The sequence below is a fragment of the Mytilus californianus genome, unplaced genomic scaffold (assembly GCF_021869535.1).
Source record: "Mytilus californianus isolate M0D057914Y unplaced genomic scaffold, xbMytCali1.0.p SCAF_8, whole genome shotgun sequence".
In the NCBI taxonomy this organism is placed as follows: domain Eukaryota; kingdom Metazoa; phylum Mollusca; class Bivalvia; order Mytilida; family Mytilidae; genus Mytilus; species Mytilus californianus.
The window spans coordinates 6,615,881-6,753,190 of NW_026262734.1; the positions used below are offsets into that span (position 1 = coordinate 6,615,881).

At 32.6% G+C, this 137,310-nt stretch overlaps 3 protein-coding genes across 7 annotated transcripts; 2 read left to right on the top strand and 1 right to left on the bottom strand.

Moving 5' to 3' along the window:
* The first annotated feature begins 33,473 nt into the window (after positions 1–33,473).
* Positions 33,474–41,422, top strand: LOC127712697 (uncharacterized). Its single transcript, XM_052219299.1, has 2 exons — positions 33,474–33,666; positions 39,910–41,422. The coding sequence occupies exon 2, from the start codon at positions 39,988–39,990 to the stop codon at positions 40,972–40,974; it is 987 nt and encodes a 328-aa protein (XP_052075259.1). The 5' UTR covers positions 33,474–33,666; positions 39,910–39,987; the 3' UTR covers positions 40,975–41,422.
* Positions 41,423–47,234: 5,812 nt separating this feature from the next.
* LOC127712696 (uncharacterized) lies at positions 47,235–83,318 on the bottom strand. Of its 5 annotated transcripts, none has more exons than XM_052219294.1 (10): positions 83,177–83,317; positions 79,333–79,490; positions 74,693–74,911; positions 69,418–69,711; positions 65,789–65,929; positions 57,429–57,506; positions 53,594–53,749; positions 52,007–52,138; positions 49,526–49,558; positions 47,235–47,753 (listed from the first exon to the last, which is right to left on the bottom strand). In XM_052219294.1, the coding sequence occupies exons 2-10, from the start codon at positions 79,469–79,471 to the stop codon at positions 47,713–47,715; spliced, it is 1,233 nt and encodes a 410-aa protein (XP_052075254.1). In that variant the 5' UTR covers positions 79,472–79,490; positions 83,177–83,317; the 3' UTR covers positions 47,235–47,712. The 5 variants fall into 5 exon arrangements, with proteins under 5 accessions (XP_052075254.1, XP_052075255.1, XP_052075253.1 ...); XM_052219295.1 differs by having other exon boundaries at positions 53,594–53,728; positions 57,429–57,509; XM_052219293.1 differs by having other exon boundaries at positions 57,429–57,509; positions 83,177–83,316.
* Positions 83,319–99,835: 16,517 nt separating this feature from the next.
* LOC127711298 (uncharacterized) lies at positions 99,836–103,629 on the top strand. The gene is made up of 3 exons (XM_052217289.1): positions 99,836–99,979; positions 100,744–101,259; positions 103,149–103,629. Exons 1-3 carry the CDS (start codon positions 99,836–99,838, stop codon positions 103,317–103,319), a joined length of 831 nt encoding a protein of 276 aa, XP_052073249.1. The 3' UTR covers positions 103,320–103,629.
* The last annotated feature ends 33,681 nt before the right edge of the window (positions 103,630–137,310 follow it).

Here is a 137,310-nt window from a genome sequence, read left to right on the forward strand (position 1 = left end):
AATGTTCATACAAGTAGCTTTTCATGAGTTCATTTTATAACCATCAAAAGTTTCAAGTAATCATTTCAAAGCATACTTGTTAATTTCTGTGACATTTGGTCTCTTGTCATGCTTTTGGAGAGTTGTCTCATTGGCAATCATACCACATCTTCTTATTTGTATTGGTGATGTTAAACATGTAATGAACTGAAAATATTCTTGATAGGATTTAAAAAAAGGAAAATATCCTTATGGTGTGGTTGAAAACTGTTTTAGGTAAATGTTGAGTTAACGTACAATGTTCTGACAAAACACACAAATGTGAGGACTGTCAACTGAACACCAGGTATGTCTAGTCTTAGAGGGTTGAAAAAAATTGGCTAAACTTCTTACTCTGATAGTGGTGTTGGAGAGACTATTAAGACAGGTCTCATTCCTGAAGAAGTTGGTCTTCAAATTTGCTACAAAAACATAAGATCTCACTGTCAATGGCAATTGTGTAAGGTTCCTTCAAAGAGTTATTTTCCCTTCCACACTTTGTTCTTTAATCCAGATGTTACGAACAGGAACCTGTTCCCCTGACTGTAGGTTTCTTTGTTGCACATCATCAATCTATAAAGTAAGGTAAATGATCAAAATTTATGAACATACCAATAAACTGATCATGCAATATTGATTGATTGCTGATAGCTTTACCTTCGATCAGCACAATATACGAGATTGCAGCAAGTCCAGATATATAGATCTATTTGTTAATGATTGTGAATAAAGCTTTTATCCAATTGTCTTTCTCATAGTGTGGTCATATTTTCAAATTGTGCAAAATAGATAAATGATGTGGTTTTAGTAGTTATGAACACAAATTTATAGACTTCTCATCTGTGATTCTCCCCAACAAAACTATCAATAAATAATGTTGTATTAGAAATCACCTTATTTTTGTTTGTCTTCTGCTTTCTGTTAGAATTATAAAATTGTATTTCGTTAGTTATGGTTTATATTTGTTTTTATCTAATACTATGATTAACAATATGAACAGTTCATTAACTGAAACTGAAAAAGCATATCAGATATTTTATTTAATGTCTTGTATAATAAACAAGGACCATAACTCTGCACAAAATTATTAGACCGAAACAAACATTTGAACTTGATCTGTAACTTGTCATGATAAAACTATATACCAATTATAAATCAATATCTTATAAGCAAGATGGAAAAAAAACATTAGATATGATTAATAGTTCTCTAAAATTAGATATGATGTAATACAGTGTATATCTTTTTTCAAATTATTATCAAATGTAATAAATAGTTCCAAATATTTTTTCTTTCATTTGTCACAAACTAATATAGATTTGTAACTTATCTAGAAAATGTCAACAACTTTTATCTACACAATGTAATGTATTGAAATATATACGTTAATACAAATAGATTATTATCCAATCAAAGGATTTCTCTTCATAATTTTTTTATATAAAATAGCATTCAGGAAATTAGTTTATACTAAACATGCTAAATAACAAACAAACCTGCCAAAAAATTCTTCAAATAATTTACCAAAGAATGTCTTTTAAAAAATGAGTTATCTCCCTTTGTACAGAAATATGGTTTAACATAGTACTCTAACATTAGATGTGGTACAGATTTATGGTCCATAACTCTAGACTAAATCATCAGACCGGAACAAAATTCGAACTTGATCTATAACTTGTCATGATAAAAATATATACCAAATATCAAATCAATATCTTCAAGAACGAAGAAAAAAAGTGTGGAAAGCTGATTTGCCGGATTGACGGATAGACAGACGGACAGACGGACAGACGGACGGAGTGCAAACCTAAAGTCCCTTTGAATTCGTTGGTAGGGGACTAATAAAATTATAAATCAACGGCCATGTCATTTTGTCTGGCAGAATGTCTATTAGCTATTAAACTGCTATGTCATTAATTTGGTCTCTGGTGGAAAGTTGTCTTATTAGGAATCTTACTATGTACAAAATATTACCTTTGTTATTTTTCCTTTAATTGTCACAAATGAAGCCACTAGGAGAACCTTGGCCTCAGCTAAAGGTTTACACGGCGCTGAGACCTCTTCTGGTATTACTCTTATTGCGTCTTCTTTTATGTGTTCTGGAATTTTAACAATGCCTCCTGTCAGTGACATTTTTGTTGCACTTGTAATGATTATAGTGTCATCTCTGTATATATAGTTACGTAACATGACAGAATTCCCCGTCTTCATAGAATTTAGTTTCTCTTCGTCATAAACGATTGCCTTGACTGCTGACGAAACGTCAGCAAGCCCCATGATTGTCCAGGATTTATCTTTTCCCTCCTTCTTGTACTTTTTGGTTGGCGACACTGTCATAACTTTGACTTTCAGAGGGGTGGTATAAGGCACATTTCCTTTATTGGACTTTATCTTTAACAAATTTTTCATGGAAAATAAATAAATAAAAATAGACATATTGATTAAAAATATATATATATGTGATAAGGCATTGTTAGCATACTAATTCAAAATTTATCAATTTATTATAGCTTAATTATTAAATGTCCATTTTGTTAAGAAAAGTTATATTAATTTACTTGAATATTGTTTTTTCCTTGTAGAAGTTTTTTTTCTTTTAATTTTGACATCTTAATATTTTGGCAAATGTCAAAAAATTGAATTGCACATGTAATTTAGACAACACCCCAACTGAACAAAATGTTAGAGGGACAGGAGGATGTATATTTGAATATCTAAGTCTGGTAAGATCTGAAAAATAAATAACCAGACCTAAGTTAGAATGAAAATGAATGTTTGCAACACAGAATGAAAAATCTGTCGTTTACCAAGCGGAAAATAAAATAAGAGGAATGATAATGGGAGGGTTTAGGGCTGACAAAACATGATAAACCCTGCAAATTTTTTATGTGCCTAAAGAGTAAATAAATTATAACCTACCTTTTGTTTTTTTTTTTAGAAAATGGCACCTAAAATGGTGTCAAGTATAGTTGAATTTTTAATAAAAGTTCTTGCTTATACTTTTTTTTTTATCTCACTCCAAGACCAATAAATACTACAATGTATGAAGATGACATCGAATGACAATGATAAATTGGTTTATACACTCAATAAATGTCCTATCATTTCAACTTAAAGTGACAATTTTCAAAAACATAACTTTATAAACAATCTTTATAAAATACATACAATTAGATGTAGAAATGTCTTAAGTTTTACTTTTATTTGGTCATAATTTTCGTGAAAGTTGTGTTCATTTTTATGATCGGATACTAATGTTACTGGTAAACACAAATGCAAATTTTTTAAATTTCCATTTGGTTTGAATACATAGCAAACATTTCTAGAAATGTTTGTATTTGCATTCACCTTGTCAATTAGTTGAAATGATAGGACATGTTTTTAGTGAGAACTTGTATATCTAATGATATATATATAATGTTAAAATATACTTTTTCACTTTTTTGGTCTTTTGAAAAATGTTGTTTGTGCTGTATTTAGACCCTTCTAACAAGAAATTGCGGTTTTTATCCAACGCAATCATAGGTTTGAACGTTTTCAATTAAGACTTGTTTATATAATATAAGGATATATATAAGAAAAACTGTTTCAAATTGTTGTTTATGCAGGCTTCTACACTACAAAGGAAGAGATATGCTAATAAAAATAGGTTTGTGATAAAAAAAAAAGACTCCAACACTCCAACTGTAACATTATTAGTACAAGTAAAGTTTGTAAAAATAGGATCTAGGGATGATTTGTAATCTGTTGTATTTTCTTTCAAAATCTGTGAGAAACCATAATTGGAGAAAAACCTTTCCAAGGAGTTACTCTGAACATCAAAATTGAAATCCCCCATTAATATTGAATGTGATTTGATTGAAGTGGATAACTTTTCCATCATCACTGTGAAATTAGTTAGAGAAGCTATTTTTGGCGAACAGTACACATATATAATGTTCACATTAATGCCATTTTTATCTATCTCCTGGTAATTTCAATGCCCAGAATATTCAACTTTAATTTGTCAAGTATTGACACAGAACATCTTGTGAAAACTACAGTTCGATAATAAGGTCTATTCAAACTGTAGCATGCAGCATCATTTCTGAAAGCATTAAAACCGTCGATGGAAAAAAGAGCTTCATTGTCTGATGGCAGCAACCTTGATTCAGCAATTCCAACCACATCGGCAGAAGACAAATAATTTTCCTTTTGCAAATCTTGCATATGCAAATGTAAAGAACGAGCATTATGGAAAACAATGTTAATGCTCTTATCTATATTAGCAAGTTCAGGAACACAACTTAACAGATAGGCAGATGAAGGCAGTCTATCCATTTTAAGAGCTACATCAAAGCTAACTGCTATTTTGACCTCACATAGCTTTAATATACATGTACAACCCATTAAGACCACGTACTCTACTTAGTCCAACATAATGCATATGGCTATTTTTTCTTTTACCAAAATGCACTACAACATTATCAAGTGTTGAACCTTGTGACTTATGTATTGTCTTTGCAGCAGATAGACGAAGTGGGAATTGACGTCTTACAATCTAAAAGGACTGATTGTTGTTCAGTGTAAATTTTCTGCTTACTTCAAATATTGGGGTCCAGGTCAAGTGTACATTTTCTTTAAACAAATGCTTAAACAGGCTTCTTTGTTCTTGTCCAATAATTTTATCATCGAACTTGATCCAAACTATGCTACATCTTTAAGAATTTTCAACTCTGTAATCTAAATGCATTACCTGTCCAGATGCTCTATTTGTAAGACCATCATCAATATTAACATTCAAGGTAACATCTATATGCAGTCCTTCGGCTATTTTTAAATGCTTATACAAACCCATGGTCTTAAATAGATCATCTGGTATTTTACTTAATACGTTTGCATGTAAATTTCCCTCTAAGTCACCACAGACAGAATCAATTGATTCAATAACATCACTCTTTGTTGATGTCTGTGAAAAAACATGTTCATTGAACTCATCTACCTCAGCACATTTTGTAAACAAATGAGTGAATGCACACAAGTGATTACTGTGCGAGTCAACTACCTTTGTTTTCAATATTTCAACATCTGAACTTGTTTGGCAACCTTCTCGTAACCTGTTGAGCAATGATGCAAATTCTTCATCCTCCTTTTGGCGCATTATTAATTTTAGCTCATACAATTTAAAGTTGTCATTCCACAAATTAGCTGCAAGAACTCCATATTCTGTTGCTGTGTCACAAAAAATCCAACTATCCATAACAGGTTTCATCTAATAAATGTCCCCAACAGCTATAACACTAATTCCACCAAATGGCTGGTTCCTGCCCAATATTTCCTGTAGCCGACAATTAATGAAGTTGAACATTTTGCAACCAATCATAGATATTTCATCTATTATAATTACTTTCAAGCATTTATATTTCAATCTGTAAATGTTCAATTGCTCTACTGCCAAAGGTTTATAGTTGAAACCTTTATTGACAGGAATACAGAAAGTTGAGTGTATTGTGGTACCATTTATATTGTGAGCAGCTTTTCCAGTAGGTGCACAAAGCAATACCTTCATATCATCAGGGTTACATCCTTGTTCAGAATTTAGGCAACGGATTAAAGCCTGATACATTGCTTTTACCAAAACAGATTTCCCAACACCTGCACCACCAGATAAGAAATTGTAAAGAGGTTCATGTGTGGTCTTAAACCAATGTAAAATATGATAGAAAAATTGTTTTTGCTCAATATTTAAAGATCTTACTAAACTCCAATATACAGGTTCAGGCATCTTAAGAAGACAATCATTATCAACTATTTGCTTACGAGTAATACCAGCATTAAGGCCAACTCCATAATTTTCTGGTTTTCCTGGATCAAAGCACCCATACTTTCTACAAGTGTTGGCCCCTTTGCTCTATCTCTCTCCTCAGAATGGAGATTTGATTTTCTGGCCTAAAACCTGTATTCATGCTTTCATCAAAAGCATCAATTGTCTCACCGTTCAAATTCTCTACTGCCTCTACTAATTTTCTGTTTGCTTCATACAATTTGTGCTTTTGTTCAATTTGAATTTGAAACTGATCATACAACTGCTTCAATAATTGGAAACAAGAAGGAATATCCTTTGTTTCATTACGCCATGGGTGACACAGCATAATCAATTCTCTATAATAGTTTTCGGCATCAAAGTCTTCATTAAAACGCACATAACGCAATATTTTCTGCTTTAAACGCTTCTTTAAAACGCCTCCATCACCCATTACTATGTTGTCATCATATCCTGCATACAAGGTATCAATTGCTTCATCATTGGATATTGTATTATCCTTTGGATCATCATCATTAAGACAATCACTATCTTCTGTTTCAGGAAGATCATTTTGAGACAATTTTTCATCAGACTAAGAAATCTTATGTTTTGTTGGATAATGAACTTCGTACCATGAAGCAAAATCAGCTAAACATAATGTCTTCAATATCATAGGTCTGCGAGAGTACCTTTTAATAGCATTGTCTGCTTCTACATTAGTTGATTTGGTTGGCATTTCTTCAAGTACTGCATTGGATTTCAGCAAAGATAAACGCTCTGTTGGAGGATTAGTATTCAAAAACAAGAAACCACGAGATGACCTACGCAATGGCAATTGGAGTACAAAGTAAACAGCCTCTTGGGCACTGACCTCAACATGTGTTAAGAACTGGTTTCCAAAATGTCTCATTTGTTGTTTTAAACTTAACTTGTCTCTTTAGATTCTTGAGTTGCTCTTTGCATTAGATTTGACATGCCTCTTTGACCTTTGCTAATATAAGATACAATGTAAGATGCACAAGAGTAAGCATCTAAAACAAAGTGTAAATCAATATTAGCTTGCCAACAGTTTAACATGATAGAATTGTATGTGTTTATCCTGATTTCAGATGGATTGCGTTTTAAGAACACCTTATCTCACTGTAGAGAAGATCTTATGGCATTTATATAATCTTTCTCGGTCAAGTTTAAATCAACCAAAAGCTCAATAAATGTTTGATCAGATCCATACTTTAAATCATCTAGTTTTTGTGCTATTTTATCAAAATATTTCTTGCAATCTGCAAGGCAAATCTGATCACTAGTACTATCAATGGGATGCAAGATAACAGTCTTTGACATTGGTGGAATAGGGTAAATAAACCGACATATGGCTTTTCCTTTTTTTCTACACGTTCGTGCATGTTTATGGGTTTTATAGTTAATTAGCTCAGTAATTGTATCGTCTCTCTTGCAGGTTACATGTTTATCTATAAAGGCAGTAATTTCTTCTTCTGATGTCATTGAAATGTTTGGACCATTTTCTACCCAAACTATCATATGTATATGTGGTGCCCTCTCTGTTGAAATTCAACCCTGTAGAAGAAATCTTTAATTTTCCCTAATGGATGTAAAAGAACTCATCAGAATATCATTCAAAAACTTTTGAATTCTGTAATCAATATATCTTGTATACGTAACTGGATCAGAACTTATCAAGCGGCATTTGTCTTGCAGGACATTTTGTCAATTTCTAGATAAGTGAAGTGTATGATCAACCAACTTGCCAAGGGTTTGTAATAGATTTTTCCACTTTGTTTCTGCAGCAGATAATGAAACAAACCAATGTGGAATAATTAATTGTCTTATCATTCCAAACAAATCTTTTTTTGCTCCCTCCCAATAAGCAGGTGACCCACGAATTTTTCTCAAATTTTGAAAGCCTTCATTGTGTTTTACAAAATTATCAACTGCGCCAGGGGCAAGAACATCCTCTACTGTTATTTTTTCCCCTTGTAATTTACATTTTCTTACAGCCAACTGCAATTTATCTTGAATGTATTTTATCTTTAATTTTTTTCATTTTGAAAAATATATTTGGAATGCACATAGCCACTCTTATGTCAATATTTCGCAACTCCCATTTACATATTGTGCTGTAATGCAAGGGAATACACCTTAAATTGTTTGGTGTTCTAGTTTGACCACAATAAATGGCAGGAAACGCTAAAAATTCACTGTTTATATCTTGAAAAACACCAAGGGAAGAATTACCCTCACCAGGTGCAATATTTATAACCGGTTTGTACTCTCTAAATCCTATAGGATTAAGCATTGTATCTAAATTACCACTTGGTTCATTCTCATGATTTGCAGCTTCATCCCAACTATTTGATGATTTTTCGTCAGCTTCAATGTCACTCGATTGACTTTTATCACTGCAAGTATCGGACACATTTTCAACTGATCAATGTGGATCAATACATATACCTTCCGATTTGAAAAGATTGCTCTTTGTTAATAACTTAACAGCATCTTTAACATGATTTGGTCTGTGTGCCACACAGTGCTTGTATGATAGTTTGCGTTTTAATTTAACAAACACAGTTTCGTTATCATTTAGCCTGCGAGGCAACACTCGAACTGTCTTATTTACATCTGCAGGAATATTTACAACATTCCCTTTCATACAAAGCTGACCACCTCTTGGTTGTTGTCTGATAGACATAAAAGGTATACGTGGAGAGACTAATCTTTGTTTTAACTGGGACAGACCAATCAACTCATTTGGAATTTTCCCAGAAATAAGGTGTTTCTTACAGATAAGACACAGCCATTCAACATTCTGAACAGACTTAATACCCTGGATACATGTTTCCTTTAATCTTATACTCATTTGGACACTGTTTATACGTACAACTCCTTCCGTAAATCAAGTTTGACTACATGATGTGCATATGTACAATGGTCCATCATGAACTGCAATGTTAAACCTATTAATTACATTTGAAATCTGCAAATCCTGATTTAGATTTTTCTTACAAAGTACATCACAAGTTACCTCAATCCCTTTTCTTTTCTGGGGACAGTTACTGGTAGTTGTTGCTTTAGGTGTTGGTATACTGCTACTATTTCTTTTTGAACACATTTCTACTGATTCAAAATTTTTCACATTTATAACACAATTATTTGTTTTAGTTTTGACAATTGAAACCTCAAAACCATGAACATTGAACTGAATTTCATCCAATATATTTTCAAAAGAGATACTGCTAAATCAAGGAGAAAACTGCACAAGTCAACTAACTTATTGAACTTTGAAGCATGACATGCCCCTTCAGAAGAAAGGAGGCCGTCTCTACACCTGCTATGAGGATCTAATACATAAAATTCATTCTGCATTCTTATTATTGACAAGGCAGAGTCACAAAATATGAGAATAGCACCAAATTTTGATTGGCCAGAATAAAAAAATAAGTTGAAGGCAAATTCAAGGGACATTGAAAAACCATTGACATAATATATTTTCTTTGTTAATGTTCCACTTAAACTCTTTTCATTTTTAATTGAAACGTTTTTCCCCCAAAAAAGTAAAGTGCTTGGGAAGATCTTCAAAAAACAAGTAATCACTCGAGACAAGACATTCTTTACGAATGTATGTATACAAAACATCACCAGAATGCAATATGACTTTTAATGTATCTGAAGACCATGTAGCTATGGGCCTTATTTGAGACAGTGCAGAACATATTATGCTATTTGGCATGCATTGTCTTCCTCATGAAAAGTATGAGACCCTTGGTGGTAATCCCTATATAGGAACAACATTTTCTTTTTTTTTTTCTTGTAATTATTATCTTAATTTGTTTGAAAATATTTCTCGTGAAAACTGGTTAGTTGTACACTAACAATTAATATTTAAGCTTGATCATTAACTTAATATAAAAATAAATAAGACTGCAAAAGAAACAACTTCACAAATTTGTCACACAATTATCCCATACAATCGGTCAATGGACAGTCAAAACCCAATTATATCTATTTATGTCACCTAATCTTTCTCTGGTTTAAAAGTTCAGAAATTTTTTTTCTCGTGTAAAAGTTCAGAAAACGGATTTCAATCAATTAAAGCATTTATACATGTTAGTATGGCAGAAATAATTAAACTTATTTCATTAAGACATCTTTATCTTTAGAATAAAAAACAAATTTTGAATTCTCAGGAAAAGCTGTTTCAGAGTTCTCTGTTTTAAGTATTCTATTCTCAGAGTCTTTTGTTCTAAGTATTCTATTCTCAGAGTCTTTTGTTCTAAGTGTTTTATTCTCAGAGTCTTTTGTTCTAAGTATTCAATTCTTTAAGTTCTATGTTCTAAGTATTCTCAAGCTCAAACACACATTATGTTAACATCTTTGATTCAAGATCAAATTCTGAGATTCAAAAGTTCTAAGTACACGTATGTTAGCAAATCACATTTTTAGTCATCGCAATTATCAGGAAAAGAATTAAAAGTTTTTAATTCTTTAGGAGATATAATCAATAGCCCAGTGATTTCATGTATGATGCATATTTAATTATTTTATAAACATGAGGTGAAACAGAACAATAATTCACAAGAAAATAATGAATTTATTATTATAAATCGCTACAACATGGCAGTGAACGTAAACAAACAAAATGGCTAAAAAGTTCAAACATTGACCCCCATAGGGACTAATGTGCGGTTTGTTGGAAAGAGAGGCAAAAGCTACAAAGAAACGTTAACATATATATGACTATATATATACCCAATGTCTTAACACCAATTAATTGGCATTGTTTTCACGTACTTACTTTCAAAGAATCGGTTATAAGTCGAATTCATCTAGTCGGAACACATGAAAGTTTTGTCTTGTGCATGTCTGACCATGGGGTTTACATAGGGAAGAGCACGGAGTTCAGATCTTAATGAAAATATGTATGTAAAGTGAACTATAAATTGCAAAGGTCGACTTTAAAATGAAGAAGTTTGAGTTATGTCAAATTGATAAATATATCATCAAAAAATTAAATTACTTAATTTGCTATTCGTACATCTAGACTATTAACAAGGCCATCTTTGTAAACAAAGTAAACAAACAAACATGGCTGTGGGTTCAAAATTTGCATAATTGATAAAATCAATATTAAACATGAAATAACATCTATACGTGCAATAAGATTATAGATGAACACCGCTAAATACCTTTTACTTCAAAATATGTTGAATTATTTATCAACACTTACCTTTAAAGAATGATTATCACGCACAACTTATCTTACAGACTTTTATTATGTAACGCACTTAATGGAGTGTCTAAGTTATCATTGCGCATGTCAGGGGAGGGGACAAAGTTTTGTCTTGCGTATGTCTGACCATGGGGTTTACATGGGGAAGAACACGGAGTTCAGATCTTTAATAAAATATATATGTAAAGATAACTATAAATTGCAAAGGTCGACTTTGAAATGAAGAAGTTTGAGTTATGGCAAATTGATAAATATATCATCAAAACAATAAATTACTTAATTTGCTATTCGTACATCTATTAACAAGGCCAATCTTTGTAATTAACAAACAAACATGACTGTGGGTTCAAAATTTGCATAATTGATAAATGTCAATATTAATCTTGAAATAACATCTTAGAATACTCGAAGTTGAGGAAACAACAAATTAAACTACTATTTAAATGCTTACCTTCAAATGACTGTCAGGCCTTCTCAATTTACTTCGGGTACAACTTGCTATCAAAACGCAACCTCGTGTTGATATGTTATGATATATCATTCCGCTCACAGGAAGTCCAGTCCGCGAATTAATTTATTCATAGTATTTAATGGTTTGTTTGCGATATTAACTTATTTGTATTGACTCCAACATTTATTTTTTTTCTCTTTTTTTTGGGTGGGGGGGGGGGGGGGGGGTTTAATGGACACATATCTGAAATATTTTTCATGTTGTCATTTGAAAAATGTTAATTTGGCAAAATCTGTTGAAAAAAATCTTGAATTTGCATCTCTCAAAGTTATCTCAAGTACAATATGTAGAGAATATGTCAATATGTAACACCTCCATCAACAGCATACATAAAAATAAAGCCCCTAAATACATTTACCTTACTTAACAAACCATAGCCTTCGTTCTTTTGCATCACAGCTGAAGACACTCTAGCTTTTAATAATTTAGTTCCTCCATAAAACCTGAAAATCCCATAAATAAATGTTCAACATACAAACAAAATGGTTGATGCTCCACAAAATTAAAACACAGAAATATGTCTCCTCTGTTGCAGCTTGCCCTGGAAAATGACAGTCAGTAACTGTGGGGCATATGCATAAAATGGTAAAGGAACTAAGGTGAGCGTGAATTCAGAGCTCTGTCACGGTCTTCAACACCAAGGACATTGACATCATTTCACAAAATTTTTATTTATTTGTTTTCCATTTTTAATCACAAAATTAGACATTAAACATCACGGATTTCATTGAAATCACAATAACCACACATTATTTGAATACCAGAGGGTGTGACTGACAATTTTTATATGTCCTACAAAAATATCTGTTTAAAAAACTTGAATTGTTTTACTTTGAATGTTTAAAATTACAACATTGAAGCACACAGACATCTTTTTTACTTTTCTTACAGTGGCCGAGATTTTGACTGTAACCAAAAAAAATCCTAAAGTAATGTAATGCATACCTGTTTCTTGGGGCAAAACTAGCAACACTGTTGTTGAAACTTTCATTCGACTGTGTTGACCCTAGGTTTAACAGCCTATCTGCTCTTTCAATATAACTTTTAGCCAACTTGTTCAGCTCTTCCCTCAGCTTGTCTCTAGAAAGGGCTTTCCAATTGGGTAAATGTTTGAATCTGTAATATAAACAAATAGAAAATGAGATTGCACTGGTTTTTTTTTTCTACACTTATAGCAAAATTCTGAAAATGTCATTCAGTCTAGTGATCTTCTTTGTTCTGAACACATCTAACTGCAGTAAATATTAATATGACGTGTGATCAAATGTGAAAAATTAAATTCTTAACATTAAAGTTTATTTGCAATCCACACAGTGCGTTTAGAAGAAAACAAGTTTTGGAAGTTAACAGATGCGCCAAGACGAAGATGGATAGATGATTAATACATAATGATGAAAATAGTTCGCATGGCCCTAAAATTGTGTTGATTATGTATATACTTTACTTTACTCTAGGAAATTAGAACTTGTAAAAAAAATATTGTTTTTATGCAGCATTAAAACATCAAATGATCACTTCATCAGGGATAAAAGTCATGGTATAATTTACCTAAATTTAGATGGATCTTTAATATATGTACACCAAGATGGACTGCACTGTTCATGGTGTCCAAAAATGTGTGGCACTATAGTGGCGAGTTCTGCCTTTATTGAATGTTTACAATTTTGGTGTCTTGAAATAGCATACATAAAACACCTCACTATGTAGGGGATGACTATTGCTGACTTAAACTGTTTGTGGTTTTTTGAAAGACCATAGAGACGTTTGGAGAGATTTTTCTTCACATGTGTTTTATCATCTTTTTTTAGTATTGAACGAGGTAGTCTTGACTGAGTAGTAGCATCATTATCGGCATGTAAAGTTCCAACCGTATATCCATCCTCAGCAAGCCTTTGAATCATTGAACATGCCATGTCTGGTTCCATACCTTTGCTTGATCCTGCAATACAAAATAAAAATAAAGTTATTGTTTCCAATAATTTGTAATACTGTGAACGACTGTTGACAAATTAGAGGTACATTATACACATGATATAATTATTGACTTTTCTTGAGGTGTACTCAAGGATGGACTATACAGACCTAGCCACTGGTTTATTGAGGCCAAAGGCTGAAATGAACCAATGTCTTGTCAGGTAAATATAGTCCTAAGTATACCTCCGAATGAGTCAATTACAGATTTATTAAATGATAAGGATTTTTTTTACTTAATTGTGTTTACTGTTATTATTTCATTTAAAAAAAACTGTTTTCGGAAGTGCTTCCTACTTTTTCCAAGGTCAAGCAAACAAAAAGGTTATAATTACATTGTGCTGGAACATTTATTATTGTATTACGAGTCTCCTCATGGGGTTTTTGATTATGTGATTATAATTACTTGGTCGTTTTTATAGTGATAATTTTATCATTTGATAATCTAGGACTATATTTTTGATTATTTGATTATCTTGTTTAAAAATATGATGAATGATTATGTGATTATAAAGACCAAAATGATATTGTACAGCTGGATATTACACTAGATCATCAAATATGTGCTAAAACTATAGATACACAGGGTGTAACAGTAGGCAATAAAATTGATTGTAGTTCAACGCAACATACAGAAAAGAATGAAGAACATTTAACAACAAATAATACTCTCTCAAATATCAACAGTTCCACTGAGCAAGATAAAAGTGAAAATAGTATAAATTCCGTATTTCAGAAAATCAAAATGACAGAACTTCGACAACTAGAACAGAGACTGCGAAAAAAAGATGAACAGTTGAAGCTGAAGGAAACTGCTATTAATGAAAGCTTGTCAGAAAAATCTAAAGTGCTGGATAGACTGTTTAAAGCTGAAGCAAGAAACCTAGAGTTGGAGCAGACTGTAAAAAATCTATTCACGAGAACTGAGACACTAGAGGCCTATAAAACTACACAGGGAGACGGTGGAACTTTCCACAGTATCCCTAACACAGAAAACAAATTTAGTCCTGATTGTGACTCAAGTGATAAACTCAGTGGGAATTAGAGATAAAGTTACCAACTATGTACTTGGTAAAGTAGATGAAGAATTCAACAAACTACTCAACAACAGCTGTGATAGATCCTCTAATCCTGAACAGTATAATCAAAGTCAAGAATCCCTTTATCAGCAAAAATCTTATGTGCAGACAAGTCACCAATACCAAATCAGCAATCAAATAAACAATACTTTACAAATCAGCAACCAATTTACCAATATTCTCCTTACGGGCAACCTGTTTTTCACAAAACATCTTAGGAGCAACCAAGTCATCAATACTCAAATGTTTTCTACCAATATTATCACATACAAAACAGTAAACAAAAAATAGAAACCAATCATTCTGTTAGCTTCCACTTAGACATCAACGATGATAGAAATATATATCCAGAAAACTTAATTGAAATACTTCCAACTGAACAAAAGAAAGTGTAACAAGACTGACCATTCACATTCAAACGGAACAACATATAGAAATGATAAAGAAGTTGTTAACAATCAACAGAGTATCGGAAAAAGTTACCCCAACTGGTTCCACATTTTCCTTGAAGGTGAACCTATAAGCTATGAAGTAAACAATAGTGACATGCATTTTTTATACCAAAACAGCCTCAACCGTCCAAAAAAATGACAGTAAAACCTAGACCTATAGAAAAAAAGACAAAAAACTGTAAATATGTATTAAAGATTTTAGATTTTAATTGCAAGAACATTTTAACCTGTGGTCCACTATTTACTGAATTAAAAAACTCTGTTGACAGTTACCTATTTCAAGAACATCGGCTCTTCCACTGTCAGTTAAAGTTGTTGAATGACATACTACATAATTATAATGGTATTGGTAAAGCAAAAGACTCCAACGATCCAATTACTCCATGGAGAATGCCAAGAGACTATGGCGGGACTGCTATACTATGGAAGAAAGATCTTGATTCCATAGTCACTCCATTGACAATAGGGAATAATCGAATACAATGCATTGAGATCAATGGTGACACAAATTAATTGTCATATCAGTATATTTACCTTGTAAAATTAAAGTTCACCAAATAGTCAAACAGAATTTCAAGAATCAATAGATCTTTTGAATGAAATAATGACAACCTATGAACAAACACACCAAATATTCATCGGTGGTGACTTTAATGAGGAAATCTTTGGCTCTAATAGCTCTATGAGACAGAAATATATAGTGACATTTATGGACGAACACCGTCTGTGTACAAAAGATGTTGGAAAAGCCTTCATTAGCGCTAATGGGAGTGATTGTACTGCAATTGACTATATACTTTTTCAAGAAACATTTCAAGAATCCATCATTAATATTTGTAAATGTTAATTTACTGGGAATGTATCTGACAACTATCCTTTATTATTGTCTCTGGATTTCGAAATAACTAAGAGTTCAAATAAGAAAACAGAATTTAAGCCTAAAGTGAAAGTTAAATGGGATAAAGCAGACTTGTCCAAGTACACTGACATAATTAATGAAGGACTTCTCACATCTCTACAAGATATGAAAACAAAAGATGATATCGAAAACGGTTTTTATGATGTAACTGCTGTAATAACTAAAGCCACCAATGTGATCGCACAAAAACCAAAATAAAAGCAAAAACTCGAAAAAAAAAAGCCAAAATTACAAGTAATGTCTGATGAAATATTGAAAGCTATTAGGAATACGAAAACAGCCTTTTACTATTTGAAAGTAAATGGACGTCCAACTGACTGTTTAGATCCTTTTCTATTTTATTTCACAGGAATTGAGAAAGCAGCTATGTAGATTAGAAGCTGCACAAAAACGTATACAGGACAGAAATGAAATTATTGTAGCAAGATCATCAAACAAAACTCTCTTTTATAAACTTATTAAACAGCAACGTGGAAAACTATCGAGACGAATTGATGAGCTAAATGTAGGTGACAACCTTTATAACACTCCGGATCAAATAATGGAAGGATGGAAGAAACAGTTTGGTCAATTAGCAGAAAACACCCTTAATGAAAATGTTGATACCAACTATCTAAAGATTACAGAAAATGAATATAAAAACATCATTGAACTCTGCAGTGAGCAATTTATACATGTTGATGTAACACAGGAAGAAATATTAAAAGCTATAAACAGTTTGAACCGCAAATAAGCAGCAGATTTCTATGGCATTACAGCGGAAAATATTATCTATGGTGGTGACAATCTAATAACATATTTACAAGCCTTAATCAACAAATCTTTTCAAAAGCATGTTATTCCTGACTAACTCAAAATTGGAACCCTCTTTCCGGTATTTAAAGATAAAGGTGACTGTAAAATGCAAAACACTACAGAGGAATTACTGTGACACCAACTTTTTCAAAAGTAATTGAGAAGATACTAAAAATGAGAGAGAACTGTAAAATAATTTTATGTCAAAATCCATTACAAAGAGGTTTCACAGAAAATTCATCACCATTACGTTGTGAACTTATAGTAGAAGAATTTGAAAGAGAGAATAAAGATCTTAAACGTCCCACATATATAGGACTTTTAGATGCAAAATCTGCTTTTGATGTAGTGGTTCGCGCAAACTTGATTAAAAGACTTCATCAATATGGCTTTTCAAATCAATCAATATTAATGATAGGCAATCTTTATCAAAATGCAGTTACACATGTCAAATGGGACAAAAGCTATTCTGAAGATTACTTTAAAATAGAACAAGGTGTTCGGCAAGGTGGCGCTCTCAGTGCCGACTAATATAAATTATATATAAACCCTCTTTTGAATTTTCTATGTGACTCAGGGCTTGGTGGAAAAATTGGAAACATTAATTTTTGTGCCCCAACCTGTGCAGACGATGTTGCATTACTTGCTTGTAACCCTTTAGATATACAAACAATGGTAGATATTGCCGTAGATTTCAGTAAGCGTGTAGGATGCCATCTACAACCTTCAAAAAGCGTCATTTTACTTGTAAAAAGAAAGGCTAAAACTTTAGACACTACTTTAGGATTTTGGAAATTGAACGATACTGTAGTGCCAGTAGTAGACAAAGCTACGCATATTGGAGTAACAAGATCTCAAAACAATTCTGCACAATCAACTGTTGAAGAAAATTTGAAAAAAAACAGAAGAGCTATCTACAGCCCAATGGGAACTGGTCTGCATGGGGAGAATTGACTTGATCCAGAAACTTCAATTGCACTGTTAAGAACTTATATTCTACCAATACTAACCTACGGGCTTGAAATTGTGTTACAAAAAGGCAAATTTCTTGACAATACAAAAAGTTACTTAAACAAATTCTTTCGTTAAATATTAATGTTGCTGATCCTGCTGTGTATTTAATATCTGGTTTATTACCCATTGAAGCAGAAATACATCTCAAAATCTTAACAATGTTTGAAAATATTACAAGAGCAAAAAAAACTCATCTGAGTGGAGACTGGCAGAGAGACAACTACAGATTAAGAGCATTGATAGTAACAGCTGGTTTATAGATATGAAAAAGATCTGTATCAAATATGATTTAGAAAACCCATTATCACTACTTTATAATGAACTGTCAAAAGGAAAATGAAAGAAAATGACTATAATAGCAGTACATAAATATTGGACAACAAGAATTAACGAAGAAATAATGTACTACTCCAGTATGAAATACATTCCGAAATATTCATTTAAAGTTGGGAAAATTCATCCTTTGGCTTTATCGAATAGTGCTAATCAAAGAGACATTAACAGAATTCCAATTAAAATAAAAATTGCAACTGGAACCTATAGTCTTCAGACAAATAGAGCAGTTTACAATCAAAACAACGTAGATCCAACATGTAAATTATCTGACCAGGCTGGAGAAACTATCACACTTTTTGCTGTGCTGTAAAGCCCTAGACCAAATTCGAACACCAGTACTGAAAAACATTATATGTAAATGTAGTGAGTTTCCTGCTTTGCAATATACTTATATACAGCTTCACATTTTGCAACTAATTATCAACCCATTCCACTATGCTTGCAGTGATGAGTCTGAAATTGATATAAGCTGTAAAAAAAGAACCTCTGTGTAGACAATTAATACATAACTTACACAATAAGAGATATGAAATGCTTGCAAAAATGGACTTGATAGGCAGTAGGGGGAAAATGAACTTTAAAGTCAATTAGACAGGTCGCATAGAGTGTTTGCAGATCGCCTAGGCTAAGTCTTATAAAATAGAATTTTTAAATTCCTATTTTAATAATATACAGACAATTTTTTTATCTTTTACATAAACAAGGATAAACTAGTATCGTAATTGAAACTGTGAACTGTGTACATAATGCTTAAAGTGTAAATATATTGGTGGAATAATATTCATATCCTATTGCGGTGGTGGAACTATTTTATTGATTTACTCCATATACGGAGGTGTGCCTATATTGGCAGAATTTCATTGGATACAGGATACAGGCTATGACAACGGTTGTGTTTGGATATACGCCTAAGGCAGCCTATGGTTACCCATAGGTATCTTTGGGTACCCATGGTTTGATATTTTGATATATAGAATATCAAACCAATATGGTGCAAAGTAACCATAGGCCACCTCTGGCGTATATCCAAACACAGCCATTCTGTTCTTTCAGAAGGTGTCAACTCGTCCCTTTACATACTTCATCCCACAAGTTACATTTCTCTATAAAAAATATGACAGATGACCTTTTCAGTGTGTTTAACCATGTGTGTTTACATTTCAGAAATACCAAACTATGACCGACATCTTGTCTTTGATTACAACAGTGTAAAATTTCCTTACTGTACGTTAAATTCTTTCTGAGTTTTAGCATTGTCAAACAATTATATGGCATGTTAAAAAAATCTGAAAAGGAATATTTCAGATAAAGCACAATATCCATTTATTTTTGAAAAAAAAAGATAATCTGAAGTAAGAAAATAAAGAAATGTGAGCAAAACACATGAAAACAAGAATATGTCCATAGTTTACGGATGCCCCACATGCACTATCATTATCTATGTTCAGTGGATCGTGAAATTGGGGTCAAAAATATAATTTGGCATTAAAATTAGAAATATCATATCACAGGGAACATGTGTACTAAGTTTCAAGTTAATTGGACTTCAACTTCTTAAAAAATTACCTTGACCAAAAACTTTAACCTGAAACCGAACAGATGATTATGGACGAATGAACAGACAGACCGTAAAACATAATGCCCCTTAGTGGAGCATAAAAAATTAGGACAAGAAAAAATAACAAAGGCCCCATTGAAGTTAAACGGTCCGCCCCTTAATATCTATGAATTAATTATTATTCTTTACCTGACCAGTTTCCATTACACTCATGTGGTGTTTTTGGTTCATTCTTTCCAACGTGATATTGGCAAATACTACAATTTCTGGTTCTGACGTCAAATTATACAACTTTCCCAGTATTGACTCCAATTAGACTTGCATGACCTGAAATTATATGTAGAAAATGGAGACTCAATATCATTTCATATTTTGCTAACATATTCCGGAAAAAGAAGATATCAAATTGAAAATCCTTAGTGATTTAATAATAAACATCTGCGCCATGAGCGCATGATACGCCTGTCGCTTTTTCAAAGAATAAAATTCAATAACTTCTCAATGGCATATCAGAAATTCATGAACACCTATAGGGAGGTTATCTTAATAGATAAAAACAGTCACCAAAGTTTCATGATAAATGCTCAAAACAGGAAAATCCCCCTTTTTTAAAACTTAAAATCTATTAAATTTATAAAAAAATGAAATGGAGCTCACGTCAATAGATATAAACAATTCACCAAATTTTCATGCGATTTGGTTCAAGCGTTTTTGAGTTATTGTCCGACATGTTGACGATGAATGCACAGACGGACAGACAGACAACGGTATAAGCGGGCATATAAAAAGAAACAAAACAATGAATATTATTCATTATAATCTTAAAGTATTATCCAGGTTCACAAAAATCCTGTACCCAGAGGTGGTTTTGAGCAGGCCCCGATCGGCCGAAACCCTATTGTATACTAGATCAAGAAAATGGAAGCCACTCTACACTCCATATCACAATAATATAATTTACCTGTGTGACTATTGTAAGACCAACCAAAACCTCTCTTCTGCCATCCAGCATCAAAGCTTCCCTCTAATTCACTGGACTCTGAACATTCCAGCTCCTCTCTCTGTGCTTCTTTACATGATGCTTCTGCTGCTTCAATAATAACAGGGGCTAGTTCCTTCTGTTTTTTTTACGTAATGTAGAGGCATATACTGGAAGAATGTCGCATCCTGTCAGGAAGTTGTTCACGTGGCTGGGTCCCATACCTGCATTAATCATGGCTGAAAAATGAAAGATTTAAATATTATTTAGTTTCCAAAAAAAAACCATTTACAATATATGGCTATGTTCACTTTTTAAATTGTTATTTTTTACCCTTCCTTAATTTAAGGACAATAAAAAATATTGATTTAGGAACCCCCCCCCCCACCCCCCCCCCCCATCCAACCCCCCCCCCCCCCCACCCCCTCTTCCCACCTTGAAGTTAGGTGGTTAGATGTAGGGGACACACCATTAGAATTTATTGGCATAATCTCCGTCATTAGTTTACATGTGTATATATAAAATATATATGTACATCGTCGGAAAATGTAAAATTTATCTGTACGAGCTTTAGACAATGTAAGAAACAGGTCCTATTTCGCAGCGAGTACATTTTATATTTCTGACAATGTACATGTATTGTTTTTATCCTGCAATTTACACATGGTATTTGAGTTGAGCATTAGTTGTTTAAATCCAAATCATTGCCTCTGATTTTTTTTAAAGAAATCGACATAATTGAAAAGCTGACTACGGAAGGGACAACAAAATGAACTGTTACCGAGAAAGAAATATCCATATTACCGATTGCTAAAGATGGAAGCGGGTAACAGGATACTTTATTTGTACATGTACAAATAAAACAAAAATTTAGTTGTGTCCCTGTTATTTGTACAATAACTAGCTGATTGCAGGATAAATAAAACTTCTTGCATTAATGGTGTTAATAATTTTATTTATTTATTTATTTTTCCTAAAAAATAAGATTGAAATATATACAAATGCACGTATACAGTTTCAGTTTGGTCTCAATATTAGTCCTGGAAAACCTTAATGATATGTTGTTACATTTTAAACTACAATTTTTTCCTGCTAATTTGAGCACTATTTGCTGATATGCACAGTTAACAAACATTCAATTTCGTACTTAATTTGGCCATTTAAATATTTTGATTCGATCGTCATTGAGATGTCTTTTGTAGACGAAACGCGTGTCTAGCGTACAAAATTATAATCCTTGTATTTATTATGAGTTTATTGACACAAAATTTTCCGAATCAGAACATATACTGTAAAATTAGGAGGTTAAAGTTTCATCTATAGCAGCTTATGCTTAAGGATTTAAGAAAACTTTATTATTTAATGGAAAACCTTAATGATATTTTGTTACATTTTAAACTACAATTTATTCCTGCTAATTTGAGCACTATTTGCTGATATGCACAGTTAACAAACATTCAATTTCGTACTTAATTTGGCCATTTAAATATTTTGATTCGATCGTCATTGAGATGTCTTTTGTAGACGAAACGCGTGTCTAGCGTACAAAATTATAATCCTTGTATTTATTATGAGTTTATTGACACAAAATTTTCCGAATCAGAACATATACTGTTAAATTAGGAGGTTAAAGTTTCATCTATAGCAGCTTATGCTTAAGGATTTAAGAAAACTTTATTATTTAATGGAAAACCTAAATGATATTTTGTTACATTTTAAACTACGATTTATTCCTGCTAATTTGAGCACTATTTGCTGATATGCACAGTTAACAAACATTCAATTTCGTACTTAATTTGGCCATTTAAATATTTTGATTCGATCGTCATTGAGATGTCTTTTGTAGACGAAACGCGTGTCTAGCGTACAAAATTATAATCCTTGTATTTATTATGAGTTTATTGACACAAAATTTTCCGAATCAGAACATATACTGTTAAATTAGGAGGTTAAAGTTTCATCTATAGCAGCTTATGCTTAAGGATTTAAGAAAACTTTATTATTTAATGGAAAACCTTAATGATATTTTGTTACATTTTAAACTACAATTTATGCCTGCTAATTTGAGCACTATTTGCTGATATGCACAGTTAACAAACATTCAATTTCGTACTTAATTTGGCCATTTAAATATTTTGATTCGATCGTCATTGAGATGTCTTTTGTAGACGAAACGCGTGTCTAGCGTACAAAATTATAATCCTTGTATTTATTATGAGTTTATTGACACAAAATTTTCCGAATCAGAACATATACTGTTAAATTAGGAGGTTAAAGTTTCATCTATAGCAGCTTATGCTTAAGGATTTAAGAAAACTTTATTATTTAATGGAAAACCTTAATGATATTTTGTTACATTTTAAACTACAATTTATTCCTGCTAATTTGAGCACTATTTGCTGATATGCACAGTTAACAAACATTCAATTTAGTACTTAATTTGGCCATTTAAATATTTTGATTCGATCGTCATTGAGATGTCTTTTGTAGACGAAACGCGTGTCTAGCGTACAAAATTATAATCCTTGTATTTATTATGAGTTTATTGACACAAAATTTTCCGAATCAGAACATATACTGTTAAATTAGGAGGTTAAAGTTTCATCTATAGCAGCTTATGCTTAAGGATTTAAGAAAACTTTATTATTTAATGGAAAACCTTAATGATATTTTGTTACATTTTAAACTACAATTTATTCCTGCTAATTTGAGCACTATTTGCTGATATGCACAGTTAACAAACATTCAATTTCGTACTTAGTTTGGCCATTTAAATATTTTGATTCGATCGTCATTGAGATGTCTTTTGTAGACGAAACGCGTGTCTAGCGTACAAAATTATAATCCTTGTATTTATTATGAGTTTATTGACACAAAATTTTCCGAATCAGAACATATACTGTTAAATTAGGAGGTTAAAGTTTCATCTATAGCAGCTTATGCTTAAGGATTTAAGAAAACTTTATTATTTAATGGAAAACCTTAATGATATTTTGTTACATTTTAAACTACAATTTATTCCTGCTAATTTGAGCACTATTTGCTGATATGCACAGTTAACAAACATTCAATTTCGTACTTAATTTGGCCATTTAAATATTTTGATTCGATCGTCATTGAGATGTCTTTTGTAGACGAAACGCGTGTCTAGCGTACAAAATTATAATCCTTGTATTTATTATGAGTTTATTGACACAAAATTTTCCGAATCAGAACATATACTGTTAAATTAGGAGGTTAAAGTTTCATCTATAGCAGCTTATGCTTAAGGATTTAAGAAAACTTTATTATTTAATGGAAAACCTTAATGATATTTTGTTACATTTTAAACTACAATTTATTCCTGCTAATTTGAGCACTATTTGCTGATATGCACAGTTAACAAACATTCAATTTCGTACTTAATTTGGCCATTTAAATATTTTGATTCGATCGTCATTGAGATGTCTTTTGTAGACGAAACGCGTGTCTAGCGTACAAAATTATAATCCTTGTATTTATTATGAGTTTATTGACACAAAATTTTCCGAATCAGAACATATACTGTTAAATTAGGAGGTTAAAGTTTCATCTATAGCAGCTTATGCTTAAGGATTTAAGAAAACTTTATTATTTAATGGAAAACCTTAATGATATTTTGTTACATTTTAAACTACAATTTATTCCTGCTAATTTGAGCACTATTTGCTGATATGCACAGTTAACAAACATTCAATTTCGTACTTAGTTTGGCCATTTAAATATTTTGATTCGATCGTCATTGAGATGTCTTTTGTAGACGAAACGCGTGTCTAGCGTACAAAATTATAATCCTTGTATTTATTATGAGTTTATTGACACAAAATTTTCCGAATCAGAACATATACTGTTAAATTAGGAGGTTAAAGTTTCATCTATAGCAGCTTATGCTTAAGGATTTAAGAAAACTTTATTATTTAATGGAAAACCTTAATGATATTTTGTTACATTTTAAACTACAATTTATTCCTGCTAATTTGAGCACTATTTGCTGATATGCACAGTTAACAAACATTCAATTTCGTACTTAATTTGGCCATTTAAATATTTTGATTCGATCGTCATTGAGATGTCTTTTGTAGACGAAACGCGTGTCTAGCGTACAAAATTATAATCCTTGTATTTATTATGAGTTTATTGACACAAAATTTTCCGAATCAGAACATATACTGTTAAATTAGGAGGTTAAAGTTTCATCTATAGCAGCTTATGCTTAAGGATTTAAGAAAACTTTATTATTTAATGGAAAACCTAAATGATATTTTGTTACATTTTAAACTACGATTTATTCCTGCTAATTTGAGCACTATTTGCTGATATGCACAGTTAACAAACATTCAATTTCGTACTTAATTTGGCCATTTAAATATTTTGATTCGATCGTCATTGAGATGTCTTTTGTAGACGAAACGCGTGTCTAGCGTACAAAATTATAATCCTTGTATTTATTATGAGTTTATTGACACAAAATTTTCCGAATCAGAACATATACTGTTAAATTAGGAGGTTAAAGTTTCATCTATAGCAGCTTATGCTTAAGGATTTAAGAAAACTTTATTATTTAATGGAAAACCTTAATGATATTTTGTTACATTTTAAACTACAATTTATTCCTGCTAATTTGAGCACTATTTGCTGATATGCACAGTTAACAAACATTCAATTTCGTACTTAATTTGGCCATTTAAATATTTTGATTCGATCGTCATTGAGATGTCTTTTGTAGACGAAACGCGTGTCTAGCGTACAAAATTATAATCCTTGTATTTATTATGAGTTTATTGACACAAAATTTTCCGAATCAGAACATATACTGTTAAATTAGGAGGTTAAAGTTTCATCTATAGCAGCTTATGCTTAAGGATTTAAGAAAACTTTATTATTTAATGGAAAACCTTAATGATATTTTGTTACATTTTAAACTACAATTTATTCCTGCTAATTTGAGCACTATTTGCTGATATGCACAGTTAACAAACATTCAATTTCGTACTTAGTTTGGCCATTTAAATATTTTGATTCGATCGTCATTGAGATGTCTTTTGTAGACGAAACGCGTGTCTAGCGTACAAAATTATAATCCTTGTATTTATTATGAGTTTATTGACACAAAATTTTCCGAATCAGAACATATACTGTTAAATTAGGAGGTTAAAGTTTCATCTATAGCAGCTTATGCTTAAGGATTTAAGAAAACTTTATTATTTAATGGAAAACCTTAATGATATTTTGTTACATTTTAAACTACAATTTATTCCTGCTAATTTGAGCACTATTTGCTGATATGCACAGTTAACAAACATTCAATTTCGTACTTAATTTGGCCATTTAAATATTTTGATTCGATCGTCATTGAGATGTCTTTTGTAGACGAAACGCGTGTCTAGCGTACAAAATTATAATCCTTGTATTTATTATGAGTTTATTGACACAAAATTTTCCGAATCAGAACATATACTGTTAAATTAGGAGGTTAAAGTTTCATCTATAGCAGCTTATGCTTAAGGATTTAAGAAAACTTTATTATTTAATGGAAAACCTTAATGATATTTTGTTACATTTTAAACTACAATTTATTCCTGCTAATTTGAGCACTATTTGCTGATATGCACAGTTAACAAACATTCAATTTCGTACTTAGTTTGGCCATTTAAATATTTTGATTCGATCGTCATTGAGATGTCTTTTGTAGACGAAACGCGTGTCTAGCGTACAAAATTATAATCCTTGTATTTATTATGAGTTTATTGACACAAAATTTTCCGAATCAGAACATATACTGTTAAATTAGGAGGTTAAAGTTTCATCTATAGCAGCTTATGCTTAAGGATTTAAGAAAACTTTATTATTTAATGGAAAACCTTAATGATATTTTGTTACATTTTAAACTACAATTTATTCCTGCTAATTTGAGCACTATTTGCTGATATGCACAGTTAACAAACATTCAATTTCGTACTTAATTTGGCCATTTAAATATTTTGATTCGATCGTCATTGAGATGTCTTTTGTAGACGAAACGCGTGTCTAGCGTACAAAATTATAATCCTTGTATTTATTATGAGTTTATTGACACAAAATTTTCCGAATCAGAACATATACTGTTAAATTAGGAGGTTAAAGTTTCATCTATAGCAGCTTATGCTTAAGGATTTAAGAAAACTTTATTATTTAATGGAAAACCTTAATGATATTTTGTTACATTTTAAACTACAATTTATTCCTGCTAATTTGAGCACTATTTGCTGATATGCACAGTTAACAAACATTCAATTTCGTACTTAATTTGGCCATTTAAATATTTTGATTCGATCGTCATTGAGATGTCTTTTGTAGACGAAACGCGTGTCTAGCGTACAAAATTATACTCCTTGTATTTATTATGAGTTTATTGACACAAAATTTTCCGAATCAGAACATATACTGTTAAATTAGGAGGTTAAAGTTTCATCTATAGCAGCTTATGCTTAAGGATTTAAGAAAACTTTATTATTTAATGGAAAACCTTAATGATATTTTGTTACATTTTAAACTACAATTTATTCCTGCTAATTTGAGCACTATTTGCTGATATGCACAGTTAACAAACATTCAATTTCGTACTTAATTTGGCCATTTAAATATTTTGATTCGATCGTCATTGAGATGTCTTTTGTAGACGAAACGCGTGTCTAGCGTACAAAATTATAATCCTTGTATTTATTATGAGTTTATTGACACAAAATTTTCCGAATCAGAACATATACTGTTAAATTAGGAGGTTAAAGTTTCATCTATAGCAGCTTATGCTTAAGGATTTAAGAAAACTTTATTATTTAATGGAAAACCTTAATGATATTTTGTTACATTTTAAACTACAATTTATTCCTGCTAATTTGAGCACTATTTGCTGATATGCACAGTTAACAAACATTCAATTTCGTACTTAATTTGGCCATTTAAATATTTTGATTCGATCGTCATTGAGATGTCTTTTGTAGACGAAACGCGTGTCTAGCGTACAAAATTATAATCCTTGTATTTATTATGAGTTTATTGACACAAAATTTTCCGAATCAGAACATATACTGTTAAATTAGGAGGTTAAAGTTTCATCTATAGCAGCTTATGCTTAAGGATTTAAGAAAACTTTATTATTTAATGGAAAACCTTAATGATATTTTGTTACATTTTAAACTACAATTTATTCCTGCTAATTTGAGCACTATTTGCTGATATGCACAGTTAACAAACATTCAATTTCGTACTTAATTTGGCCATTTAAATATTTTGATTCGATCGTCATTGAGATGTCTTTTGTAGACGAAACGCGTGTCTAGCGTACAAAATTATAATCCTTGTATTTATTATGAGTTTATTGACACAAAATTTTCCGAATCAGAACATATACTGTTAAATTAGGAGGTTAAAGTTTCATCTATAGCAGCTTATGCTTAAGGATTTAAGAAAACTTTATTATTTAATGGAAAACCTTAATGATATTTTGTTACATTTTAAACTACAATTTATTCCTGCTAATTTGAGCACTATTTGCTGATATGCACAGTTTCTTAGCCAATCTCTAAATGTCAAAAATTATGTTTGCCTTTTTCTTCTTATGTCTGGAAATTTAATTGAGTACCTGATTTTATTCATTTATTGGACAATGCCTGCACCAAGTCAGGAATATAACAGTTTTTTTTTCTATTCGGTTGATTTGTTTTAGCTTTTGATTTTGTCATTTGAAAAAGGACTTTCCATTTTGAATTTTCCTTGGAATTCGGTATTTTTGTTATTTTTCTTTTTGATAAGAGAAAAAAGTTACCCAGAGGTAAAGACAGTCTTCTTAGAAAATTACATTTCTATTGTAAGGCCTTTATCTTAATGAGATTGGACAGTATCAACTTCGTAAATGTTTTTAGCATTCAATCAATCAGATGTTAATATAATTTGTTATGTGTTATTATTTCTGTCAATTATATTAGAAGTCTGTATTGGTATGACCGACATTTAAGGGCATACGATACAGTTTCGATCCAACGGTAAATATTTTACGAAAATTTGCATACAAGCTGTTTTTCACCTTGTCATTTCAAATATATAATAAAAAATATACCTTCATGTGCTAAATTTAGAGATAAATGGGGTCGAAATTTCAGACATTTACTTAAAATTTCAGTTTCTTGAACATTTCTATCCGTTAGACAGACACACTTAACTTTTTTGTTTCGAGAGATAAACACATACGGATTTTTGTAAAATGATTTGGAATATCTTCTTTACAAAATTATGCTCTTTATTTGTGTAACAATTCTTTGGAAATAATTCATTTTTATCAAATTTTCATTATTTTAGAAAAAAAACGGCTTTTTTTGCTGTTTATTTATCTAATTTAAAAAAAACTTCATCGGTGCTTTCTTCATAAAAATTGGAACAAATAATCTTCAGTATCAAGTCGAATGTCATTTTAAAAAAGAGGAGTTCATGTACTTGTTTTCAAGCTAATGATTAAAATCACTCGAAAAATGCATCTTTTCCCGTTATGTCGCAGTTTGACGTCGCTAAAATAACATTTTTACGTTAGCAATGTCATTACCTCCCCTGTAACTGTATCGTATGCCCATAAGGAAGAGATCAACCTATTTATATTATGTAATTCGCCAGATGTTGATTTTTGTAGTTTTGTCTTACATGTATGTATGTAAATTTGTTTATGTAAACTATTTACTAGTTATTTTTCACAACCAGCTTTTTATGGAAATATAACATAAAGCTTACCCTTCTCGTGTTCTTAAATTTCCTTTGGCCCTTATAAACCTATGGTTGAAAATTGTAACCATACTGTTGAGTCCTCATTGCACATAGTTTGTTTAAAATGGACATCTTTTTTCTAATATTTTCATCCACTTCAATGTCTGACGTTGCAGTCTGAAATATTCTACGAAGTACTGCCCCCGATATTAATATAGGTTATCAACGTTCATATCCGTAGATATGGGTATTTTAACACCCTGAAGTATCCCAGTACATCCTGAGGCGAAGCCGAAGATTATACAGTGTACAGGGTGCGATATTTAGAGAAATTCGGACAAATGTATATTGTTAAAGCAACGCGTTTTTAACAATAAAAAAATGTTTTATTGAAATTAGGAAATTTGACATATTTTTTACGGAGTGTACCACCTATGGTAGAACCCTACAGGTAGTTGAATATATGACGTTTTTAATCCAGAGACAGAAAAACTAGAATAAATCAAATTTGGCGCTCATAGTCGTGAGTGTTACGTTATAGATAGTGTGACGTCAACGTGGGTCATTTTCAAATCTAGGCCAGTAGTCATGTTCATTGATGACGTGGTAGCCAAGTGATGCATTTACAAAAAAAAATGCCAATGATCGTCAATATAGGATAAAACCGTTACTGAATTACATATTTAATTACAGACATCATTGATTATCTACAGATTTAAATTTTTCACTGTGAACAACCATGATACTACAAAAAACGTGCGTGAAGTTCCCCGGGGTAATGGGTAGCAACAACCGGGTACATGGTTTTTTTTAACGACGTGCGTTAGCCAAACAAAATCCGAGAAATTTTCTAAGCCGGGGATAAAAGAGTTTTCAGTAAGTCAAGCGCGATATTAGAGTGTTGGACAGCTGTTTTTTTCCGTAAGTCAAAGGAATTAATCTTTATATATATACTATTTAACACAACACAATATGATATGCTTAGAAATAAGAAGATGTGGTATGAGTGCCAATGAGAAAACTCTCCATCCAAGTCACAATGTGCAAAAAGTAAACAATTATAGGTCAAAGTACGACCTTCAACACGGTGCCTTGGCTCACACCGAACAGCATGCTATAAAGGACCCCAAAATGACTAGTGTGAAACCATTCAAACAGGAAAACCAATGGTCTAATCTATAAAAAAAAAAAACGAAAAACACTTAAGAAACACATCAACAAACGACAACCACTAAACAACAGGTTCCTGACTTAAGACAGGTGCAAACAAATGCAGCGGGTTGAAACGTTTTAACAGGCACCAACCATCACCCTAACCTGAAATTAATTTCCTAGTATAGATATTTAATTTCACAAGGGAAACTCTATACTAAATTTACGACAAAAGTGACGAATTTTTACCTTATAAATTAGGATGCGATATCCCACTTATTAAACAGGTAGTATGGCTCAGATTTGGTTATGAGGTTTTGCTGTACGGTACAGTCAAAAGTCCAAACCAAATCTTTGTATCTATGATAGAATTAAGTAAAAGTTTTAATCAATTTGTGGCATCGATACCCTGACTTGATAATTTACCAGTTACACATAGATTACGTTCATTGAAATCTAAGACCTCATTACAGGCACAGGCATAGGAATCAAGTTATGAAATATAAATACCGCAAGAAGGGACCAAAGGAAAATTACCGTCCAAAAAAAGGAAATCGATTTCCAACAGTCTTAAAAACTGACTAACTGCATCGCTGAACTTACACCCCAGTTCTATTGTTATACTTCATAGTTTCTATTTCTGAAACAAGTGTAAATTGAATAGATCTGTTGTTGCGAATAACAATGGATTTTGACCACAGGGTGTGACGAGCGGGGTTTCTGGAAACCCCTGCTTCTACATCCCGCAAACAAAGTCCATTGTTATTCGTAACAATAGAAATTGATTATTTTTTAAATAGAATGAACATAAGAAATTACTAATAGTGTTCACTACAAATTGTTTCATGATATTAAAATAACAGATTTTAGGAAATTCCAATAAGCATCTATTTTGAATACAAAAATAATCCTTTAAATACTCCTTTGCTTGAAGGTAATTTTTTTTTATCCCAGTCATATGTCTCTTTTCTACGCCCCCCCCCCCCCCCCCCCCCCCCCCCCGCCCCCGGTTACCCAGTGGCCGATCCGGGGTTGGGGTTTGGGTTCCGCGGGTTGGACCCGACTTTTATTTAAAAGATCAATGCACTTGAATGGTTGGACCCCCCCCCCCCCTCCTTTTTTCTCTTGAGTTGGGAACCCTCGGCTGGATCAGCCCCTGATTGCCCCCAAAAAGGGAGTTCCTCTATATTAAATATTGTATGTTGAGCGTGTCTGGTAGTCGGGTTTCTAATGCAGACACACCTATTCCTTAGTATGTTCAAATATGAATGTCTGTTTATTCTCGGGAAGAGGGGGGGGGGGGCTTTCGTTTTTGATAAAATCGTACGATATAAAATATAAAATACAGTTATGATTACCTTTATTAAACTGATACAGGTAAGTACTTTGGATTATAATATTGCCTTTATCTTTAGTCTCTTCTACCAAATCCAACGCTTGACTCAAATTGTCGTCTGTTTTTTACCCGTCCATATTGACAACTGCATACAAGGAGCATGATGTATTTTTTTTTTTTAAATAAAATACGAAACGGTCAACCTTGACCTGCTGATCTATATTAACACATGGATTTAACGGGAATATGCAAAACAGCATTTTTGACATTTGTAAAATCTACTCACTTGTCAAAGTTTGAACGAAGATAGCCAAAGTAAGGTTACTAGTGGGGTTTCATGTAAAAAAAAAAAATCTTATAAATCATGGTTTGATATTGTCAATATATATGCTATCCGTTCTTTTTCATTTAATAATCAATGTTAACAAATATAGGGTTTAGTATCGGGTGTAAGTTAGTTATACACCTCGGGATACGGCGTGTCTGGATAAGAAACCCCTCCGGCCTCCGGCCGTCGGGGTTTCTTATCCAGACACACCTATCCCTCGGTGTATAACTATTACGGAATATGCAAAACAACTTGACATTTGTAAAATATACTCACTTGTCAAAGTTTGAACGAAGATAACTAATGAAAGGTTACTAGTGGGGTTTCTTGTAATAAAAAGATATTCTTATAAATCATGGTTTGATTTTGTCAATAAATATGCTATCGTTTTTTTTTTTTTTTTTTTTTTTTTTTAATTTTATAATCAATGTTAACAAATATAGGGTTTAGAATGGGGTGTAAGTTAGTTATACACCTCAGGATACGGCGTGTCTGGAAAAGAAACCCCTCCGGCCTCCGGCCGACGGGGTTTCTTATCCAGACACACCTATCCCTCGGTGTATAACTATTACAGAAGTCACATGTAAGTATAAATGCAGTTCTAGAATAATACACACACTGCTATATTGCAGTTTTTTTTTTTATTGTATGAATTCACCTGACATAGGCTTTAAATAGATATGATTGATTAATTTGAGCACTGTCTTAAATTTGTGTCTTTTAATTCACACGTAGTAAACATGGTAAATGTTTTCTGAAAAATAATTAACCTATTTGGCTAAATTTTTCAAAATTCATTCAAACCATACATTCATGCGTACTTGTTTTAATAACATAAGGGAGCTACCATTTGATTTTTATGGGGGCTAGGATGAAAAATTGTGTCCTGCATTTTTTTTTAGTTGTAATCTCTGTCCTGCATTTTTAATTTTCACTCTATCCCCCCCCCCAAAAAATCAAATGGTAGCTCCCTAAGAAAGTTATAATAATAAAGTCCCTATCAACGACATACCTCCTGTACTTTCACTTTCATATCCCCTTAATTGACATTCATACAATTTGTATTCACATCTTTTGATATACGTAAAAGTACCAATTATCACCTAGATATAAATAGCTCAAAAACCAAAGCATCTAAATAGCATAGCAATTACATGATCCAATTAAAAATGCACATACTTAATATGTCGTAAAATTCATTCACAAAGTAGTATACATTACGTCATGTGATCTTGTTTTAATATCGATCGGCAATGAGAAGTGTAAAGGTAGCTTCTACGGCTATAAATAATTCGACTTTCTGGAAATGCATTTCCTTCCTTATTACATATGTTACACTAAATAACAAGTTGTCAGCAAACAATTATGTTTGTTATGTCTGACAATAAATAGTTCGTGTACTTGCTGGTTTTACGCAAGAGAAAACAGAAGATAAACTGAGTAAGTATACTAGTATCACTGTTGAACAGCTACATCAGACATTGGGTATATATAAGAGCAGTAATGGGGTACCCCACATGACGAATGACGGTAAAATACTTGTTGAAATAACGTTAACGATACACCTTTTACTCCATTTGGCGCTAACGTTAGCTATACAAAATGAGATTTGACGATTTACGATAACAAAAGAGAAAATCGGACGTTTCACGCTTGGCGATAAAGGGCATTCCTACCCTCGTAATAATGGGTCTTTTTTCAAAAAATGTCGAATTTTCAGTACACCTTTGCTATATCTTTATTCTTAAAGGAAAATGCAGTTGTAAGTGTTTAAATGAAAGTTTGTATGATTTATGAGTCAGAACATCAATAATTAACACGATTTATATCTATTTTGATAAGATTAAAAATATATTAATTCCGATTTTTGGGTAGTTTATGTGCGTACAGTGTCAGGGTACACATTTCAAATGATTGTTTTTCTTATTTTCTTATTACCTTGATATATGCAAAAGAGCTTTTTTTATGTTAATGATAACTATAACGAAAAATAGCAGCTTCTTCATTATTCTATGTGACATTTTTTCTACAAACTAAATTCAATCGGCGTACATGAAATGCATGTTTATCCTGTTACCGCTACTTGAATCAACCGTTAAATTGTTCTCCCTATGTCTATTGAACTATTCAGTGATGATTTCAAAAGCGCAAAGCAAACTGAAAATTTAACACAGCACGTTTCTTGCATAAAAGTGTAGAGAAAAGAAAATGCAAGACATTTAGTGATAAAAAAAAATAGTGAGTACACTTTTTTCATGTCTATACTGATGGTGTTACCTATGGCAACCATTAATGGTGTAACCTACGATAGTCATTGATGGTGTTACCTATGGTAACCATTGATGGTGTAACCTGTGGTAGTCATTGATGGTGTTACCTATGGCAACCATTGATGGTGTAACCGATGATAGTCATTAATGGTGTTACCTATGGCAACCATTGATGGTGTAACCGATGATAGTCATTGATGGTGTTACCTATGGTAGCCATTGAAGGTGTTACCTATGGTAGTCAATGAAGATAATAACTAAGGTAGTCAATGAAGATGTTAACTATGGTATTCATTGGAGGTGTTAATCATGGTAGTCTGTTGTAACGGTATCATTAGTAGTCTTGAGTGATGTTTTACAAGGTTGTCAGTTGTAGTATTACCACAGTTGTCATAGTTAATGATCTCAACGGTAGTCAGTGATGGTTTAAACGAAGGTATTCGTTGAAAGCGTTTCATTAGGTAGTCAGTGGTGATGTCACTTAAGTAAGTCTATGATGATGTTACCAAAGTGACGATGTTACAATCACGGACAGACAAAAAAGTTATTATCATGGTATTACATAAATGTGACGATTTAACATTATTATCTCAGCATTTATTTTTATGGTTGTGAAATAAAAACAGTACTTAATCATTCTCTGAAGACACTGCCTTGGAACAAAGCTCTTGGCGGATTCTGGTAACTTCACCTTCCTCCAGTTTCAAAGCATGCTACAGTGTAAACCTGATATCAATCCGACTCTTACCTTAATGTTCTTTTCTACATAATTTGCAAATGTACAAATATTACCTATCCTGTAAATACAAAGTTGAAATATCTTTATTAAAATAAAATATCTTCTCAGTACTACCTGTCCCGTTGAATACATATCCCCCAAACACAGACACACAAACAAAAAGTAAGCGCTAATCAATAAACGTAGCATTGTGTATTGACTTTAAACAAGATAAATGAAAATTGTGTATCCTTTGTTTTTCTATTAATGTGAAAATGATGTAAAATTTAGAATATGGAAAGAATTTAAGAAAAATAGATATATTCTTATCATTTTACGAATGAAAGTTACGATGATGTGTGTAAAATGTATTGGATACTGTATGATTATCCGAAGAAAACTTTGTCCTTTTAATTTTACTTTTACTTTCACTTTCATAAATGATTTGTGTTTGTTTAGAAATGTAAATAAAAGATTTGGGTTAACATAGATTAGCATGTCTAAGTTCAAGTATTTGATTATATCCTACACTTATTAAATGGGTCAAAAATCTTTTAACATTTTACAACTGAACCTATTGTGTAGTTTTTTTTTTACACACGTCTGTACATGTAGATACTACAACCGAAACACGTGAAACATTTCGTGAATATTATTTTTATTTCATAAATAGAAAAATAAATAGGCTGAACATAATAACGACATAGTATAGGGAAGGGCGAAAATGTGAGGTTCTACCAATTTATTTAATATGTTTATTTTTTTTGTACTAAAATTTAGTATATATCGTTGCCCGACTCATGGAGATGGACCCCTTTTTCTTGACTGTTTCTCTCAGTGTTAAAGATTGTTAGTAAATTATCATTAATATTTCAACGTATTTCCCCTTAATTAATTTGCACTAATGAATCTCTTATCTACACGGCTTCACAATATCAGTAGCTTAATTTGGGCTACCTAACAATTAAAACTCATAAAGTGTCGTAAGGTGTGTAAATTATTCGGATGAATTTTTCAAAATGCAAAATACATATTTTACAAGGTAAAATGAAACGGTCAATTGCATCCTCGAATTTTTAAAGGTAAGTTTTAAACTTTAAATGCCCGTTCTTTTGATTTGGTTATCTGCCACATGAAATTTGCGACTCGCTAAAAGTGCATATGACATGAACTTTTTCGACGCGAAATATTGCTAACGTTTTTCGGGAGAATTTTGTGGTCAACTCAGCTGTTACACTTTTGCGCATACAAGGACCAAGTGTGAAGATTTAATTCATCACAACTTTAAAATCCTGCCGATGCCAATGTTGGGCCCTGCTATTGGAAATATCGTCATCGGCCGTCTCCAGGCCGGAGTGTCCCAAAGTGAAGTAGCAAGAACTGAAAATGTAAATTCTCTATAGCATCTATGGGACCAACTGGATAAACGTTGTGCGCCAGCGTCAACCCCCGCCTCAGACCCTTGATCAGCTCCGCCAAATGTTGCAACAGGAATGGCGAGCAATTCCAAGCAACAGTATAAGAACATTGATAGCATCCATGCAGAGGAGATGCGTAGCAGTCTTAGCAGCGAGAGGTGGTCATACACGGTACTAGCTTTAATGACACCGGTAGCAACTCTAATTGTGATAAATTGACTTTTATTCATCAATCTCGAAGGAATTGACTATCTTCTCCTCAGTCAAATACGTTTTGAGTGAATACCTTTATTAGTAATTGTAAAATTTCCATTCAAAATACATGTATTAAAATTCTTAAAAATCCATTATGCGTTTCTTTTTTTGCAGTATAGTTCTATAGAACTCAGATTATGACTATTCAAACATAATATGGATGAGAACTAATTGTATTTCTTTACGATAAAAAAAACTCGAAATGTTTTGCGCCGTTTGTTAGCTTTGATGAATATCCAATGCTAAAATATTGTTAACGAATCATAACACAACCTTGCAGTATATTGTGTTTAAAAATGTTAACCATATTATAATAGAATTGTTAAAGATGTCATTGATGACATTCACTTTTGTTATCTGAGGTGATATCACTGAGTTCTTTATTAAGATATTAATAATTGTATTCCCTGACGGTGTCAGTGGCGAAACCTGTTTTTATATATTTTTATCGGTGCTGCCGGTAGGCATTGGTTATGGTACTAATGGTAGTTATATGCAGTGAAACAATAAGTTATCAATTAGATGTTACCACGGTATTCCTTGGTGGTTGTACCCACGGTATTCCTTGGTGGATGTTCCCACGGTATTACTTGGTGGATGTTCCCACGGTATTACTTGGTAGTTGTACCCACGGTATTCCTTGGTAGTTGTACCCGCGGTATTCCTTGGTAGTTATACACAACACACGATATTCCTTCGTGGTTGTATCACGGTATTCCTTTGCGGTTGTACATAAGGTATCCTTGGTGGTTGTAACCGCAGCATTCCTTGGTGGTTTAACCCACGGTATTCCTTGGTGGTTGTACTAAACCTACGGTATTCCTTCGTGGTTGTACTCACGGCATTCTTTTGTGTACCCACGTAATTCCTTGGTGGTTGTACGAAACCCACGGTATTCCTTCTTGGTTGTACCCACGGTATTCCTTCTTGGTTGTACTCACGGCATTCTTTGGTGGTTGTACCCACGTAATTCCTTGGTGGTTGTACCAAACCTACGGTATTCCTTCCTGGTTGTACTCACGGTATTCCTTTGTGGTTGTAACCAAGGTATTCCTTGGTAGTTGTACAAACGGTATTTCTTGGTAATTGTACCCACAGTATTCCTCTGAAGTTGTACCCAAGTTATTCCTTAGTAGTTGTACCCACAGTATTCCTTGGTAGTTGTTCCCACGGTATTCCTTCGTGGTTGTACCCACGATATTTATTCGTGGTTGTACCCAGGGCATTCTTTGGTGGTTATATCCATGGTATCTCTTAGTAGTTGTACCCACGGTATTCCTTGGTGGTTGCACCTTGGTTTTTCTTGGTGGTTGTACCCAACCCACGGTATTCCTTCGAAGTTGTACCAATGGTATTCCTTGGTGGTTATACCAACGACATTCCTTCGAGATTGTACCAACTTATCCTTGGAAGTTATACCAACGGCATACCTTGGTAGTTATACCCAAGGTATTGCTTGGTAGTTTTACCCACGGTATTCCTTGGTGGTTGTACTCACGACATTCTTTGTTGGTTGAACCCAGGGAACTCCTTGGTGGTTGTACCATATTCGCGGTATTTCTTCGTGGTTGTACCAACGGTATTCCTTCGTGGTTGTACTATGGTTTTCCTTTGTGGTTGTACATACGGTATCATTGGTGGTTGTAACCATGGCATTCCTTGGTTGTTTATCCCATGGTATTCCTTGGTGGTTGTACCCACGGTATTCCTTGGTAGTTGTACTAAACCTACGGTATTCCTTCGTGGTTGTACTCACGGCATTCTTTTGTGGTTGTCCCCACGTAATTCCTTGGTGGTTGTCTCAAACCCATGGTATTCCATATTGGTTGTACTCACGGTATTCTTTTGTGGTTGTACTCACGGTATTCCTTGGTAGTTGTACCAACGGTATTTCTTGGTGGTTGTACCCACGGTTTTTCTGGTTGGGTGTATCCAACCCACGGTATTCCTTCGTGGTTAAATCCACGTTATTCCTTCTGGTTGTACCCTAGGTATTCCTTGGTAGTTGTACCCACGGCATTCGTTGGTGGTTGTACCAACGGCATTCGTTTGTGGTTGTACCCACGGTATCCTTGGTAGTTGTACCCTCGGTATTCCTTAGCTGTTGTACCTATGGTATTCCTTCGTTGTTGTACCTACGGTATTTCTGACTGGTTGTACCCACGGTATTCCTTGGTTATTGTACCCCCATGGTATTCCTTAGTATTTGTACCCTTGGTTTTCTTTGGTGGTTGTACCTACGACATTCCTTGGTAGTTGTACCCATGGCATTCCTTGGTAGTTATACCCACAGTTTTCCTTAGTAGTTGTAACCATGGTATTCCATGGTGGTTGTACCCACGGCATTCCTTGGTTGTTGTACCAAAGGCATTCCTTGGTGGTTTTGCCTTGGTGGTTGTACCCACGATATCTCTGGGTGGTTTTACCCACGGTATTCCTTGGTAGTTATACCCACGGTATTTCTTGGTAGTGGTGCCCACGGAATCATGAATTTTCAAAAATTATGCAAAACTCATGTTTAAACGAAATTCACCTATACTACATTTACTATGTCACAAACACATCATTAATTAACCAATTGGTGGACATCTTCTTTAGCTTAAATAATTGGACAATTTTACATTAACTTTTTTGAAATTTCCACTACAATATCACAATTATAATTTTTCAGATTTTTAGGGCCAATATTATTAATAGTTTTGTTTGTTTGTTTTACCCACAGAAGAATAATCGAAAAGTTTTTGAAATCTGGTGGCGCTCTTATTGCAAGCAATTTTGTTTTTTCATATTTCAATATATTCAAGATGTTTTTCGGCACTTCAAATTCCTGTTGAAAGAATAATTCATTTTCATATGTTTTTATGAAATATTGCATCGGAGGACATTTTAAAAAAAATTGAAATAATTTATTTTCTGAAAAAACTAAAGATAACTTTTCTTCAAACAAATCTAATATTATTACTTTTCAACTGCAAACACTGGATTCATGATCACCTTTAAAATATCCAATTTTCTTTTACAGAATCTTTGAAAATACAACTTGTTGAATAGATCTAAAAAGTACAGTCTGAGTTGAAATACTGTAGATTAAAATCACAATATGGAGCTGAGACCATCAGAAATATTTTACTCGCAAGATTCCATTATGAACAGATTTGGTGGTTATACAAACCATGGACATTTATATATAGGTGAAACATTAGACCAATTATTACAAGGCTATTGCAATGTGAGAAGCATACCTACTATTTCTGTGGTGAATAAGTACGGGAAATGGTATACATCAGACAATCGACGACTGTGGGTGTTCCGAAAGGCTCAGGAGATTGGCTTCCTAGAAACTATTAATGTGAATCAATCGTACTACTTAAACGAAGATAAATTTACAACGGAAAACGGTGGAACGTCTATTCGTGTCCGTGGTGGAACACCTGGCGGCAGTTTATGGAGATCGTGGAGACCAAAAAGACCAAATTCAAGCGTTCAACGATCGACTCCAACAAGCTATAATTTGAATACAAGTAACGTCTTGTCTTCCCAAAAAAATACAAGTCCGTCTTATCCTGTCAGTAATCAAACTACGAAACTTTACCATGAAAACACGTCTTTTAGTAACAGATCTAGCATGTCAAGTGTCAACTCAAACCGAAGTGAACAAAGAAAAACAAATCCGATAACAAGTTCTACTATTGCCCAGGGTTATATGGGTCAATTTCAGTCAGGTTATGGTCGCACCACTACATATCAGCCACCGAGTCTACCCATAGTCCCAAATCCTACTCACATTAAAACAAATAGGATATCGAGTCCAACAATTCAAAATCGGAGCAACTATTCCGGTAGCTATAGAGATGACTCGTCGAATGTCGACAACATACATAATTACACCAATTCCACCAATACACGGACGACGGAAACCAATAGCCCGTATCCGTCATATGGACGTAGGTTAAATTATGAAGATAGGTCGACGGATCGTGTTCCTTCAAGGTCGTCTAGTAGACACGAACCTCGACATAATTTAAATAACGAACAATCTTTCAAAGCTGAACGTGACATAGATAGAGGTTGTTGTACAATTTTATAACAATTTCTAACTTTCGTTTACTTCAGTACAGACTAGAGATTTGAACTGGCATGATTTAATAGTGGAATGATACTTGAGAAAATTTCAATGAACTTAAAAATGTAAAATTTTCATAATTCCTGTGTGTTTTCGGTTGTGTTGTTTTTTATATAATTTTAAGTTTTTTTCCTTTCGTTTTTTGTTACTTCTAGACTTTTTATATTTGATATCTTTAGGCTAGCAAAACTCAAAATGCGTAGATGGTGTAAATTATATTCAACATTTTGAAATTCTGCATCAGCATTGAACCATCAATTTTGTGATAGCATAGATTTATCAAAATACACTTTATATTGTCTGTTCATAAAAATCAAATTTATTTAGAAATACATATCAAAATATACATTCAAAATATTAATAAATGTTTTTTATATAATTTTAAGTTTATATAAAACTTATTGACAAAATATGTTATATTTTTGTTGTTTCATTTCTTATATGTATAAGTTTTTCGTAACTCATGAGAACATATGATTTACATTAGCATACTATAAAAACATCTTGTTTTTATTGCTGAATATACGTAGTTGCTTTTACATGATGCTGCATAAAACATGCATTCATTGAAATAACAGGGAATTATTTAGTTTTAATTCATAGATATCAATTAAAAAGGGGCCTTTTATAGCCGACTATATGGTATGAATTTTTTATTGTTGCAGGCCATACGGTAATGCCTATAATTGCTTACATCCACTTCATTTGAACTCTGTTGGGTAGTTGTCTCATGTGAATTCATTGATATCTATTGAAAAGATAATAGTAAGTTAGCACGCGGTAATGAAAGATGGTTGGTTGTTGAAAAAGGCTAAGACGTCATACTTTTTTCTCTTAATTTTGATTTTAGAACCAGTATACAACATATTTTCATAATCCAAGCAACTATCGTTGGTGTTTATGAAAAACAATTGACAATGATTGATAAATTATACCATGGAGATATTCCATGCATTTAAGTTATGGGGTATACGTTAATAAGATAGCAACCCAACTATACAAAAACTTTTTTTTTGTAACCTATTTCTTTGAATTTTTTTTGTAACATAGCCATATAACATGTAGTGTGTTTGTATTACCTGTGCTTATAGTCTCTTTTTCAAATAAAACATTTGAAGACGTAATAATTGTGACAGATTTTTCTATCCAAATAAAGGAGTGAAATTGTCACTTTAGAATTTGATTCAAAATATCACTTAGCTTCAGTTTGTCTCGTTGGCTTCAAGACAAGTATTATTATGGTATTATTACGTGAGTATTTCTGTATTGGCCTTGTTATTGGTCCGAGGCTTGCTGTATTGGCCTGAGGCGAAGCCGAAGGCCAATACAGCTGGCCAAGGACCAATAACAAGGCCAATACAGAAATACACGTAATGATACCTTTATTAATTAACTACAGTGTTAACATTGTTTTATATACCACAAGAGATAAACATTTTTTACCTTGAAGTGGAACTATCCAAATCTGAGTTCCCATTTATCATGTTTATAAGCTGCAATATCAAATGATCTGGTGCTGTTTCCAGGCGTCTTCCACATTTTGTCATCTGATGAATTTTTCTACCCTTACCAGTCACTATAAAGTGTTACAGTCATATTTAGACGCAACACATAAATAGTAATTGGAAAGGTGCTGCCATTGCATGTGTAATGCAGAAAAAAATTATTTAAAAAAAAATGTAGGAGTTGAATACCGGTATGATTGAAAATGATACAACTTTCCATAAGGCAACTGACCCAAGATTTGTCACCCTTCCACAATGCATATGCCTGGTTCGGGTTGAAAAATAAATGACAGTTTACAAAACATGAGAAGCGAAAGTAAACAGTAAAATTATAGGTTGTACCTGAGGTCGACAAGAAATGAAATTTGTGATAAACTACTCGTTGCCCAAACCTGAAATAATTCAATTGTCTGCTTACAATATGCTTTCTAAATGAATGTGACCGTCTTCAGCCTGAAATAGATGCCACACTGAACCTTTCGGCATGTTTATGGTGAGTAAATGCAAATTGTGTCTTCCTAACGACTGTTTACTTTAAGTTTGTGTTTATCATGACTTTCGATTTAAAAACTAGAGACGTTCCGAAATCCTGTATTGGCCGGATCAGAACTCGGCCAATACAAAAAAAAAAAACAATATTGGCCGAGTTATTCTGTATTGGCCGAGTTGACACTTTTATATTGCATAGGCAGTTTTCATCATATCAAGTCCAATAACAGAGTAGTTAATTAATAAATGTTATTCAATACTTCATGCGTGAATCTGATGTGATTTATATTATCTTACGAATTAATTAATTTCTTATTTTTTTCCGTTAAAGATTATAAATCTGACATCTAAATCTTTTTATATACACCGCTGAAGTATATTTTTTATGTTAAAATTGTATATATAAAAAAAATATGAAGATGTCACAACAGTGAGACAACTTTCCATCAGTGACCACAGGACGAGATGTAAACTATTGGGCACTGCACGGCCTTCAACAATGAGCAAAACCAATCTCGTGTAGTAAGATAAAAAAAGGTTCCAGCATAACAAAATTTGGAGCACTTCATAAGTGAAAAATGATGTCTTGATTTATCTTCGTTGTTTTTGTTTTTTTTTGTTTTTTTTTTTGTGGTCAACACGGCTTCAATACTGAAAAATACATATGTTGCGCATATGTTTTGACATGAAAAGTTTATACAAACAAGAATTTGATAACAATTGAAGTGTTTGTATATACAGATTGTTATTAGAATCAACTTTTATGTAAATGTTTTGGTTTGAGTGTGTTTATTTGAACTGGCGAGGGCAACTGTAGTTAACTGATCTCTGAAGCTTTCAACAGAAGTGGTTTCAAAGATGGTCTGAGGGAGCAAGTTCCACTGTGATTGTTTGGGAGGGAACTCAGATTATTTGAATTTGTCCTTGGAAGTTTGGATATGATGTCTGTAAGTCTGTGGATATTTTGTCTTGTTCTATTGTAGGTTTGCTCTACAACATGCGTTGGAATGGCTTCAATGGTATGTTTGTAAAACTTCTCGTGTAATCTTAGTCGTTGTTCGCGTAGCAGATCGATCATCACTTGATATTGGATTGTAGGGTGATATTTTGCAGATGCTACTGATTCGAGAATGAGGTTGTGAATGGTGTAATTATGCTTGTTATTTGTTTTGTATATATTCATGATTGGTACTTATATCGGGGTGAGATGTCTTGAACCAATCTGACTCCCATCGTGCCGCTGAGTCTTAATTAAGTTGCAATTTATAGCAATCATCTTGTGTTTTATTTTCTCTTTAAATTATGCTATCATCCGCAAAGAGTCTTAGCCAAGAGTTACGAGTACTAAGATTGAAGAATCGCAATTCACGGCGACAAAAATCAAGTATAGCAGACAACAACCAAAGACAAAGATTGAATTACTGGCTCTTAAATAGGGACGACAAATGCGGCGGAGCTTCCTATAATTGTGAGCGCTCAAAATTCCCTTACGTGGAACAGGTGTGTCAAAACCCACTATAAAAAAAAACTATAAAAATAAGTTTAAAAGTTAGAACTATATTAATCCGTTAATGACTTCCCAAATATTCTACTTTTGGGAGAATTGGGTAATCTAAGCGTTGTTTTTTTTAGATATTTCATGCCTGTAAGAGAAAAAATAAAACACATGCGAGAACTAACTGTACATTCTAAACTTAGGTCTCTTCCAATTTGAGTTACCATATTCCTTAAAAGTCGGTAAATTCGTTCTTTTAGTACAAAAGGTATCAAGAGAACAAATAATGTGATAACTCGATGGTATGAAATAAAATATTTGATTATGCGTATTTTGTTATATTGGTTAGACATATATCATTCATACAAAATGTGAAAAGTAAACTTTCCATAAATAAACAAATAATAAGATAATAAGAACAATATGCACTATAAGGCCAAACATAACACCCATTGTCACTTTAGTATAAAGCTCAAACAAAACGATGTGTAGTAATAACTTGCCTACATAGAGCTATCTTGTTTTATTACTTTCATTTCAATTTAGAACGTGTCAGTATTTTAATGTTATTTTTTCACATTCCAGCATTAACGACATTTGTTTTTCATATTGCTAATATGATGTCCACTTTTTACCTTGCATCTTATCGTAAGGTTGTCGAACGGGTTGATGAACAGGGAACAACTGTTCTCAAAATCTAATTATTCGTTGTCAGGTGATATCATAATGACTAAATGTGTGTTGGTACTTGTACTTATCAGTAGTTCTGTCTTCAGTGTAGTTGTCTTATGTATCAATTGATTAATTTGTACTAGGTCTTTCCATATTTAAGTTTTAAAAAACTTGTTGATTTCGTTCTGATGATTACTATTGTTATTTTGTTTTCTTCCGCAACTTTTTTTTTCTCTCGCGCATGTGGTGTTATGTTATTTCGCAACAAGTCAATGATACATTTTATATATAATAAATTCGACAGTGAATTTTCATGGATGGAACCCGAGTGTGTTAACATCAATGTATGAGCAGACAGAATCTAGATCAAAACAGTTTGCAAGATGGAAAAGGAGATTACTGAAGAGTCTTTGATAAGAACAGACAAGTCACGGCAAATGTAATAGGTCGTTTTAAGCCATTCGGAGCTCATTTGATTATAACGCAAGAAGAGAGGTTGATAAATCGAAGGCAAACTGACAACGACATGGCAACAAACAGTAGAAAATACGAAAATTTAATAACAATCAAAATACAACATATAAATACCAAAGACTGATCGACACGAATTCCACCAAAAACTAGTGGCGATCTCGTGTGCTCTTAAAGGTTGAGCTGGTCCTGCTCCTCTTGTTTCACCCGTCGTGATGCTAATGTAAAAACAAATCCGGTGATGAGTGTCAATCATTGATGTCACATTCGAGGAAATGAGGACGTATTTTGGTAACAACAATTGGAACATACCCATTGAAGACAGTAGTTTCGGTATTTGAAAATTAAACAGTCTTATTAGGTCTTACCCCAGTCTTTGGAAAGACATTTTGATCTTGTTATGATTATTATTTTTTTTTATTCTTCCGCTAAACCCTTTTTCTTGCGGTATAAAGTTGTTTCGCAAAATGTCGCTTAGATGTTTTGGATGTTATATCGAACAGTCATTTCGCTTTTGAAACTCACCTTTTTTAGCCGAAGACTTTTTATTGTAGGAGTTATCTCCCAAAACACTGTTTTTCTTGTTAGCGTAAATCATCCGTAACCAAAAAATGATAACGACAATTTTTTATTCTTAATTGTTCTCTACCTTTTTTCTGGCTGATTTGGATCGAACAGATACCATGAAATCTTACAGGAGTTATCTACCTTTACCAAATAAATTTGTCGTTATATTTTTGTAACTCATAAACCGTAAGCGTATAAACCTAGAGTCTTTTTATTTTAGGTCCTTGGGTCCTTCAAAGTCAAAGGTCAAGGTTATGTTCTCAAATTTGACTTTTGCTTGTTTTTGCATTTTCTCTGACACTGTTGAAGATATATATAAAAGAACTAGTTTGCTTTATTGTGATGAAGGTGAAGATATGATACATTTGGTCTGAAACAATCTAACGACATGTTATAGGGGTTATTGACCCTGAAATGTTTTGATTTAAGGTTAATTGATTATTACTTTAATTTGGTTCATTAAAAACATATATGGTCTTTTGCAAAATGTTAGGTGATATATGACCCTTGAAATGTCAACCGGAAGTGACCTTAAGTAAACAAGAAGTAGTAATGTTTGCACTTTTTTCATGGAAAAGTACCTAGAAACCACATATTTTTTAAATAGGATTATATAAACCTATCATTTGAGACCGGATGTGAGATTCAATAAGCCGGAAGTAGCTTATTATCTCCCTTTTTATAGGCAAACGTTTATAGAATCCATATGTTTTTAGAATCGGTGTATATAAAGCTATCATATGAGATCGGAAGTGACATTTTCTAAGCCGAAAGTTGCAAGTATCTCCCTATTTCAGGCAAAAGTATATAAAAACCATATATTTTTTAAAATCTAAGTGAATAAAGCTATCATATAAGACCGGAGGTGATATTTTCTAAACCGGAAGAAGCAAATTCTCTTCCTTATTTCAGACAAAAGTATACAGAAACCATATATTTTTTTAATCAGTATGCAGAAACCTATCATTGGATGCCAATAGTAACTTTCACTAAACAAGTAGCTTCGTAATTAATTACTTAGAAAATTGATGTAAAACGACCTTCAATTGTTCTCTGAACAATTGGTTTTTTAATTTTACATGTTATTTATACAGATTAATGACATCAAATTGCAAATATTTTAGATTGTTTTTTTTTTTTGTGACGTGAGAATAAACAAATTGTAAGCTATCACTTGCTGTCCATGTCACCGACAAGCCAATTCAAATAATCGCATGTCCTTGTAAATTACGTTTCTAGTTAAACTACTGCTGAATTTAACATGAAAACACAAATAAGAAGATGTGGTATGATTGCCAATGAGACAACTCTCCATCAGATGAATGGTTGAAAAACAATTAATTTCATAATGACTGGTTGTATCCATAATGGACCTTAATAATGTCCTGTTGGCTGTAGTTGACACGATTTCGATTGTTGTTAAGACTAGTCATTTGAGCAATAATTTACTTAATTGGTTAATATTGATTTGAATTATAATCTGTTGATATTTTCGAAAAATTATCAGATCTCTTTTGATTCATCTTCATCAAGATCTTGAAATCCTGCAAATAGAAAGGGTAATCAATAGATATTAAAATAACTCGAGTCGTAATCTTAAAGCTAATAGTGTTATTTGATTTTTTTTTTCTTCACCCGATTTGTGTCATATTAACTCCAATTTGTCATTCTTCACTCGACAAATGGATTAATCTCTGTAACTAAATAACTGTGTCTTCTAATTTACATCTGAAAATCGAAACAATATTTTTATGTCTATTTTTGCGTTTGATTTCAAATTTAAACTCTTGAAGATCAGGATTAAGTAATATTTGCGACAACAGGGTTGCTTCTCTTACAAAGTTTACATCATCAACCAAGCTAATCAAAATAGATCAATATACACGTACCCTCTTTTTTGTCGATAATATTTTACTATGGTATAAATCACTTATCAAAGGTACCAGGCTTATAATTTCGTTTGCAAGACACGCGTCTACATAAGACTCATTAGTGGTTTTAATGACTTAAGGTGGCTTTAGTGGCTTAAGTGGCTTTAGTGGCTTAAGTGGCTTTAGTGGCCTTCGAATCCAAACATTTGAAGGCAAAATCAAATGTAAATCAAGGCAGGGATCATAGAAGATTTCAAATAGTAAAATGCTTATCAATTATTGCTTATCATCAACATGCTTATCATTTTTGTAAGTAAGACAAAGTCTAGATAAAGAAAAACAAAGAGTGTTTAAAATACTGGTAATTTTATGAAAGTATTTTTTTTTAAATCCAAACTAATTAGTTAAGCAGGTTTATGAAAACATATTACGTATAACATAGAACAGTCGATCGGACGAATAGTGTGCACTCCCGGTTCATTTAGCAGGCGAATACGATGTTGGAAGTTAACTACATAGAACGGCAGCAAGTTCATCATGCAGGTTTTTCAGAGAATACATGAACTGTTGATTACTACAAATGTTACAATTCTAGGATGATACAACCTCGTAGCCTCTTTCTTTGTCTTCAAATGAATGGCAAAAATAATCGTGATTTACAGAAACAAAGTGTTTTGTTCGACTGACCTATGACCCATTATTGAAAAAAAAACATTTTGATGCTGAATTTATTTATTTCAATTTACGCTCTTCTTGGTGTACAACAGTTAAAGTACTTTGGTTTTATATAAGCAGTCAGCAATATTAGTTTTGACAAACCATTCTGGTGTTTATCGTGTATCAATAGTGGCACAAACATTGAAAACGTTACTTGTTTTCATACAATGCGAAAATTTCGTGACATATGTTTTAGACAGCATAATGTTTCGGTTTCCTAAGTCAAAGTTAACCTTAGTGTTTTGTTTACATGTACATGCAGGCCATTTTTTGTCATGCTATCAAACGTTAAATATATCCCCTTTCCCAAATCTGTATGTACTTAATGAAGGCTATATATTCGATACATTCAAGATTTTGCGAACAGAAATCATGTCTCATGTCTTTTATATAAAATATAAACTACTTCTATATATTTTATTTGTAGGTAGCCAGGAATATACTGCTGACATCGATGTCAGTTACACATGTTACAAAGAAGAAGTAATAGACAATAACATATTTACGTCTTGGTGTATTATTTCCGTAAGTTCTGATTTCAAATAATTTGAAAATGAACACTAATATCGCTTTGAAACAGAGGCCTCTCTTTAAAATGGTTAAAATCATTGATTTCATAAACATCCAGTTCGTTCAGGTGCGAAGATATGACAGTCGGTGACACTCCAATATTTCATTATTTGTTTTTATTAAAAGCAGAAGCATAATAATATGTTGCTTTACCATACCTGAATCTGCCCGTCGTGGACTTGTTGAATATCCTGCAAAGGCAAAACATACATAATGTACATCTTATTTTCAGTGTAAAAGAGCAAAATTCATTATATTTATAATGTTTATAGATAGTCTAAGAATCTAAGAATTGCAATCGAATTATTATCAATTATGTTGGAAAATGTTAAGTAATCTGTAATTAACCTATATGTGTGGATTCATTTGTTACAAGGCAAGCAATAACGATCGATTATTATTTTTAATTAAATTTCGGATATATCTGTTCAAATGAAAATAACCATAAGGAGTTCTGCAAACAAAGCCGTTTAAGAATGAAGTTCATTTTCAAAACAATTACTGCAATGATGCTTGTAAATAAAATGCGACGTACGGTATATCTCAATGAGACAGCAACTTGTGAAAAATAACTAAAAGACATATAGAGTGATTCAAACAGACTTCAAAATAATTATGGAACTTTTTATCAAACGTTTTGCTCACTTGCCAGACGTGACGTACAGGGAACAGCAATCAAGCAATCAAACATTTTGACATAGCTAATGTTAATACGGGTATTGGAGTGTAAATATTTTTTGACGTCTTAAACAAGCTACGTCTTAGGGCCAGGTTTTGATCGCAATGAAGCACGTCTATTATTCATTTTTAAAGTTCAATAATGAATAATGAAATAGTTTATATTCAGTATTCAATGTGAAAAGTGAATGAAGAACTAGATCATTTATTATTCGACTATTTTACACCATCCCGTAATCCGAATTTGCAATTTTTTATGTATATTTACATATTTTGATATTTATTTATAAAAATATTTTCAAACACTCTCTTATATTTTTCTTATCTTTATTTATCTATTCGGAGGATAAACTATTGGTTTTCCTTAACTACTATTAATGGAATTTTCGTTTTTTATCTTTTTCTTATTTTATGGAGGACCTGATAATTAAAACAATCCGCTGATTACAGAGATATTTTTGAAGCCATTCGAATGCTTATTGATAGAGAAACAAAAAGCATATAGTGAATATGTGCCACAATGCAGTTACGGAGGACCTAAATGCCAAAATATGCGTGAAAATTAAGAAACAGCCTATATTAAATAATGAAATGGACTGCTGCGACCATTTAATAACAGTGATATATTTTTACGCCATTCAAAAGTGTATAAATTAACAAAAAAACATATATAGTCAATATATGCCACAATACCGATATGACATGTACAGTTAAGGAGGACCTAAATGCCAAAATATACGTAAAAATTAAGAAATAGCCTATTTAATTTTGAATACGGCAATGTACTGCTGCCACCCTTCATTCACTAATAACAGAGATACCTTGTACACTATTCAAAAGCTTATTAATAAAGGAACAAAATATGTGCCACAATGCAGTTACGGAGGACCTAAATACCAACATATGCGTGAAAATTAAGTAACAGCCTATATTAAATAATGAAATGGACTGCTGCGACCATTTAATAACAGTGATGTATTTTACGCCATTCAAAAGTGTATAAATTAAGAAATAAAATATATATAGTCAATATGTGCCACAATACCGATATGACAGTTAAGGAGGGCCTAAATGCCAAAATATGCGTAAAAATTAAGAAATAGCCTATTTAATTTTGAATACGGCAATGTACTGCTGCCACCCTTCATTCACTAATAACAGAGATACCTTGTACACTATTCAAAATGTTATTGATAAAGGAACAAAATATGTGCCACAATGCAGTTACGGAGGACCTAAATGACAAAATATGCGTGAAAATTAAGAAACAGCCTATATTAAATAATGAAATGTACTGCTGCGACCATTTAATAACAGAGATATAGTTTACGTCATTCAAAAGTGTATAAATTAAGACATTAAATATATATAGTCAATATGTGCAACAATACCGATATCACAGTTAAGGAGGACCCTAGATTCCCTAATACCGTATAATGGCTAACCTGCATTTTGACCCAACGAAACACAACTTGACATATATCTATATTCAAAGTTGCGGATACATGTATTAAGACCACATGTTATCTCTAATTTAGTTTTTTGTTGTTCTGAGATGTCAAAACAATTGATCTGGCTGAACTTACTCTAAGTAAATTCAAAGTTAAAAGTGATCGTTGTCCCTTTTAAGACCGTGATATCTTTTTGTGATGGTAATTTCATACTAGGGTTTTTAAAAAACAGAACGAATACAAAGATAAGGAGATGTGTTGTGGCGTTTACATTTCTCAGATCGTTCTATATGTACATGTGTGCACAGTAATGGTAGAATATAGTAAAAAAATGATAACAATTTATGTTTTATGTATCAATGCGGAAAAATGGTACTGTGATATTTTCTTATAATATTCAAATAGAAATTTTCTCAGTTCTCCGTTAAAAAGTTAATAAACATATTCTTATATATCAGCATTGTCAAATATTATTTGAGATATAGTAATAAGTTCACATTTTTAACTTACCAGGTGAATAATTAACTCCTTCTCTTTTAGCTTTCTTTTTACTGTTCATATCAGTCCTGTTGTTGATATCATTTTTATTATCTTTATCTTCAATAGGCGCTATCGCAAAATAGCTCTCTGTTCCAGTTTGCACTGTAGGAAATATTGGCATTTTGTAACCATAAAAATAGTATTATACATAATGAAAGAAATAATCTATATACATGCCCTTTTATCAAGTACCGATATAGAGAACATTGTGCGTTCAAAACGATAAAAAGGGGAGATCATTCCAAGAGGATAATACAAAATATCACAAAACAGACAAACATAACCATGGCAGAAGAAAATAAAAAAACTACAAACAATCAAAACAGAAGAGACAAACAACAGTCCATCACAATCTATACACATGAAACTGCATATTGAGCAACATAAACCTCACTATAAAACTGGGAATGATCTTAAGTGCTCTGGAAAGATTAGCAATTTCTGCAATAACGCACTGCAGATCGGAAGTAAAAGAAACGTAAAAACTCTTATCTAGCTAATAAATATTGTGCATTAAAAACTGTATAGACAAATACTTTTTGTTGAATACGTATGATTGAACTCTAAATATTTATGTTTTTTTTTTTTTTGTGTCTTTTCGGTATCCGTCTAATTGATATATATCCCAATTCATTGTAGGTGTAATATCACCAAATCATACTGCGTCACATCCGGTTTCATACAAAAAAGGGTCGAACAAAATATTCACAAACTTGACAGTTGTAGGAAGTGAACCCTGCATTTCATTGCAGAACAAAAATTATGATTCCTAAACATATAATTTGAGTGCTTCAAAGTACCACTCTTTTTTTTTATTTGGTGTTTCTATAAAACATTTTCGAAACTTGAGGTAACATGGTTACTAAAGCTTGTACACAGGAAAAAAAGAGGTGACAATTTGATTGGTTAACTTCCAGTGATGGTTGTTATCTTATACGCAATAAAATGCTATGTGAAATTTTGTCTGGAGTACTGGACAGGATAAAACTTGACTCATGCCAAGTATTTCTTTATTATAAACAAAGATAAATTCTGAACAATTTGTTGAAACGTGCCAATTTAACAAAGACTAATAGGGGAAAATCAATGGTGGTAATACTCCTGTATTCATATACTTCATGACCTGTGTACTTTTTTTCCCTTTTAAAGAATAGTTCAAGTTAAATGCAAGTTAAATGGTGTATTTTTTATCGGGACCTAGCTCTGTATATTTTTCATGTATTCATACCGAGTGTTATATTTACTTAACTAAAAAAAAAGACATTTAAACCATTTTACAAATGCTGATATATTGTAAATTGTATATTATTGCCACACGGGAGTTTATGTTCAATAAGTTAAGAAATAAGGTCTCAGAAATTTAATTAGAACTAAATTTTATGCTGTGTAAAAAAATCAAAGATACCAGGCTTATGTTCTGTACGCCAGACGCGTGTTTCGTCTACAAAAGACTCATCAGTGACTCTAGAATCAACTGTTAAAATGCCAAATAAAGTACAGTAAATATAAAACATAAAATAATAGTTATCTAGGTATTTTCTGGTTTCCAATATTCACCTGAGCGTTGTACTTCTAATGCTTCATGCATGCTGTTCTGTACAGATGTTTTTGATTCACTAGTTGTCACACTTGTGTCCAGGCTAGCTTTTCGGCCACGGAAAGTTTGGTTCCGTTGTTCAAACTTCAGCTTATCTGTTGTAGCCATGAGATGAACTAATTACAATGTAAGAAAGGTATGAGAACATACATTACAAACCAGGTAGTCTGAACAAGGCACTTTTTGTACTTTACTGTTCTGATTTTTACTTGACCATTCTTAATTGGTCTGAATTTTACTAAATATTTCTCGACTGTAGTCTGAACAATAGGAAACAGTCCGAACTTGTACTCAACCAAAGACCTTTAAGAATTAAATCATACTCGACCATAGTCCGAATCATACTCGATGGAGGTCTGAACCATTCTCTACCACAGTCTGAACCAAACTGACTTGACCAATTACCCTCTACTTTCTCAAACTCAAATGTATTACTATAATATTTACAACATTAAATCTCTTATTTTTACATTGATTTTTCTTATCTGACAAATCACTTTATATAGTACCTCATGGTCATATTTCTAGCCAAAGGAAACACATCTTGTTAGAAACAGACTCAATTAAAGACAAAAAAGAGGAATATTTAGACCTGATCGATAAATAAATAAAGGCAACAGTAGTATACCGCTGTTCGAAACTCATAAATCGATAGAGATAAAAAAAAAAAATCCGGGTTACAAACTAAACCTGAGGGAAACGCATCAAATATAAGAGGATAACAACGACACAACAAAAACACAACATTAAAATGTAACACACACAGAAACGAACTGTAATATAACAATGGCCATTTTCCTGACTTGGTACAGGACATTTTAAGACAAAATTGTGGGTTGAACCTGGTTTTGTGGCATGCCAAACCTCCCGCTTTTATGGCAACGTCAAACACAACACCAAAACGACAACATCACATGACAGGACCACAATACAAATAAATGGGAGAACATATAGGACAAAGAAACACACGAATAATAGCTTACAAAAGGTACTAGGCTTAAAATTCAATACGCCAGACGTGCGTCTCGTCCACACAAGACCAACCAGTGACGCTCAGAGGAAAAAAGTTTGAAAGCCAAAACAAGTACAAAGCTGAAGAGCACCGAGGACCAAAACTTCCAAAAAGTTGCGCCTAACACGGCCAGGGTTTTCTGCCTGGGACAAGAACATCCTTATTATTTAGAATAATTTATAATTTTGCAAACAGTAAATTTTATAAAATGACAATATAATAGATATACATGATAAAACCGAAGTGGGGACTAACTACAGAATAAAAACGGATGCATTACATAAAACAACTTAATCCAACACATAAAAATACACAGCCGAGTCAGCCAAAGCCTCAAGGCACAAAGTGACGTCACATTTGAAATTCTAAAAAAACACACAAAGTGACGTCACATTTGAATTTGTAAAAATATTTCCAAAAAATAAGATAGGATTAGGATTGATTCAAGATTAGATTTGTAATACTGACATTACATTTATTAATAACAATGATAATTACAATACTTATTATCAATCAAATTGTGGTAGTAATTAGATAATTAATTGTATCATCTAGCTATGTCGGTGTTTCTTCTAAATCAAACTGTAAACCAAATATATCGTATAAATTTCGTTGAACCAAACTAAAATCTAATAAATGAAGGGGGTGATTAATTATCTTTACCATAACACACGAATATAACAGAAAAGACGTTAAGACATTTGACAAAATCCGACGAGAATAACAAATTTAACATCAAAATTAAATACATGAATTTGGGATCGAAAAGTACCGTGACACGTCTTATAGCAATGCGGTTTCACACTCAGCAAAACAGTCACAATCGGGAATAAGTCACGTTCGGTAATTAAAAGATCAGACGACGTAATGACAAACCACAAACTAACACGTCGTAAAAATGTCCTTAGTTAGTTTGGACAAAGACACATCGTATGGATCAACCAATTCGTGATGGTGTCCGTAAAATTTACGGAGTGTCATTTTTAATCTGTCCTCCTTATAACTTTGTTGGAGCAGTTTCTGCTTAAGGAGCACACTCCTGTATATGAAGTCCGTATAGTGTGAACAAGCACGAGAATAACGTATCAATTGAGATATGTAAACACCATACGAAGGGGCAGAGGTAATGTTACTGCTGAGAAATGGGAAATTGATAATTGGGAAGTTGAAATCGTCCCGTTTATCATAGATTTTCGTGTGAAGTCGTCCATCTGTGTCAATATTGAGGAAAATATCAAGGTATGAAGCAGTCCTTCTAGTATCAGTAGTATCCTTAATTTCAAGTTCACTGGGATATATGAGATGTAAGTATTGGCTGAAATACGGGTTATTCAATGATTGAACATCATCAATATATCGGAAAGTAAAATTAAAGAATTTCGCAAGGTGCTTTTTCTTTTTGTCTTTTAGAAGGTTCTGAATGAATTCTGCTTCATACGAGTACAAAAACAAATCGGCCAGAAGGGGTGCACAATTAGTTCCCATTGGAATACCGACTGTCTGTTAAAATATATATCCTCCAAACTCAACACATATATTGTCGATCAAAAAGTCCAGCATTTTGATAATATCATCTTCAGTATATTTTCTGGTAGATTCAGTGTTGTTTTACAAAAAATATGAATTATTGTAACCCAAAACAAGAAACTTGTATCTACGATTCCCATTTTTATAGAAAATGCTCTGTTTAATGAGATGGTGAAGTCGATCTTTCAACTGAGCATGGGGAATAGTAGTGTAAAGCGTAGAAAAATCAAAAGTCTTTATGTTGCTGCAAAATTGCAAAGATTGTGATCGAAGATTAAGCAGTAGATCTTTCGAATTTTTGAGAATCCACATCTGGTTAAGACCACTGGTAGAATATATCTCATCACAATATTTTTGAAGCCCATCTTTAACTGTAGAAAGAATAGTAGTCAATACTTTAGAAAGATGTTTAGTCGAACATTTTGATGACCCAGCTATGTATCGTTCTTTATATGGAGTTTTGTGTAGTTTTGGTATCCAGTATAATGATGGTAAATTTTCTTCGTTTTCTTTGATATTGATACCAAAAGAAAGAAGGACAGATTTGTGATTTTGTAAAATTTCGTCCTTGGTAAATGATGTTAAAGAATATGTTGTGTTACCAGTAGTTCTATTTATTCCAAGCTCTGTTGTGAGACATTGCAAATAATGGTTTTTACATATGAAGACAATATTATTGGAGGCTTTATCTGCTGGAACAACATCCTGATTTTGAAAGGGTTAGTAACTCTTGTGCTCATATTGCATCGTAGTTTTTGAATGCCCTTCTGAATGCATGATCGAATAGCTTTGATCCATTCAGACAAAGTGTCCAGTTCTGGTTCGACCTGATCGAGTGTGGTTTAGACTTGGTCTAGTATTGTTCAGAATTGGTCGAGAATGGTTCAAACTTTGGTCGAGTCTGAGTCAGACTCTTTAAAAACTGTTCAAGTACAGGTCAAGTGCAAGTTAAGACTATTTAGTTTGGTTCAGATTTGAGTTGAGTAATATCGAGTAAGTTCACACCAATTTAAGATGGTCTAGTAAAAAATCAGTACAGTCGAAAAACATTGACGTTAATTATGTGAATAAAGGCAACAGTAGTATACCGCTGTTCAATAATATTAAATCGACTGAGCGAAAACAAATCTGGGTTACAAACTAAATTCGAGGGAAACACATCAACTATAAGAGGACTGAAGTATGAAACGACCAACTCATCAGAAACTCTTGAAATCAATTGTAAACATATATTTATGCTAATCAGGTGATCTTACCTGTTGCTATGGCTTTTTGATCTTCTCGATTTGACCAAAACTTCCTTATTTCTTCAAACAATTTTTCTTGAGGTTCATCTTCTATATGAAAAGACGTTTAGTATTACAAGAATAACAGAGAGGTCCGAGTACACAGTTATCGTCCTTTGATTTTCGTTGTCCACGAATAAAGTCCCTAGTGTGGACAGTGTGTTGCTTGCCAATTTTTTTAGTACCCCTTCCAAATGTATTCCTTCATGTTTTATGCCTCAAATAGCAAGTAGGGGGATGAAATTACACTGTAAAAAAATTTGGGTCATGAATTGTAAAGTAAAGTAGTGATTTGGTCCAGCTGAAAAAGGTTAAAAATTAGCACTTCGGAAGCTGTCAAAAGATTTCAAGACCCCCTTAACATAGAATTGTCCATATTTTGAGTTAGAGCCGATGAAGTTTTCTATAATTTTGATATGATTTGTCCCAAAAGTAGTACAACACACTGTAAAAATATTATTGAGAAAGCGCAGGTGGGATTTTTTTTATTTTCATTTATTGTCTAAAAGAAATGCACTACGAAATAACTGTGTACTCGGACCTAAGAGGCGAAATCAGTAAATATAGAATCTGTACTTTGGCAACTTCCCTGAATGATTTAATGGTGTCAATTTGTCAGATAGCATGAAACTAAAGGATTTAGACTTTTATTTGATAGAAATTCTGCAAAAATTACCCATTTTAGCATTATATGGTCAAAATAAGCATTTCAAAGCTTTTTCAATTTTGATGCATAAGTGGCATTCTGACTTTCTATGTGACAGGTTTTCCTGTGTCAATATTTGTGTTTCTATGCTTTAACCCAGTTGTATTACTCATTTGTGAACTCTGAATCTACAGAAAATAAGATTATCTCAGACAATATGTGCAAAATGTGTTGTATAAATGACCCTCGTGTAACGGCCTGTTTGGATCAAGTTAAATGTGAGGACCTAGGTACATAAAAGTTGAAGTCCATAATAAAGATTTCACTAAATTTGTATTAAAAGCACTTCACAATGTCTTTTGTACCTGTTTCATTTCACATAGTATCTTTCTTTTCTTATGTTAAATAGCAAGTGGTTCAAATATAAGCCTGCTGAGGCTAAAATTGCATGCAAGTTTTTCACTAAAAAGTGAAAAATCTTTGTATCAGACCATACTGTCTGCAAAAAAAGTTGAATGCAAGAGTCCTTTTATGCTCAGATTTATTGTATCATGTAACCTGAGTATAGAAATTATAAAAAAGACACAAATTTTTATTTCCTATAGCTTCAGTATGCATTTTTAAATGTAAATATGTGCTACGGCCTAAATTGACCCTAAATTATTTTCAGTCTTACTTGGCTTAAGACCCTTTTATACTAATATGGTATGCTATTTGTAATTTTTCTTTCCATTTAAAGTACATTTAATACATATGTAAGGATTATTTATAACCAAAAAACTCCACAAATTAAAAATTGCTGGAAAATAATACATCTTCATGTAAGGCCCCCCTTCATTGGAAAACCTCCATTTTTTGGCACAGGCTCATATAAATTTGACTTTTAAATAATTGTGATAAGTCTGATAAATCAAATGAGTATTCTATTGCTTTAAATACATAATATGTCATATATTAAGGCCTTTAAAATGTAATTTTTTGCAATATTTTGATTTTTAAAGCCCCAAATGTTGATAGTTGAAATTTTTCAATTTAAACGTCAAAATTTAACACGTGAAGTTGAATATAGAATTTATCATATTGTCTATAATATATATCCTATTGCCATGAAACTTTGTCAGCAGTCTCATAATTTATTAAGCTTTAGTCATACCAAGTTTTATTAAGATTGGTCAAATTTTTCTATCCTATTAGGTCCGAGTACACAGTTATCGTCCTTTGATTTTCGTTGTCCACGAATAAAGTCCCTAGTGTGGACAGTGTGTTGCTTGCCAATTTTTTTAGTACCCCTTCCAAATGTATTCCTTCATGTTTTATGCCTCAAATAGCAAGTAGGGGGATGAAATTACACTGTAAAAAAATTTGGGTCATGAATTGTAAAGTAAAGTAGTGATTTGGTCCAGCTGAAAAAGGTTAAAAATTAGCACTTCGGAAGCTGTCAAAAGATTTCAAGACCCCCTTAACATAGAATTGTCCATATTTTGAGTTAGAGCCGATGAAGTTTTCTATAATTTTGATATGATTTGTCCCAAAAGTAGTACAACACACTGTAAAAATATTATTGAGAAAGCGCAGGTGGGATTTTTTTTATTTTCATTTATTGTCTAAAAGAAATGCACTACGAAATAACTGTGTACTCGGACCTAAGAGGCGAAATCAGTAAATATAGAATCTGTACTTTGGCAACTTCCCTGAATGATTTAATGGTGTCAATTTGTCAGATAGCATGAAACTAAAGGATTTAGACTTTTATTTGATAGAAATTCTGCAAAAATTACCCATTTTAGCATTATATGGTCAAAATAAGCATTTCAAAGCTTTTTCAATTTTGATGCATAAGTGGCATTCTGACTTTCTATGTGACAGGTTTTCCTGTGTCAATATTTGTGTTTCTATGCTTTAACCCAGTTGTATTACTCATTTGTGAACTCTGAATCTACAGAAAATAAGATTATCTCAGACAATATGTGCAAAATGTGTTGTATAAATGACCCTCGTGTAACGGCCTGTTTGGATCAAGTTAAATGTGAGGACCTAGGTACATAAAAGTTGAAGTCCATAATAAAGATTTCACTAAATTTGTATTAAAAGCACTTCACAATGTCTTTTGTACCTGTTTCATTTCACATAGTATCTTTCTTTTCTTATGTTAAATAGCAAGTGGTTCAAATATAAGCCTGCTGAGGCTAAAATTGCATGCAAGTTTTTCACTAAAAAGTGAAAAATCTTTGTATCAGACCATACTGTCTGCAAAAAAAGTTGAATGCAAGAGTCCTTTTATGCTCAGATTTATTGTATCATGTAACCTGAGTATAGAAATTATAAAAAAGACACAAATTTTTATTTCCTATAGCTTCAGTATGCATTTTTAAATGTAAATATGTGCTACGGCCTAAATTGACCCTAAATTATTTTCAGTCTTACTTGGCTTAAGACCCTTTTATACTAATATGGTATGCTATTTGTAATTTTTCTTTCCATTTAAAGTACATTTAATACATATGTAAGGATTATTTATAACCAAAAAACTCCACAAATTAAAAATTGCTGGAAAATAATACATCTTCATGTAAGGCCCCCCTTCATTGGAAAACCTCCATTTTTTGGCACAGGCTCATATAAATTTGACTTTTAAATAATTGTGATAAGTCTGATAAATCAAATGAGTATTCTATTGCTTTAAATACATAATATGTCATATATTAAGGCCTTTAAAATGTAATTTTTTGCAATATTTTGATTTTTAAAGCCCCAAATGTTGATAGTTGAAATTTTTCAATTTAAACGTCAAAATTTAACACGTGAAGTTGAATATAGAATTTATCATATTGTCTATAATATATATCCTATTGCCATGAAACTTTGTCAGCAGTCTCATAATTTATTAAGCTTTAGTCATACCAAGTTTTATTAAGATTGGTCAAATTTTTCTATCCTATTAGGTCCGAGTACACAGTTATCGTCCTTTGATTTTCGTTGTCCACGAATAAAGTCCCTAGTGTGGACAGTGTGTTGCTTGCCAATTTTTTTAGTACCCCTTCCAAATGTATTCCTTCATGTTTTATGCCTCAAATAGCAAGTAGGGGGATGAAATTACACTGTAAAAAAATTTGGGTCATGAATTGTAAAGTAAAGTAGTGATTTGGTCCAGCTGAAAAAGGTTAAAAATTAGCACTTCGGAAGCTGTCAAAAGATTTCAAGACCCCCTTAACATAGAATTGTCCATATTTTGAGTTAGAGCCGATGAAGTTTTCTATAATTTTGATATGATTTGTCCCAAAAGTAGTACAACACACTGTAAAAATATTATTGAGAAAGCGCAGGTGGGATTTTTTTTATTTTCATTTATTGTCTAAAAGAAATGCACTACGAAATAACTGTGTACTCGGACCTAAGAGGCGAAATCAGTAAATATAGAATCTGTACTTTGGCAACTTCCCTGAATGATTTAATGGTGTCAATTTGTCAGATAGCATGAAACTAAAGGATTTAGACTTTTATTTGATAGAAATTCTGCAAAAATTACCCATTTTAGCATTATATGGTCAAAATAAGCATTTCAAAGCTTTTTCAATTTTGATGCATAAGTGGCATTCTGACTTTCTATGTGACAGGTTTTCCTGTGTCAATATTTGTGTTTCTATGCTTTAACCCAGTTGTATTACTCATTTGTGAACTCTGAATCTACAGAAAATAAGATTATCTCAGACAATATGTGCAAAATGTGTTGTATAAATGACCCTCGTGTAACGGCCTGTTTGGATCAAGTTAAATGTGAGGACCTAGGTACATAAAAGTTGAAGTCCATAATAAAGATTTCACTAAATTTGTATTAAAAGCACTTCACAATGTCTTTTGTACCTGTTTCATTTCACATAGTATCTTTCTTTTCTTATGTTAAATAGCAAGTGGTTCAAATATAAGCCTGCTGAGGCTAAAATTGCATGCAAGTTTTTCACTAAAAAGTGAAAAATCTTTGTATCAGACCATACTGTCTGCAAAAAAAGTTGAATGCAAGAGTCCTTTTATGCTCAGATTTATTGTATCATGTAACCTGAGTATAGAAATTATAAAAAAGACACAAATTTTTATTTCCTATAGCTTCAGTATGCATTTTTAAATGTAAATATGTGCTACGGCCTAAATTGACCCTAAATTATTTTCAGTCTTACTTGGCTTAAGACCCTTTTATACTAATATGGTATGCTATTTGTAATTTTTCTTTCCATTTAAAGTACATTTAATACATATGTAAGGATTATTTATAACCAAAAAACTCCACAAATTAAAAATTGCTGGAAAATAATACATCTTCATGTAAGGCCCCCCTTCATTGGAAAACCTCCATTTTTTGGCACAGGCTCATATAAATTTGACTTTTAAATAATTGTGATAAGTCTGATAAATCAAATGAGTATTCTATTGCTTTAAATACATAATATGTCATATATTAAGGCCTTTAAAATGTAATTTTTTGCAATATTTTGATTTTTAAAGCCCCAAATGTTGATAGTTGAAATTTTTCAATTTAAACGTCAAAATTTAACACGTGAAGTTGAATATAGAATTTATCATATTGTCTATAATATATATCCTATTGCCATGAAACTTTGTCAGCAGTCTCATAATTTATTAAGCTTTAGTCATACCAAGTTTTATTAAGATTGGTCAAATTTTTCTATCCTATTAGGTCCGAGTACACAGTTATCGTCCTTTGATTTTCGTTGTCCACGAATAAAGTCCCTAGTGTGGACAGTGTGTTGCTTGCCAATTTTTTTAGTACCCCTTCCAAATGTATTCCTTCATGTTTTATGCCTCAAATAGCAAGTAGGGGGATGAAATTACACTGTAAAAAAATTTGGGTCATGAATTGTAAAGTAAAGTAGTGATTTGGTCCAGCTGAAAAAGGTTAAAAATTAGCACTTCGGAAGCTGTCAAAAGATTTCAAGACCCCCTTAACATAGAATTGTCCATATTTTGAGTTAGAGCCGATGAAGTTTTCTATAATTTTGATATGATTTGTCCCAAAAGTAGTACAACACACTGTAAAAATATTATTGAGAAAGCGCAGGTGGGATTTTTTTTATTTTCATTTATTGTCTAAAAGAAATGCACTACGAAATAACTGTGTACTCGGACCTAAGAGGCGAAATCAGTAAATATAGAATCTGTACTTTGGCAACTTCCCTGAATGATTTAATGGTGTCAATTTGTCAGATAGCATGAAACTAAAGGATTTAGACTTTTATTTGATAGAAATTCTGCAAAAATTACCCATTTTAGCATTATATGGTCAAAATAAGCATTTCAAAGCTTTTTCAATTTTGATGCATAAGTGGCATTCTGACTTTCTATGTGACAGGTTTTCCTGTGTCAATATTTGTGTTTCTATGCTTTAACCCAGTTGTATTACTCATTTGTGAACTCTGAATCTACAGAAAATAAGATTATCTCAGACAATATGTGCAAAATGTGTTGTATAAATGACCCTCGTGTAACGGCCTGTTTGGATCAAGTTAAATGTGAGGACCTAGGTACATAAAAGTTGAAGTCCATAATAAAGATTTCACTAAATTTGTATTAAAAGCACTTCACAATGTCTTTTGTACCTGTTTCATTTCACATAGTATCTTTCTTTTCTTATGTTAAATAGCAAGTGGTTCAAATATAAGCCTGCTGAGGCTAAAATTGCATGCAAGTTTTTCACTAAAAAGTGAAAAATCTTTGTATCAGACCATACTGTCTGCAAAAAAAGTTGAATGCAAGAGTCCTTTTATGCTCAGATTTATTGTATCATGTAACCTGAGTATAGAAATTATAAAAAAGACACAAATTTTTATTTCCTATAGCTTCAGTATGCATTTTTAAATGTAAATATGTGCTACGGCCTAAATTGACCCTAAATTATTTTCAGTCTTACTTGGCTTAAGACCCTTTTATACTAATATGGTATGCTATTTGTAATTTTTCTTTCCATTTAAAGTACATTTAATACATATGTAAGGATTATTTATAACCAAAAAACTCCACAAATTAAAAATTGCTGGAAAATAATACATCTTCATGTAAGGCCCCCCTTCATTGGAAAACCTCCATTTTTTGGCACAGGCTCATATAAATTTGACTTTTAAATAATTGTGATAAGTCTGATAAATCAAATGAGTATTCTATTGCTTTAAATACATAATATGTCATATATTAAGGCCTTTAAAATGTAATTTTTTGCAATATTTTGATTTTTAAAGCCCCAAATGTTGATAGTTGAAATTTTTCAATTTAAACGTCAAAATTTAACACGTGAAGTTGAATATAGAATTTATCATATTGTCTATAATATATATCCTATTGCCATGAAACTTTGTCAGCAGTCTCATAATTTATTAAGCTTTAGTCATACCAAGTTTTATTAAGATTGGTCAAATTTTTCTATCCTATTAGGTCCGAGTACACAGTTATCGTCCTTTGATTTTCGTTGTCCACGAATAAAGTCCCTAGTGTGGACAGTGTGTTGCTTGCCAATTTTTTTAGTACCCCTTCCAAATGTATTCCTTCATGTTTTATGCCTCAAATAGCAAGTAGGGGGATGAAATTACACTGTAAAAAAATTTGGGTCATGAATTGTAAAGTAAAGTAGTGATTTGGTCCAGCTGAAAAAGGTTAAAAATTAGCACTTCGGAAGCTGTCAAAAGATTTCAAGACCCCCTTAACATAGAATTGTCCATATTTTGAGTTAGAGCCGATGAAGTTTTCTATAATTTTGATATGATTTGTCCCAAAAGTAGTACAACACACTGTAAAAATATTATTGAGAAAGCGCAGGTGGGATTTTTTTTATTTTCATTTATTGTCTAAAAGAAATGCACTACGAAATAACTGTGTACTCGGACCAGAGACATAATAATTTCAAAATTACATTAGACATTCAGGTGCTAAACGATCGCTTATTTTTTAACACTGTTTGGTATACTATCACTATTAATTAGTTTTAAAAAAGTATTTCCAAAATACCGAGCTCCGAAACTACGGATGATAGCAGGTGCCCCAAAGTAAAAGTAGATTCTACACCACATATACCATCCGTTGTAGTACTGATGTTAAAGTCTCATTTGGTGATGTCACTTTCGAGGACAAGAGATCGGGATTACGACTAAGATAAACAGGCGCTATGAAACGTTTGTGTTTTTTAGGGCAGAGGTTGCATTTATTTCATACAATCGTCAAGACATGAATCCTCATTTGTACAAAACACCTCACAGGTGGAGGTGATTCAGACATAGTATCGATGTCTTCTTTATTCATTCTCATTATATGTTAGAATCTTGGACTTAAAAGTTACCGATCCTGCAAATCGTGTCTGAAGCACAAATCTTGTTTTTAGTAGGAGTTGTAAAGGAACATATGCACACGAGATGATTGGACAACTATACCACTAAGTAGAAAACGGACAAATTAATGAATTAATTGAATAAGGAGATGTAGTATGTAACTTTCGAAAGTTTCTACTATGAGACCTCTGAGAATGTAAATCCATTAAAATGGTTAACACCTTAGCAGTTTGGTTCTATATATCTGATTGTGCCATTCTTTTGCATTTCTTAAATCTGTCTTCATTATAATAAGAACTGAGAATATACACTTCATAAGAAAACATTTCTTAAATAAAGCATATATCATTTCAGCTTACCATGTGAATAAATACCTCCTTCTCTTTTGTTTATATTTTGGGTATTCAGATCAGACACACTGATGGTTGCACTATTAAGATCAATGTCTACATCAAGAGTCATGTCAGTATCTTTTTCATGTTCAGTTTCTGCTACATTTTCTTTAACAATATTCAGACGATACAATTAATGGAACAAATACTATCAACACAACAAGCAGAAAAACTGAACCATATGCAATGACACTTATAGAATGATTTGTATAACAATGAAATAGCACTTACGGTTGAAGATACATAGAACATTGAAATTAGGTGTTGTTTTATAATCTTAAATTAAGGCAACAGTAGTTTACCGATTTAAAAATCGCATAAGTCGATCATGAAGATATAAATCAAGAAAACAAACAAAAACTGAAGGAATCGTAAGAATTTCAAAATAAAATCTACACTCAGTAAAAAATATAAAGATCGGAAATAAGACACACTCGTTATATTACAGATCAGACGACTTTTCTTGTATTTATAGGTCTAATACCCTAAAAACATGTCTGGGATTCCTTCCATAGAATGACGGTAATGTGAAGTGTCACAGTAAATCATTAACAAAGCCTTTCAAGAAAAATAATATTATTTGGACTATCATGTTCAAAATTGTTCTCATGTATTTTATAACCAACAAGTATATAAACTTGCAATTGGTCATATTGCTGACTTGGTTCTGGATTTTAAAAATATTGGTTCAAAAATAACTTATTCAAGGTGCAGGCATTTTCAGTAAATTCCTTACAAACAACGGTACATTGCCGGCTCATCTGCATGTTCCACTAAAGAATTGTCCATTAGATTGACTAAAATTCTGTCCGCAGTGAAAGAGGGTCTTCAGAAATACTGTGAAACTGTTTACTCGCGTAGTGGTATTAACCATATGTGGATTCTTAAAAATTCTAAAGAACTTCTAGATAATTTTAAATCTCGGTCTTTTTCTGAGATTAGTTCTATCAAAACTTTTGATTTTTCAACCCTGTATACCACCATTCCCCATGTGAAATTGAAAAATCGCTTGAAAGAAATAATCCACAATGCCTTTCATCATAAAAATGGTAGCATACGCTATAAATTTATTACTTTGGGATATCATAAGGCATATTTTGTAAATAGTGAACAAAAGGGTAAAACATGCTACACAGAAGAACAAGTGATCAGTATGCTGGAGTTTCTTATCGACAACATATTTGTTGAATTTGGAGGTAGACTTTTTCAACAAATTGTCGGCATTCCTATGGGAACGAACTGTGCGCCTCTCCTTGCCGACCTCTTCTTATTTTCATATGAATCGGAGTTCCTTCAGACACTTGTCAAAAACAAGAAGATCAAAGAAGCCAGATTATTTAATTTCACTTTTAGATATATTGATGATGTTCTTTCCATTAACAATCCGAACTTTTCTGATTGGGTTCCATTAATATATCCCCCAGAACTAGAAATTAAAGAAACAACAGACACGGCTTCCTCCGCCTCATTTTTAGACTTATATCTCGAATTTGACATACACAGTCATCTCAGTACCAGAATATATGACAAACGAGACGATTTTAATTTTAAAATTATAAATTTCCCCCACCTTAGTAGCAATATACCAACTTCACCTGCATATGGGATATACATTTCCCAACTTATTCGATATTCAAGAGCTTGCAGCTCTTACTCAGACTTTGTAAAACGTCACCAGTGTCTGAGCAGAAAGTTGATGAATCAGGGGTATGTCAAAGAACGTCTCGTCCTTTTTCTAAAAAAGTTCATCGGAAGGTACCAAGACCTTGTTGATAAATATTCCGTATCAACTTCACAAACAATACATGATGGTCTTGAAGTATAGATTCTGCATACTGACGTTGTTTATCATCTTAACAACGTGTAATATTGTTCTTTCATTTGTCTTTGTTCTATTATTAATATTACTTTTACTGTTTGGTTTGTTTTCTGTGATATCCATTTGACGTGGCTAGGTACTTATACATCCCGTCAATGTGTTTGTATTATCTTTAATTTTTACTGGTGTGTTTTGTATATGCGACTTTTTGTGTTTCTGTGGTTCTTATAACGTGACTCTGTACTTTAAAAGATCCCGTCATTATGTTATTGTTCTATTATATGTCATTATGTTATTGTTCTATTATAAATTTGAAAATACTTTGAACGACAAACGACAAATTTATTTTACTCGCGTAGTGGTATTTACCATAAGTGGATTCTTAAGGGTTCTGAAGAACTTCTGGACAATTATAAATCTCGGTCTATTTCTGAAATTAATTCTAACATAACTTTTGATTTTTTAACCCTGTATACCAACATTCCCCATGTGAAATTATAAAATTGTTTTGAATAGACATTGAATGACAAACTTTTTTCTTATGTGACGTTTACATTTTCTGACGTCAGACACGCGAAGCAATGAATGTGGGTCTTAATTTGATAGATGCTTTTGTGCTTTTTTTGTAAATAATTGTTTGTTTTGATATTGTAACACAGTGATGACTGCTGTACCCATATTTTGACTATTTTATTTATAATGTCTGTTTTGTTCACGCATCGTTGTAAATATAACGAAATTTGATAAGACTGTCGTACAAGTGAGAGGTTTAGCGCTATAAAACCAGGTTCAATCCACCATTTTCTACATTTGAAAATGCCTGTACCAAGTCAGGAATATGACAGTTGTTCCATTCGTTTGATGTGTTTTGTCATTTTATTTTGCCATGTGATTAGGGACTTTCCGATTGAATTTTCCTCGGAGTTCAGTATTTTTGTGATTTTACTTTTCGCTAGGGAGGTAAGACCAAACTCATCATATCTATCAGGTCCTTTACTATTGAAAAACGCATGTAAAAAAAGAATATAACTTTCACATTTGAAATGAATAGTTACAAATAATAATGAAAAAGTCCTTGATTTTTCTAAATGTGCATCTTAATTTTAACGATTCAACAAGCGTTGCTTAAAAACGTTTGATGAGGTGCTTATTCTAACATGGTTTATTCAAATTTGTAAATCAAATTTTACATTGTCATTCATGAATCGGTATTTACGAATTTTTATGAGGTTCGTATTGCTCAGTCTTAGTTTTCTATGTAGTGCTTTATAGATTGTTGATTATCTTTTCGTTTTCTTGCAATGGTATTGTCTTTCTTCGTCGACTTATGACTTTTGATTGTTCCTTTTTACTCGATTGTAACATTACCGAATAAAACTTCTCACAGTAGTTTACTTGCAAAGGCCGTACGATGACCTATAGTTGTTAACTTCTACGTCATTTGATCTTTTGGAGAGTTGTCTCATTGGCAATCATATCACATCTTCTAATTTTTATATCGATTGGTTACAAATGCGGAGCATAAACTGCTAACGCATAAGGAACACCTGACTTTACCCTCTGAATTTGGTAGAGTTCATGATTTTTAATCTCTATCTTTCTGTGTAATGTATTGGTGTTGGTCTTTTCTCTACTTGTATCTTCTGCCTCTTTTATAATTTTTTTTTATAAAAGAAAGTCATCAGTATACAGCTATTTTGTAAACATGTAAAACCTTAGCCCCTTTTATCAGGCAGGTCGTAAGTGGTTTTTATATTGTATGATATACATGTACTACCTGGTATGTTGAATGGGCAAACTATTTCTTTCCTAACACTTTGAATGAATAATCTGTCGACTGTCAGTGTCTCTAAAACTTTCCATGATTTGATTGAAAGACACATCAAAATGTTCGTACACCAGTCCGGTATCATCAATGTAATCCACAAACTGTTACATTGTTCTATTCCTCTTATGATTACATATTTTTCTGGGCAACATAGAATTTTCGACACTGCTCCTCTCAGTTTATATAAATCAGTCATGCATGTATAACCCATTACATGGAATCTCACATGTTCTTGTTCGTCCTCTGAAACGAATCATAGTTACAAATATACTGTGGTTTGTCATTCTTGTAAAACAAATCATAGTTACAAATATACTGTGGTTTGTCCTTCTTGTAAAACAAATCATAGTTACAAATATACTGTGGTTTGTCATTCTTGTAAAACAAATCATAGTTACAAATATACTGTGGTTTGTCCTTCTTGTAAAACAAATCATAGTTACAAATATACTGTGGTTTGCCATTCTTGTAAAACAAATCATAGTTACAAATATACTGTGGTTTGTCATTCTTGTAAAACAAATCATAGTTACAAATATACTGTGGTTTGCCAGTCTTGTAAAACAAATCATAGTTACAAATATACTGTGGTTTGCCAGTCTTGTAAAACAAATCATAGTTACAAATGTACTGTGGTTTGTCATTCTTGTAAAACAAATCATAGTTACAAATATACTGTGGTTTGACATTCTTGTAAAACAAATCATAGTTACAAATGTACTGTGGTTTGCCATTCTTGTAAAACAAATCATAGTTACAAATATACTGTGGTTTGCCAGTCTTGTAAAACAAATCATAGTTACAAATATACTGTGGTTTGCCAGTCTTGTAAAACAAATCATAGTTACAAATGTACTGTGGTTTGCCATTCTTGTAAAACAAATCATAGTTACAAATATACTGTGGTTTGCCAGTCTTGTAAAACAAATCATAGTTACAAATGTACTGTGGTTTGTCATTCTTGTAAAACAAATCATAGTTACAAATATACTGTGGTTTGACATTCTTGTAAAACAAATCATAGTTACAAATGTACTGTGGTTTGCCATTCTTGTAAAACTGATCATAGTTACAAATATACTGTGGTTTGTCATTCTTGTAAAACAAATCATAGTTACAAATGTACTGTGGTTTGTCATTCTTGTAAAACAAATCATAGTTACAAATGTACTGTGGTTTGCCATTCTTATAAAACTGATCATAGTTACAAATATACTGTGGTTTGTCATTCTTGTAAAACAAATCATAGTTACAAATATACTGTGGTTTGCCAGTCTTGTAAAACAAATCATAGTTACAAATATACTGTGGTTTGCCAGTCTTGTAAAACAAATCATAGTTACAAATGTACTGTGGTTTGTCATTCTTGTAAAACAAATCATAGTTACAAATATACTGTGGTTTGACATTCTTGTAAAACAAATCATAGTTACAAATGTACTGTGGTTTGCCATTCTTGTAAAACAAATCATAGTTACAAATATACTGTGGTTTGCCAGTCTTGTAAAACAAATCATAGTTACAAATATACTGTGGTTTGCCAGTCTTGTAAAACAAATCATAGTTACAAATGTACTGTGGTTTGCCATTCTTGTAAAACAAATCATAGTTACAAATATACTGTGGTTTGCCAGTCTTGTAAAACTGATCATAGTTACAAATATACTGTGGTTTGCCAGTCTTGTAAAACAAATCATAGTTACAAATGTACTGTGGTTTGTCATTCTTGTAAAACAAATCATAGTTACAAATATACTGTGGTTTGACATTCTTGTAAAACAAATCATAGTTACAAATGTACTGTGGTTTGCCATTCTTGTAAAACAAATCATAGTTACAAATATACTGTGGTTTGTCATTCTTGTAAAACAAATCATAGTTACAAATGTACTGTGGTTTGTCATTCTTGTAAAACAAATCATAGTTACAAATGTACTGTGGTTTGCCATTCTTGTAAAACTGATCATAGTTACAAATATACTGTGGTTTGTCATTCTTGTAAAACAAATCATAGTTACAAATGTACTGTGGTTTGTCATTCTTGTAAAACAAATCATAGTTACAAATGTACTGTGGTTTGCCATTCTTATAAAACTGATCATAGTTACAAATATACTGTGGTTTGTCATTCTTGTAAAACAAATCATAGTTACAAATGTACTGTGGTTTGCCATTCTTGTAAAACTGATCATAGTTACAAATATACTGTGGTGTGTCATTCTTGTAAAACAAATTATCAAACACACAAAAATAACACCCACATTCTTGTGCATAGAATACCGGGTATGATGTCGTCTTCAGTGTTTTCTACTCAATCTTCAATCATACAGGAATTACAGATACATTTGATGCAAATATCTAAATACATCAAACCAAAAAGGGGGCTTAAACGGAAAGGTTAAAATCGCAACCTTATTTTTAGCCTAAAAGAGGGACGAAAGATACCAGAGGGAAGTCAAACTCATAGATCGAAAACAAACTGACAACGCCATGGCCAAAAATAAAAAGACAAACAGACAAATAATAGTACAGATGACACAATATAGAAAACTAAAGACTAAGCAACACGAACCCCACCAAAAACTGGGGGTGATCTCAGGTGCTCCGGAAGGGTAAGCAGATCCTGCTCCACATGTGGCACCCGTCGTGTTGCTTATGCTATTACAAATCCTGTAAATAGTCTAATTCGGTAGGTCACATTCGTGAAAAGGGAAGGATATTGTATTTACAACATAAGGAACATATCCGATACCATCTGTGAAACGGTTATTCCATAACGGTTAACCAACTCGTGATGGCGTCCGTAAAATTTACGAAGGGATTATTTCAACTTCACCATTTGGAACTCTTGGTTTAATAGCTTCCTTGTGAGCAGCAACCCTCTATCAAGGAAATCATGATAGGAAATACAAGCCCGGGAATATCGTATCAATTGGGAGATATATACTCCGTATGCAGGCGCTGCTGGAATGTTGCTACATAGAAATGGAAAGTTCACAATTGGGAGGCTGAAATCATCTCTTTTGTCGTAAAGTTTTGTTTTCAACCGACCCTCATTGTCAATTTCTAGATGTAAGTCAAGATATGAGGCAGACTTAACTGTATCTGTAGTATCCTTTATCTCTAGTTCGGTGGGATAGATTCGTTCAACATAGTCACCAAATTTTGTATTATTCAGTGAGAGAACATCATCTATATAGCGGAACGTAAAGTTAAAGGATATTGCTAACTTCCTATCTTTCTTCCTAAGAACCAGCCTCATAATAATAAAAAAACAAGTCGGCAAGAAGAGGGGCACAATTGGTTCCCATTGGAATTCCGACAGTCTGTTGAAAAACACGTCCTCCAAACGTAACAAATATGTTGTCAACCAAGAAATCAAGTATCTTGATAATGTCAGTTTCAGAGAATTTTTTGTTTGAATCAGAGTGATTATTTACAAAGTAGGATTTATCCCTCCCCAGGACAAGATATTTGTATCTACGTTCGCCATTCTTTTTAATGAAACAAAGTTATACCAACTCTTTCAAATCTAGCTGTTCATGGACTGAACATAAAGAATCTAGCGTATTATCTTAAGTTTGTCAACATATTTTATAGGAGTAACACGACTGGTGTCACGTACATGTGGAGCAGGATCTGCTTACCCTTCCGGAGCACCTGCGTTTAACCCCGGTATTTGGTAGGGTTCGTATTGCTCAGTCTTTTGTTTGGTTTTTTGTTGTGATTTGTGTACTGTTGTTTGTCTTTTCGTCGTATTTTGTTTTCTGCCATGGCATTGTCAGTGTGTTTTCGATGTCTGAGTTTGAATGTAACTTTGGTATCTTTCAACTCTGTTTTATTAACTATTCAAAATACAATATGTATCGATATTATTTTTAGGGGTTTGACCACTCTTTCATAAACATTTCTGATCAAGAACATGTAAATGATTATACTTTGATATATATTTTGGATTTACATAGGATACTAATTCTACAGTATTGCAATTGTTTATAAATGTCATTAAATTATTGTAAAAACTTTACGACAAAAGGGATACTTTTTAGGTTCCAAGTGTGAACTTTACATTTCTCTGCATTTCTCAACATAACAGCAGCTCCTGTATAGAGAGTAAATATCTCCCGGTTGATACGGTATTCCAAAGCTTGCATTTCCTATAAGGATTTCTTTAATAGATGGTTTCTGTTCACAAGAAAGGTATTGACCCAAGGGTTCTAAGAGGTAAAGTTGAAGTCATCCCTTCGAAAGTTTAACAGACGCCATCACGAGTTGGTTGATCGTTATGGAATATCTGTGTCACAGATGACCACGGATATGTCCATGTGTGTCCATTGTTGTGAGATATATTCAAGTAACAGTGCAGTTATGATGAAAATTCTTAAATATTATAAATATCATTATAATTTTTCAATAATATCAGTTTTCCTATTGTAATCTTCCCATATGCATTTCTCACCAAAAACACACCCTCTTTCCAACCGTATACATATAGATTCTACCACTGCATTTAAAATTTAATATAAGATAAATATCGTATTGCACGAGATTTGGTGGTGTAATCTGTTTCTCTAATGATTTTTAGACGATATGCAGACAAATTTAATCCTTCTTTTCGAATGATCTGCAAAAAGATGTGTTCTTTTTATGTGACGTCATCAGGCATGGTCGCCTTTTTTTCATGACGTCGCAATGGGAATTTCAGAGGAGAGCAAGAAAATTTGAAGTCATAATCGAATTTTGACCAATGGAGAACTGAGATCAAACAAACCACACGTTGATTAAATAGAAAAAATCAACAGGTCAGGAAAAGGATAAATCGGCTAAGAATTAGAGAAACATATATATCACGGGTTACTTTTCAATTGAGATATATTCTGTAAACGGGGGATAATCGTATTTGAACCTTGTTCCAATCCCTATAACAAATAGTATACTGTATGTATAAGGGCTGGACAGGGTGTCATTCTTTTCTGTATTCTCTAATTTTTTATCTCTTTTCTTTATATTGTTTACCCATGCATTAGTTATTATTCTTTACATTTCAAAACCCAATCATTTTTGGTCTACTTTTTCTATATTCTTCATTTTTCGGCCCATTTTTCTGTTGTTTAAGTTTATTTTTCCAAAATCTATAAAGTTAACCCTCATGTTTAAGTTCAGTCGCTTGTGTGTTGTTCTCTATTATTTTTATGTTATGTTTAATTTATTGCAGTGAATCTACCTGATTTTTCTGGAGCCTCAAAAAAGTAAAGAGTATTATCTAATTGTTCACAAAAACAAACGAACTCTTTGTACAAATCGTTTCGTCCAATGTGCCATATCATAGCTTGAAGTGTTAGCAAATTCTCATTTGTTATTATTAATCTCTCCCGAAGAATAGTAAAGAGATCCAGAGTGTTCTTTAACTGTGACATATCTCCTTTTCTAATACCACCTTTACCTGAAAGAAAGTTTACTTGAATGATAATTGTAAATACAAGACTTTGTAAATTATTCAGAAGTATTTAGTATATATAATTTTAAAAAAAACATGTAGTAAACTATTGAGATTAGTTTTCAGAAGGGCCAAAATGTGCTTATTCAAAGATTCTTTTAAGATTGAAATTTAGTAAGTACTTTTGGGACTATTAAGTAGTACCACTTGAAAAATTGGTTAATAGACGTTTATTTCTCTTATCACTTGAAAGACCGCTTATATAGAGCCATCATCACATGTCTGTTAAAACCTCTTCATATGTATAAATACATAGCTTAATTTCTGTAATCCGTCCGTCTATTAACATGTAGTTTCATTTTAGCCACCATCTTACACTAGAAACGGTAAATCGCTGCTCCTAATGTTATCATGATGAAGTAACAGAACATTACAGAGCTTCCTTTACTTATGGATTGCGCATGTCTTTAAAAACAAAAGAAGAAACCAAATAATCAGATAATCAACTCGAAAATAATCTTAGTAAAAAGAACAGAAAAAACAGCAGTTAACATAGACAATAATACACAGAAACTTAAGATTGACCAACACGATTTTGACATAATATTTCGCTCTTGTCCCACACGACCTGGTTTAAAATCTTCTTTGCATTTAATTGGTGTCTGAATTCACTAAGTGTTCATGTGGGAAAATGTATGTGTGACCGATTGAAAAAAGGGGATATTTATTATTATAACCCTTTTCGCCTTAAAAGATCCGTTTTTTTTCACGTTTGCTTGAACTTTACATTTCTTCCACAAATGACATTTTCTAACACATAGGAATCTGAAGTAAGCATTTTGTTTATTCCAATAAGTCAGAAGCATAATTATCATGATAAGAGCTTTTATTTGGCAAAGGAAATTAAAAATAAAATTAAATGGTTTAAGCCTTCCAAATTTATGCCTTTTTTATTGATAAATGAACGAATAAATGTTATCTGGACAGTTTAGTGCAGAAAGGCCACTTGTGATGTCACTTCGATGGCATAAAAATGACAAAATTAATATATTTATCCTAAACTTGCCATTTTATTTTTGCACACTGTCTCTAGATAATAAATATATTTTACACAAATTTTCATTTGCGTAAAAACAAATCTTAAGGCATCTTATCTGTGTTAGGTAGAGCATTGGCCTATATTTAAATGCTGATGACCAGATCTCAAAATTACTATATTTTGCAGTATTAAAAGTTTGCACTAAATTCAAGAAGTTTGAACCTCTAATGCAAATATTTGAAAATATATTCATCATGATATCCTTTGATTTTGAACAAATATTTATTTTTCGAGAGTTGAGTAGCTATCACGTACTTCAGTAACATGGTAATATAACTTTTTAACTATATTGATAGTTGGATCAATTCTTTTAATGGTTGTAATCCTGAAGACAAATTTGACTTTATTATACACCGCATGTGATGATACTCAAGTTTTATTAGCAAAGACATTGCACATTATGTTGATGTGATGATACTCAAGGTTTATTAGCAAAGACATTGCACATTATGTTGATGTGATGATACTCAAGTTTTATTAGCAAAGACATTGCTCATTATGTTTAAACCTAGGAAGATAAATTTGTAAATTTCAATCTTTTCTGAATGTATAAATGAATTTTAACAAGTGTTTGAAATTTTTAGTATCATATGGAAACGATTTTTATTTTTTAATTATTTATTTTTGATATTTTATTATAGCATAAACAAATATATATTTATTTTGAAAAGGATGAAAGTGTCTTATATGTCTTAAAGGCAGGAAACTAATATATTTTAAAGATTTATTTATTGTGTATATTAGATTGTGATACTATAATAAACTATTTACTTTCCCCGTTTGAATGGTTTTACACTAGTAATTTTTGGGGCCCTTTATAGCTTACTGTTCGGTGTGAGCCAAGGCTCCGTGTTGAAGACCGTACTGTGACCTATAATGGTTTACTTTTATAAATTTTGACTTGGATGGAGAGTTGTCTCATTGGCACTCATACCACATCTTCTTATATCTATTTACTTACTTACTACTTAGTAATCACCCCCTTTCGTGGGGACAAACTAAATAAAGCTTACTGCTCTCTATTTCTTCTCGCTATAACTGTCTTATTACTCACCTGACATGCTACATGCATTGTATACCTAAGATTAGTATACAAAAGTATAAATTTTTGAAGAGGACGATTTTTAGAATTGTTGATATACTGAATGCCTATAGAAACGCAACACTTAATATTCCAAGCCCTACTTGTTCCTTATTTGAATAATAATACAAAAATATTCTTTCAATGTAATCCCCAATAACTTGACAACATGTTACTACAGTTTGGTCTTGCATCGACGTTTTTCAGTTAAGACACTTAATTGCGATTTTTCTCACAGGGGTCAAAATTGAAACAACCCCAAGGTTAGGCGGGATTTGGAAATATTGTCATCCCTAAGTCTTGGTCTTCTTCAGACCTGCCAAAGTTAGGCTCTCGTCTGGCTGTGCAGGATTTATACATTCACAACCACGTCTAGTCAGAATGTGGACGTTAAATGCCATGTATCGTGTATACATATAGAGACAGTGTCACACAACCCTTGACACCTCTTTGGGAGATCCGTAGATAGGTGTTGCAAGGAGGAATTTCTGTCCCTATCCAATACCAACATTTTCTAGAAGCATTCCAAATTTTCCGCCCTTCATCTCTATCGATCCCCTATTGCAGGACTATTGTATAAATTGTTAATCTATTCTCGTCCAGAACATTTATATAATACTAGAACACACCCGCGACATAGTGAGTCCGTGACTGAATTAAATTACCGATGCCTTATTTTTAGCCTGGATTTTTAGTATTCGTATTGTCAGCTGATAAATTCATGCTGATTGTAAGGTGCACAGTTTTCTCTGCTCTCAAAATTTTTCTGATTGGACCCGTCCTGGTTTTCTTACTACAATAAACTTACTGTAAACTAAATTTAATTTTTTAACTAATTAACCAATATTAATAGTGATATTGAGGTGGAAGAAAACAGACTTGTTAAATAGTGTGCTATAGTGTAACATAGATATAAAACCACTACTGGAAGAGTTCAAGGTTCTCCTGATACAGGAGGGATTTACAGAAGGTAACAGATAACTACAAATACCAGAAACTACATGTGACATATACTATTGGTATCGGTATCAGATTCGACCCGGAACTTGTTAATTATTGGTAATATTGATTATATGTAAAACAAAAGGGCCAGGAATGGTGTAATTTTTAAACAACCCCATTGTCCTATATTAGTTATATTTAAAGTTGAATTCTTTGATTCGTCGTTTTTACATCATGCCGGCTAACAAATTGGACCTCGTTATTTTAGTAGTATAGATTTACCACTGAACGTATGTAGCAAGAAGCAATCAATCTAACAATCATAACTCACACATGACCTTGTCGAAAAAACCAATGCATTTGCAATTTATTATCATATATTGTTATATATATATCAAATAATATAAGTACCAAGTATTCGCATTTCATAATGTTGCAACAGATATGTATCCAATTTTAAACAGAAATTCATCTAATATGGTTTTCTCTAATATTCATTTCTATAATCAAGCGGTTTATCGGTGTGTTCATTTTGCAGCAAAAGAATAAAAAAAGTCTATCGTCATTTTCAATTACCGTCTGCTTATACGAAAAATTGCCACCATGTTTCCCTTCTGTAATGAATTAATTCTGGAGTCATAAACCATCATTAAGAAGTCGCATATTTCATTTTTTTGGAAAGAGAAACGCAATCCATTTTGGTAATCGGTTGTGCTATGGTCATTTTTTGTATTCTTGTCTTTCATTTTTGCTTATGTGCTTTGTCTGTAGAGTGTCTATATGCCATTTTGTTTTTCTTTGTTGACATAGTTCTTTGTTTTATTGTGATTACGATAATAACACAGTGTTGACTACTGTACCCCAATTGTTGACATTTTTACCTATTATGTCTGTTTTTGTCACACATTGTTGTCAATATTAATGGAATTCTATGCGACTGTCATACAAGTGAGAGGTTTAGCTAGCTATAAAACCAGGTTTAATCCAAAATTTTCTACATTATGTAATGCATGTACTAAGATAGGAATATGACAGCTGTTTTCCATTCGTTTGGTGTGTTTGAGCTTTGGATTTTGCCATTTGATAAAGGACTTTCCGTTTTGAATTTTCCTTGGAGTTTGGTAATTTTGTCATTTTACTTTTTTCTAAAATAGTACTCAAAATATTAGTTTACCATTTTTGAAATAATTGACGCCGAATTTTTTACTAAAATATTTTTTTGTTGCGAAGGTACATGTAGCAGCTGTTAAAATAAACGAATGAGGAGATCATTTATAGCAGCCGAATCGTATATGATATTCATACCTTGGCAAAGAAATTTCAGTTCTTCAAATTCTTCTTCTGAAAGCTTCTTTGAAAGTGCTTGAAGAAACACATTGAGAGGAAATTCTTCGGAAGGAAGTTGAGGAATAATAGTTCCATTTGTGCCCGACATTATAAGCATATTAAAATTCTATTTATTTCTGCAAATAAAAGAAGAATATTTTAGAAATCAACATTGAAAAAACAGGACGTCTAAACATACTATAATTACAAGGTTGTTACGATAACAAATGCAGCTATGATGAGTATATTAGGGATAGATCAGAAAATACGAAAATAATAATACTTTAAATCGATAACATTGCTTAAATCAAATATGAATACAAGGCGACAGAAATCTCATTACATCAGAAGACATCTAAAGGGCCTAAATAGTCTAGAATGTCCAGCACAAATGTGAAGAAATCAAAAGATCTATTGTCATCAAAATAAATCCCCTATAGTAAAAGATTCCAAATAAGATATTATGCGGTTTTTCGATTGTGACTGTCAGGCACACGAACTTATGGTCGTTAAACTAACTCATTTAGGAACCCCATCCTTGATTGTTCAGTTAGTAAAATTATAAACGATGCATAGAAGATAAGATATTACCAGTATTGAAGACAATAGCGAACACAATTATAGGTATATAAAACTTATAGAAACAAGCAAAACAATTACAGAATGATCTAATGACTTGAATTTGTCACACCACCTCTTCTTGGCCCCATTACTTTCCATGTTAAAATTTTCCATTTCAAGCATTTAGGGGGATGGGTGGGGTCAATATATCGTTATTTACATAACAGATCGAACTGGTTACCGGAACTTTGTATATACCAGAACAGGTACATGATATCTGAGAAACAGGCAATATACACAGGGAAATTTCACTCACGTGAATTTAGATTCATGCGAATCTCATATGAAATTCACGTGAATTTCACCTCAATCGAGCTTATACGTGAAACTCACATGAACTGATTTCACATGAGTTTAACATAAATCTAATGTGAAACTTACGTGAATTTCACGTGAAAACCATATGAATTTTTTCACGTGAAATTCACGTGAATTTTCACAATAAAGTTATTCAAATAACATCTAAATTTTCAATTTTATTTAAAATATGAAAAATATCATTTGAGGTTATTGTTTGGTAACTTCATGTGAGATTCACGTGAAAAATTCACCTGAGATTCATGTGAATCTCAATTCACGTGAAAATCATTTGAAAATTTTCACGTGAATTTCACGTATAAGCTCGTTTGAGTTTAATTTCACGTGAGTTTCACCTGAGATTCATGTGAAATTCACGTCAGCAAAATTTGTCTGTGTACAGTATCCCCTCCTTTTTAGATTTCATTCATATGTATATACTTAGTATTAGTTATTCAAAGTTACCAGTCAAAAGGTGTTCTACAAGGATCTAGTTCTTTACCTTTCATTTGATACCTTAATTACCGATATATGTTCTACATAGTTTGATATTTACACTTATTCTTAGGATCTATTTTGTGTTAGACATGTGCTACTGTCCAGTATGTTCTTAAAGACCGGGCACGAGGTGGTGGTGTTACGTCTTACAAAGCCTACCTGAATTGTACGTTATTTCCTGCCAAGTAATCTAACATATATCTTGATGTGCCCCGTGGTTGTCTAAATATTTATATTGTTTTTGGACTCTTTAGTGTGATTGTCGGGCTAAATTATGACAGTAGATGTTTGATTTCTTTGCCAGATTTATTCTCTTGATATTACTCCATGACTTAGTTCTTCAATTCACAGTTGTGGAGTGATCATCAGTTTGCAAAGAATTCCGCTCAAACCGGTGCTAGGGGCTGTCATAAAATTGCAGTGAGGTTAGACTTTTTGCTCCGTGTTAAAGGCCTCACTGTGACTTTGAGATGAGGAACAGCAATAAAAGCGATGTTCCTTTGCTGTTTTGTGATTTTTGCTGTGCATGTAAGTTGCTTTTGTGTCATGGATGAACCCAATATTCTTTCATTTCTATTCTCGTCCTACACTCTAATATCGGTTGCTGCTCTTGTGGAAATATTTCACACGGCAACTGAATAAACAGTTCGGAAAGACACGATAATGTGCAATGCCAAAAGTTGATTTGACAATGTACAGAATTTCCTCTACGCAGAATAACAGAAACGATTTAGTATTGTTTGAAACTTAATCTTCGCATTTGTCAATATTTGTGATATTCCAAAAAAATATTCACAATTTGTTTAGTCTTGGAGTAATTGGTTTAGAATTTGTGATTGGGTGGTACTTTTCCTTGTGGAAGGTCGTATGGAGACGGTGTGTCTGTCTTACTAAAACGAGTTTGTGATTCATTTGAACAACAGATGTCTCTTCAGTGATTCTCGAGGCCAACATATTTGAAATTCCAAAACTTATTAAAAAATTCGTAAGGGTTCCGCGGAACCCAGTGTCTCGCCTACTTTTGGTGTTAATCGCAGTCTCAACAAAAATGAGGAAAAAAATTAATAAAAATATTCCCCTCTATACTATGTTTTGATTGTCAGTAGCTTCTGTCCAAGTTTGGTAAAAATCCAGGATAATTTATGAATCTAATAAATGTTTTAAAAACTTAAACTGCAGAATGTATGTAATGTTGACTGGAAGAAAAACTAAGTCCATTTATAAGTAAAATACAGAAAAAATGGAACAAAATTTTATCAAAATTTCCTTCTAGATACTAGCTTTTGATCATAAACAAGCTTCTGTCCAAGTGTGGTACAAATCCAGGATAGTTTAAGAAAGTTGTTAAAATTTTAAAAACTTTAACCACAGAGTGAATGTAATGTTAACTGGCAGAAAAACTAAGTCCATTTATAAGTAAAATACGGAAAAATGGAATTTTTTTTTTACAAAATTTACTTCTGGATACTATCTTATGATCATAAACAAGCTTCTTTCCAAGTTTGGTATAAATCCAGGATAGTTTAAGAAAGTTATTAAAATTTCAAAAACTTTAACCACAGAGTGAATGTAATGTTTCCTGGCAGAAAAACTAAGTCCATTTATAAGTAAAATACGGAAAAATGGAATTTTTTTTTTACAAAATTTACTTCTGGATACTATCTTATGATCATAAACAAGCTTCTTTCCAAGTTTGGTAGAAATCTAGGATAGTTTAAGAAAGTTATTGAAATTTTAAAAACTTTAACCACAGAGTGAATGTAATGTTAACTGGCAGAAAAACTAAGTCCACTTATAAGTAAAATACGGAAAAAATGGAATTTTTTTTTTACAAAATTTACTTTTGAATATAATCTTATGATCATAAACAAGCTTCTGTCCAAGTTTGGTAGAAATCCAGGATAGTTTAAGAAAGTTATTAAAATTTCAAAAACTTTAACCACAGAGTGAATATTTGTGGACGCCGCCGACGACGACGACGACGACGACGCCGACGCCGACGGAATGTAGGATCGCTATGTCTCGCTTTTTCGACAAAAGTCGAAGGCTCGACAAAAATAGAAGAGATGTTAAAACCAAAAAGGACAAAAAGCCAGGTAAGGAATCAGAGCTTTGCTGTTCAATTGACGTTACTCTATATCGCATTTTATTTATGTTTCTGGCGATTCATTTTTCTGTGTGTTCTTTCTTTATTCTATTTATCTTTTCCTTTGATCACGGTTTTGTCTGATTTTCTCCGACACAAAGATTATGGTTGTTTTTAGAGTATCTTACTATCAATAATATATAATAACCTGTTTCTATTCACAGCAATAAATATTAGTGACCATTAATAAAGTTGTTATCTTTTCAATAATTCCAGTGTGTAGTTACGTGTTTAGTGGACACTACAATTATATACACTTACCTCATTAATTGAAAATTTGGTACTTCCCTGTCCTACCTGTAGGAGATATTTTCATTGTGATGTTACGTGATCAGGTATGACTGGTACTTTCCTGTGCTACCTATAATAGATGTTTTCGTTGTGATATTACCCGATCAAGTATGACTTCCTTGTATACTGTGTTGTATTTAAATAAATACGATGTTTTTTTTTTTTTTCTTTTCATCTGTTTTCCTTGACCTATTAAGAAAATATACAAAATACCACTCCGAAAATGATAAAATCCGAGTAATAGTACTGACGAAATGACTAAGCATGTAAGTTATAACGCGTTTTAAGCGATAATTATTCATCATTCAATGAACATGCATTACAGTTACACCAGGATAGTGGCTAAAAATGTTATAAGAATCGATTTCGGCTGCTTGTCGTGATCTTAACCAGACTTATGTTCAATGTTGTAATTTTCACAGCTAGTTTGCAACGTGTAGGGGTGGCGGTAGGGAATTGTTGGTTCAGTTGAGAAATTTTCAAATAAATCATTGCGTTTCCAATAGGCATTGATAGTAATCTTCCACTAAGAAATACAAAACTCAGAAATCGACATAGGGTTAAACAAATAATCGTAATGCTTTTAGTTTTAGAGAATATTTGTTTCTACGTAATAATAGATTTATTATTGTATACATTTCACTAACAGGAATAAAAAGATATGTGGGGTATAAGTCAAAGTGACAACAACCGAACAACAAAATAAACAATACCAGACATTTTGAGGGCAACATAAAGTCTTAAACAAACGACATGTGTCTTTACAACATGTCAAGCTCTAAATCTTCCAGAGTCTAGATAGGACATGGATTGATTTAACAGAGACTTGTCTCTTTACAACATGTCAAGCACTAGATCTTCCCGAGTCAAGACGAGACATGGATTGATTTAACAGAGACAGGTGTCTTTACAACATGTCAAGCTCTAGATCTTCCCGAGTCTAGACGAGACATGGATTGAATTAACAGAGACAGGTGTCTTTACAACATGTCAAGCTCTAAATCTTCCCGAATCTAGAAGAGACATGGATTGATTTAACAGAGACATGTCTCTTTACAACATGTCAAGCTCTAGATCTTCCCGAGTCTAGACGAGACATGGATTGATTTAACAGAGATAAGTGTCTATACAACATGTCAAGCTCTAAATCTTCCCGAGTCTAGACGAGACGGATTGATTTAACACAGACAGGTGTCTTTACAACACGTCAAGCTCTAAATCTTCCCGAGTCTTGACGAGACATGGATTGATTTAACAAAGACATGTGTCTTTACAACATGTCAAGCTCTAAATCTTCCCAAGTCTAGATAGGACATGGAATGATTAAACAGAGACATGTGTCTTCACAACACGTCAAGCTCTAAATCTTCCCGAGTCTAGACGAGACATGGATTGATTTAACAGAGATATGCGTCTTTACAACATGTCAAGCTCTAGATCTTTCCGAGTCTAGACGAGACATGGATTGATTTAACAGAGACAGGTGTCTTTACAACATGTCAAGCTCTAAATCTTCCCGAGTCTAGATAGGACATGGATTGATTTAACAGAGACAGGTGTCTTTACAACATGTCAAGCTCTAAATCTTCCCGAGTCTAGACGAGACATGGATTGATTTAACAGAGATATGCGTCTTTACAACATGTCAAGCTCTAGATCTTCCTGAGTCTAGACGAGACATGGATTAATTTAACAGGGACAGGTGTCTTTACAACATGTCAAGCTCTGGATCTTCCAGAGTCTAGACGAGACATGGATTGATTTAACAGAGACAGGTGTCTTTACAACATGTCAAGCTCTAAATCTTCCCGAGTCTAGACGAGACGGATTGATTTAACACAGACAGGTGTCTATACAACATGTCAAGCTCTAAATCTTCCCGAGTCTAGATAGGACATGGAATGATTAAACAGAGGCATGTGTCTTTACAACACGTCAAGCTCTAAATCTTCCCGAGTCTAGACGAGACATGGATTGATTTAACAGAGACGGGTGTCTTTACAACGTGTCAAGCTCTAGATCTTTCCGAGTCTAGACGAGACATGGATTGATTTAACAGAGATATGCGTCTTTACAACATGTCAAGCTCTAGATCTTCCCGAGTCTAGACGAGACATGGATTGAGTTAACAGAGACAGGTGTCTTTACAACATGTCAAGCTCAAAATCTTCCAGAGTCTAGATAGGACATGGATTGATTTAACAGAGACGGGTGTCTTTACAACATGTCAAGTTCTAGATCTTTCCGAGTCTAGACGAGACATGGATTGATTTAACAGAGACAGGTGTCTTTACAACATGTCAAGCTCTAAATCTTCCCGAGTCTAGACGAGACATGGATTGATTTAACAGAGATATGCGTCTTTACAACATGTCAAGCTCTAGATCTTCCCGAGTCTAGACGAGACATGGATTGAGTTAACAGAGACAGGTGTCTTTACAACATGTCAAGCTCAAAATCTTCCAGAGTCTAGATAGAACATGGATTGATTTAACAGAGACAAGTGTCTTTACAACATGTGAAGCTCTAGATCTTCCCGAGTCTAGACGAGACATGGATTGATTTAACAGAGACATGTCTCTTTACAACATGTCAAGCTTTAGATCTTCCCGAGTCTAGACGAGACATGGATTGATTTAACAGAGACAGGTGTCTTTACAACATGTCAAGCTCTAGATCTTCCCGAGTCTAAACGAGACATGGATTGATTTAACAGAGATAGGTGTCTCTACAACATGTCAAGCTCTTAATATTCCCGAGTCTAGACGAGACGGATTGATTTAACACAGACAGGTGTCTTTACAACACGGCAAGCTCTAAATCTACCCGAGTCTTGACGAGACATGGATTAATTTAACAGAGACATGTGTCTTTACAACATGTCAAGCTCTAAATCTTCCCGAGTCTAGATAGGACATGGAATGATTAAACAGAGACATGTGTCTTTACAACACGTCAAGCTCTAAATCTTCCCGAGTCTAGACGAGACATGGATTGATTTAACAGAGATATGCGTCTTTACAACATGTCAAGCTCTAGATCTTCCCGAGTCTAGAAGAGACATTGATTGAGTTAACAGAGACAGGTGTCTTTACAACGTGTCAAGCTCAAAATCTTCCAGAGTCTAGATAGGACATGGATTGATTTAACAGAGACAGGTGTCTTTACAATATGTCAAGCTCTAGATCTTCCCGAGTCTAGACGAGACTTAGCTTGATTTAACAGAGACAAGTGTCTTTACAACATGTCAAGCTCTAGATCTTCCCGAGTCTAGACGAGACATGGATTGATTTAACAGAGACAGGTGTATTTACAACATGTCAAGCTCTAGATCTTCCAGAGTCTAGACGAGACATGGATTGATTAAACAGAGATATGCGTCTTTACAACATGTCAAGCTCTAGATCTTCCCGAGTCTAGATAGGGCATGGATTGATTTAACAGAGACAGGTGTCTTTACAACATGTCAAGCTCTAGATCTTCCCGAGTCTAGATAGGACATGGATTGATTTAACAGAGACAGGTGTCTTTAAAAAAGGTCAAGCTCTAAATATTCCAGAGTCTAGACAAGACATGAATTGATTTAACAGAGACAGGTGTCTATACAACATGTCAAGATCTAAATCTTCCCGAGTCTAGACGAGACATGGATTGATTTAACAGAGACAGGTGTCTTTACAACATGTCAAGCTCTAAATCTTCCAGAGACTTCAAAAGTCGTAGAAACAATCAATGAACTGCCATAAACACCACATTGTTCAAATAGCAAAAACATTAAGATATTACATACGACAACTACTGATGAGGGTCCTGACTATGGGAACAGGGTTAAACTTCTTTTTTTTTTATAATCTCAGCCAGCCTTCCTGTAAAACAGAGACGGAGGATACCAAAGGGACATTCAAACTCATAAGTCAAAAATAAACTGACAACGCCATGGCTAAAAAAGAAAAAGACCAACAGATAAACAGATAAACAGACAAACAACAGTACATAAAACACAACATAGAAAACCAAAGACTGAACAACAACGCCAAACATTCTAACATTGCTTTAAAAATAAGTTACTTTTCTTTAAAAGAACTTGTGTGTCTAATACAAGGAACTTATGACCGAGCATTTTTATTAATACATAAACTTCTAGTATAAATTGTACTCTTAGATACATGATTTTTTATTAGTTGTTATTGACTTTGAACTAGCTTTCAGTAATTGCGAGTACTTCCAGATATGTACTTCGAGTCTTCAGTCTTTTTGTTAGTTGTTTTTGGGCTTTGCATCGATCTGATGAGTTTTGCCCTTTTCGACCGCTTTCTATAGTTTAGAGGAGGGTTGGGCGCCCACAAACACATTCAACCCCGAAATAGTCTGTATGTGTCTGTCCCAAGTCAGGAGTCTGTAATTTAGTTGTTGTCGTGTGTAGCTGTATATCATATTTGTTTCGGTTCATTGTTTTGAACATAAATCAGGCTGTCAGTTTTCTCGTTTGAATTGTTTTACATTTCGTTATTTCGGTGCATTTTATAGCTTGCTAGCATGCGTAATGGGCTTTGCTCATTGTTGAAAGCTTTAGGATAACTTCTACGTTATGTTGGTCTCTTGTGAAGAGTTGTCTCATTGGCAATCAAACCGCATCTTATTGCTATACTAGGTCAAATTCCATAATAAAACATGATGACATCATTACAAAATGTTAAGGTCGTCATTAAGAATTGATGGTTCCTAATTAGTTGAGTGCTTACATGACATTAGATTTGCATTGAGTGAGTTTACTAACTTTGATTCTCACCACATACTCGTTATCGGCACTGACAACAACGCAAAAAGACAAGCATCACATGCTGTTTATGATTTACCTACCCATCCAGATTACCAGAAATAGTCAAAAGAGTTCGCGGCTATTTGTAGTCTTTTATCGCTAGGCCGTACAGATGATTTGTTGATATAGAAATACCTTGTTCGTGTTTTGTCCTCATAACATTGATTTTTTTATATATATAATTTTCACTTTTACATGGTTAACTCGGTGTCTTTTACCTCTGTTAAAAAAGATCGCTAGACTCATATACTCTCCTTTTATAGCAGCTGTCTATCTCAAAATTATTAGAAAACAATATGAACTGAAGTTAAACGAAATGAAATAGCAGTCAAATAAAACACGAAAACCGTTTAGGGACCTTTATTGGTCAAGAATAGCTGGCGATTAATTGGCTCTCAGTTGTACATAATTTTTGTAAAAAAAAGGGAATAGTTAGGAGGCAACAACATAATAACAATAGAGACGATCAGACAATCAACAGTTAGCAACCAACTCTATAAAGTCAACAACAATTCACAACACCATATTAAGACAATCAACAGTTAAAAACACTCTGCACTGACAATCAACAATTATCAACACTCTGCACAGGCAACAGTAGTTTATAACACTCTACACAGGCAATCAACAGCTCAAAACACTCTACACAGACAGCAAAAGTCCGTATCACTCTACACAGAAAACAACAGTTTACAACACTCTACACAGACAACAGTTGTTCAATACACTCTACACAGACAGCTACAGTTTACAACACTCTACACAGACAACAGTAAATCAAAACACTCTACACAGACAGCAACAGTTCAGAACACTTTACACAGATAACAGCAGTTTGCAACACTCTACACAGACAATCAACAGTTAACACCACTCTATACAGACAACAGTAGTTCACAACACTCTACACAGACAACAGTAGTTCACAACACTCTACACAGACAAACAACAGCTCACAACAATCTACACAGACAGCAACAGTTCACAACAATCTACACAGACAACCACATATTAAGCAAAACAAACCCAAAGAAAAACCGATAAAATCAAGTGATCCGGAATGTTCAGCAGCTGTTGTTCTACCGTATAGCTTCTGTGCACATGCGCACGTATAACGCTTTTATAATAGATTACAAAAGAAGCATTCAATTCTTACAATAATATTTTGATGCTACAACTGAGTTAAATCAATCATTTCGTGTGTTTTGTTTCTATGTATAGTTTTAACGTTGTCACTAACAGCACGTTTGGTGACAGATGTTATTTTATATGACTTTTGGGATGCCTCTGCCAATCAAAATTACGGAATTTTATGAATCTTCTCACACAAGTTATATCGGTGTTATATCATATATAAGTGGCGGTCATACCTACAAGTAACGTCATCAATGTTTTAGCGAAAGACTTACAACAAGAATATAACAAAATATTACAGCAATCCAAAATTCATCTAAAAAATTATGGCAAGCCGTTCTCTTCAAAACTAATATGTTTAAACCCTTTTTTTCGAAAAATTTACATATTAAGAATTTAAAAAAACAACACTGAGATTTAAAAACCTAAAATACCACACTGAGAAATCGAAATACACACTGAGATTTTAAAATTACACACTAAGATTTAAAAAAAAAATGAAAAAAACACACTAAAGAAATAAAAATTACACACTTAGATTTTAAAAAGACATACTGAGATGAAATAAATCAAAAACACACACTGAGAATTGTTAATTACACACTGAGATTTCAAAAATACACACTGAGATTAAAATGCACATTTCTAATGAATGTTCATGAGATGAATAATTCAACAGATTAATATCTTGGTCTCCCAAAGTCTCGTCATTATAATGAAATGCTGTTCCTTCAACCAACATTCGTAATAAATTTGAAGACTTAACATCGTTTTTTGCTAACTCATATTCATACGTTTGTTGCCTATAATTCAGATTATTAACTGTAACAGTGTATCGGGATTTTTTGCTTAAAACTGTTTAAGCATCATGATGGGTCCTTTTTCAAAAGTCTTTCTGTTGAAGGCCGTACCTTGACCTATAATGGTTTACTTTTATAAATTGTTACTTGGATGGAGAGTTGTCTCATTGGCACTCATACCACATCTTCCTATATCTATTTCAACTGTTACCCAGATTTCGCAAGGTAATCTTTTATATTTTTGTTACGTTTATATGCTATAATAGGTACTTGGGTAAAAATTTCTCTGCATTGTTTGTCTTTTTGCAGATTGTTCCAATGTTTTCTTATAATCTTAAAAAAGTTTTTCGCCTTTTGGGTATACTTTGTAATGAGAGTAAGTGGGTATTTTTCTTGTTCTATTGATCTTTAATAACGTAGTTTTTCCATACGATGTATTTCTAATGTTTTTTTATAAATTATTTGGCGCCCAATTGAAGGACTAACGAGTTCTGTCCCCTAGTTGTTTTAAGCTTGTAATATATTCAGATTAAGTATGCTAATTAGATATGTGCGCATAAAAAGTGCGCACAAATCTTATTGTGTAATTTTAAAATTCTCAGTGTGTAATTTCAAATTCTCAGTGTGTGTTTTTCAGTTTACTTCATCTCAGTGTGTCTTTTTGAAATCTCAGTGTGTAATTTTCAATTCTCAGTGTGATTTTCATTTTTTTTAATTTCAGTGTGTCTTTTATGAAATCTCAGTGTGTAATTTTTAATTCTCAGTGTGTGTTTTTAGGTTTTTTAATCTCTGTGTGTTTTTTTTTTTTTTTTTGTTTTTTTTTTGCCATTAAAAATGTGCTCGTTTATATGGTCGTTTATAAATGGCTATTATATATTCACATAACGTCAGCAGAATTAGTCCAACATCTCCTTGAATTCACCTAATTATATAATATACGGAAGTGCAAAACGTTCATTTACGTATGGGTGCACATCGTCCGAAGACATTTTGTAAGAATAATTAATATGAAATTAAAAGAATATAAAAACCTCAGTGGATATAATATACTGTGTTCTTTTGTTATGAATTTTGTCAATTATTCACAATACGAAAAGGTAGAAAAAGTAAAAATGACAGTTCAGGAAATAAGGTAATACTTCTTATAAGAATTTAATACTTTTTTGTGTCCATGTGTCAATAACCTGAAATTTATGTTTGTTGATTGTAGTACAAGGCCATGATGTAATACTATTTATGTCTCTATAAAAAGCTTTGTTGTCGGGCTTATTTTAATAACCCAACATAGTTTTTCGTACATAAGGAAACAATTTGAAACATACATTTGTAGTAAAAAAAACAGTTGAAAATATGACGACGGAACAGTAGATAAATGATTTTAGACTAACTTATTATAAACTGAAATTAATCAGAGCAAGATTTTTTTTTCTGCAAAGCTACTCCTTAAGTACACCCTGCGTTCAGATATATTTCAGATGTGTTGGCATGGTGTTTTTAGATATGTTGGTATGGTGTTTTCAGATGTGTTGGTATGGTGTTTTCGGTTTTGTTGGTATGGTGTTTTCAGAACTGTTGGTATGGTGTTTTCAGTTTTGTTGGTATGATGTTTTCAGATGTGTTGGTATGGTGTTTTCAGATGTGTTGGTATGGTGTTTTCAGATTTGTTGGTATGATGTTTTCAGATGTGTTGGTATGGTGTTTTCAGATTTGTTGGTATGATGTTTTCAGATGTGTTTGTATGGTGTTTTCAGATGTGTTGGTATGGTGTTTTCAGATGTGTTGGTATGGTGTTTTTAGATATGTTGGTATGGTGTTTTCAGATGTGTTGGTATGGTGTTTTCGGTTTTGTTGGTATGGTGTTTTCAGATGTGTTGGTATGGTGTTTTCAGTTTTGTTGGTATGATGTTTTCAGATGTGTTGGTATGGTGTTTTCAGATGTGTTGGTATGGTGTTTTCAGATTTGTTGGTATGGTGTTTTGCTTTAGTCGGTCGAAACAAACAGCGTCTTGACTACTCTGTCCTTGGTCCTGGAATGGACTTTATTTTAGCACTGTTGAAAACCATCTACCGCCTTTTTGTGGCAATAATTGACAACTTCCTTTATGGTTTTTTGAGTCGTTAGTTACAGGAATGGTAACAGTGCTATCCGTGACCTCATAGTAATAAAACAAACCGAGTTAACTAAATTATTTATTTTTATTTACTTGGTAATTATGGATCGCGAGATTTCAGTGTACAATTGTGAATTAAACGAAATAGCAATGTTCTCAATATTGGAGGATGGTATTTACTTATTAGTCATGTCAATGACTCGCGATGTCAATGTACAGTTGTGAATTAAACGAACTATCAAAGTCATCAATATTGGAGGATGATATTTAATTAGTATTCAAGTCAAGGACCTCAATATTTCAGTGTACAATTGTGAATTAAACGAAAAAAAAAAGTTTTACTGCTACATATATTTCATCAATCCTTCGATATATGTATTGTTCCAGTAAACAATCATATTATTTTGTCAGGCCTAATTGTTGTCTATAAAACATTGAAGTCATTTATATATATTCACAGAAGAGGTCAGTGATATAGGAATTTGCGGGGGTCGGTCATGGTGAAGCTAATACATGTTTTCATTCTCTTGATTTATCTCAGTTTCAACTCGTTTCAGGTGTCAGGAAACGTAGGTAAGTCATTTAATAAAATAAATTTAAAGACAGTATCAAAACTATTTTTGGTCGTCCTTTCTTTAAGGTTCTTCATGGGTACATGTAATATAGGTGTTAGTGTCCACCTAGCAACCAAACAAACTTAACTACTTTGTACTTTGTATATATATATATCATGTATAAATCCAATAGCATGAGTTCGAATCCCGGCGAGGGAAGAACAAAAATTTGCTTCCGCAAACTTGCCGATTTAACATTGCTGTGCTGATATTTCGAGTATTTATGAATATAATATGTGTTTTCAGCCGTGTATCACCTTAACTGGTGCAGGCGGTGTTGTCTCGATATCTCAATAGCATGAGTTCGAATCCCGGTGAGGGAAGAACAAAAATTTGCTTCCGCAAATTTGCAGATTTAACATTGTTGTGCTGATATTTAGAGTAATTATTAATATATATATGCTATTAATGCTTACCACGATACTACGATTTTATTATTTGTTTTGAATTTACTCTTTAAGATGATTAAGCAATTCTATTTTATGGGAGGTTTCTCGTCTCGAGCGAGGGAGAGGGGGTTCAACCCCCTGCCAAGTAAAGACAAAAACTTGAAAATTGGTATTTGCTGCTTCTACGCTAAGCAAGTGGGATTTAGGAGAAAGAATAAAGTCCGGTCGGGTCGTAGTCAGAATAATGTGTCCGGGTAGGCTAATATTTTTTCATACATGTAATATTTGCCATATTGGACGTTGAACACCAATCCACCACCAACTTCTACAAAAAGAAAATACTTGCTTAATTACGTGTATGAATTTGTTTTCCTTGGACTGTCCACTTTGTGTATATAGACGCTCATCCATTGACTGTATTTTATTAAAATTCTTTGATTGGTATAGCAATTTTTTTTTAAGAAACCAAGCCATAAGATAAAGCTAATCTTTCAGCCATTTATGACGACATGCCATGTTATTGGTAGAAATCAGCCCTCTGTGATACCGTTCGCCAGCAGCTTTAATACTGGCATTACAATGATTCATTCAAAACATAATATCTCATCTCAAAAGTGTTTCATCTTTCGAATATTCATATTCCCTATTAATTCATACAAAAACACATTTTTAGTAAAAATTCTACTGAAGCCATTTCTTGTCCAAATTAAATGAATTTTTCATCAAATACAGAAATGATTAAAAGTGCCTTATATCTTTTGTTTTCATATTTGAATAGTTACATTTGTAAAAATCAATGCAATAGGACATATATGCAGATCAGTTAAAGCTGTTTGCCTCGACAATTGTCTGTTGTTTGAAGTAAAAGCCCATGGACAAACATTAAATTCCTTTACCTTTTACTATTTCAGTGTGTCGGATATACCAAATAGGGAAAGATAAATAATAAATTATTGTCTAACCTCAGAGATGGAAAGACTTGATTTATTTATTATGATGTATTCTGTAATACATCATATTAAACTTTTATTATTTACTATTGTAGGAAACAGTTGGGGATATCAAGATGGCGTGCGTACGTAAAATATACTTAGTTTCTAATTAATAATTGGTATTTACGGTGTTACATGTCATTACGATGCACACAAATTAGGATAACGATACACGCGAATCGGGATCACGATACACACAAGAGTACAGATATGCCAAGAAAATATTTCCTAGTAAAGAGCAGTTTTTTGTTCTTTTCTTTTTTTTTTATTCTACGTATATTTTTTAAATGAAAGCCAACATAGGTGTATATTTTATAATGTAAACTTCAAAATTGGAAAAACACATTGTATAGTAATAAAATTCTATATTCGAATTATGTATACTACTGTTGTATTTCGCAATGTATATCGTGCACTTTTTATTTGTTAATCAAATGTTTATAATTGTCAAAAAAGGATGGCACTTGCCTAAATGACATAACTGGAATAATCATAAACATAACTTCAGTCTCATCTTTCAGCCCCGCAAAATTGGCCAAGATTGTACCCTGAATGTTCCGGGAGAAGACAGTCACCAATAAACATTGATACAACACAAGTTGTTCTCGATCCAAACCTAGAACCGTTTGATTTCAGTAACATCAACACTATACATAACTCACGAATGACCATTGTTAATCATGGAAAAACTGGTAAATATGTATATATTCTACCACAAACCATGCTATTATGATATTTATCCTTTTAAGGCTTGAAAGATTATTTCTACTTTAAAATATAAGTCTTGTGGATCGTGATAAAATTCTATCACAGTTAATGAATTTGGGCAAGCACGTGCATACATGTAGTTATTGGGACCAAGTGGTAGAGTCTGGGCATAAATGTGCATGGTTTTTGGGATAAAGTGGCAGAGTCCTACAATACACGTGAAAAGTTATTGTGATCTATTGGTAGAGTATGATAATAAGTGTGCAAAAGTAAAGTGATCAAGTGGTATAGTCGGGGAATGCACGTGCACAGTTAAGTGGATCAAGTGGTAGCGTATGGGCATGCACATGCATACTTATTGGGATAAAGTGGCAGAGTCTGGAAATACACTTGTATAGTTATTGGGATCTAGTGGCAGAGTCTGATAATACGCACAAGTGTGCATAGGTAAAGGGATCAAGCGGTATAGTCGGGAAATGCACGTGCATAGTTATTTGGATCAAGTGGTAGAATCTAGGAATACACTTGCATAGTTAATTGGATCAAGTGGTACATAGTCTAGGAATACACGTGCGTAGTTGTTAGGGTCAAGTAATAGATTTTTGGAATACACGTGCACACAGTAAATGGGATGCAGCGGTAGATTCTATGAATACGTAGACGTGTAATCTGTTTTCCAATTTCTAGCTTGAATAATCTCAGTGTGTATCCAACGTCTCATATTATCTATACATGCTATAAGTTTGGTACAAAAGTAACTCAAATTGAAAGTAATATGAATTTTTATAGCACCTGCCATTATTGAGACATTGCCTTTTTGCATCATGGAATTTGATTTCATTCAGATAAATAGCAGAAAGAAAAAAAACCAAATTCAAAACAATGCCAAATATAGTACAAGAATATTTATCATTCTTAAGGACAATATATGTCAAGTTGGTTTTTTTTGTAGATACTATTTTTGTGTTTTTGTTTACAATAAAAAGTTTATATTCGGTCAACCTTCGGTTATTGATATGTTTACTTCACATGGGAGACATTACTTGTTCTGTTTATGATGTTGTCGTATTCTATAATAAATAATATTAGGCTTTGAACTTTTCATTTATAGTTAGTTTATGTGAATGAGGTTCTTTTTCCTGATTGATTTAATCATGTTAATGGTAGACAGGAAATTAAAAAATCGTGTCTTATTTCAAAGTCAATTATATGTTTTTCTCGCTTTTCCCTTATTTAACTGTAAAACTTTTCAATTTACTCCTACGCCACTGTAGAAATTCCTATGACCACTTTGTTTTTGCATCGAATGAATATATTTTACCAAAATTGCTTCCAACAAAACCAAAACAAAATCCTTTCACATAACTTTAGTCAGCTGTTTTTGTTGTACAATGCATAAATGTGATTTCTTATTTTGTTTAAGTTGAAGTAGAAGTTTTGGATGATAATTGTTTTATCACTGGAGGAAGTTTACAAGGGAGACACAAAGTGAAACAGTTCCACTTCCACTGGGGTAATGCTGATCACAGGGGAAGCGAGCATGACTTTGATGGCAGACAGTTTCCCATGGAGGTAATGTATATCACAGGGGAAGCGAGCATGACTTTGATAGCAGGCAGTTTCCCATGGAGGTAATGTATATCACAGGGGAAACGAGCATGATTTTGATGGCAGGCAATTTGCCATGGAGGTAATGTATACAACAGGGGAAGCGGGCATGACTTTGATGGCAGTCAGTTTCCCTTAGAGATAAATTAATGCTGATCACAAGGGAAGCGAGCATGACTTTTTTGGCAGGAAATTTTCCATGGAGGTAATGTTTATCACAGAGGAAGCGAGCATGACTTTGATGGCAGGCAGTTTCCCACGGAGGTAATGTATATCACAGGGGAAGCTAACATGACTTTGATGGCAGGCAGTTTCCAATGGAGGTAATGAATATCACAGGGGAAGCGAGCATGACTTTGATGATAGGCAGTTTCCAATAGATGTTATGTATATCACAGGGGAGCTAGCATGACTTTGACGGCAGACAGTTTCCAACGGAGGAAATGTATATCACAGGGGAAGCGAGCATGACTTTGATTACAGGCAGTTTCCAATGGAGGTTATCTATACATACAAAATGACTAAAAGTAGATATATACTTTCAATTTTATCTACCATATGCGCATTTAATAAATTCATTTATTGTTTCTTCTTTTCATTTGCAAATCAAAAAGTCTAAGAGATCTAGAGGCTGAAACAAACATTTTAAAAAATATTATTTTCTTCTTATTTCCTTAATAAATCACGCAAAAATCTAAGAAAATTCGGCTAGGACCGCTTACTCAACCCAAGCTTTTTTTCTTTAATCTTAATTTTCTTAGAACCCAAAGATTCCATTCATGTGTATCGGTCATGAAAATATCCTAGCGGCGAAATCGATATATTATTTACACAGTTTAGGAAAGTTGTTTCAGAAATTATGGTCTATCGAGGTGTAAACGAACGAAAAAAAAAAACCAAACGGACCAATCGCAATGACGAATTAGTAGACATTTGTGCAAATCATATAAGAACTGTTGTGGTATATAAAAATAAGGAAATATTACACGTAGGTACATAAGCCAATGTGACAATACTATACACATGTAAATCATCTTCAATAACAGACAAGTACATATGTTAGGATCAGGCCTGATATGCATAAAACCACTTAAGTTAGGATACCCAATCGTAGAACTAATTTATCGTAGGACAGGTAGGAAAATCCGTCCTTAACATATTGTTACATACTTTTATGCATATCAGCCCTGATCTCTCCGAGCTTCGACAGACAGTTAAACAAGATTTAAGGCAACCAAATATCAGCAACTCCCCCCCCCCCCCCCCTAATCTTTATCTCGATTAGAGGATAACATAAGAAAACACAGTAAACTAATATAAATACAAGGAGGCACGATGTTGTGTGGGCCAATGAGACATCGAATTGAAGACGGGGAAAAAACATCTTAAAGATAAGTTTTCAGTCTTAAAGAAATGCTATCATTATATTGTGTTGCAGATGCATATAGTATCCTACAGTTCCAGATTTCGACAGTATAAAGATGCTTTGAACTCTACAGGAGCTTTAGCTGTGATTTCTTTCTTTATTGACGTAAGTTTGAAACATATTGTAACATTTCAAACTATTACTTTTAACACATTGAGATGTGACAAAATATAAGGACTAACGATGAAGGTTCCTGATTTCTGACAGTCAAATGAATATGGTGTTGGGTTAAACAAGTGACATTTAGATGAAGAACAGTAATAAAAACAGTGTTCCTTTGTTTTTGTTTATCAAGTGTTATCTTATGTAATCATAATATATCCTTCTTTACTATTCCACTTTACTTTTATGTATTGTTCGTATACTATTATTATGTGTCAATGTATGTACAGCTGTACGTGCTTGTTCTATCTGTATCTATCTTGTACAAGATGTATCTAAGTTTTGTCCAGAAAAAAATGCTTTTCCATTTTAACCTTTCATATTCCTACATTTGTTGTTTAGGGTTACAGAATTTATATGTACCGACTGAGAGGCTATAGAGTTACACAAGAAAAACTATTAGCTATTCTTAGACCACAGTTTCATGAATGCAGTTCCATGTACTTGTCTTTCTAATGTTATTTTAAGAAGAAATTCTTTTAGGAAATATTGTATGAAGTGAAACATCAGATATGGTTCGTATAAATATGTATTATCTCCCTTGTTACATCCCAGTGCTCATTAATTTTGTCGTTACAGATCGGCGGTGCTAACACCATGTTTGATGAGATATGTGATTGTTTTGCTAAAATAATCCGCGAAGGTAAATAATTTATATAGTATACTAGTACGTTATTTAGGCCTCAGTCAATCCCTGAACCAGCGGGAAATGTCACATTATATACCCTTTCTGAGACCTGAATTACATATATATATTACGGGTAACCTCTTCCTTAATGTATTGGTATGATTAGTTGAACATTCTATTTAGAATTTTGTGTTTTTTACCTTAGAAGAGGTCAAGGATACCAAAAAGGACATTCAAACTCATAAGTCGAAAATAAACTGACAACGCCATGGCTAAAAAAGAAAAAGACAAACAGACAAACAACAGTACACAAAACACAACATAGAAAAACAAGGACTTAGCAACACGAACCCCACCATTAACTGAGGGTGATCTCATGTGCTCCGGAAGGGTAAACATATCCTGTTTCACATGTGGCACCCGTCGTGTTACTGATTTTAGTACAAACCCGGTGATAAGTCTAATTCGGTAGGTCACATTCGGGGAAAAGGGGACTGGATTGTAGTTACGACAATTGGAACATATCCGTTGTCATATGTGAAACGGATATTCCGTAACGGTCAACCAACTCGTGATGACGTCCGTAAATTTTACGAAGGGACGATTTCAAATTCAACACTTGTAACTCTTGCTTCTAATGCACGTTTTTTCCATCTTAACAAAAAGATTTGTTTACGTTAAAAATATTTTTGCAATTTAAAAGTATTTAGCTTTTTATGCACTGTTTGTATGCAGATGATTTTTAATGCTATTTAGTCCACAGAAAAATTGATAAACCCAACCTGTTATTTTGCCGAAAAATGAAAGATTATGTAATTTGCAGTGAAGATAATTTTCTCGTGTATGCAATATACTTTATAATAATACTTTATCCATTAGTTCAGTATTTGGTGAAATAATCGCTTGCTTTTGAATTTAAAAAAAAACAACGTATACTTGAAGGATACTCATCATAGTTGTTCCTTTGTGAGCCTCTGATTTTTTTCCACTTTTATGTGAACCTCCCCCTCTTCTTCCTTTGTCTATCTTTTTTCATCTCACAAAAGGTCCATAATCGGCAGAAAAGTTACCTTTCATCGATTAAAAACATCAAAATTAGTCATGTTTCTTAATATCTATTGAAAATCTTTGGCAAATGTAGTACTATTGCTAAAGGAAGCACCATCGGAGATTGATATTTATACTTTTATTCTTGCTTTGAGTGATTTTAAACTTTACTTCCAGAGGATAATGTAACAATGCCACTATTTTCTATGACGTCATTGTTTCCGTCACCACATGATGTGTACTACAGATATTACGGTAGTTTGACGACACCTCCGTGTCACGAAAGTGTTATATGGACTATATTTAAGTCACCTATTTCTATTTCAAAACAACAGGTAGTATTAATCTTCATAAATCACACTGTTTTTATGTACACTTTCATATTATCAAATTTTTAAGACGAAAACTTTGAAATAACTTTAAAATCTATTTCGTCTTACTAGGTAAAATTTATGTTATGTCAGTCACGCTAAATGTGATACTTTCTACCAATTAGAAGATACTTCCTCCGAAACTCTTTCCAACCCAAAATGACTATATATACACACATCAAGTGTACAGTGTTAAAGAATCAGCAAAGTTTTAGATGTCGATTTAATTTCATAGTTCAAATGTTATTTTTCTTCTCGTTATAGAAAAGCTGAATTTTAATTTTGATTTAATATACTTTTGAAACGCTTAATTTGGTAATAATATTTTACGAACTTTACTGCAACATCCAATGCGAATGTCGATAAGTAATAAATGATAACTGTTTGGGGCAAAAGTTTGTACAACACATTATTTTATAGAAATGAAGAAAGGAGATGAGGGCCATGATGAAGGGTAAGTCATCAAAACAGCAACAAAATAACACAAATAAAATAGGTCAACATCCGGGGTCAACATATAGTCTTCAATAATAGACAGTTGGCTATACAATATGTCAGACTGTAAATTGTCCTTAGTCTAAAGGTGTTGTGTATAAAATTAATATTACAGAATCTTTCAAAGATCTAACCTAACACCAAATTGTTTTTTTGTTTTTTTGTTTGTTTTGTGTTTATTTTTTATTTTATTTTTTTTTAGATATGCAGTTAATTACTTTCTCTTGTTTCAGATCAATTTATTCCGTTTACTTGGAAACCGTCATATAAATAAATACCGTGATATAGCTGACAATTTTAGACCATTGCAAGCACTTTATGGCAGAAACGTATTTACCAATAACATACGTGGAATGCCTTCAAAAAGAGGCCATAAAGCGATGCCGCGCATTGTGAAAATAACTACAAGAAGATACACGTTCGTCAAACCACGACGAATAGTGTCAGAGACCAGCAGACGACAATCTAACCTCGCTACTAGTCGTAAGCCCGTCAAACCACGACGAATAGTGTCAGAGACCAGCAGACGACAATCTAACCTCGCTACTAGTCGTAAACCAACCATAAGACAAATGTTTCCTAATACAAGCATTATAACAGCACGCAATAAAAAATCATTGGATAAATATATCAACAAACTATCAAAGCAGCTTAAAACAGAATTGCTTGGTGTTAATGGACATGGAGTACTTAACGGGAAACAGTTACGGAATCGGGTAAAAGTTAATGGAAAAGATTACCAAATAAAAGTACGAACTTTATTACATATTTATGTCCCCGTCGCAGCGTTACCCTTTTCCGTCTGTCCGTACGTACGTACCTCGTACGTCCCAAAATTAATTTCAGTTCTCTTCCTTTAGTTTGCTTCAACCAAATGTTATGAAACCTATACACGATGCTTATTACCACAAAACACAGATCAAGTACGAATTTGGGTGGCGTCACTTTTACCGTTCTTAAGTTATGTCCCTTGATAACGTTATATGCAAGCGGGGGCATCATCTTTGTCCCATGGTCACAGTCTCCATTTATTTGTATATAACTTTGATAAATATAGGTAAATTAATTGATAGATATTGAACGTCCGTCAATAGATATTAAAAATAAAAATAAGGAAATGTGGTATGATTGCTAATGAGACAACTATCCACCAAAGTTAAAATGAAGTGGATGTAAGCAATTATAGGCAACCGTACGGCCTTCAACTATGAGAAAAACCCATACCGTATGGGCTAGCTATAAAAGGCCCCGATATGAATATATAAAACAAATCAATTGAGAAAACTAACGGCCTAATTTATAACAAAATAGTTTACGAAAAACAAATATGATAGACATGAACCAACGACAACCACTGAACTACATGCTTCTGACTTTGGACAGACACATACAGAATGTGGCGGGGTTAAACATGCATATTTAGGAAGAAAACATGCTAAGGTAAATGTTTGTGAACCAGTCCCTGGTTTATACTAGACCGACAGTCACACACTTAGTTAGCTCGCATTCACGTACTTGTTCACATGGTTCATTGTAACAGTTCACAGGAAGTCTTGAGACTTTATTTTGATATCCTCCTCTACTCATTTAGTAGACCGGTACATCATTGAATAATGGAGGACTTTGAATTTTGCACGAACTTGTATTCTTTTAATATTCGGTGCTCAATATATACTTATAAATGAAGTAAATGTATTCATTCCGTTCAATGGTTTTCTCACCCAAACATTGCGAGTTTCAACAGAAGAAAATAAAAGTAATGATTTCATTTCATAAATAAAAAAAAAATAAAACCAGCGTACAATGTGAATCCAAACTAGAAACCTTTCATGCAGTTTCCCCTTTTTATCTTTTAATGCATTATGTCAGGGGTAAGGTAAAATAGATTTTGCTGATATTTTTGTTCAAGTATATTGTTTTTCTTAAATTGTTTAACATTTCACAGCGGTATAACATGTTACTTTAATTATTCTTCCCTTAGTTTATTTATTTTGTATTTGCATTGTATCATAGATCAAACTTATTTGTTCAGTGTATGTTCACTGGTGTTAATATGTCTTTTGATTGAGTTAAGCCATTTCAATTGATATTTTGTAGTGTGTTTTTCTATGTTGTGATGTTACATTATTGTTTTAGATAAGGGTGAAGGTTTGGTACCATTAAAACGTTTAAACCCGCTGCAATTGTTTGCACCTGTCCTAAGTCAGGAATCTGATGTTCAGTAGTTGTCGTTTGTTGATGTGGTTCAAAAGTGTTTCTCGTTTCTCGTTTTTTATATAGATTAGACCGTTGGTTTTCCCGTTTGAATGGTTTTAAACTAGTCATTTTTGGGGCCCTTTATAGCTTGCTGTTCGGTGTGAGCCAAGGCTCCGTGTTGAAGACCGTACTTTGACCTATAATGGTTTACTTTTATAAATTTTTGCTTGGATGGAGAGTTGTCTCATTGGCACTCACACCACATCTTCTTATATCTATTGTCTTGTAAACATGGTAAATAACAACCTGTAAAATCTCTGCTGAAAACATTGGATATTATTTGAAACTTTGGATTTATGGAACTGAATAATACGTTGTAATGTTTTATTAAAATACACACACATGTGAACATTTTGTACATTTATATTTATTTGTATTTCAGTCCCCTGTAGTGGCTCTATATGGCAAGCAGTTTATCCGGATTCCATACACCAACAAAAAATTACTAACAAAGAAATTTGGTATCTACAGAAACAATTACATGTTCCACAACTCCAATAAAGTTCAACAAAAACGAAAACATCAACGTGTTCAAGGTTATCAGACTCTATAAGAGTAAAGGTGTTGATTCAAAAATGAAAAACTAAAATAATAAATCAATGCAGATTATTATCGCAAAGGTAAAAGAAATGTGCTTATTACATCGATCCCGGGAAGTTAAGGGAATTAACTCTGTTTATAGATGAGATAAAAGGGCGTGATCAGCAGTACAATTATACACATAAGACAGAAAGCTAAACTTTTCGATGACCCAAGTCACAGGAAAAGATATTTGAGAACACTTTCAAGTCGTTTCATTTATTTTATATTGACCAGTTATTGAAGGCGACATACATGTAAAAGCATCAACGTATTCACCGCCAACGATCCATTGTATCTATAACTTAAACTATTGTGTTAATTTCTTTTCAAAATTAAAGCCTTTTCTTAATTAGAAGGTATTGTAAGTGAGTTTATATAACCATGTTATCGTGTCCAACGATGCATTGATAAATCTCAGATCACAATTAATTAGTTAACAAAATACAAATATAACACTTCTAAAGATCTTTATATTACCAGGCATATGAATATTATCTGTTTATACAAAATAAGACATATTCGAAATTATTTCTAATAAAATTGAAAATGGATATGGGGAACGTGTCAAAGAGACAACAACCCGACCAAAAAGCATATATAAAGTATATATAATAAGTATGTTATCGAAATTTTTCTAGCACTCTAGGCACATCACGATTTTCTCGCATAGGAATTTGCGAACAAACCTTTGTAAAATTATGTAGTAAAACAGATGAAATCATACTACTATATTTATAAAACAAAAATTGACAAATAGAATGTAATCATTTTGGTTTCAAACATGTGAAATAGCCAATAATAATAAAAAAAAACCGGTAAAACTCGCTATTATTACAAAAATATCCACTACAACATGCAAAATTAGAAAAAAAAACAGGATCACTTAAGAATTGGAACAACAGAGAGGATACAGGGATTCATTGATTTTAACCATGCTCATACTATACGACTGCCTATTGTGTCTATATAAAGGTACAAGCCCTGTGTGTCCGATGAACCGATGTATATCAGATGTATATTTAAATATATAAAATAGACATCTCTAGTGTAACACATTGGTAGCCGAGAGGTTTCGTCGATGTGTTGATGTCAGTCACACATAACAGATTTCAAGGAAGGGTTCGTTTCCCAGTGAAGGCATATAAAAATTACAAAAAAATAAAGGTAAGTTTTTAAATTAATTCCATTAGTGAACAGAAATCAGTAAATTAGCCAATTCAAACTTAATGAAATTAGGCACACAAAGGAAGCAATTGAATATAATTTGGTGAGTCAATTTCAGCGGCAGATTAAGGAAGCGTTGATTCTAGAAAAAGAATCCACAATAAATGAATAGGCTGACGTCACCACAATGGTTTAAGGAGAAAAAATACGCTGCAAAATTTCTTGCTTGTATCACAGTTATTAACGATTAGTTAACGATCAGTTTAATACCATTATGTCGATACCATCGCTTAGTAAACAACTGGTCATCGAGGGTATCATCCATCTAGTAGTCAAAGCACCCTATCTGGGATGATTTAGTACATTCTCAATAAGTATCAAAATAAAATTTGTCCTGATAACAAAAATCATAAAAACAAAATATGAAAAAGGAAAATTCATCCCCTCTCCCCTTGAAGCAAACATGTCCTTTTAAGTACTCGTTTGAGTCGTTTAAATTGCCATTTGAATACTCGTTTGCCTTTTGAATACTAATATTCGTTTGAATTGCCTTTTGAATACTCGTTTGAGTTGCCTTTTGAATACTCGTTTGAGTTGCCTCTTGAATACTCGTTTGAATTGCCTTTTGTATACTCGTTTGAGTTGCCTTTTGAATACTCGTTTGAATTGCCTTTTGAATACTCGTTTGAGTTGCCTTTTGAATACCCGTTTGAGATGCCTTTTGAATACTCGTTTGAGTTGCCTTTTGAATACTCGTTTGAATTGCCTTTTGAATACTCGTTTGAGATGCCTTTTGAATACTCGATTGAGATGCCTTTTGAATACTCGTTTGAGATGCCTTTTGAATACATGTACTCGTTTGAGTTGTCTTTTGAATACTCGTTTGAGATGCCTTTTGAATACCTATTTGAGTTGCCTTTTGAACACTCGTTTGAGTTGCCTTTTGAATACTCGTTTGAGATGCCTTTTGAATACATGTACTCGTTTTAGTTGTCTTTTGAATACTCGTTTGAGATGCCTTTTGAATACCTATTTGAGTTGCCTTTTGAACACTCGTTTGAGATGTCTTTTGAATACCTATTTGAGTTGCCTTTTGAACACTCGTTTGAGTTGCCTTTTGAATACTCGTTTGAATTGTATTCTGAATTTTCAATGTTTTGGCTTTCTGGATCCTAATGAATACGAGAGAACGCTTTACGTGTAATATAATTTAGATGGATGCATGTTTTTCTTATTTTATGTTATATGATAATAAACTTATTTCATAATGTGCAATAATTATAATATATATATTGGGTGTAAGAAAAATAAATGCTCCTCTAATTTGGCAAATCGTCTGGAAAAATAGAGGGAAGATAACAAGAGAGAATCGCAACACATAGGTCGAAAATAGAACGACAAAAGCATGGCAAAACAAAACGACGAAAAGACGAAAAGACGACAACAATCTACATAGCACTACATAAAAGATTAAAGAATGAGCGACATGAACGTCACCAAAAAGCCGGGGTATTTCAGGCGATCCGGAAGAATAAGGTAGCAATACACAGTTAGGAGTTTGGTTTCGCATTTTGGCCCCGGTGGATTTTTCAAATATGAAAGTTATTGTGTAATAAAATTCATTTTTAGACAGCTGAGTACTAATTTAACCTTCAAAGGTGGTTTATAAGAACATCAAGATTATTTTTTACATGTTTTATGGGCTATTTTCTGTTTGACTCTCCGTATTTTCATAGCTAGACCGGTCATCGGTCCAGAAATTAATGTAATGTTTACAAACACTTTTTTTCTACACGAAGTTTTTGACGCAATTTTACAAAAAAATGAGACGAAAGACATATGATTTTCATTGGATTTATTGAAAGATATATGTAAACAGTTTCAGAAAAGGTATTACTTGAAGTGATTGAAATTCTACTTTTGGTCAAATTTTGGGGAAATATGTGACATCTTTTCCCCCCTTTTTGCTATATTTCATAACAAAAAAATGCAGATTGTTGCCATGGATACACCAAGGAGAAATTATATTTTACCATTTCATATACTGGATATGAAATCTATGGAAGATTCTAATTACATACATATGCACATATATGACACAAACAGTAAGCTTAATATTGCAAGAAGGCAATGAAAAGGGGATGGTAAAATTTATGAGGGAAAATTTTAATATTTTTTCCTAACTGTTTATTGCTACCTTATGGCATACTTACCAAGCTCAGAATTGTACAATTTAAGACTTTTCATACCACAAATCTATTGATATTTAGATTCTAAATCAACTTCTGATGGGATTAAGTGTTTAAGAATGACAATACATGTCAATTTTATTGTTTACAGTCCTTAGCAACCAAAATTAGACATTTTGACACAAGGCATATAATTGTACTCTATTTGCTTAACCCTTGCTTCTGAAGGATTGCGCAGTATGTAGTAGCCTAAGTATTGAATGTTTTGTATTTTTTCTTGCGAATATATATCAAATTATTATTTTTATCAAGATTTCATGTTACATTTTGACATATATTAAATGTATTGTTGATTCAGCTGTAAGAAATTGATTCCCCATTACCAAGTGTTTTAATCAAGTCTTTGGTATACATTAAACATAAAGATTAACATTTTCATGCTTGAAATTGTTAAATTTTGTACAATTTTGCATCACCAGAGGTTTTATAAAGATTTTCAACATTAAAAAACTGACAAAAGAGGTATAGATTTTAAGATTTTGCCAAAAATTGAGGTAGAAACAAGATTTTACACTTTGACTTGGCACCTTTCTTTAAATCAGTTTTTGTCGCGTTTCAGTGTCAACTGCTAACCTTCATAAAATATTCATTACTCAACCAATTTTCAAAAATAAAAGGCCATTTTACTCGTTTTAGCTAGCAGAACACAGAAAATTAGTTAAAAGGGAGAATTTGAAAAAAATATTTACTATTAAGGCATACTTACCAAGCTCAGAATTGTACAATTTAAGACTTTTCATACCACAAATCTATTGATATTTAGATTCTAAATCAACTTCTGATGGGATTAAGTGTTTAAGAATGACAATACATGTCAATTTTATTGTTTACAGTCCTTAGCAACCAAAATTAGACATTTTGACACAAGGCATATAATTGTACTCTATTTGCTTAACCCTTGCTTCTGAAGGATTGCGCAGTATGTAGTAGCCTAAGTATTGAATGTTTTGTATTTTTTCTTGCGAATATATATCAAATTATTATTTTTATCAAGATTTCATGTTACATTTTGACATATATTAAATGTATTGTTGATTCAGCTGTAAGAAATTGATTCCCCATTACCAAGTGTTTTAATCAAGTCTTTGGTATACATTAAACATAAAGATTAACATTTTCATGCTTGAAATTGTTAAATTTTGTACAATTTTGCATCACCAGAGGTTTTATAAAGATTTTCAACGTTAAAAAACTGACAAAAGAGGTATAGATTTTAAGATTTTGCCAAAAATTGAGGTAGAAACAAGATTTTACACTTTGACTTGGCACCTTTCTTTAAATCAGTTTTTGTCGCGTTTCAGTGTCAACTGCTAACCTTCATAAATTATTCATTACTCAACCAATTTTCAAAAATAAAAGGCCATTTTACTCGTTTTAGCTACCTGTACGAACTGTGACGCCCGTATATGACACGGAAACCAGGCGTAAAAATCATACTTTATCCTGGCGTCATTGCAGTGTTTAAGGAATGCATGTCCAGGCGTCAACCAGGCGTAAACCAGGCGGAAACCAAGCGTAACTGAGGCGGAAACCAGGCGTAAAATTAGGCGTAATATTTAAATGAGTACGCCTGGTCCAGAGAAAACCAGGCGTAATATGCAAATGAGTACGCCTGTTCAATAAATGAACCAGGTGTAATATCCTTACATAATACTACACTTATTTCAAATCAGTGTATTACCCTAGCTGTGTACTTTTGTGTATTTAATACAAACTTCTGTACTGTTGCTTTAATTTCTCATTGTTTGACATAAAACTGGAAATATTAACTATTGAAGAAGCTAATATATTAATAAATACATTTTAGACAGACACTGGCTCAAATATTAGTTTAAAGTTTAAATAAGAATTATGACAATTAATTTTTCTTGAAATAAAACTTAAGCATTTTAATTAACTAAGTTTTTTATAAATTAATGCCCTTTAAAACATAATGATAATACTGCAATTTAACTTCATGTAAAAGATTTTAATGTTGAATAATTATCCAAGGTTAAAGGTTTTGGGATTTCAAAATTACTGTTAGAACTTAAAACTTAATAACTTAGTTAATCTACTCACATAATTATTATTAACCATGTTTTACTTTCCATTTTTTTTCACAATTTTTATTAATCAATTTGATTCCATATTTCCAATTTCAAATTCTTCCAAAAAGCACAAAACAAGCTGATTATCCCTGAACGTATGAAGCTGCCATAAGTCCAATCTTGCAAACTAAAACCAAAGAGCCAAATTTTGAAAAAAATTCCCATGATCCTTTAAACAAAGCATTATGGGTATTATGATTTACGCCATACCAACAGTTTTACGCCCGTAAGAAAATTTACGCCTTGCTTATTTCAATTTACGCCAGGTTTACCACTTTTTTCTACGCCCGTAAGGACTACAAATTTACGTTTCCTGCTCCCTTACGCCTAGATCTAGACACGTAACTACCACTTACGCCTGGTTTACGCCTTATTTCCAGGCGTAATACGCCTAATAATTTCATACGGGAAGCAGAACACAGAAAATTAGTTAAAAGGGAGAATTTGAAAAAAATATTTACTATTAAGGCATACTTACCAAGCTCAGAATTGTACAATTTAAGACTTTTCATACCACAAATCTATTGATATTTAGATTCTAAATCAACTTCTGATGGGATTAAGTGTTTAAGAATGACAATACATGTCAATTTTATTGTTTACAGTCCTTAGCAACCAAAATTAGACATTTTGACACAAGGCATATAATTGTACTCTATTTGCTTAACCCTTGCTTCTGAAGGATTGCGCAGTATGTAGTAGCCTAAGTATTGAATGTTTTGTATTTTTTCTTGCGAATATATATCAAATTATTATTTTTATCAAGATTTCATGTTACATTTTGACATATATTAAATGTATTGTTGATTCAGCTGTAAGAAATTGATTCCCCATTACCAAGTGTTTTAATCAAGTCTTTGGTATACATTAAACATAAAGATTAACATTTTCATGCTTGAAATTGTTAAATTTTGTACAATTTTGCATCACCAGAGGTTTTATAAAGATTTTCAACATTAAAAAACTGACAAAAGAGGTATAGATTTTAAGATTTTGCCAAAAATTGAGGTAGAAACAAGATTTTACACTTTGACTTGGCACCTTTCTTTAAATCAGTTTTTGTCGCGTTTCAGTGTCAACTGCTAACCTTCATAAAATATTCATTACTCAACCAATTTTCAAAAATAAAAGGCCATTTTACTCGTTTTAGCTAGCAGAACACAGAAAATTAGTTAAAAGGGAGAATTTGAAAAAAATATTTACTATTAAGGCATACTTACCAAGCTCAGAATTGTACAATTTAAGACTTTTCATACCACAAATCTATTGATATTTAGATTCTAAATCAACTTCTGATGGGATTAAGTGTTTAAGAATGACAATACATGTCAATTTTATTGTTTACAGTCCTTAGCAACCAAAATTAGACATTTTGACACAAGGCATATAATTGTACTCTATTTGCTTAACCCTTGCTTCTGAAGGATTGCGCAGTATGTAGTAGCCTAAGTATTGAATGTTTTGTATTTTTTCTTGCGAATATATATCAAATTATTATTTTTATCAAGATTTCATGTTACATTTTGACATATATTAAATGTATTGTTGATTCAGCTGTAAGAAATTGATTCCCCATTACCAAGTGTTTTAATCAAGTCTTTGGTATACATTAAACATAAAGATTAACATTTTCATGCTTGAAATTGTTAAATTTTGTACAATTTTGCATCACCAGAGGTTTTATAAAGATTTTCAACGTTAAAAAACTGACAAAAGAGGTATAGATTTTAAGATTTTGCCAAAAATTGAGGTAGAAACAAGATTTTACACTTTGACTTGGCACCTTTCTTTAAATCAGTTTTTGTCGCGTTTCAGTGTCAACTGCTAACCTTCATAAATTATTCATTACTCAACCAATTTTCAAAAATAAAAGGCCATTTTACTCGTTTTAGCTAGCAGAACACAGAAAATTAGTTAAAAGGGAGAATTTGAAAAAAATATTTACTATTAAGGCATACTTACCAAGCTCAGAATTGTACAATTTAAGACTTTTCATACCACAAATCTATTGATATTTAGATTCTAAATCAACTTCTGATGGGATTAAGTGTTTAAGAATGACAATACATGTCAATTTTATTGTTTACAGTCCTTAGCAACCAAAATTAGACATTTTGACACAAGGCATATAATTGTACTCTATTTGCTTAACCCTTGCTTCTGAAGGATTGCGCAGTATGTAGTAGCCTAAGTATTGAATGTTTTGTATTTTTTCTTGCGAATATATATCAAATTATTATTTTTATCAAGATTTCATGTTACATTTTGACATATATTAAATGTATTGTTGATTCAGCTGTAAGAAATTGATTCCCCATTACCAAGTGTTTTAATCGAGTCTTTGGTATACATTAAACATAAAGATTAACATTTTCATGCTTGAAATTGTTAAATTTTGTACAATTTTGCATCACCAGAGGTTTTATAAAGATTTTCAACATTAAAAAACTGACAAAAGAGGTATAGATTTTAAGATTTTGCCAAAAATTGAGGTAGAAACAAGATTTTACACTTTGACTTGGCACCTTTCTTTAAATCAGTTTTTGTCGCGTTTCAGTGTCAACTGCTAACCTTCATAAAATATTCATTACTCAACCAATTTTCAAAAATAAAAGGCCATTTTACTCGTTTTAGCTAGCAGAACACAGAAAATTAGTTAAAAGGGAGAATTTGAAAAAAATATTTACTATTAAGGTAGCAATACACAGTTAGGAGTTTGGTTTCGCATTTTGGCCCCGGTGGATTTTTCAAATATGAAAGTTATTGTGTAATAAAATTCATTTTTAGACAGCTGAGTACTAATTTAACCTTCAAAGGTGGTTTATAAGAACATCAAGATTATTTTTTACATGTTTTATGGGCTATTTTCTGTTTGACTCTCCGTATTTTCATAGCTAGACCGGTCATCGGTCCAGAAATTAATGTAATGTTTACAAACACTTTTTTTCTACACGAAGTTTTTGACGCAATTTTACAAAAAAATGAGACGAAAGACATATGATTTTCATTGGATTTATTGAAAGATATATGTAAACAGTTTCAGAAAAGGTATTACTTGAAGTGATTGAAATTCTACTTTTGGTCAAATTTTGGGGAAATATGTGACATCTTTTCCCCCCTTTTTGCTATATTTCATAACAAAAAAATGCAGATTGTTGCCATGGATACACCAAGGAGAAATTATATTTTACCATTTCATATACTGGATATGAAATCTATGGAAGATTCTGATTACATACATATGCACATATATGACACAAACAGTAAGCTTAATATTGCAAGAAGGCAATGAAAAGGGGATGGTAAAATTTATGAGCAGATCCTGTATATCTTGACTCTTATAACTCTTACCCGACTGAAACATCACAAAATTCGTAAATAATTAAAACATCACAAAGTACAGCACTGAAAATCAAAGCAAGATCAACACGAATCCCTTTCAAACAAAACTAGGGGTGGTCTCCAGTGTTATGGAAAGGTATGCAGACCCTGCTTCACATGTCACCTGACCAAGTTGGAAATTGAGAAAATGTTGCGTCATTGCACATACGGGTCCAACTTTTTTTTTCGGTATATGATAAAAAAAAAAAAAAGAAATTGGCGCTAAAAAAAGTTGATGATTTAGATGAGAAAACAACACTCTACAAATAATAGTGCCAATTAAGCAATTTGTTAGCTACGTAAATTGTATCGAATTTCATTGCATATGGAAAATGCCCTGCCTATGTATCGTTTCTATTGTTGACTAGTATATATTAAACACTGTGCGGGACAAATTTGCCATTCCAGAATTGGCAAATCTGACTTTGTCGGTTTACAAGATATCAAAAATATGTTTTGCCCAAGTGATAGATAATCAAAAAAAAAATCCCCATATGTCCCAACATGTCACCGTTGTCACTGTTGTCACTACAGCTGATTAAAAGTACATTTCCCATGGGAAATTTAAAAATTCCCATGGGAATATTCGAAGTTCCCATGGGAAAAGTAAAAGTTCCCATCGGAAAAAGTACTTTTCCCATGGGAATTTTAAAGTTCCCATCGGAACTACAATTTCCCATGGGAACATTAGTAGATAGTTTCTTCCCATGGGAAATTCTAAATTTCCCAAGGGAACTAATTTTTCTTCCCATGGGAACACCTTTTTCCCTTGGGAACATTTATTCTTCCCATGGGAACTAAAATTCTTCCCATGGGAAGATATATTTTTCCCATGGGAAGATTATTTTTTCTTTTTTCTTTTTATTCAGAATTTGTAAAAGAGCTATGAAATATCGCAATGGACTGACAGTTACTAGTAACCATGACTGGAACAGTTTAACAAGCATTCCATTTGATAAAAAAAATGTAATTTCAATAAATTAAAAGTATTTCTATCATACTCTTACACTCAAAAGTCTTTTATTACCGATGAATGATTGATAGAAATTCTACCGTCCAGCGGCTGATTTTACAATTTGAATCTCTCTCCTTTGTTTTCGATCAATAGCATCGTGCATTTCATGAGTTTTGCATTTACAAGGACGGATGGGGATTTAATATATACTTTATGATATATTCACTTGTACTTTACCGGTAGGCTGTCTTCGTGTAATTTATGGTTTAAAGGAATACGAATACTTTATTTCTCATAAAACTTCAATTACTAGTTATCGAGAACGGTGTCTTCCCGATTGTCCCACTTTTTGAAATTACAGGTAAAAAAGTAATGAAATTTTGTGGGACAATCGGGAATATGTTTGTGGGACAATTGGGAAGTTTAAATGTGGGACAATTGGGAATTGTTTTGATAGTGATTAATTTGTTTTTATAGTCTGTATCAGTTAATTACAGGTTACTACTCACTGTAACTTATAAAATATGAAAAAAAACATGAACAAATAATAATACTTACATATTATATTTTGCACATACATGTAGTAGGTACAATTGAAGTATCATCAAACATGGAATATAATATGAAATCATAAAATTTTAGTCTTAGATGCATGATTTTTTTAATTAGTTTTTATTGGCTTTGAACTAGCTGTCAGTAACTGCGAGTACTCTAAGATCTGTACTTAGTGTCTTTGTTGTGGGGATGTATAAGTAGCCGTCCACGTCCATGTCCACTCTGTGATTTGTTAGATGTATTTCTGTCTGTACCCATCAGATGAGATAAGCCTTTTTCAACTTATTTTTATTTAGTTTATTCTTATGTTGTACTGTTACAACACTGTCCAAGGTTAGTGGGAGGATTGGCGCCTTCAAATAAGTTTAACCCCGCCACGTTCTGTGTGTGTCTGTCCTAAGTCAGGAGCCTGCAAATCAGTGGTTGCCGTTTGTTAATGTGTAACACATTTGTTTTTCGTTCAATATTTTGTACATAAATTAGGTCGTCAGTTTTTCTAGTTTGAATTTTTTAACATTTTTCATATGGGACCTTTAAAGCTGGCTCTGCTGTATGGGCTTTGCTCATTGTTGAAGGCCGTATTGTGACCTATAGTTGTTAATTTCTGTGTCATGTAGTCTTTTTTGGAGAGTTGTCTCATTGGCAATCATACCACATCTTTTTTTTTATGGAAGTCTGGTTCTTCTTTATAGTTGGTGACGAGTCCTGTTGACTGCACTTTATGGCAAAGACACTGGGAATATTGGAAAAACAACCTTTGATATTGATTCTTAGAAAGGCTGATCTGGCAGAATTCTAGACAACAGCTTCGTTATCAAAAAAAGGAAGTTGTTGGGTTCAGGTGAATCTGACGTTGGGTGTTAGCAGTCTTCGATAGTGCAGAGAATGTTGTATTAATGTCCTCTGACTTCCCTAGTAAAATTGTAAAGACTTCTGGAAAAATCTCTCCATCAACAAGTTCGTGTAAAGTGTAGAATGTAAATGAGTTTATACCTTTTTTTTTTAAATTGCATGCATTATTTATTCAAAAATTTTATAGAGAAAATGTAATTAAAATTACGGTATTGAAATTTGTTTTATAAATAACGTAACATTGTAGATATATTTCATAAATCAGAAATAAAATTTTTTTTAATCAAAAGTGCATTAATCTAATGATTTAAAAACTTTTTTTTTATACTTCTATAAAATTAATATTAAATGTGCAATAAATTAATTCTTGTTTATTTAGCAAAACAAACAACAGTTACATTGTTTATCTAAGAACATTTTACTTCATAAAATAATGTGGGACAATCAGAACTTTTCATGTGGGACAATCAGAACTCTAAAATTTTAAAAAGTGGGACAATCGGGAATAAACCTCGAGAACATACATAAACATAACTATAAGGTAAAATGATTACATGCATGTGTAAACGATACAATTAAATTAACTTTCACATTTATAACTTTTACATAGTTTTTCTTATATTACAATATTTGATGAGATAAACTGTTGATCAACTTTAAAGATATTAGGGTTTGACTAATAGCAGTTCCGTAAAAATTTCCTTCTTTCTATAGTTTAAATGTTCTACAATTCATAATGTAATGGTACTCGTCACCAATGTTGTTTGTGTCACAGAGACGGCAGATTATGTTTTCTCTCTGTAAATCCTGCCACCTTCAGACTCAATCGGCAAGTGGTGACTACCACATCTATATTTGCATAATATATAAATGAATTTAGTAAGGTAAAAATGAAAAGTATTTTTTTCAAATTGTTAGTTCTTTTTAAAAATACGATAACATTAAGTTTTATGTGATTCTGCAATAAAAGCAAAACGTTCTTGTTGAAACTGGTCTTTGGGTTTTTGTTTTATAAATTTTGACACCCATTTATCACAAACTGTGCATTATAATATTGGACATAATCATACCGCAGATCATACCGTAATTATCAAAAATATTTTTCATATATGATATCCACTCAGTTTCTATTCCGTTATTAGCATAATATAAAAACACAAGTTTGTATAATTCAACACAAATTTTACTTTCTTTTCCATTAAGAAGTATACTCTAGAAATGTATCATTCGCAACTTTACATAGGACAGTAATGGGTATCTGTCAAGCTCTGCATACGCTATGAAATTTGGAGTAGACTGTTTTAACTGTAAGGAGCATTGTCGTCTTTTGCATCTAGATCAAAGACTAAAATGAATTATTTTTCCGATTGGATACATGTGAAAGAAATATTTGATTTTTTAATTGCTGATGACTTTTTGTACGAATAGACTGAGACTACTATAACACATAGAGAACATTCGAAATAGTTTTAATTTGCAAATGTTTTTAAATTTGTATTTTTTCCTCACTAGGTAGGTGAAATTATGTATAAAATTTATTGTAAAATTGCGAAACTTGCATTACGGGCATATTCTATACTTCTAAGTTTGAATTAAGAGTCTAAACTTTTTCAAATATTGAATACGCAACCAAATCTCTGTAATCTTATCCATGTATTATTTATGTTTCTGTCAAAGGCGTTTGATTGGGTATTAGTTTAAGGTAGGCGTGGTTTTCGGTAACTTTCCTCCAATCAACTGGCCTATTCGACAAACCTGTGTGCGCTGATGTGTGTAAACTGGCTTTTGTAGCGGCACGTGTCTTACATCGGAATCTGTCGTGCGTGACCAACGTTTATTGTAGAATTTCTTGTCATGTGGTCAAATTATCTGACATACAAGTTTTAAAGGTTGAAACTTAAATTTGCTTGTTGAAAGATTATTTTCGGCAGTGCCCCCGATATACGGTCCTAAAGTGTTCAAGAAAAACAAGACTTTAAAAGAAGGATTCATATTAACACATAATATAATCTGGGACTATTATATTTAGTATTATAGTCCCAGATATAATACATGTATTATATGGCTCTGATATTAACTATAACGTGTTCTGGAAAAAAATTAAGTGTCCGAGAATTTGAATTACCTAATAAGAGCATCTCGATCACTTTCGACAAAATATTATTGCATGAATGGTAAATCGCTGATTTTTAATTCTAGAAGTGGTTTGTGACTGTTATAATAGAGACATTTATACGCATTCTGGTTTAAGTTTACTATATATATGAACACACTCTCTAGAACATACTATACATTTTTCTTTGAAATATCAATCATTTTTGGGCCGACTTGCCTTATCATACGTTTCATTATATTTGAATGCTTCAAAAAATGCTTCAAAATACTATAATCCTGTATTGTTGTTATGTTTTAGGGTCAATGACTCCCTCCCCTCCCCCCTAAAAAAAAGTAAAACAATTGTATATTTAATTTGAATAATTGTTTTAAAACGTAATATCAATTAAGGTCAGCCAAACCCAGAGCCAAACCCAAATTCAACAGCAAGGAGTGCCATTCACCGGGTTTATTTTCTTTGAGAGGTTTTGATCTTTTTATTTTATTCAATAAATAATAGTAAAATTTACTTTCCATATACATGTTTGACTTCCTAAATAACACCTAAAAATAAATTTTGAACAACGAATTTGTCACAATTTCGCTTTTGTCGTCTGCCCAACTTAGTTTGGTCTTGCAATATGCATGAGATACTTGTCACTGAACGTTGAACAAACAGTAACTATCCACCAATCCATCTGCAATTGCGATACCTCTGTTACATACCCGTCATTTTGTCACATGCTTGGTACTATTCTTTGAACAAAATTCGTGTTGTAAGCCGATTTTGTCCTACATTTAAATTGTTCTTGTCAAGTAATACATTCCTTGAACAGGTTAAAATGTTAAACTAAATCCTATAAAATCAATTTGGTGCATTGGTTCTTTGAAACACAGTTTTGTTAATTTGAGCGTGTCAACCCCTCGTCTAGTAGTGATTTCGGTTTGTATAATCATACAACAAAAGTCTATATTGGTATACTAGTAGTAAGTTATTGTTTCATTTTATATGTTTACTATTGGTGACATAAAATAAAATGTTTTGCAGGTTGTACTAAGCCATACGAAATTTAAATATCATATTTATATGCAAACTGAAGGATCTAAAATTTAAATGATTTATGTAAAAACTATAATGAATACGGAGCGGGGGTATTGCACGAAGTCATCCAGACTAACCGAATTATAAATCCTAGCCTCCGTACTTGTATGATCACTTGATCCAAAATTAAGCTGGTCAGATGGAGAAAAAAACAACGCTTTTGGTTAAGGACTACAGTTGAAAAGTAACATTTGCTACCAATCCATGCAAAATAGTAAGATGTATGTTCCTGAGCGTATAATGCACAAAGAAAGGGTTGCTATGTACTTTTGAACTTAGTAAGGTAGTATGGTTAGCATACGCCTTCCTGTTACAGATACGATCGACGTGCACTACAGCAGAATTACGGTTTCAGTTGTTAAAGTTCACACACAAATTAATTGGGCTAATTTGAAATCTCCTGCATAGTTTATTTCATTGGCAATCATATTCAAGAAAAGTTGTAAATCTCGAATATTCTGTAATATCTTTATGAAGCTTGATTGAGTCGTAGATTCACTCAGATACCGATCATTGTTATCTTTTCTTCATTTACACAAATGAATGTCCGGGATTCGGAATATGGCAGTTATACATATATTCTCAGTTTATATTTAGTTTGAAGCATTATCGAACTAATACGACTTTCATCTTTAAATTTACTTTGCATTAAATATCTAAATGAGATTACATAGGAATAACTTGTGGTGTATTTATGTATATGTAATAAAAAAAAGAAAAGAAACCAACAGCAATATTTGACGAAGACGAAATTAATGATGGAATTTTAACGTCCAGTGACATATATTACAATGCATGTCGAAACAGAACTTGAAATTGACAATAGGTATTAATAGAACCGTCGCTTTTCCAAAGAATTCACACTTAGTTGGGATTTCACGTGCTATTTCACAAGGTTCGCATTATAGTTATACATGTACAAAATAACTAACAATTTCTTTAACTGTTCTAGAACGTTCTAGTTGAAATAAAAATCTGTGATTTTTCTATATTCGTACTTTCGACGAAGCAAAGTAAGTTCTATATAGATCTGGACATATATGCATAAAACAATATCCAATCGTAGTATAAATTTATTGTAGAACATGTAGAAAAATCCGTCCGTTCGGGTCAAATCTGAACTTAAGTACCATATGCATATACGGACCCTGGATTTAAATCAGATCTGTTCTGGCGGTTTTTGTCTTTTTTTCAAAATACACATTTTTAATTGTGACTATCTTTAGTTCCGAATCTTTCTATCTTTCTAAACCAACGATCGGCAAGTGCGTTCATTTTTGTGAATTAATATTTAAATGTTTTGAAATATCCATTATTATTGACAAGAAGTACAAACTTACATTTTTCAAATTTTACCGATGGAAAATATCTCAATAAATTGTTAATTCCTCAAATCTTTGGTTGGAATTAAATATCATTCATTGCACGAGAACTGTATTTCATAAACAACTGGTAGTAAAATTGACTACACGTATGAGTTTAGTAATATATAGTATATCAATGTACTGTAACACATGATGTATATTATAACAGATGATTTTTTAAAATAAAGTTCCAAATTACCGTCCGCGCGTACACTGCTCAGCAGGCGGTGCGGTGCGTAAACCTGCATTACGTGTAATAAGTGTTTTTAAGCCCGACAGGAAATCGCTTGAATACCTGGAAGTGTCACCTCACAGTACCTCTGGCAATAATTTCTTTAGCCATGCTGATGGTCAAGTTAAGGAATTAAATGAAGGTATTATATAAATACTGTGACATAAAAAGATTTTATAAATGTATATTAGTCCCAGCAAGGATTTGTATAGTGAGATATATACACTATACAAATCCTTCAAGTTGGTCCCAGATAAAAAAAAAAAATTGGAAACAATTTTACACGGAACACCGCTAGTTAACTATATATGAGAGAATCCATAAAAGAAATTGCTCTCAATTAATTCCCCTATATTTACTTGAAAACTTGAAATATGCATTATAAAGAAATAAACTTGATCGCATAAACTTAACCTTTATTATACTAATTACGGAATATGCATAGTTTTACATATGTCAGTCGTTAAGCTACACATTTCGTTTAGGTGTCAGACCACCAATTACTCCCTCCAATTTAGAACGTATGTAAAAGTAGCCCTACTCTGACACAAAATAGTGCTTTTGATGTCATTGTTTACTTAAACTAACCAACAAATTTGCAGAAATGAAACTTTTGGTGAAAGGGAAATATATTTAGACTGGGACTATTATACTAACGGGATTGGAAACCGTTACACCAATCAGTGTAATGATACTCACATCACTGTCGTTAGAACGCGACTTTGCTTTAATATATTTTAATAGTCCCAGATTTAGACCATTTTGAGCCAAAATTCACTTGTCTACACTACCAACAATTTGCCTAACGTTTACATGTACATTAAATGCCGCTATATAAACAGTAATTTTAGGAAACATAACTTATCAGTACATTAAATGCCGTTATATAAACAGTACTTTCAGGAAACATAAATAATCAGGACTTTATATGCCGCTATATAAACAGTACTTTTAGGAAACACCACTAATCAGTACATTAAATGCCGCTATATAAACAGTACTTTTAGGAAACATAACTAATCAGTACATTTCTTACCCATACATTTTCAGTACATTAATTTATATATCATTTTTAGTAATGTTGAGAAAAAGTTGTTTACAGTACTGAAAATTTCAGTAATTTTTCAGTACTGAAGAAATCTGTCATTTTTCAGTACTGAAAATTTCAGTCTTTTTTCAGTACTGTAAATTTCAGTCATTTTTCAGTACTGAAAATTTCAGTCATTTTTCAGTACAGAAAATTTCAGTCGTCTTTCACGAGTTGTAGTCATATTCAAGACCTAATTAAAAAAATCTCGGTTATGATATCACAAATATCATAAGCCCCAAGGGTGAGTAGGGAATAGAAATATGGTCACTTGGTCTTCTTCCGACCGGCAGTAAAACGCTTGCCAAAGTTGGGCGTCCGTTTGGCTGTGCGGGATGTATCAAGTTTGCAGCTACGTCCTGTCCGAATGGTGAGGTAAATCCGATGCCTCGTGTAAAGAGAGTGCCAAGCTCTTTGCACGTTTAGGACCCTTGCAACAACTCTTCGAGGGGTCCGTAGGTAGCCTGTTGCAAGGCAAAATTTCTGTCCCTATCCAATATACTATCATTTTCCAGTGACAGTTGAAATTCTCCCGACCATCATCCCGGTGGGACTCTATAATTACAAGACCTACCTGTTGTATTTATTGTTAACTTGTTCTCATCCTGAACATGCATGAAATATTTGCCACTGGAGGTTTAGCAACCAACAATCAATCAATCATCAACAAATATCATAAGTTGGTTTGGGATAAATACAAGTATTTTATTTTAAAACTCCATCGCTATATGTATTCTTTCATTTCAACCCATTAATGCATTGAAGATGTTTTTTTTATGAACTATATGGCCACATTCTTTATGTGCCTGTTTCAAGCCATGACTTCTCATTTTTGATTGTCGTTGTTTGTTGTATGTCATAAATGATGTTATTCAATGTTTTTGACGTAGATCAGTGCGGGTTTTTTTTTATTCTTACGATTAATTTCGCTAGTTATTAAGTAGACTTTTACAGCTTTCCGTGCGCTATGATATTTTCATTGTTGATTTGTGTGAAAGACGGAAAAGGAGCTGTCATAAAGACAGTCAAATTCAATCACATAAGCAACAAATACAAAACCATCAGACAGAGGTCACCAATACAGTTCTTCAATGTTTAGCAGTCTACACCATACATGAAGCTCTGAATGGCTCCGACAAAAAAAAAGATGTTATCTAGCTGTACAGCACAATGTCAGAATATCGTTTATTCAACTAAATGTATAACTACACAAAGACATATCTATGACATGACTTTGTCCGACTTGGGACAGAGGTGCATATAAATGTGGCGGGTTAACCCGATTTTGTCGACGTCTGACGTTGGACATTATGGTTATATATAGTATTCTTGATCTGTTGTTGATAGTTGGCAAGCATACCACATCTCCTTGTTTTTATAATACAAATAAACATGTAGGTTATATAAACAGTCGTCCATATTAAAACTGTTGCTCTTTAAGCAACAATGCATGGTCATAGCTATTTTTGACTAGGTACTTTCTTGGAGCACTTACATTGCAATGAAGTCTTTAATAAAGTTCACGTTTCTCCTATAGATAGAAAACATTCTTCTGATACCATGACAGTTTGTTATCAGTAATAATTTCAAAGTAATTTAAAAGAATATGCACACATTTCAAGATCTTTTTTTATAACATAAACCTTGGACAAAGTCAAGAGCCTGTAGTCTAGTGGTTGTGGTTTCTTCATTTCGGTCATATTTGTTGTTTGTAAATTGTTTTGTTATAAATTAGGCAGTTAGTTTTCTCATATGAATTGTTTCATATTCATATTTTACATGTTTAAACGTTTTATAGCGACTTTACGGTATGGGTTTTCACTCACTTAATCAAGGCCGTACAGTCGACTATAATTGCTTATATCTACTTAATTGAACTTTGGTGAATAGTTATCTCATTGGCAATTATAACCACATTTCCTTATATATTTTTTTATTGTAATAGACCTATTTGGCATGTTTGGGAGTTTCAACGTCTGCAAAAATAATGCTTTAGATTAGTTTGTATTTCAGATAGCTCGCTATCGGTTTAAACCAGAAACCAGCAATACCAACATTGATATTTTCTATTCAACGGCAAGAAATTAGAACCTTAACTTTGCTTCTTTTTGTTCTTTGTGTGGTTTTAATATTGCATAAGAATTTCGACAGCAGTAGATTTTGAATGAAAAGCTGGACTAATGTTTAGGGTAGTAAGGCAGAATCCAATTAAACTACATAATGTAAATATAAAAGGAAATATTAGTTAAATCCCCATGAAACAGTAACCCTTCTACCAAAGATATTTCAGTCTATTACTATATGAAGTCTAATTCGGTTTTCTTCATCTTTAACGTCACAACTAAAAGAGTGTTCAATTGCAAAAAACGGCAACTTTTTTGTCCTTGACCTAAAGCACTTAAATCCAAAGCGGTTGGTGTAAAAGAATTATTTAAAATACAGACAAATTTTCAACCTATGAAATTAAGGTGAATCGAGCTATCACATGCATTTTTTTTTAATGTGAAATGAACACGAATCGAGCCTTCGCGTGAATTTAACAGTAACTGAACATATTTTAGATAATATTAATGCTTATCTAGCATACCTTCTATCTTTTATAATACATAAAATTAGAAAATAGATATCTCTTCTTTTTGGTAGTGAGCATGTGTTCATACTACCATTCTATATTTCTATCTTGTTGTTCATATTTCTTGGTCCTCAACAATAAAAGTCAGTCCTGTAAACTCTAACCAATAATGTCTAAAATATAACATATAAGATGCAACAAGAATGCTCAAGCTGAAATGTCTCGCCTGCTCTTCTATTCATGAATTATTTTATGCTGATAGTCCTAAGGATAAAGTTTTAGTACAAGTGTCACATAAACCTCACATTGTCAAAGATCCATGAAAATGAAATCAAGGTGAGATAAACAAATTTAAGCCAGAAAGACATGTATAGCTGACAATCATTACACACACCTAATATAGTTTTGCTATTGCTTATCTTATACAAGAAACAGACAAAACCATAAAAATTAAATATTGACCAATGAACCATGAAAAAATAAGATCAAGGTGACTCGTTAGATGAACCCTGCCAGACAGACATGCACACCTTAAAATCATTTCATACACTAGATATAGTTGATCTATTGCTTATAGTAATAGACAAAAAACAAAATTTTAACATTGAACTGTGCAAATTAGACAAATAATAGTACACAAGACACAACATAAAAAACTAATGACTAAGCAACACGAACCCCACCAAAAACTGGGTTTGATCTCAGGTGCTCCGGAAGGGTAGGCAGATCCTGCTCCACATGTAGCACCCATCGTGTTGCTCATGTTATTACAAACCCGGTAAATAGTCTAATTCTGTAGGTCACATAATAGGTAAGTGAGAAATTCACATAACAAAAATAGAAACTTGTTTTCGAGCAGTCACTTGACCATGAAAATGAGGTCAAGGCCAACAGACATATGACAGACCTTCGTAATATAAGCCATCTGTACACAAGGTATGAAGCCTCCAGTTCAAGTCAATTACCATCTAAAATATAAAGCACAATACAAATAGTTTACGCCGAAGGATTGTTATCTGTATGTTTCGCATGTCGCAGGAGCGACAATAAAGCAAGAAGACAAGCAAATGCGTCACAGGTGTAGAATTTCATGTACATCGATGATTCGCATCCTGGATTATAGTTGTATTATTGTTGATCAATTTGGAAACAAATTACCTATGGAAAAAAGAGTCTTACTTGCAAAAGACAGAAATGAAAGATGTTAATCCTTTTATGAAAAATTTGTTAATCTACTAATTAACTTAATATTCTAAAAATAGTTTTATTCAAATGCCTGTAGACAGTACCAAGGTAGGAACCTTCCCATTGGTTGTCTCGTGTCAAAAATACATAATAAAAAAATATATGTTTTTTGGAAAATTCTTTGTTGATTTAGTTTTTATTTATTTTATTCACAATGGAGAGCATGCTACATGTATGAAGTATACGAACTGCATGTTTCCCTTTTGATATTTGTTTGGTGTTTTTATCGATGGGTTGCTGTCGGATTCATAGGCGTTTGTTTTGTTTTTTGGAAGGGGGGACAGGGGCCCAGCCCCCTTTATGGAGCTACATAAATGGTTAATGCATAAACTTTCTACATGTCCCACAACATGGAATGGACTCAAAGTTTGTAAAAATTCTTGTTATTTTAATGTTTTGTACTTATTTCATTTAAAACTAAATTTTCTAATTTGAGACTTTATCTGTAATGTTCATACAATAATTTTAATTTGAATTGTATAATATTCTGAAAGAGCTTGTGGTTGAGAGAAATATACACTCATGACAAGTTATTACAGGTTCTTTTGATCTCTTAAATACACCACTATATGTCTCTTACATTGAAGCATTCATTTGTATGTTATATCCTTGTAAGATGTTGATTCAATGATAAAATCCTGTTATGCATAAACCGCATTAGACTCTTGGAATTCTTCATACTGTTGCTGCCATCTAAAAATAGAATTCAGGGTACAATTTTTGTAAAATAATCATCAAATACTACCTTACCAATCAGGGTTCTCACTAAGGAATTTTTAAAGATGAGTACACAGATTTCGCATTTTTGAGATGTGCAAGGGTGAGATTAAGAAATTTTATTGACTTATAATTTATCATTGCAGAAGTTTATACCAATTACACACTTAAATTAGATCTATGAATATTTTTTGTTATTGGTATAACATTGATTTTATTATCAATACATTAAAACCATAGTTAAAGGGGCACTAGCTGTCAAATTCATGTTCACCGATTTGACTCAAATTCTCATATTTGATTTATAACAATGTAAAACATTTATCCATATTATAAAAAGTTTAAAATAAACAATATACCGGGCATGGGCTCGATAATATGTAGCTTCGTTTCGTGTGTATTTTAGTCTAATTAACTGTCGAGTTGACCTCCGAACACCTCCGATTGCCATATAAGCGATATAAACATAAATATAGATATAAATAGATATCAGACTCGTGCATTTGGATTTTTCTAGGTCTGTTTAATTTCATATTATAGATAAAAAATATATGTTAATCATCGTTTTTACCTGTATAAGAATGATTTTTTTGTGGATCGAATCAGTCAATCAAATGATTTACCCTTGTTTTACTTTCAATGTTGACATTCTTTTCATTTAAATAATTGAACACGCACAAAGCATGCGGTATCCATCTCTAGCTAAGGGGTTAAATTGAAGTATACACATATATATCAATTTGTTTAGGGGCCAGCTGAAGGACGCCTCCGGGTGCGGGAGTTTCTCGCTGCATTGAAGACCCATTGGTGGCCGTCGGCTGTTGTCTGCTCTATGGTCGGGTTGTTGTCTCTTTGACACATTCCCCATTTCCATTCTCAATTTTACATATATATTTTTTTTAAATTCTGTACTTTAATACTGATAAATATACTCACTTTTTAAGTCAACATCCCACTTTTACACTAACAGCAGCAATTGCAGGTGAGATACAGTGTTCTGTGGATCCCCTTACAAATTTTTCAATCTAGATATCCCAATGATGATTTATTGTTCCCAAGTTTGGTAAAATAATTTGGCTCATTAGTATACCAGAGGAGAACAGTTTTACAATTTTGGATAAGTTAACGGACAATGATAACGGACAAAAACTTATGAATATCTCTTTTAGCCCTTTGGGCCAAGTGGACTAAAAAATATGACAAACATTTCTTTTAAATGGTTTTTTATAAATGTAATACCTTCTTGTATGACAAAGGAATTGTGTCACTAAGGTGGAAATTTGGTCCCAAATTAAGTGCAAGTTTTGAAGTTACCATCTTTGACCTTAAATTTGACCTAACATTGTAACTTACATACATGTGCTCTTTTGGTCGTGTTGTTGTCTCTTTGACATATTCGTCCATTTTCATTCTCAATTTTATGTACATGCAGGTTTAAAGACTGGACCAGTGTTCAGGATAAAAGTCAGTTCACATTTGTTGAGTTACAATACCAACAATAACAAAGCATGAAGAAATTGGTATATTTTGTAAAATTTCTTTTATTTCCTTGTTTTGCATCAACTTTGATATGTATGTAAACGTATTTTGAACATTTAATCTGGATTGAAAATTAAAAGTAAAACAACTTTAATTTTATATTTGGTGGAATTCTGTAAAAAGTATAAGTAAAGAATTAGCTTCTCTTATTTGCTGTTATTTGGCTGCAGTCAATGTTATAAAGAAAGTTCTGGATCACGAAAGGAATTCTGCAAAAAGATAGCATTTTTTTCGTTCTTGTGAAATATGTGCATGTATTATCATGTAATTATGACATCATATCATTATATATGAGCTGCATAGGATTAGAAATCGACCTAATGCAAATGCGTGTTTACATGCATGGATATAAGAAGTTATCCCCGGCTTAGTATATTTCTAGGATTCTGATTGGTTAACGCACGTCGTTACAAAGCCCATAGCCCCTGGGTGTTGCTAACCCATATCCCCGGACGTTGCTACCCATTACATCGAGGAATTTCACGCGCGTTTTCCTTAGTTCCATGGTTGTTCCTTATGAAATATCGAATTCTGTAGATTTTCCATGATGTCTGTATAATTTAATATTTAATCCACTAATGATTTTATCTTATTATATCGATTATTTGCACTCATTTTAGTAAATGCATCACTATGCAGCCACATTGTCAATGAATGGTACTACTGACCTAGCTATGCAAATGACCCACGTTGACGTCACACCGTTTATGATGTAACTCTCACAATATTGCGCGCCAAATTCGACCCATTTCAGTTTCTCTGTCTCTAGTTTAAAAACGTCTTATATTTGTCTACCTGTAGGGTTCTACCAAAGGTAGTACCCTACACCCCGTTAAAAATATGTCAAATTCCCAAATTTCAATAAAAGATATTTAAAAAATGAAAAAAACGTTGCTTTCACGTTTAACTTTGTGGTCGAATTTCTCTAAAAATCGCCAGATTTAGACTAAGACCGGGGATAAATTCGTTACCTACGTTCATATCCGTAGCTATGGATATTTTAACACCCTTCAGTACCCTGTACACCCTTCGGCTGCGCCTCAGGGTGTACTTGGATACTTCAGGGTATTGAAATATCCATAACTACGGATATGAACGTAGATAACTTATAATGTGGTATGAGTTCAAATGAGACAACTCTCCATCCGAGTCACAATTTGTAAAAGTAAACCATTATAGGTCAAAGTACATGTGTATATGTATTAGATTTTTGATTGATATTGGAACCTTTAAATAGGAAATAAAAGATGAATTTTAGTCTGTTTTGTATCAACTCAATATTTAAACAGTTACAGACTTTGCAAAAAAGATTTTTTCAACCCAAAATAGGTTAACAGATGTCAGTGACGAATCCAGAAATTTTCATAAGGGGGGGCATTGACAGCCCTAAGAGGGGGCCCATTCCAGTCAAGCTTCAGTGGTTCCCTAAATAATCAACCAAATTTTTCCCAATATTACCTTCATATTAGAAAAAATTTTGAACGTCACACAAAAAAGCAATGTGTGCATGATTGAAGTCTATAACAGTTGGAAAGCAGGTCACGGTTTGACCCCAAGTCTATCAGCAACAATAGAGTCACGTGACCGTGAAAATTCAGTAAAACTACGGACGAGACAAACCTCACTTTTACTCACTAAAATACCACTTTCATAGTAAAAACTTATTGATCAACATAATTTTGAATATACATAGTTTTAACTCGTCAAAACTTACACATCAACTCAAAGTCCTTTATTCTTTATTTTATCTTCAAACTTGAAGTTTGTATGAAAATTGTCAAGGCTCCTGATCGAAAAATCTAAATATTTTCGAGGAAACTAAAAATGATGGGCTGAATTTAAATTTAATAAAGCATCTCATTAAGACAAACACTCGATATGAATATCTAGGCAATACAGTTTTGGATACGCAAACGTCAAGTTATGTTCAACACGAAGCGGTGGTTTTTTTGCCGATTTGTGCAAGTGGTTATCTCCCCTTGATATCACCAGTCAAAAATAAAAACCCATCAAAATGAATAAAAAGGAGTTCATTTACAAAAATCAAGAAGAAAATAAAAGAAAGTCGATTTACAACTATGTTATTATAATATTAAGAAGAGATACTTCTCTACTTTTCAGAGAAGGATTACAGGTAAAAATTAAAAGACAAAAAATTGGTAAAAATTAGATCTAGAAACCTAGCTGAATTGATATAAATTAGCCCTGGCTGATGAAATTTACTTTCAGTTTGTAATTTTTATAATGGGATAACGGATCACTCCTAATTTAACTACTTCTAACAGTGTTTAATTCAATAAAACATACTGCATACAATTTAAATAATCTTTCTGAAAAAAAATAGTACTGACCATTTATACTTTATATTTTAAGAAAATGGGACCAAGAGTCACAATTTAGTTTCTTCAAAGTAAAAAAGCCTTTTAACTCAAGCCTATGTTTCTTAGTTGAACAGTACAGTATTGCCTAGAAAATATCATACAGAAAAAGGATAAGTTTACCAAAAAAATGACAAAAATTCTGTAAAAAATGCTTAAAATTTTAAGTGAAAGCAAGGATTTGTACTATACAAATCCTTGGTGAAAGTGACATAATTTTGAATTTCAAAATCATTATTATGTAAAATTCAACTATTAGATTAGCTAGCACAGTAGCCCTTGTCCAATTTCTAAGGGTATTTTATAGTCCAAATAATTATGACGTCTTGGAAGGCTATTTTAAACTTTTGCATTTTATAGATTATGAAAGTAAACATTTTGAAAAAAAAATTGGGGCTTCTTCTCTTCAGGTTGCTGTATCTGCTGCTTTACATATTTATAAATAAAGTATTGTATTTTTACCTGAATAATTGGATATTAATCTCAGAAATGGAAATTGGTATGACAAATCTTGTGCATTTTACTTTAATAATGATCAATGATGATTAAATTTGACAAGATTTTGCCATTTGAATTAATTCAATTTTGTAAGCACACATCTCTATGAATTAATTTCTTGTTTGACTTGAAAAGCTAGTGTTTGCTCTTATTAATGTAGCTTACTTAGTAAAGAGATAATTGATAATCAAGGTTTTTAACTTATAAAATATAAATATAATTAACTGTCAACTGACCTTCAATGCTTCATTTCCTTTTTTCATATGTTTTTTCCTCCAGAAATTTTCTTTGCAATGCATTTTCTATTGCTATTTTTGTGCTTTTGTTTATCCATGGCATAGGCCATCATTAATTTGTCATATTTGCTTCCAGTATCCTTAAATGAAATTTTCTTAGACCTATAGTTTCAAACGCCATAAAGAAGAACTTTGTTTGTTGTTTCACTTGTCCAATGTGTAAATTTTCACTATGCACATGACCCTGACACATATTTTGTAAACGTTATATATGACGTATGTTGAAAAAGAAAACAATGTCACCGTCAATCTGTGTAGGGGATCAAAAAGGGGTTTAATTTCTTTAAAATGGAAATATCATATGGAATTGTAAAAAACAACAATTTTTAATCACAATTTCATTCATATCTATAATAAAATCAGTATTTTAGAGTACTTTGGAAACAGGTACAATGAAAAGAAGTTGAACTTTACTGTTTTGAAGTAGAAACGCAGCCAAAACCAGGTACAAATTGACATGACTGGTGGTCACCAAAATTGATGTATGATAGTAAAAAATGATGGCTTCATAATTGAGTAGAAATTTGAAATAGGTTACACGGTTTCATTTAAGATTTTTAACGTTCTATTCCGTATTTGGATACGCAAACGTCAAGTTATATAAATTCGATGTTTTTGGCGAACAAAAAAAAAATGGCTGATCATTTTTAGAACGGACAGGATAAAGTAATAGCAAATAAAAGTTATTTTCGACAATGTTTCAATGTCGTATTGAAACTATATTGTTCACAAAATCTACAAACTTTAAAAATCAATTATAATAAAAGCATGACAAGTTGAAAAAAATTGTTAAAACTTCGATTTTTTAGCCGATTTATTTCGCGGACTTTTTGACGTCACCGACGACTGTAGCACCACCTAATTAATTCCCCCTGCTATTGTTGCTGATAGAGCTTGACGACAACGGACGTTTCCAAGGACTTGCTTTCCAACTGATAAGTAAAATGTAACAAATTCTCAAATAGCGATAAGGGGACGACCATTGATCAAATATTTTGGCACCTATTTAGTTGGAAATAGATAAATATAGATTCTTACATTGATACCAGTGGATTATCGGATTTATCCAATCGAGATAGTTAAATTATCAATTTTAAAGTCCGAGCCTCGGCGAGGACTTTAAAATTTATAATTTAACTATCGAGATTGGATAAATCCGATAATCCACGAGTAACTATGTAAGAATCTGTTTCTCTAATGATTAAAAAATAAATTTTCCTTTTTTGCTAAACTAAAATCCCCTTCGAGTGCCTTCCACTTTCCATAAACTTGTCAATTTCATTAACACCTGTTAGTATATTTTGATTCATCCAGTGAGCTGAGAAAGGTTATGACCCTTAAACTCATCCAGTCATCTTCTGAGATCACTGGCAACCACACGTTGATATACAATGGGTTCGGAAAGGGATAAATTTCCATAGAATTAGAGAAACTTGACTTATCACACTTGAAAATATATATTACATGAATTCTGACCATAAATAATGAAACGTTCAATCTTTTTTCACTCGCTCTGCATGCCAAATGTACAAAGCATGGACATGTATACAATTACATAAATATTGTCTGTTGCAGTTGACCGTAAATAAAAGGGCTTAAAATCAAAAGTCAGATTTTCTTTGCCTATGTTTCTTCATAGCATTTTTCTTTTTACAGCTCTTAACATAACAATTTACATGTTAATTTGGGGGAGACGCATGTAGCCTATGGTGATAGAAAAGAGTTAAAGAATAAAAAAAAAAAAAAAAAAAACTGAGATTTTTTAAAATTAATTTTTCACGTTTGTAAATGCTACATATTTGTAATGTTTATTGTATATTTGTGTTATTTTGTAGCAGTCCAATTGTTTGGATTTTATACTTTTATATATCTTATATCGTATGTAAGACACAGGAACCAACCTCTCTACCTTTTTATGCTATTTTATTTTCATGTATTTATAAATTCACCCATCTGAAATTGTTTTTGTATGAATGAATTACAACGATTATAAATGACATACTTGAACAATCAGGTGTTTTTTTCTGTGATATAACAACATAAGCATTGTGACATAATAATTATATGGGGAAGTGTACTAATTCCAAAGTTGTTCATATCTTGGCCTGGTTGGTTCGCAGTGGAATCTCAACCTAAAAAGTTGGGTACAGAGTTGAGACGTCCGGTTGGAGTTTGAATAACACCTCCCGTTCATATATTCTAATGCAATTCTTGTGTATCAATGGCTCTGATTGGATGACGACAAGCGTAAAATTCTCTATCTCCCTGTCTGTAACTAAGAAAGCCGACATTTTGAATTCCGGAATATATTGACATGTAATTTCTCCAATAATAAGCAAATAAACTCACATTTGGACCTACAAATCTTCTTTTCATCCATATTCTAGATTTTTTATATACCTCGTAGCTAGTGCCCTTTGATTAATCTGTTAATTAAAGTATTCATTTTGTCATAATAATTAAATTGAACAACAATCAGTAATGTAACAAAACAAAAAAAAAGAGAATCTATCGAAACATTGCAAAAAATATTTTCTCATACAGCTTTCAAACAACAGAAATAACAAGCATCTGTGAGTATTGCATGGCAATATATAGTCCCCTACCGGTTAAAAACTTGATCTTTAAACTACATTGAATATAACAAATATCAAGTCAATATCTTCAAGCATAACGAAAAAGGTGAGGAAATTATTTAAGTGAATTTTCTGTCCAAGGGCCATAACTCTGCACAAAATCATCCGACCGGAACAAAATTCAAACTTGATCTGTAACTTGTCATGATAAAACAATACACCAAATGTGAAATTAATATCTTGAAGCATGAAGAAAAAAAGAGTTGAACGCTGATGTGCTGGACTGACTGACAGACAGACAGACAGACAAGACAGACAGACAGACAAGACAGACAGACAGACAGATCGGCGGAATGCAAACCTAAAGTCCCAAAAATACTTTGGAACACTAGTATTCAACTGTTGATATAGACGTCTCTTCATGTACGGACCTAGGGCGTGTTTTATTGGTCTCTTCTGTATATCTCCAGAATGTCTTCTAGTGAATAGTTCAAAATAATGAATCAGGACCTATTCAGGAGATATTCTGATGAAGAAGTTACAAAACAACAATACAATTTGCCGTCGAATAGAGCACATTTTTTTTATGTTAGATTACATAAACGAAGTTTGCGATAATTTATTAGAAAATTTAGTTACGCCAGTTCATTTGGTAGACAAGACTTTAATAGTGTTCTCTGTTTTGGCATTGATGTAATTATATAAGTGTAAAGACAAAAAAATGGTTGGAAGAAATCGCTGTGTACGTGATATTGTTTCTTAATGTTTTTCTATGGAACGCCATGACTGTCTTCTGATGTTGATTGTTAACTATGTTCGGTGATTTATGCATTACGTTCAGTAGTATTTATATTTTGTTCAGTAGTTTTCATATTATGTTCAGTAGTTTTGACATTATGTTCAGTAGTTTTGACATTATGTTCAGTAGTTTTGACATTATGTTCGGTGCTTTGGTTATTATGTTCAGTAGTTTCATTATTATATGCAGTGGTATTTAAATTATGTTCGGTACGTCTGACGTTATATTCAGTGCATTTTTCATTATGTTCAGTACCATCGACATTATGTTCAGTAGATTCAATATTATTTGCAGTACATTATGTATTACCTTCAGTGGTCCCGGTTTCTTTATATTCGGTAGATTATTCATTATGTTCAGTAAAAGCATCAGTATTATACTTGGTTCAGTAGTTGTATCATTATGATGATGCAGTAAAAATTTGGAAATCAATAACGGAAATTTTCAGAAAAAAACGAACGCGGATATTTTCGACGGACGTTTTCTTCATGGACACTTAAACGGGATGGAATGAAAATGGAAGCAGTATTGAATTGGTTTGGTTTACGTTGACACGTTGGCAATTTTCACAAGGAAAAAAAATACTCCTGACTTAATTTGTAAGATGTCATGATTGATTGATTGTTTGTTGTTTTCTGAGCGTATAGTGGCAAATATTTCACGCATATCTATGACGGAAAGAAGAATTTTCAAACAAGAAATAAGAAGTTGCATGCGTTGTCGATGATACACCATGACCTTAGAGAGACGACAAAAAGACAAACAGCAAAAAATAAAATATAAAAACATATTCTATAGCTTTTGTATTCCTAGTAGATAACCCTTTTTGTTGGTTGGTTGTAGCATATTAATCTCATGCACCGACTTTTAAGAGACCACGAAAAATCTCCTTGCAGATACTCCTGTAGTATTCAGCATCCTAACCCGCTAATAGGCGCTTAAATATCAGATATTTATTTGAAATAACCCAAGATAAATGAGGTTGTGGATGAGGTTTACAGAATAGAGAAAGTTGATTCATAAATATGACCATATCAATGATAATTCATGGTAACACGGATTAGCCTCGTACCTGTATCTGGATATTGTCAATATATTCCTCTTCATTCTGGCTATCTTTGGTGGATCAAGAGACTAAATCCAGAAATATGTTTTAAACGCTCTGTTCAAGAACAGATATTAAGTTATTGGTTTGGGTAGTTTCTAGTCTCTTATTAAACAAAAGGGGTCATGTTTTATGCATTACTTTAAAATAATAAGAACCATAACTGTACAGAAATGGTGAAAATTTGCACATAATTAAAGTTTTACACTTTGTATTTTGATATTCATTACCTGTCTAATAGACAGTCTATTGTAATCATATTTACACCTAGACCTAGTTAGTTTTTGTGTATACAGCCTGAATTTGGAAGATTAAAAATCTTAATAAATGATTTTAAAATGACAATCATACTGATACTCAATGTTCATTTTTTGTAGCACTTTGTACAATTTTTCATTCTATAACCTTGCATACCAGCATAAATTTCAATGTAGCTCTTTGAATGTATGAAATTTATGACTAGTTGTTTTCTAGTTTTTCTGCTATTGCAGAGCTTTTTGCTGTCATTTTTGTCTGAACTCTATCACGAACTGTTTTATCTTTGTTGTAATAATTTTTGACACAATGCAGGAGAAGAATGTAAGATTATCTTTGTCTGCAATAGTGGACGAAATAGTACGTCAAGATTTGTTAACTCGTGCAAGATCGTGATTTTCGAGGAAAATATCGAATGTACATAATTTGCATGGTAACATCAATTAACCAGTTCTGATTACGACCAGTTCAACATTTCATTCCATATCAATAATAAATTCGGTATGCAGAAAAAGTTTAGTTATTCTGTCAATCATTTAATTCTGTAATCACTTTTTTATTTACCTTTTTCCAAAGTTTTAAAATTTTTTTTTAAAGCACCCCTTTATTCTCTTTTCTTTATTTTTTGCCCACGTACCTTCTCTTTTTATGGGGTAGGGGCATTATTCTCTATTCTGTAAACCTCATCCACAACCTCATATATCTTGGGTTATTTCAAATAAATATCTGATATTTAAGCGCCTATTAGCGGGGTAGGATGCAGAATACAATAAGAATATCCAGAAGGAGATTTTTGGTGGTCTCTTAAAAGTCGGTAATTCGGTGCATGAGATTAATATGCTACAATCCAATCAACAAAAAGTGTTACCTTCTAGGAATACAAAAGCTGTAGAATATGTTTTTATATAATTTTATTTTTGCTGTTTGTCTTTTTGTCGTCTCTCTATAGTCATGGTGTATCAACGACAATGCATGCAACTTCTTATTTTTTGTTTAAAAACGCTTCTCTCCGTCATAAATATGCGTGAAATATTTGCCACTATACGTTCAGAAAACAACAATCAATTAATCATGCCATCTTACAAATTAAGTCAGGAGTAATTTTTTCCTTGTGAAGATTGCCAACGTGGAAACGTAAAACAAACCAATTTAAAACTGCTTCCATTTCTTCCATTTTCATTCCATTCCGTAATAGTGTCCATGAAGAAAACGTCCGTCAAATATGTCCGCGTTCGTTTTTTTCTTGACAATTTCCGTTATTGATTTCCCAATTTTTACTGCATCATCATAATATCATAATGATACAACTACTGAACATATAGTTCATTGAACCAAGTATAATACTGATGCTTTTACTGAACATAATGAATAATCTACCGAATATAAAGAAACCGGGACCACTGAAGGTAATACATAATGTACTGCAAATAATATTGAATCTACTGAACATAATGTCGATGGTACTGAACATAATGAAAAATGCACTGAATATAACGTCAGACGTACCGAACATAATTTAAATACCACTGCATATAATAATGAAACTACTGAATATAATAATCAAAGCACCGAACATAATGTCAAAACTATACTGAACATAATGTCAAAACTACTGAACAGAATATGAAAACTACTGAACCTTATATAAATACTACTGAACATAATGCATAAAGCACCGAACATATTAAACAATCAACACCAGAAGACAGTCATGGCGTTCCATATTTTTCTAACTTAATTAAGATAAACAAATACGGCTTAAAGCTCAGACTATTTATCTTTTTGAAATAATCTGAAACTATACAAAAAATTGTCAATATTTTACTGGTATATATATGACCGAAAAGGACATCTTTCCTTTAGAAATTGTATATAAAAGATATTGCAGAGTTCTCAAAATCGTTATTCCCTGTTGGACCTTGAAGAAAAATCTACTGGTCAAAACCTTCGGACCACCACTTTTCCAGAACCTTGATCGTACAAATGTATATGTTTTCAAGGTACAAGTATACAAGGTAATGGCGTTTTCCAGACTGTTTATGACTAAATCCGTTTGTTGTGTATGTAATGATTGACAGAGGCGGATTTTGGGGGCGGGATGCCCAATCCCCTTTTGTGGGAAAAATTTGGTTGATTATATAGGGAATTACTGAAGCATGATTAGAGCGAGTTTCCTCTTGCCCCACCCCTCTTATGAACATTTCTTGATCCGCCACTGATTGATACTTTAGTCTGGAAGATCATGATTTATATGTTGGTTTTAATTGGCTTCTAACAAGTTTTCAGTTACTACAAATACTCTTATTTCGGTGTTTCACGTTTATCATCTTTAGTTAATGTTAATTAGTTGTTGATGTGTCTCGTACCGATCTTTTGGGTTAATCCAATTGCAACTGACTTTTACACGTTGTTTTTATGTTGTACTATTACACCACTGTCTACGTTTAGGGATGGGTTGAGCGCTCACAGACATGTTGAATCCTGCCACATTATCATGAGCCTGTAGTTTAGTGGTTATTGTTTGTTCATATCTGTCGACTCATATTTGATTTTTTTAGAATAGGTTTGTTATATATCGTTAGGCCGTTAGTTTATTTCGTTTTAATTGTTTCACATTTTTTATGTCGGGGCCTTTTATAACTGATATACTGTATGGGTATTTGTTATTTTTGAAGGCCGCACGGTTGGTTATAATTGCTAACGCTACTTCATTGAACTCCGGTTGATAGTTGCCTAATTGGCAATCATACCACATCTCCTTACTTGTGTTTTGATATTCTATACATGACTTTTAATTTCGCGTCTTGTCTAAACATGTATGAAATATTAGTCGCTGGACGTTAAAAACAAACAAACA

Bases quoted from the DNA above. Each gene is read 5' to 3' on its own strand.
- LOC127712697 (XM_052219299.1), top strand. From the start codon at position 39,988: ATGGAGCTGAGACCATCAGAAATATTTTACTCGCAAGATTCCATTATG.
- LOC127712696 (XM_052219293.1), bottom strand. From the start codon at position 79,471: ATGCTTATAATGTCGGGCACAAATGGAACTATTATTCCTCAACTTCCT. The intron at 74,912-79,332 runs GTATGAATATCA...ACTTTCTTTCAG, and splicing joins ACTGAAATTTCTTTGCCAAG to GTAAAGGTGGTATTAGAAAA. The intron at 69,712-74,692 runs GTAGATTCACTG...GATTCGTTTCAG, and splicing joins TGAGGCTCCAGAAAAATCAG to AGGACGAACAAGAACATGTG.
- LOC127711298 (XM_052217289.1), top strand. From the start codon at position 99,836: ATGCCACTATTTTCTATGACGTCATTGTTTCCGTCACCACATGATGTG. The intron at 99,980-100,743 runs GTAGTATTAATC...CTCTTGTTTCAG, and splicing joins TTTCTATTTCAAAACAACAG to ATCAATTTATTCCGTTTACT. The intron at 101,260-103,148 runs GTACGAACTTTA...TTTGTATTTCAG, and splicing joins GAAAAGATTACCAAATAAAA to TCCCCTGTAGTGGCTCTATA.